Genomic DNA, 106,076 nt, shown 5'->3' on the forward strand with positions numbered 1-106,076 from the left:
TGATGTCCCCTGCATGGGGGGTGGGGATTGCCCCTAGCTGAGAGCCACTGAATTCAAACCAAAGAAGCATCCATAGCCTTTAGCATCTTCTCGCGTGAACACGCTTCTCTCCTGCAGTAGATTCTGCCTTTCCCGGTCCTTCTGCCTTGTGGTTAATACCCTGGCTTTACCTCACGTGTTTCTGTCCTCCTGGCCCCCCCAGAAAGGCTCACCTGTGAACCTCCAGCTCAGACTCTCCCAGGCTATAGGAAGGGGTGAGAGCACGTGGGAGGGCAGTCGGCCAGAGAGGGCCCCTTCCCCCATCTGCACCTGCTGCCCTGCTGGACGTGGACCCAGATCGCTAGGTCTTCTGATTTTCCAGGAGAGATTGCAAGTTAGGGTTTTTAATGGGAAATCCCCAGTTTTTTAAAATGTTGGCAACTGACTCAAACATTTTGAAAGACCCCAAGTGAGCCAGCCTAAAAACATCTGTGGCCGATTTTGGTCTATAGGAGCCTCTGGTTTCCAACCTTCTCTTTAGCATTGGTTAAAGAGAATTAAGTTCCCAGCAATAAATAAACAAAAATAAATACCTCGGAAGGAACAAAGACGATCTGTAAGCTGATGGATGTGTTGGTCATTAACTAGGTGGGGGAAGTCCCTTCACAGTATGTACACATGTCGGAGCACCGCAGCGCACACTTTAAATACCTTATGAGAAACAACGTTTTGGAAGCCCCCGTCAATAACTTTTGTCTCTTCATGATTGTGAGCCAGAATTTAAAATCAGAAGGTGTTACAGTAAAAATGCCCCTGGATTTCTGGCTTCTCTTGGAACAATCAGAAGTTCTGGCGACACTGGGGCATCATGTTGTGTGAGACAGGTGGCCGGAGGGGTGTGTGTGGGTGTGTATGTGTGTGTATACTTTCAGAGTAACACCCCAAACCCAGAGGTTGGGGTATCATTGTGCCTGGTTACAGGACCCCTGAGCAGGGTCTTAAACTGACAGACCCTGTACATTTCAGCTGATGGAGTGAGTCCTGGGGCCAAGGGTTTTCACTCTGGGATAAGCACGCCGCACTATACCTGGGAAAGGCCGCACTGGCCCACGATACCCAAGAGGTCTGGCAGTGAATCACGTCCAAAGAACTTGTTAAGAATGCAGGTTCCTGGGCAGACCCTGTCCGTCCCCTGCACGGTGACTGTGATTCCGCAGCCGGAGGGCAGGGTATGTGCCTGGTGATGAGCAGTCCAGGCGCTTCTATCGACGCCCTAGTGTGGAAGCTGCCCAGACAGCTAGCCCTGCACCGCGAAGGAAGAAGGGAGCAGCAGGAACTTCTCTGTGTTTAGTCTGCGGCGCTGGAGCTTTGATGCGCACAGGACATAGAGGGCATTGCTGAGCAGGCAGACGCCTGGGACCAGCCCCCGGGATTCTCACTCAGTGTCCTCGATGGGGCTCCGCTGGAAACAGGCCCTGGAATCCCGGCCGTACTGGTGGATGGCACTGGGAAAACGGCCTACACCGGACCAGGCACTTGGCGTCTCGTGGTGCCGTGTGTCCATTTATTCTTGCTCCGTGTGTTCATTCCTTCGCCCCTGCACTTACTCACCGAACAGATACTTACCCGGTGCAGTCAGGCACTGCCTTGGTGCTCAGGGGAAGAAAGAAATGTGTGTTCTCTTCACAAGGAACCCCTCCCGTGGTCCTCATCCGAAGCCTTCACTGCAGCTGTTCACCCATCACAAAGATGAGTAAGTCCAGGGCAGGCAAGGACACTCTTGTGACCCACAGTGGTAGCAGGAGCAGGAAGTGTGTTTGCCGCCGTTGATGTGGTGTTTGCCTGGGCGCAAGGCCCTTTGCTGCTGCTGAAACTGGTACAGACACACCTCAGAGATACTGCGTGTTTGGGTCCAGACCACTGCGATAAAGTGAATATCTCAATAAAAGCGAGTCACACAAAAATTTGTTTTGGTTTCTCAGTGGATATGAAAGTTATGTGTATCTCTACTATACTGCAGTCTGTTAAATGTGCAGTAGCATTGTGTCTAAAAAACAATGCACATGCCTTAATTTAAAAATACTGTGATGCCTAAAACATGCTAACCATCATTTGAGCCTTCTGTGAGTTGCGGAAGCAACGTCAAACTCACTGATCACAGATCACCATCGCAAATGTAGTCATAGTGAGAAAGGTTGAAAGAGGGCAAGAATGACCAAAATGTGACACACAGACGCAAAGTGAGCAAATGCTGTGGGAAAAACGGCACTGATAGACTTGCTCAGTGCAGGGGTGCCACAAAACTTCTATTTGTGAAAATGCAGTGTCTGCGGAGCACAGGGAAACGAGGGGTGCTTGTACAAGGAGGTGATGCCATTTGCCCACGGTCACGGTTTGCAAAGTGGAAGACTGAGATCTGAACGCAAAGCCCCAAAGTTCGTGCTTCCCCCACGTGCCCATGTCTACATCCTCATCCGTGTTTACTGAGCCTATACTGTGTGTCAGGGGCCCTGCCAAGAACTGGGGATGCATTGGAGACCATGACAGGCACAGTCTGGCCCCTGGAGCTCCGCTCTCGAGTGAGGACGAAGGGGAGGATTCCATGGAGAAAGTGTGCGGTGGGGAAGGTGGAACAGGCAGTCGCCCCGAGAGGTCAGGTCTCAAGGGCTTTGAAGCCAGACAAACGTGGGAAGAGAGATAGGGGATTCTCTACCCAACTTGCTTCCCATCCAAATGCAGCGTCTGTCTGGGAATGTGTATTTCATGTGTCCCCACGTCATGACTCTGTTAAAGGAACGCCGGTTAAGTGGAGCACAAGATGCCAGATAATGACTCAAGTTTCCACGATGGACCATGCAGAAACCAATAGAGAAGCTGATTACTCACAGGTCTTGGGGAAGTCCCCAGCACGCCTCGAGGGGCCTTACAGGGGTCAAGGCAGGGTGCAGACGGAGAGGCAGGACCTGGCACATGCCTTTGTTAGGGTCTGTGCCTGCAGTGCTGTAGGGTTCCTGGGCCAGGGCGGGATTGGCCAATTCAAACCGAAAGAGAGAGGTTTCGGTGACCCCACAGGGGTCTTATCCAAGGCAGGTATACGGCATAAAGGCACTGGGAGGTGGGAGAGACTTGCTCACAAGAGCTGTTGGAGGAGTCCTTCCAGGAACCTATGTTAGCTCGCGACTCTGCTGGCTGCTGTCTAGGGCATTTTAGCTTCACCTCCTTCCCCTGCCATAGTCTGCTTGGCCAAACAGAATGGATGCTGAGGTAGCCACAATGCGGAGTAGCTTAGCTGAACTCTCAGCACCCCTTCCCCAAAGCATGTCCTGGAGAATGTAGGCTCCAGGGAATATTGATAAGGTGTTTGGAGAAAACAGGGTCCTATGTTGGAGAAACTTGGGGAAATGCTGGATTCACATTTTCTGCTACAAAGAACGGTGCTGGTGCTGAGTCAAGATTTTGTTCACGGAATAAATAAATAAAACAAGCCTTTTTGGTTTGTTTGTTTTCCTTCAGGAGCCTTTAATTGTGGATGGAAGTGGGGGTTGGGGATATGTTACAACATGCGGCATTTTCTGAACTGGTGTGATCATGGGACTTTCCCTTCGTAGAGCTTCTTAGGGGCTGGGCCAAGCCATCCTAAGAGCAGAGAATATTGTGTGTGTGTGTGTGCGTGTAAGTATGTGTGCGTCTGTCTCTGTGTATCTTCATGCCGCTACGGCAGGCCCGTCAGCACCATGGACAGAGCCCACCGCTGTGATGGCGTCCAGCTTGGCTCACACGCGTCGCCTCCTGAAGCCTCCCAGCCATCTCATGAGGCGGAATCACCCCCGATACGAAAACAGGCTGAGGGGAGGTTATTCCCCCCAGACTCTCCCAGCTAGTGAGTAGCAGAGCTCAATAGTCTGAATCGAATGCCCACAGCCACACTGGTCTGTACTTCATGGAATGCTTGTGAAATGGACGTGGCCAGAAGCTAGCAAAGCAGAAAGACTGTTTACAACTGATGGGGGCTATGCTAGGGGAATTTGTGTCGGAAGTTGATGAGCTTTTTAGGTACTTGGAGGAAAAAGTTACACCAGTTTCTAGATTCCTCTTTCCTCTCCCTATATTATCCTTTGAGATGCTTAGTGAATATTACAACTGCTTTAAAAATTAATGTATCAAGTATGGAAGCATACCACGAACACACATGCTTGTGTATGTCTGTGTGTGTCTGTATCTGTCATTCTGTCATCACCTGTTGTATGTGTATGTATGTGTGTAGGCTTCCTATTCACGTCTGTGTAACATTGATCTGTATGTATCTGTACATATCTGTCTGTCTACCCAAGGTTGTTCTAGAGAGGCTCATTTACATCATCTTATTCCTTTTGATACTTTCAAAACATTTCATTGTGGAAGTAACATTGTATTTATCTGGTCCCAGTCCGAGGCACAATTAGATCACTTCTCGTCTTCCTCTATGATAACAACACGACAGCAAAACTCTTTATTCCTATCTTGGCATCTAGGAGCTACATGAGGGGGAATGTGCTTTTGAATTCTGACAGATAAGGTCTCTCCCCAGAGGTTAGATTGATTGAGTGGGTCCCCAACAGTGTACAGAGTGACTACCCTGCCCTCCCCATACACACGAAGGGAGGGTTTTTGTAGGGCCAGTACCTGAGAGACTCTGGGAAGGGAGATACAATTTAACGTGCACCTACTGTGTGCCCGGCGCTTCTTGAATATCGTCTTGCCTAATCCTCACACCAACACTTTCCTCCACTTGACATAGGGAGAAGCAGCTTCCAAGAGGGGAGGTGACACACCCAGAGATTTACAAGGAGACACAGCATGGCTGGGTTTCAGCCACCGTCTAGACACAGCCAAATATTGTTAATTTGTTAAGTGAAGCCACTTGCCCAAGATCGGTTGATGAATAGTTGTTTCCATTGGGATGGAAAGACTGCCCAGAACCCCATCTAGTTGTACAGTTTCCCCGTCCTGCCTGCCTGGTCCTGGACCTCAGCGCCCCTCCCTCTTCTTAGCTGCATTCACTGCTGTGAATAAATCCTGGACAGTTGAGTGATACCCTCCTGCGTGTGGACTCTGCAATGAAGAAATGCTCCCCACAGCCTGGCAAGGTAGCCATTCCTATTTTGGCGCGTGCTAGGGGCATCCTCTGGGAAAACGCTGGTCTCTGCCGCCACCGTGTGGATTCTTGAGAACAGCACGGCGTCATGAGATAATGATGCTTTAGGATGAAGAGTATGCATTCTTGGGCATATTTAAATGCGTGGGTCTGAATTAGACAGACCTTTATCTTCCAGTTAATTGTGGTAAAATGCACACAAAACAATTTAACCATTTAAAAACTTGGTAAAGTTGTATAGCCAAAAAATTAACGGGCTAATAAAAGATCCTAGACCCTATTATTACATTTTTCACTTAAAAAAAAGTATAAATGGCCTCCTCATGTCTTATCCAATCCTACTCACCTCCCAAAGGCCCCCACCTCCTAATACCATCCCTCTGGGGGTAGGACTTCAATATAGGAATGGGGGAGGCACAGACATTCAGTCTGTAACAGTTGCAGGAGCTTTTAAAAAATAGCTTTCTGGATTCTTCTCTCCCCCCCACCCCCCTCAGCTTTTAATCATGGTCCCTAATGATCTGGGACAAAAAAAAAAAAAAAATGAAGAAAAAAAAATTTGATGGACACAGGCATTCCCAGGCCACGTAAGGCAAGGGACAGCTCAGTCCAGAACCATCTTGGTTTTCACCAAGAATTTAAGACTTATGCAACTACATTTTTTAAAAAAAAATAGACTTAATTTTTTAGGGCAGTTCTGGGTTCACAGAAAGATTGAGCAGAGGGTACTGAGAGTTCCCTACCCATACACAGTCTCCATCACTACCAACACCCCCCACCAGAGCCAGACAGTTGTACAGTCGATGCACTTACACTGGCACGTCACCACCACCCAAAGCCTATAGGTTTTATTGTGGCTCATTCTTGGCGGTGTACTACATTCTGTGTTTGGACAAATGTATAGTGACGTGTATCCACCAATACAGTACCACACAGAGTAGCTTCGCTGTCCTAAAAATCCTCTGTGCTCCACCTGTTCATCCCTCCCTCCCCCCAGCCCCCGGCAACCACTGATCTTTCTGCTGTCGCCATAGTTGGACCTTTTCCACAAGGTCATATGGTTGGACTCATACAGCATGTAGCCTTTTCGATTGACTTTTCATGCAGTCAAGTTTCCTCTGTGTCTTTTCATGACTTGATAGCTCATTTCTCTTTAGTGCTGCATAATAGCCCATTGTCTGGATGGACCACAGTTTATTTATCCACTGACCTCCCCAAGGGCATCTTGGTTGCTTTTGCGAGTTTTGGCAATTACTAACCTTGCAGCTACACCCTCGGGTGTCCACCGAACAGCTGTCCTCCTGGGGAGGAAACGGGAAGTGGCCACGCCCCTCGGCCCTGCACGCTGATGTGGGATTGCCTGTGAACCAATCCGGTTCAGCAGGGGGGCTTCTGCGGGAGGGTCCCTGCTTGATGTAGAGCGGCAGTTCTCCGGTGGGGGCGACTGTGCCCCGAAGGAAACGTCTGGCCGTGTCTGGAGTCGTTTTCGGTTCTCAGGACTGGCGGTGGGTGGGTGGGTGCGCCTGGCCCCTGGGGGGTAAAGCCAGGGATGCTGCTCGACGCACAGGACAGCCCCTCCCCAACAACAAAAGGTTATCCAGCCCCCAAAGTGAAAGAATCCTTCCCGTCCGTCTTGTCTTTATAGAGGCGACTCTCTACCGCCACCTCGTGAGCCCCGGGGGAAGTTCAGTGGGGAGTGCAGGGAGGTGGGTTTAGAATCCGGACCGCGCTGCGCTGCTGAGTTAACAGACCTGGAATTACCCACCCATGGACTGAACGGTGTGAAACGGGAAACTTGCACTCAGTGACCTTAGGTCAGGCATTCTGGGACCTGTAGCTTAAAGCATCTATGGCTTCACATCCGCTCCACCTGCCCCCCCAACTCTACACACCTGCGAAGTGCACTGGGTGTAGGTGGGTGCTGTACCACATGACGTGGGGGAAGGGCCCTACTGGAGACAATGACGAGGGAAGAGCCCAGAGCCCTCAAGGAGGCAGCAGGTCCCCACCCCGAGCCCCCACCCTATGGCCATGTGTGCCAGGTTGGGGCAGTGTCGCTGGCTTGGACAAGGGTCACCCTCCAGGAGAGGGTCTGGGTCCTCTCGCTGCTTTGCCTTTCCGTGGTGCGAATGTAAGAATAAATGAGCGAGCAGACAATGAACAAGCGGCATGGATGTGCCAGGTACTCTGAGCATGAGGTGAGCTCTTCGGGGAAGAGTCTGAGGACCCAGGGGAAGGGACTCTGTTCCCACGGAAGGGGGGACATTCAAGTTCCTCGGGCCCAGTCAGTGGGCTGTCAGGCTGAAAACCTTCCAGTGACTTCCTTCTGTGCTCAGAATAACATCCAGAGTCTTGCCCTGGCCTCCCCTACCCTTGCATGATCTGGGTTGCACCCCTCTCTGCCTGTACACCATTGTATACTGGCTCTGACCTCAGGGCCTTTGCACCAGCTGTCCCTGTGCCCATAACACCCTTCCTGAGAGCACTGCATGGTGGGCTCTTTCTTGATATTCAGGTTTCTGCTTAAACATTACTCCTTGTATTAGTCAGGGTTCTCCAGAAAAACAGAACCAGTAGGAAGTACAATGGGTAAAATATATAATTAAATATACTATATTCACATATACATATATCTGTTTATTATGAGGAATTCATCACAAGGAATTGTTTCTGAGCAGTTATGGTAGCTGGGAAGTCTCACGCCTGCTGTCTGCATGCTAGAGGCCCAGAAAGGCGGGAAGTGTGACTTCCTCTGAGTCTGTAGACCTGAGGACCAGGAGCACTGAGGGTGGGGGATGACAGATGTCCAGCTCAGGTCATCAGGAAGGAAGAGCCTCTGCTCCGTACAGGGCCCCCACGGATCCGATGACACCCAGCCACACTGGGGAGAGCCATGAGCCTCACCCAGCTCACTGATTGAAATCCTGAGTTCACCGGGAAATAGTATTCAGCCAAATCTCTATGCCTTCTGTGATCCAGTCATGTGGACTCATGAATTTAGCCACCCCACTCCTTGAGAGTGGCCTCTTCCCGACCGGTGGTCGTCAGGGGATTAGAGTCAGGGAGGAGCTGGCTACGAGCGAGGATGGACTTGGAGGGTACTGTGCTCAGTGAAATAAGTCAGAGAAAGACAGATATACTATGGTATCACTTAAATGGGGAATCTAAAAAATACAACAAACTAGTGAATAAAACAAAAAAGAAGCGACTCAGCAGATACAGAGAACAAACTAGTGGCTAGCAACGGGGTGTGTGTGTGTGAAAGGGTTATTACAGGATTATATGAAATCAGATTATATGAAATCTGAAAACTGTAAAGCCTGGTAGCATTTGAAGAATCTTTTGTTCAATTAAAAAAACCCACAAATAGGCATGAGGGATTTCCTGGGGGGAGAGGAACCGTTCTATGTATTTTGGCGATGGCTATCCAACTGTTTGTCAAAACGCGGTACCGCACACTCAAAAGGAGGGCGTTTGTACTGCACGTAAGCCACACGCCAAAGCCGACTTTGCGCAACACGCACAGTGCAGGAACGACGTGCTGTCCTCAGGCCCGCAGTCAGAAGCGGCCGCCCCGCTCTGCTGCGGACACGCCCCAGTCTGCTCTGCACGGCCCGGCTCATGTGTTTCCGCCCCTCCGCGGGGACGCGCCCAGCGCAGGAGCGGGCAGCGGGGAGCGGGGACCGCCCCGGCGCCCAGGGGCCGGCACGCAGCGCCCCGGGGGTTTTAAGGAGTAGCCACCACCTCCCCGCCTCTTTTGGAACTTGGAATCAAGTGAGAAATCAGGAGTTAGAGATGAATCACGGTGCCACCTCGGCTGAGGGCTGCTTCGCGGCTTCCTGACACCGAGCTCAGTGGGGCATCTGGGCCACGTGCAGCCCCTGGCCCCCAGCAGTACACGTACCCCACTTTAGAAAGTTCCTGCCTAGAAAGGAAGGTCAGAGGCAGAAGGCAACACATCTTTGATTCAGATCTGTGTCAGCATCCTGGCTCTTGTACTCAATTGACTTTCTGTGACACTAGAAAAATGTCAACTTGCATCAGCCTTCATTTCCTTATCTGTGAAAGGAAAAAGGACTCCTACCTCTTATGGTTGGCTGGAGGCAGAGTCTAGGGTAGACCAGTTCTTCCTCACTACACATAAGCAAGTAATTCAGCTTTGTGTTTGTATCTCAGACATGTGCTTAAATTTTTTTTTTAAACACCAGCAGAGTTGTGCTATCAGAATTGGGGCCACTTTTAAGGACCTAAGTCCTCCCACCACTGCTCCTGAGTCACACCCCCACCGGTCAAGAAAGCCACATGGTACTTTTTCCCAAATGCTCAGTGTTTATTTGATTCTCCCTCGGTGCCCTCAGGTAGGACAGACATTTCAAAGAGACCGAGGTCTTAAGACTCGAAGGCCACGAGCCTACATCAGATGCAAATGCAACCACCAAGCTGAAGTGGACACAAGAATCACTACCAACGAGGGCTTGTGGGAGTCAGAGAAGGAACCCCTGGGCACAGCCGGCCCTGGGAAGACAGCTTCTAAGGTTCCTCCATCAGAATGGGTGTGGGTGGGGAGGGTCTTCACTTCTTCAGCTTTTCCACCAATACCGGTCATCTTCAGCAAAAGAATACCAGTGGTCACCAATCACCATCTGGGGCTTCACTTGCTGCAGGCCCTCCAGGAGCCTTCTTATCTGAGTGGAATACTGCCATTTCCACAGCCTGGGGACCCAGAAAGGAGACACGTTACCCTGGGAAGTTTCTTCTGACGCTTCCAGGAGAGAGAGACAGGTGTTCAGTCAGACACATAGCATTGTCCCCATTTCACAGATAAGGAAACAGGCTCCTGAAAGGTTCGTTAGTAAAATCGAGGTCCGCCTCGTCTAACCCCAGTACTGAGTCCCACAGTCACATCAGTACAGATACGCTCTCAGCCGAGCCTTTGGCTTCTTCAGCTCGCTTGAAGGGGTCGTTGAAACAGTTCTCTTTGACCTCATCAATACCTTTTCAGTCCACTCTCCCCCTCGGATCCTGCACCAGCGATCACGCTTGTGTTCTTTCTGGTTACATCCATCTGCCAAAACTTGACCCCTGGATAAATCCAACTGCCGTGAGCTGGGCCACACCAGAGAAACCAGCCACTCAACTGGGAGGTTTGCCACGGATATAAATGCATCACAACCAACCTCAAGCAGCCGTCTCTGCTGCCAGCAAGTTTTGTGTTCCTCCAGTCAAGTCTTTACTTCCCCCAGGCACAGCTGTACTTCTGTTTTGTCTACAAACATGAGGTGCTAAATGGAAACACTTTTTCTACCGCCAAACACGGAAACCATCATTTGCACATGAAGGAAGCACCCTGTTCTTAAAGGACCATCCTCCTTTCTCTCCTGGGAATTCCATCAACTCAGCCTTCATAGTTGCACAACATGGCAGCCCTTAAACGTTCTTGTTCAACTGGTCAACCCAGTAGACCATTCACCTTCACAGTTGAGCCTGTTCTGATACCATTTTAACAAAAGCACCCTCCCTGGAGCCCACACCACCCTCCAGCCCTACCGACTTTGTTTTCTCTCCCCTCCAGGGTGAAAACTTTGAATAGTCTACACATAATGTTTTAACTTCTTCTCTCGTTGTTCTTCAGTCCACTTCAGCTTCCTGCTCACCGCCCCACAACAAACTACTCAAAGAGGTTAATCATCTCCAAGTTGACACATTCAGTAGAATCTCTTCTCACGTCATCACAGTGGTTCACACCCTCCTTAAAACTTCGTCTTCTCACTATTGGGTGAGAGATGGGCTCAAGGATGTATTGTAAACATGGGGAATATGGCCAGTTTTTGTAATAACTGTAAATGGAAAGTAACCTTTAAAACTGTATACAAGTAAAAAATTTAAAACATCCTTGTCTTCTAGCTTTTGTGAGGCCATGTCCCCTCGGTTTTCTTTCTCAGTCTCCCCTCTGCTCCCTGTCTTCTTTGCTGGCTTCTCCCTCTCTCGTCTTCCAAATAGAAAGACAGTAATGTTCATCATGTTCTAAGGGCACGAAATTCTGACATGTGTCAACTTAATAAATTCTGCTAAGTGATCTCTTGTGTCTTGTCTCTTTCACTGAGCATAATGTTTTCAAGGTTTATCCATATTGTAGCAGGAAGGTCATCCTTCCTTCCTTTTTATGGCTGAATACTATTCCACAGTATGGTTAGACCACAGTTTGTTATGTGAACATGTATGTAGATGTGTATGTTTGACAATCGGTTTCCAGTTCTCTAGGCGAGTATAGCTAGGCGTGGGATTGCCGGGTCATATGGTAATTCTTTGTTTTAATTTTTTGAGGAACTACAGTTTTTCTTAGCTTTCTCTTTAACCAGGAATTTAAAAACATAAACCAGATCACCCAGCTGCTGAAACTTTTCCTTTGGCTTCTCACCCTACTTGTGTGAACACGCACATTTAAAAACCTCTGGACTGCAAGGTGCGGCCCGTCCACGGGCTGGCTGTTGTTCAGCCTCATATTTTACCACTGCCGCTTCTCTCGCCAACTCCAGGTCTCTCTAGAGAGAGGATGGGAGGTCTTCCCCGGAGTCTCTGCCCTGGAGCCTCTCTCAGCCAGGAAAGCTCCTGTCCCAGATCTCCATGCGGCTGCCTTTGCCCTTCAGGGCTCACCTTCAGCATCTGTTCCCCAGTGAGCGTGAGCATCTGACTACCTCTCTGACTCCACGCCCGGTCATTCTCTCTTCCTGTTTCCTTTCCTTCTTAGCTACTTCTGCTGCAGGTAATTGCCGCAAGCTTGAACATTAAAAACATTTAATTGTGGGAAAACACACACACCCTTTTCCACCTTAACCATCTTTCAGTGTGCAGTTCAGTGGTATTCTGTATGTCTACAGTGCTGTGCAACCATCACCACCATCCACCCTTAGAGCCCTTTTCATCTTCCCCAACTCAGACTCTGTCCCCATCACTCACTCACTCCCCACCCCGACTCCGCCAGCCCCTGGGACCCACCTTTCCTCTTTCTGTCTCCATGAATTTGACTCCTCTAGGGACCTCTCTAAGTAGACTCACGTACTGCCTGTCTCTCTGTGGCTGGGCTATTCACGAGGCATAATGTCCTCAAGGTTCATCCACACCATGGCAGGTGTCAGAATGTCCTCCCTTTTAAGGCTGAATGCCATTCCATGTAGGAATAGACCACATTTCATTTATTCATTCGCCCAGCAGTGGGTCCCTGGGTTGCCTCCATCTCTTGGCTGTCGTTAATAATGCTGCTATGAACACAGCTGTGCAGATATCTCTTCATGAACCTGCTTTCAATTCTTGTGGATATGACCCCCAAGTGGGATTGCTGGACCGTACCGTCATCCTATTTTTAGTTTTCTGAAGATGAACATTTTATTTGTATGCCGTCTCTCCACGCTCCCCAGACCCATCCCTGCCATGAAAAGAGGCGCCACACCCTGTACCGCCAGCACCCAGCGCGGTGCTGGAGCACCGTGGGCACTTTTTGGTCTAGTAAAGATCTGGCTGATGAGGCAGAGTCTCAGCATCTCTGATCAGTGGCATCTCCGCCAACTAGCACTTCTGTACAGAAAGGGGTTTGTATTCCAGAGGACATCCCGGGGACTTACCCGAGTATTTGCAGATGAGATGTGGGCTGGGCAAAGGCTGAACACAGCTTCCTCATTCCTGGGAGACTGAAATTGTTCTGCATCAAGTTCAGGCTGGTCAGGTGCTTGTTGCAAGAGAGGGCCGAGGAGAGGGCCTCACAGCAGCCAGAGGTCAGTTCACATGCCTCCAACCTGCAAGGCCAGCACACCCAAGACATAACCCCAAGATCTGTGATCCTTTCCTCAACCCACATTCGACTTCCACGGTACCTTTAAAATGACCACGGAATACTACTCAGCCGTGAAAAAGAGAGTGGAATCTTGCCATTTGCAACCACATGGATAGACCTAGAGGGTATTATCCTAAGTGAAATTAAGTCAGACAGAGACAAATACTCTATGTTATCAGTTATATGTGGCGTCTAAAAATAAGGCAGATGAATGAATATAACAAAATGGAACAGAGAACAAACTGGTGATCACCACTAGGGAGAGGGAAGTGAGGGAGGGGCAGTGGAGGGGTGAGGGGATTAAGAGGTACGAACAACTGGGTATAAAGTAAACAAGATATGAGGATGTTGCGCAGCACAGGGAATTAGCCAATGTTTTATACTAACTTTAAATGGGGCATAAACGTATTGAGTCACTATGTTGTACTCCGCAAACTAATGTAAACTTATAGTCTAACTGTGCTTCAGTTAAAAAAATTAAAAGAAAAAAAAAGAGTGGTGAGCTCCACCCCTAGAGTTTCTGGCTTGGTAGTTTTGGGGAGGGACCCACACGTTTTTCAGTTCTAGTGAGTTCCCAGCCGACACGGCTGCAGCTGAAGCTGTCTCTCACTCTGAGGCCTACTGGGGTCTCCATTCTAGTTGTGGAGAGAAAGGAAAGAGAAAGAGAGCCTCAAACAGGAGAAGAAGGGAAGAGGGCAAAAGGAGGTGATCCCTCACCTAAAACTCAAAGGGCGAAGAGAAGGGAAAGCTGGGGGGTGGAGGCAGGAAGCGCTGGCGTGCAGTTGCGAAACGGCGTGTCCACTGCTCGCGGGAGGAAGGGGTGGCGCGGGGCTGAGACACGAGGGGGGCGGGGCGAGGCAGGGAAAGGGGCGGGGCGGGGCTGAGACACGGGGTGGGCACGGAAAGGGGCGAGACTGAGCCACAGGGGGCGGGGCAGGGAAGGGGCGGGGCAGGGGAAGGGGGCGGGGCGGGGCTGAGCCACGCGGAAACACGATGACGGCCAGACTGGAGTCGGAGGCAGCGGTGTGAGGCGGGGCTGGACGTATTAGGTCATTTTAAGGATTTGGGAGTCTTCTCCTAAGAACTGTGGAAGGCCCAGGGACACTGCTGGGTGTAAGGGCAGCTCTGTAGCTGTGTCCTTGCATTTTGGAGATGCGCGTTGAGGTGCTCAGGGGCTGGGGGTCAAGGTCCGTAACTTGCTGTGAAGCAGTTCACCGGGCAGAGTGAAACGTTAACGGCCGCTGAGAGGGGTGGTGGGCGTACAGGTTTTAGATGTCCCAGTCACTCTAGACGGCGTGTGTCTGGGAATTCTCGTGACAGGGGAACGTCTGTGGGGCACAGCTCAGGTAATTTCAGCTACCTATAGCTACGTGGTGAAATGGGAGTGAATGAAGGCTTAGCTTTTGGGGGGGGAGGTGTTGCTTATAAAATGATATCTAAGCATTTATGGAAACAGAAAATCTCTGGTAGGGAGGCTGAGCCTAGAGGCAGGTGGCGGGGGCGACTGAGCCACAGGAGAAAGCCCTTCGTAGGCGATGGCTGTGGGGTTCCCAGCCTGGGTGACCTTAACGTCTGGCAGCAGTGGGGCTGTGTCCTGCACTGGTCCAGAAGGAAGGGAAGGGAGGTGCAGGAAGTCTAGGGCTTTGCTATGAAATGCTTTTATTCTGATTTGAGAGGGGGTGAGGTCATTTCTTAAGCCCCAAGAAGAATAAGGAAGGCTCACAAGCACCATGCCCAGCACAGAGGGGTCGCCCAGGAACCATTTGTTTATTTAGTGCTTACTGCCTCCAGACCCTGTCTCTCAAACACCTGCCATTTCATTCATCCATACAAAGGAGCCCAGCTGGAATTTATGCCCAGAGAAGGGCATCTCCTACTCTGCCAAGGTTGGGTTCTGTGTAATTCGGTGGAATTATGTTGGTCAGAACATGGTCTTTTGAGCGGCTTCACGTCAGGGTCGCCTTTCCTCCAGTGCCCAGCCCTCCAAGAGGTGATCCCAGGAACGTACCCCAGTCTCCTCAGAGGACTGTTCTGCTCCAGCCCCTCGCACAGCGCTGCAATCCCATTGTCCCCCAGGGCGTTGGCGGCCAGATCCAGGCTCCTCAAGTGTTTACTTCTCATGATCACTTGGGACAGACTCCTGCAGCAAGTGGCTGTGAGGTGGCACTTCACCAGCCTGCCAGGGGAGGGAGGGAGGGGAGAGAGAGATTGAGAGGGAGGGAGACTGAGATTGAGTGACAGATTAAGATTGGGAAAGAGACTGAGAGAGACTGAGCAGCTTTTGAAGAGTGCTCAGTGGGATAATGTTCAGAAACACTATCAGGGATTTCCTTTACTCCTTCCTAACGGGAAATCTTTCTGTCCATCCCTGTGAACAGCTTAGACCAGTTTATCATCTCAGGGGAGGGCTAACAGCAGAGGGCGGGGAAAGTGTGTGAAGTGACTGGAGGCATCCTGAGAAAAAGAAGTGAGATGTGATAAAGATCCTCTGGGGCAGAGGGCTAGAGAGACAGAAGACACACGAGTATAAACTGGTAGAGTCCCTGACAGGGAGAGCAAAGAGGACCAAGTCACTAGACAGGGTTTGGGGTCCGAAAGGAGAAGGGGATCTTGTGCTTCTGTTCCCAGGGTGAGCAGAGAGGGGAGGGTGGGGATGGAAACGGCCCTCTTTAGTGACTGGATGGTTCACCTGAGTAGAGGTGACAGACAGCTCTTATGAACTTAGTAGACTGAGCGTAGAACTGAGTCCATCTCCACGAGGCAGCACACCAAGAGCGTGGAAGGACTCCCATGTAAAGATCAGGTGGGAATGACCAAGCCTTAGACGCCAGGATGGGCCAGTGGTGATGGTGAGGACCAGATAATCTCCCAGCACTTAAGTGCAATCCCAAACAAATGGCATCTCCAATGGATTAGCCTAAGTTTCTAACATGGATGGACCTGGAGATCGTCATACTAAATGAAATAAGCCAGGAAGAGAAAGAAAAATACCATATGATATCACTTATGTGTGGAATTCAAAAAAAAAAAAAAAAAGGACGCAAATGAACTTACTTACAAAACAGAGGCAGACTCACAGACATAGAAAACAAACTTACGGTTACCGGGGGGAAGAGGGTGGGGAGGGATAAATTGAGAATTTGGGATTTGTAGATACTAACTACTGTATATAAAATAGATAAACAACAAAGTCCTATTGTACAGCACAGAGAACTATATTCAGTATCTTGTCATAGCCTATAATGGAAAAGAATATGAAAAGGAATATATATATATAAACTAAAAAGGAATTATATATATTATATATTACATAATATATATAACTGAGGCACTGTGCTGTACACCAGAAATTAACACAACATTGTAAATTGACTAGACTTCCATAAAAAATGTGAAAACTAAAAAAAAAAAGAACCTCGCAACATGATGAACTGACTATACCTCAGTAAAAAGAAAACGTTTCTGTAGCATGCATCAGCAGGGCTCGGAATGCCAATTTCATGTAAATAAATAGAGCAGGTCATGCTTGGGGGCTACTCAGAGGTTTGGGGACTACGTTCTGTATCCAGTTCCTTTCATTTGTTCATTATTGGGGAGGGAGAGATCTCAAAGTGGTCCCATATTTTGGTCCATTAATACTACCTCTGTAATTGATCATAAGAAAATGCTACCAGGCACACCAAGATGCACAAGGTACACGTGACTAAAACAGGGGACATAAGCTAAGTGTCCAGCTTGAGGGGATTTTAAAAGTTACGATGCACCATTAAATGGAATACCATGTCGTGCTTCAGCTTCTATTGTGGTCTGCTTGTCCTCAAGGACAGACTGTGAGACCAAAGGCAAGGTTTTGATTCCTTGGGAGTTTTAGCTTCCCATCTATGCTTGGTCGAGGAGAGGGCTGCAAAATATTTAGAGCACTGTGTCTGCCACGTGGTAAGAATGCTTGAAGCGCTAGCTGCTGGGACCCTTTCTTTGTAACACGTTAAATGCGGCTTATGTACTCGGGAGATGTTTACCAAAATGTTAACAAGGATTATTGCTTGGTTGTGAGCTGAGAGATTTATTTCCGCTCATTGAGATCTTTTAGTTTTTCTACGGTTTGCTTGATGATGGAATATTCCTGTGATATAGAAACATTCCAGTGCGGGATGAAGAAATTTGAGCCCCCAGGAGAAAGGGCCTGAGAGAGAGACAGCCACCCACCTTCCATTTCCACCCTCCATGGAATGAATAACTGAAGATTAACTTGGGGAAAGAAGATGTTCTGAGAAGTGAAGAGGTTTTAGAGATGGGGAAGGGGTGCCCCAGAACACCACACATCCTTCCCTGGGGCTCCCATTCAGGATTGTCTTTCTTTTCCACGCTCATTGCAGCGTCCACACGCCAACTCACCCAGAGTGTCCCCTGGGGAAAATGAGCGTCAGTGGACCCTAGAACCGAGTTTTGGTGCCATCCCTTTGACCCTCTAGGAACCTCAGGCTTCCACAGGGTAGAGTTGATCCCCAGCCACCAGGGAAACTCACTCGAGGTCCTGGAGGTGACAGGACGGTTCCATCATGACCTCACAAAGAAGGTTCATCCCGTTGTCTTCCAGGGGGTTCAGGCTAAGGCTCAGGTGCGTCAGATGTCTGTTGCCCATAAGTGCGAGCGCAAGAAAGCCACAGCCAGCCACATCCAGGTTGCACGCGTTTAGTCTGCAGGGCACACGGGGGAAAGAGGGGGGTCACACGTGTTCCTTGGTGTGACCTCAGGTGAGCAGCTTCTCTCGGCCTCAGGTGGCTCCTCCTTTGGGCATCAGTGGTGGGATGGATGGTGATGAAGTGCTTGGCTTAATGCCCAAGCTGGATGCCAGTCAGGGCCCATCTCCTTTAAGTTTTCCTCCATTCTCCTCCTGCTGCTATGACAAATCACAACAAATGTATGGGCTTCAAACACACCTATATCATTTCACTGTCCTGGCGGTCAGAATCTCACTGGGCTGAAAACTCAAGGTGTCACAGGGCTGTGCTCCTTCTGGGGGCCCCGAGGAGAATCTGGTTCATTGCCTTTTCCAGCATTTATAGGCCGCCTGCATTCCTTAGTCCCTGGTCTCAGCCAGCACCTGCATCGCTCTGCCCTCTGTTACCACGTCTCCTCCTCTGATTCTCCAGCCTCCTTCCTTCCAAGAGCTCTGGTAATTCCCTGGGGACCACCGGATAATCCGGGATCATCTCCCCATCTCAAAATTCTTGACTTAACCACACGGCCAAGTCCTTTTACCACGTAAGGGAACACGGTCACAGGTTCCAGGGCTTAGGACTCGGACATCATAGCGGGTGTGTGTGTGGTCACTCTTCTTCTGACCACACACAGTATCTCTCCATCACTTATTCACTGGGGGACCTTAGGACCATAAGGTAGACATGTCATCAAAGTGATATTCTTCAACAGATTTTCTGGCTACAGCTATACCATTAATACCTGAAAAAATGTCACTCATAGTGCAGTCATTGGTGGGCTAGTCCTTGGAAGGGATGAGATGGCAGGAAGCAAAGTGATCTCAAGTGGAAGACGGTGGAGCTAGCTGGCAGCCCTGAGCGGGAGGAACCATCTCTCACTCATACATGCTGTCAACACGTGTCCTTTTTGTGGTCAAGTTAGTGGCATGATTTTTTTGCATTTGTGTGTGTGTGTGTTTGTGTGATTTCGTCATTTAAAATGGCCCCAAGCATGGTACTAAGGTGCTGTCTAGTCTTCTAAGCGTAGGAAGGCTGGATGGGTCTCATGGAGAAAAAACATGTTACGTAAACTTCCGTTAGGCGTGAGTTGCAGTGCTGCTGGCCGTGAGTTCAGCATGGAACATAAGGTGTCTGCTTTTTTCTTTTGCTCTTTTCTTTTGGGGGAAGGAGGTAATTAGATGTGTTTATTTACTTATTTTTCTTAGTGGAGGCACTGGGGACTGAACCCAGGACCTCATACATGCCAAGCTCTGCCCTCTACCACTGAGCTATACCCTCCCCACATGGAGTGTCTTTAAACAGAGACACACAAAACAAGGCTATGTATTGATTGGCTGAAGAAAAGGCTGGGACCAGAGGCTCCCAGGAACCTAAGCCTGTGTTCCCCCAGGAAAGAGCGTCTTTACAGAACGTAACTACCATGAACTATGAGAGTAGGGGGTATCAGGATGAACCAGGACTTCCCGCTGTAAGGAAACAGAGCATTGTCCGCGGAGGGGAGAACCTGGGAGATGTCCGCAGGGACAGGGTGCAGCACTTATCCCTTCATCCTGACACCCTCCCCCCTCCCCGCCGCTTGGTAGCAGAGCAGTGGTTCCTCCCAGGGCGGTGTGGACTCACATCAGCCTCTGCAGACCACAGCCGGGCAGTTTCAGTGCCCGACACAGCGGTTTCAAGCCCTCGCTCCCCAGGCTGTTGCTGGACAGGTACAGGTGTGTCAGGCTCTGGTTCTTGGTGAGGGCCGAGGCCAGGTCCTGGCAGTCGGCGGCGGCGAGGCCGCAGTTCCCCAGTCTGCAAGGAGAGAGCCCCAGGAAGGGAGTGACGTTGTTCTTAAATTTCCATCTCTCCCTCCCTTGCACGGAAGGGAGAGAACCTCCCCACATCTGGTGACGTCAGTCCATGTCTGCATGTAACCTGCAAACTCAACTCCGGTGCTTCAGCTCCCACATCATACTTTAAATATCGTTGGTGATTAGATCTGCCATCAACCACCAGAGGAAGCCCACGGGCCCTGGGAACCTGAGCTCTGGCTGTTTTCTCTCTCCCCACGTGTACTTTGGTGTGAGGTTCTGCAGGGATGAGGGACCTTCCCATTCAGAAGGACCTGCAGCTAATACGTCATGACCCATAGAAATAAACTAGCCGTTCCATCTGTTTGTCAAAGCTTAAGAAGCAACAGCACGAAAAGAACAGTTTGGTAGCAAGTCTCCCAGTGTGGAGAAACAGGCCCCCTGCAACTCTGCCGGGGGGTGCAAACTGGTGCAGCCCCTATGGAGGGCAGCATGGAGGCTCCTTAAAAACTAACAGTAGACTTACCACATGCCCCAGCCATCCTACTCCTGGGCAAATATCTGAAGAATACTCTAATTGGAAAAGATACATGCACCCCAGCAGCACCGTTCACAATAGCCAACACACGGAAGCACCTAAATGTCCATCGACAGATGACCAGATAAAGAGGATGTGGCATATGTACAATGGAATACTACTCAGCTGAAAAAGAACAAAATAATGCCATTTGCAGCAACATGGATGGACCTGGAGATCATCACACTAAGTGAAGTAAGCTGGACAGAGAAGGACAAATACCCATATGGTATCACTTATATGTGGAATCTAAAAAGCAAATGATACACACGAACTTATCTACAAACCAGAAATAGACTCACAGACATAGAAAACAAACTTACGGTTACCAAAGTGGAAAGGGGTGGGAAGGGATGAATTAGGAATTTGGGACTAACTGATACACACTACCGTATATAAAATAAACAGCAAGGTCCTACTGTGCAGCACAGGGAACGATATTCAGCATCATGTAATAACCTATAATGTGGAAGGATATATATATGTACGTGTGTAACTCAGTCACTCAACTGTTCACCGGGAACAATACAACACTAAGTTAGCTGTACCCCAACACAAACTTAAAACAGCAGCACTTCTGTCCCGGGGCTGCGATACGGGCAGGCAAGCGAACTGCACACGCCAAGCACTTGCGCTGTGTTATCGATGGTGGTTCCTTTCGATGAGGGAAGAAACACTGTCCGGGTTGCACTTGAAGGGGATCAGGACAGGCCATCTCACAATACATCACATTGGCTTAAACATTACTTTGAGCTGAAGGCAGCTGAGAAAAATCAGACGCAGGAAGCGTTCCCTGTCCTCCCCTATCAGCCTAAAAGCAGGGCATACACTTCCCCCTCTCCTGGTACCAGGGAAAAAGCAACCCTTCTCATCGGGGATGGAGAGGACACCGAGATGAGTCTTCCTTCATATACCCTCATTTTCCATTAGTTTCCCCCATAGACTTCCTAGTCACCTTCCCGTAATTTATCAGCCCTAGAAGCCCAATGCCTTTCCTTTGACTAGCTATTTCTCCACAATTTATGACCTTTTGTTAAAACGATATGTAAGCTCCTGGGTCTAACTGCTTCTTTGGGCTTTTCACTTCTTTTCTGTGAAGCCCCCATGCACATTAAACAAAAAATTAACATTGATAAGATCTGCATGACTTTTCTCCTGTTAATTTCTCCACTGTCTGTTTAATTTGCAGGCCCCAGATACAGAACATAAGAGGATGGAAGAAAATTTTTTCCCCCACCTCCCCTACAGGTTGATGGAAAGAAGGTATGTTGGCTTCCACTGTGATTTCTTTTCCCTCCTCTGGGATTTAAAGGGTAATCTGTGCCATTTGGTTTTCAACTTTTGCTATGACTTTAGAACCAAAGTCCCACTGAAGGAGGATGCTCCTGCCATGGCATGCTTTGGGAATGGTGGGGAGAAACAACCTGGTCCAGACTGCAGGACATCAAGGAGAAAATAGATCAGTTCCTTAGGTATCAGACAGGAGCTTTTGTTTTATTCCTTGTGACCTCAAACAAGAGACTTCCCTTCTTCCAGATTCTGTTTTCCTTGTCAGCAAGTGGGCTGGAAACATTCCTACCTGGTAGGTGGTTTGTGAAGATAGCATTAATGGAATAGAGTGCTTAGCATGGAGCTTGGTGCTTGAGGGTGCCACCGACGGCAGCTTAATCACAGCCCTGCAGTTCTTTGGGATTTTGGCATTGGTGGAACTTTCGAGCATATAATATAATATGATTAACTATAATCAGAATACTGTAACTGGATCTCCAGAACTTAGCCTTCTTATAAATGGAAGTTTACACCCTTTGACCAACATCTCCCCATTTCCCCCACTCCCAGCCCCTGGCAACCACAATTCTCCTCTGTTTCTTCAAGTTCAGCTTCTGCTCTGTCCTTTTATATCAGTTTGGGGTCAGTAGCAAAGACACAGGTGCTAGTTTTGGGTTCTTTCTCCAGCTTGCACACTGGGCACTCCCACGAGGTCCCGTCTCCTGTTCTAACCCTTGACGTAAGCCTCAGCCAGCCCCCCTCCCAGCTTCCCCGTCACTTGGCTGATCCTAGTTAAGAGGTGATGATTCTGGTGGAAGGAAGTACAACTCACATCAGCTTCTGCAGCGTGCACTGTGTGGCCTTCAGGGCACCACAGAGCGGCTTTATGCTCTGGTCTGTCACCTTGTTTCCTGCCAGGCTGAGGGATCTCAGGCTGATGGATGTAACCAGGATTTGGGAGATCTCCTGACAACAGGTGTGGCTTAGTCCACAGAGATCCAACCTGCGGAGACAGGCAATGTGGAAAGACATCCTCATCGCTCCCCGGAAGCCACCCATTTCCCTCCCTCACCGCACACCATCCGCTCTGTCCATTCCGCTGTGTCCTGGATGCTGTTTGCTCTGGCCTCAGGGTCTGTTCCTCTTTGCCACCTCCCTCCTCGTCCCCAATCCCAGACCTTCCCAGGTCGTTCAGGTCTCCTGAGTGTCACCTCTTGTGAGTCAGTCAGTCTCAGTTCCTTACTTAACTGTGCCTGCCGCACCTTACCCCAACCTCCCCTCTCTCCCCAGCATTGTTTTATCCACAACAATCATTACTGGCTGACAGTTCACATTTGTACTTAAAAAAACTGACATACATCTGACATATGAAGGTGTCTGAAATGTAAAGAGAAAGTTTAAAGGGTTGGTTTGATGTGCTTATATGCTGCAGTGCGATTGCCAATGTAGCTTTAGCTAGCACCTCCGAAATGCCATATAATCGTCTTTTTTAAAAAGCCTTTTTGTGGGGGGAGATTTGTTTGTTTGTTTGTCTATTTATTTACTTAATGGAGGAACTGGGGACTGAACCCAGGACCTCGTGCATGCTAAGCACACACTCTACCACTGAGCTACATCCTCCTCAATCTTTTTTTTTTTTTTTTTGTGGGAATAAGATCTAGCCTCTTAACAGACTTGATGTTTACAACACGATACTGTTGTCTATAATCATTGTACTGTGCATTAGATCTCCAGGACCCACTGTCTGTTACTTGCAAGTTGGTACCTTAGGTAGGATATCCTCAAGGTCTGACGTGTCACTTCCCCTGCTGCTGTGTAAGCAGCTTTACCATCTGAAAAATGGGGGTAACCCCGCTGCCAACCACCGTGGCAGTTGGGAGGATTAGAAGAGCTAATTCCCACGGAGCGCGTAGTCTCTGCTGCAGTGGGCATCCTGTGCAAACCCGGGTGCAGAGCTGGACTGCATTTCCCAGCCTGCCTTGCAGCGGGCATGATCACACGACCCAGTTCCCGCTGAGAGCATGTGAGGGGAAGTGATCTGAACCACTTCCGGGTCAGCTCCCCGGGCTCCCTCTGCTTCCATAAGCAGACCCTCTGAGCCCAGCAGGGTCTCGGCAGCTGTGTGTCAGTGGTAGAAACTGTTAGCCTGTTTCTGGCACAGGACCGCCCTCCCACAGCCTTCCCAACCCGCCTTGGACTGTTTATACAAACAAGAAATGCCCTTCTAACGTTTCTGAGCCATTGCACAGTTTTGCGTCTGTTGGTCACAGGACCTAGTGCACGAGCACATGGAAGACAGGATGAGTTATTTGCGCTGTCGGATTTCAGGTGGACATTTTAGAGTCTCCAAACGCACATGCTTTTGGTGTGTGTGTGCGTGTGTATTTTTTTGGTTCACTTATTTTTGTTGCCCTGTGCTAGCCTGTGAGTACGTGAGAACAGGAGGCTGTTCCATTCGTCAGCACAGCCCGGAGCCCATGACGTCCTGTTAGAGACACAGTAGGAGCTCTGTGCTTGTTGAGTGCAAGAAAATGGACCTCTGGTGCAGCCACTATGGAGGACAGTATGGAGGTTCCTTAAAAGAACTAAAAACAGACTTACCATATGATCCAGCAATCCCACTCCTGGGCATATATCTGGAGAAAACTAATTCAAAAAGACACCTGCACCCCAATGTTCATAGCAGCACTATTCACAACAGCCAAGAGATGGAAACAACCTAAATGCCCATCAACAGATGACTGGATAAAGAAGCTGTGGTACATTTATACAATGGAATACTACTCAGCCATAAAAAGGAATGAAATACTGCCATTGGCAGCAACATGGATGGACCTAGAGATTATCATACCATACCATGTAAAGTAAAGCCAGAGAAAGACATGATATCACTAAGAGGAATCTGAAATATGACACAAATGAACTTATTTATGAAACAAACAGACTCACAGACACAGAAAACAAACCCTTGGTTACCAAAGGGGAAAGGGGGTGGGGAGGAATAAATTAGGAGTTTGGGATTAACAGATACACACTGCTATATTTATATATATTATCAGATAAACCACAAGGTCCTATTGTACAGCACAGGAGACTATACTTAATATCCCATAACAAACCATAATGGAAAAGAATATCTCTATATATGTATAATTGAATCACTTTGCTGTACGCCTGAATCTAAAAAAGAAAGAAAATGAATCTCACATTGAGCTTGCAATCAAAATCCTTCACAGTGTGGCCCAGTCTGTCTTTCCAAGTCATGTCCCATTGAGAGGTTAGCCAATCACCCCCTCCCTTCTCTCCATCCAGTCACATCTTCAGGGGCATAATATGGGCCATGTGCTGGAAATAAAGTAATTCTGGGTTCTGGGAATAAGCAGTAAAGGAAACAGAACCTTCCCATCCTGGTGAGTTACCACAAGTTAAGCTCATTACGATTCCCAGAAATGGGCTGTCACCTCCCACCATTTGATTTGCACTCTCTCTTCCCTTGGTCCCACATGGCCTCCCTCCTTCTCCTCCTTTCTGACAATGTGTGTCCTATTTATCCTTTGAATCCAAGCTCTAGTTACCCTCTTTGTGAAGCACTGAGAGAGAGCTGGTAGCCCCTTCCCCCTCATTCGCAGGGATGGCTGCAGACCCCACACAGAACTGGGCAGACGTCTGCTTTGCCTTCCTGTAGGCACTTCTGTGCTCTGGCTGACTTTCTTCGGTTACATTTTAAAATGTGCAGTTCGCGAGTTACAGAGCAAAAAATATGAATGGTGCAAAGCGAGCTTCTCTTCTGCAGTTGTGTGTGTCAGCTAACAAAGCGGAACAGACCTCATGCTCACCTGTCTCAGAACATACCGGAAGCATCAAGCAGTTGTTGCCTTTAGTTCAAGCTAATCTAGTCGGCAGAACTGGTGCCCGGGATTTACAAAACTGGGGTAACTGCCCCAAACGGGGAATAACCAGAATGTCCCTGGGTTGGTGAATGGCTGCACTGACTGGGCACATCTGGACCACTGAATGGTCCTCAGCAGTGAAAAGGGACACACCGCTGATACACGGAACAGCTTAGGTGGACCTCAAGGGCACGTACAGATGGAAAAAAGCCAGTCTCGGGCAGCAACATACTGTATGATTCCACTTACGCAGTGTGGTTGAAATGAAAAATTGTAGAGATGGCAAACGTGAGTGGGAGTGTGTCTATACTTACTTATACACACACAAGGGAATACTACTCAGCCACAAAAAAGAGGAAATATTGCCATTTGTGACAACACCCGTGGAACTTGAGAGTATTAAGTGAAGTAAGACAGATGGAGAAGGACAAATACCATGCGATTGCACTCATAATGTGGAATATAAAAAAACTAATAAACAAACCAAACAGCCCCCAAAGAAAATCAAACAGAAACAAACATGTAGATACAGAGAACAGAGTCGTGGTTGTTGGTGGGGTTCAAAGGGGGTCAACTTCATGGAGGTGGATGGAAGGTAAGTTTCTGGTGGTAAGCACACTGTACGGTGTGCAGAAGTAGAAATATAATGTACACATAACGTCATCAATCAACGTTATCTCAATACAAAATAATTTTTTATAGCTTAAATACAATTGGTTTCTTCCAGAAAAAAAATCGGAAGTTACTTTTTTATTGTGGAGAAGCAATACATAAAATAAACAAACGTAACATAAAATTTACCATCTTAAGCATTTTTGAGTGTGCAATTCAGTGGCATTCATCATGTACAGCTGTTGTGCAACCATCACCACCAGCCATGTCCAGACTCACAACTCTCTTAAATATTTTAGCAACTTTCTGTGGATGATTATTTCAAAAAAAAAAAAAAAAAAGTAAAAACAATAAAGCCCTGAAATCAAAAAAGCAAAAACCACACCCCCAGAACTTACCTCAGAGACTCCAGAAAACACTTTGGGTGCCTTAACGCTGCACACGCCATCATAACATCTCCCTCTTTCAGGTGAGTGCTTTCCAAGTCCAGGCATCTGATGTTACGGTTGATAATAAGGGTCATCCAGAGATGACGGAGACCAAGGGAAATCTGGGCACCTTTAAAGCTATGAAGAGAAGAGACGATGGCGAACGAGACATTTGGGTGCCACCCAGTTGTGCCCTAATGCTTCCTCCTTACTCTGCCCATTTCAGCTCTGGTCTCTCTCATTGTTTGCTTTTACAGCTGACCCTGGAGGAACACGGGTTTGAGCTGCACGGGCCCACTTAGACACGGATTTTTAAAAAATAAATATATAAAAATATACACACAGACCGTCGTGTGCAAAAGTTGTGTCGAAGTGGATAGCCTAGCCTTGCGTAGGAATAAGGTGAGTGGCAGTCAGTATACAATTAATGATGTGTGAGTTTTCGTACTGTTTTATTTATAACTTTGCTCTCAAAGAATTACGTTACTGTGGAGTATGTCTCTCGTAATTGGAGAAAGTGCGTATCAGGCTATCATCACAGGCAAGTGGTTTAAAAAACATAACCATGTTACAGTGTTGCCGATACTATATTATGAATATGACCCGTAAGGTATGCCATAAAAATTTTGTAACGATTTGTTCATTAGTGTGCAGGCAAGGCTACCATAAAGCAATCATATTTCTGTTTTCTCATTATCAGCGAACGCATCAATCGTTACACCTGTAAATAAACACGAACGTCTTTTTCACATTATCTTTTCGTTTTTGCTGTCTAGAGTTAGCAATACGTATCACATCTACAGTGCTCTATGTCATGTAAGAGTGCTGACGTAGCTTCTAACAGGCGATCCATCTTGTCAACAGCATAAACTTGCAGTATCGATAAACACAGTACTGTACGTGCATTTTCTCTTCCTTATGATTTTCTTAATAACATTTCCTTTTCTCTAACTTCCTTTATTGTAAGACTACAGTGTATAATACACACAACATACAAAATATGGGCTAATCGACTCTATGTTTTGAGTAAGGCTTCTGGTCAACAGTAGGTTATCAGTGGTTAAGTTTTCGGGACGTCGAAAGTTACGTTTGGATTTTTGACCTCGTGAGGGGTGGGGGTTGGTGCCCCCAACCCCCACATTGTTCAAGGGTCGGCTGTATTTAACTGTATTTAATTTTAAAGCAACAAATACTTGAGTACCCATGATGCATCAGGCACTGGGAAAAGAGTGTTCAGTGACGCGAGTTTTCTGCGCCTGGTGGAGCTTAACCCAGCGGGGAAGACACAGAGCCAAGACAAAGCGTCGTGCTTACGAATGACAAGTGCTGTCTGTAGTCCATTAAGAACAGAGTTACAGGCCTCTAGTCAAGTTCAAGTTGAAGACAGAAGTCAAATGCCGGACTACGAGCAATGTGGCATCATTTGGATTAAAACGTTCATACGCCCCTATGTCCTTATGCTTGATGCAAACTGATGAGCACATGTGAGAGTAAGCAGGGGAAGGGGAGCTGAAGGGGCAGCAAAGGGCTGCTCTCAAACCCTCTGTGCTTCCTAGACCGCTTTACCGTTGTCGTGTATGTCTTTTTTGAGGGGGAGGTTAATTAGGTTTGTTTATTCATTTTTTTTTTTTTTTTTACTGGAGGTCCTGGGGGTTGAACCCAAGACCTCGTGCGTGCTAAGCGCACACTCTACCACTGAGCTGCACCCTCCCCGCCTTGTCGTGTGTTTCTGTTGTGTGACAAATCCAGTGATGACATGGATTAGAGAAAATGGCAGGGTGTAACCAGGGCTCAACACAGGGGCAGCGACCGGGGAGGAATCCCCGGGGGAAGCGGTGACGGTGAGGATGGGAGTTACGTTTGGTGCAGGACTTGCGTGAACGGCATCCTTCCTTGTTCTGGGACCACTGAGTTCCTGGGCTCAGCCCAGCTTCAGGAAACTAGTTAGAGACAGAGTGGGAGTTTTTGTTTTTGTTTTTGTTTTTTTTTTTTCAATTTTCTCACTTTTTATTGCAGTATACTCAGTTTACAATGTTGTGTTAATTTCTGATGTACAGCACAGTGACTCAGTCATATATATATGTACGTGTGTATGTGTGTGCATGTGTGTGTGAGAGTGTATGTATGTGTGGGTATGTATATATATATTTTCATATTCTTTCTCGTTAGAGGCTATTACAAGATACTGAATTAGTTTCCTGGGCTGTACATTAGGACCTTGTTGTTTATCTGTCTTTGTATGTAGTAGTTGGTGTAGTCTTGAGTGTCACATGTGCTTTACTTGGTCTTTGAGGGAAGAGTAAAGAATAGAACCATTGCTGAAGTAGAAAAAGCCTTTTATCTCCTGCTCTAGGTGTCTGGCAAGTACCCTGGGGTCTACAACAGACCCAGGAACTTACTTGGTATTTAAATATTTGTTACCTTATTAATTAGCCTAAAAGTATCAAGGACTGACTTAAAGGCTCCCGTAGATCACACACTTTGATCTTGCCTCATGCTCTCCCATTTGTTGAAATGAGCTCCCTTCATTTCCTCCCCCACTAACCAGCTCCTATTCATACTTCAAGACCCTGAGTAAATGCACCCACCTTAATAATCCCTTCACAAGGGATTTAGTTGCTCCCCATCCTGTGCTTTTGGGGGCTTGGCTCCTCTACCTTCCCCAACACTTATTCCCTCCGGATACATTTGACAGATCGGTCTTCTCCCAGTAGGTGGGGGAGGACAGCTGTGACATAGCCACGCAAAAGGGCGTGCACTCGGGGTGGAAGCCTTACATCAGGTTCTGTATTTTACAGGTTGGCTGCCTCAGCTTGATGCAGAGGGTCTTCATGGCCAGTTCATTCAAGATGCTGCCGCTCAGGTCAAGCTGTCGTAGGTTTGGGTGGGTGCTGAGCACGTCACAGAGGGTTTCCCAGTGCTGCTCGAGGCGCTTGGCGTGCAGCCTGCAGTGGACAAGGAAACAAATGTCTGCTCCGCAGGCCGGGCTTAAGCACGTGCGATGGCCACGACAGTGCCCGGGGAGAGAAGCCAGTCCCCTGGGGCGGGACAGGGGCAGCTTTAGGGCTCTGAGGCCAGTTTCTCAGATGTCACCTCATGCTCGCAGACCCACCCTGCCTCCTGCGTATTTCGATACCCAGGGGCTATACCACCAGCTCTCAAAGAAGATTTGCGCTTTATTTATAGCCATCCCCCCACCCCCCTCAATGTAAAATGGTGCAGCCACTATGGAAAACCGAATGGAACTGCCTCCAAAAATTGGAAAGAGAATGACCATGTGATCCAGCAGCTCCACTCCTGGGTATACACCCAAGAGAACTGAAATCAGGATGCTGAAGAGGTATTTGTACTCCACTGTTCACAAGAGCCACGTTGTGGAAACCACCTCAGTGACCGTCAATGGATAAGTGGATAAAGAAAACGTGGTGTATGTGTTCACAGTGGAATAGTATTCAGCCTTAAAAAAGAAGGAATCTAGTGAACAGTATGCTGAGTGGAATACGCCAGTAACAGAGACACTCACAATCTCACGTGTGTAGAATCTGAAATGGTCGAGTTCATGGAAGCAGAGAGTGGCTTGGTGGGGGCCAGGGGCTGGGGTGAGGGTGGGAGAAATGAGGGGATGTTGGCCAAAGGGTACAAAGTGTCAGTTTTGCAGGAGGAATGCATTCTGGAGGTCTGACGTACAGCAGCGCGGGTCTACCTAGGAGGGTAGCCTTAAGTCCCCCCCTCCAACAACACAAAGAAAATGGTAACCAGGTGAGCTGATGAGTATGTAATTAGCTTGGTCGTGATGATGATTATTCCAGGTACATCAAAACACCAAGTCATACATCTTAAATGTGTGCAATTTTTACTTGTCAGTTACCACCCCCCCCCCAGGATGGAAATAAAAATAACAAGCTTGCAGAGGAGGGATACTCACCCTTGGGGAAGGGTGGGCCACGTCTCAGCAAATCCATGCTTCGGGAAGATCTCTCTGACATCCAACCGAATTTTCCGTAAGTGCCGGCAATGCTGGAGACAGAAAGAAGACGCCATCAAGTCCACTGGCCGGCTCACCTGAAGCCGCACCTCTTGGACGTCGTTCAGCGCCAAGCGGACGAACTCATTGTCTTGAGTCTCAAAAAGACAGCGAAAGGCTTCGAGGAAGTCTGAGGGGGCGGCGGTGCTGGCGTGCTGGCCCAGCAGGGAGATCCAGTGCAGAAGCACCCGCCTCACCCCCAGCGGGTAGGAGCACCCGAGGAGGGCGTCCAGGGTCGCCGTCACCTCTTTGCGCATGAGGCCAAACAAGAACCTCTTCATCTGGGCCACGTGGACGTTGGCGCTCATCTGTCTGACTTCCGCCACACTCTTCATCGTCTCCGTGAGCAGAGGGCAGGGGCCCCCCTCTGCTTCCAGCCCTTCTAGAACATAGAACAAGGCAGCACAGAACTCCTGGAGGCCGAGGTGCAGGAACGTGTAACAGCCTTCGCGGCCGCTGTCTCGGAGGAGGACCCTCATGTGTAACAGAGCGGAGAGCCTGGGCTCCTTCAGTCCGTGAGCACCCAGGTCGTCCCTGTGAAACACGAACTTCGCTTTCCACACGCCCTCCGCAGCCATTCGGCACAAGCCCTTCAGCGTGACCCCTCCGTCCTCACTGACACAGCACTGGAATCCATCCCGCAGGGTGAGCTGATGGAACACGAAGGTGGCATACAAGCCCGTGAGAGTTTGGCAAGTCGGGGGGAGGCCCTTGCCTGAGGCCTCCTGCAGCTTGAGAGCCTCACAGACCAGGGAGCACATGGCTGGGGCCTGGCACTGGTCCAGCAGCTCGTGGCTGTCCACCACCCAGCGCAAGGCATGCTCCTCCCGACACTCACGACTCATGTGCCCAAGAAGCGACTGAATCCTTTTCTCCATCGAGAGTCCCCCAACCAGCAGGTAGCGGGGAGCCAGGAGCAGGGGCTGGAGCTTTTCCACGCCCGTGTCTGTGGCCGTGATTATCAGGGAGCACTCGGGGAGCAGGACCTTCCTCAGCAGACTGCGCATAAGGAGGGACACGGGCTGCTTCCCTGCCCAGTCTCCTGCAGAGATCCACGTCATCGTCTTTGAAGGCCAAGTCCAGGTCCTCAGATCCATCCAGCACAAACAAGAGCCTTTCAGGTTGGGACAGGATCTCCTCCGGTGGAACTCGGGCGTCTGGCCACTCCTTGGAGATGAACTCTGCAAAGCTGCTCTCCCCAGACCACCACGTCTCTCCTGCGTGGAGGAAGAAGACGTAGGAGAACATGCCTCGGCAGAGCTCGCCTCGGGCCCAGGACAGCAGGACCCTCCTGGCCAGAGCCGACTGCCCGGTTCCTGACTTGCCGTGCAGAACCACAGTGTGAGGACGAAAGCCCACTCGGTCTGGATGAAAAGCCCCCAGCAGCATTTGCACATCTGGACAGTCAGAGGCAGAGTCTTTGAAGCTCGAGTGTGTGTCCGGCTTCGTGGCGAATTTTGAAATCACGTGACTCTTGTAGGCCTGTTGGTCATCTGCGTGGCCTAAGTTGGACAGGAGAGGGGAGAAGAAAAGCAGGAGACAGAGTGTGAAGAAAGTCTGGATTTTAGTAAAAAAAACAACTTGGGATTTGCAGATACTAACTAGGTCCTGCTGTGCAGCACAGGGAACTGTATTCGATAGCTTGTAATAACCTATACTGAAAAAGAATATCTACGTATAACTGAATCATCATGCTGTACCTCAGAGACTAACACAACACTGTAAATCAACCGCCCTTCAGTGAGCACGCCCCCAAACTCCAAACAAAAAGGCCAAACAAAAACCACGGACCTAGCAGATTCTAAGTCAGAGTCGACATCACGGTTCTTCTGCTTCTTCCTAGCGACACGCTGGAGAGGAGCTCTGCTCCTCGTTCAGAGGTCACTTCCGAAGCTTATGAACGTGCTGCAGGAAGAGCTCTGTGTGTCCCTTAAAGCTGAGTTCTCTTTCCAGCGCTGAGTACCTGGTACGGTACAGTGTTGTCTGCTTGTTGTCTGTCTCCCCCGGATAGACCCCACCCAGGGACCCTGCCATCAGCTGTAGCATCTTCAGTATTTACAACAGCGCTGGTGCCCTGTGGACACTCAGCTCAGTGAGCAATCTACACCGAACGCTCGCATGCTGGTCTCTGAAAGACAGAGAAGCTTCAGGAGGGGTGCATGGCTCTGCGTTCCAGACCTTAGGACAGGAAGGATGTCCAGTCCCAGGCCACTGTGGAGAAGCAACTCCACGTGTCGGGGAGCCCTGCCCCGTGCACGGCGAGCGCCGCCCCGCCGCTGGGTGCAGCCTGCGCCTGCCTCCAGGCTCTGCTCCGTGGTGTCTCTCCAGCCAACATTCATCCATCAGCGTCTCTGTTTCACACCGCCCCAGGTCACTGTGACCCGTCGTCTACGAGGCCTCTAGGACGCAAGCAGATCACTTGAGTGGTGGTAACAGACAGGACTCACGCTGTTTGAAGCCTACATTTACACTAAACTTGGAAGGATTTTAATGGGATTCTGAGACTCCGTGAAGCCACAATGCCTCAGACGTTAGCTTTGAAGGGTGCTTTCTTACAGCCTGAACGAAGATGGATCAAAATGGGGTTGGCCCAGACTCCTTCTAGGTGTGAAGTCTCACAGTCAGTCCTGGCTGCTGGACGACTGGCAGGACACAGGTGGCGGTGTGGGCACTCGCGGGAAGTGCACGCTCTCCGCACTAGCCTGCCTCTCTGCCCTCTGCGAGGCCCTCGCTGGTTTGGCCTTATCTGTTGGTTTGTGGTCCTTCCCCCACTGAAGCGCGAGGGTCAGGATGCAGGGGGTTCACTGTGACGCAGGTCCACGATGTGCTGGAAGCAGGGCAGTGCCTGGCATGTCTCAGCACCCAACACGGGGGGAGTTCTAGCGAGTGTGGCTTCATGCCGTGCGGTTCGCTCCTCTCTCCACCAAAGCCTCCAGAACAGGTGACCGGGAAGCGCTTGTCCGAGTAGAATCATGAAGTGGGAACCCAGTGGGTTGCAAGAAAGCCCGAAGGCCACAGAGCTCTCTCAGACTTAGACTAAGACAAAGTGCAGTCCGCACGCCCTCAGGGCCCATCCAGCCAGCCAACAGCAGGATGCTGGCCAGAGGGAACGCTGGACCCCAGAAGCCATGGTTCGAGTTCTAGATGCACCGCTCACTCATCGCCGGGTGTCTTCAGACACACGCACTTCCCCACCACCCGCACTCACCTGCCTCTTCTTCCGTGATCGGTCCTTGGGCAGTTTTTGTTGGTATAGAATCTTCTGGCATTTCAGCCAGCAAATATCCTGCAATAGAGAGAAGATGAGACAGCGCCTCAGGAAAGTCACGGGAATCACCCAAACCAGGGATGAGCGTGCCCCCTGCCCCGATTACGGAGGGCAGCCAAGCCCAGGCTCAGGACCTCGCGGTTTATTCCACATCCAGCCTGCAGTGAAGACAGTGGAGACAGATCCTGAAATGACACCAGCACAGGGAGGCAGCGGAGGCTTGTAGAAAAGAGTGTCTGGGTTTGAGCAGGTCAATGCACATCTGAGTCCCATTTTTGCCGTATGATCTTGGGTAAGACGTATAGTACGTCGTGGTTTGTTAAGAGTTAATCTTCGAGAGTCATCTGGAACACCCCTCTTGCACTTCAAACCAGTGAATTAACTACTCACTAGATGCCCGTGAGTTACCCAGTTGGAGGAATCTTCAGCTCAGGAGTTCCAGCACTGACTCCTCTCCCCTCTGCCTACTTGCTGCAAACGTCCCTCCCAGTGTTTCCTGGGATCAGGCGACGGACCCCATCCGCCCAGGTTCTCATGCTGGAAACCTGGGCATCAAGGTTCCCTGATACCGTGTTCCCTCTCTACGTTCACTCCTCAAAGACTGCTGTGTCTGCTTCCAAAAAATCTTCCAAGTCCACTTCAACTCTTTCTTTAAGCTGCCATTGCCACCCTAGTCCAAGCCATCTTTATGTCTCCCGTGGGGCACAGAGCGACCTCCCAGCTGGTCTAACCACACCTGGACCACTCATCACTTCAGCAACAGTGCTGAAATGTTGAAATGCCACCTTGATGATTTCTCCCCCTCCATCTTTAACACAAATTGCTTCTGCTTTGCTATTAAAATTATTTTCAAGGTGCTGACTTCTGGCCTTTCCCTCTGTCCTCGTCTCCTGCCACATCCTCTCCATGTCTTCGTGGCCCGGCCAGCCTTTCCTTGCTAAGGGCTTCAGCACGTTGCCATTGCTCAGAATGTTCTGCTCTACCCAGCTAGCCTGACAAACTCCTTCTCTTTGTTTTTGTCTCAGCCTAAACCTTCCTTCTAGGAATTCTCGTCTTCACTTCCCTCCAGCCTGGGATGGGAACCTCTCATATTTTTGTACACCATCCACTTAAAAAAATCGCCCATTTATCCCTCTTCTATGCCACATTGAAAGCTCTAAACCTCTGGCACGTGTGACACGTGAGAATTTAAAGACATGCTAAATGAACATTAAGCAGTCTTTGTCACACATTAGCTCATGAACTTGGCCGAGTTGTGTGTCTCGGTAGAATGTCTACTTGAGCTCCGGCCACGGGGAGCCTGTTTTTTGGGTGGGTTTGAGAATGAATAGCAGGGCCCCTGACAGGTCCAACGTGGAGTCTCGGCTGGAGCTCTGATCAGCAAACATCAGCTTTGATTTAATTTTATAGCCCTCGTTTCCTGTGAGCAACACTGACATGTCTTTCCACCCCGGGCGATTTGGGGGCTCGGAACACACAGCTGCTGCTAATGCCCTTGGCCGGACCAGGCAGGCGGTGCCCCGGGGGCTTCAGGGCCAACCCCCTGCTTGCACCTGGGACCCTCAGGTTTTCTGTCCACAGCTGAAGGAGCGAATTCCCCCGATAAAGGAGCTATTATTTTTTTTCTACTGCCTTTCCCCTAAACACCTCAAGACAACTACACAGCTTGATCTAAGTGCATCGCTGTGATCTGGGCACTGACGCTCTGAGCGAGGGCGAGCCTTGGACAAGTTCCTTGAGTCTTAGGCCCTCAGTCTGGGCAAGACGTGAGGGAGACGCCGTGCACAGCCGTCAGTGTCCTCAAGGACACGAAGCTTTGTCAGCCACTTCCCACACATTAGCTCACGGGGCCTTTGCAGCAGCACCTGTAAGCCTCACAGTTACTGCCCCAGACGTGGAACCCCGGGCTCAGAGATGGAGGCGATCTGCCCACAGTCACCCATGTGGTGGCACCAAAGCTCAAGCGTGGAACCTCTGCCTCCAGATCCTGTCTGCTAACTTCAGCCGAGTTCTGTCCAGGTGGAGGGCTTGCCCGCCCATTTCTTCCCCTTCACTGTTTCACAGGCCAGGCCTGACTTGAGTTTCCAGCCAGGGAGGGTGACCAGCGAGGTAGTTGCTGTAGAGGGGCACCCAAGGAGAGAGCAGCGGTCCCCTCCCCATCCCCACGGGGACCTGAGATCGCCTCCCTTCCTTCCCTCCCCTGGCTCGGCCCCAGGGCTCACTCACTTTTCATCTCATCCTTTGCCATCTCAGAGAGTGCGGACAGACTCATCTTTTCGAAGATGTCAGTGGATATCTTCCAGGCAAAATACCGCTTGTAGTGCTCGTGCAGGAGGGAGGTGAGGCGTTCCTGCGTCTACGCCGTCCACTTCAGCCAGCGGGAGAGAGCCCGCCGCGGGCTCGGCAGCGCTCTCCCTCAGCAGTGCCTTGAACGTCTGAAACTCTTCTCTGCCGAGCTGCTTCAAACACCACTGCAGCCCGTAGCTGGAAAAGGAGGTTAGCAACCTGGCTTCTCCCATCTTAGCGCGAGGCTGAGGGCTGAGGGCTCAGGGTTTGATGGGGAAGTAGATCCTTTGGTTAAGTGAAGCAAACGGGACCTGCAGGGACAAGATTCAAAAGAGAACCTTGCATCAAATTCTCAGGTTCAAGGCAGGAGGGTATGGCTCAGTGGTAGAGCGTGTGCTCAGCATGCATGAGGTCCTGGGTTCAATCCCCAGCACCTCCTCTAAAAATAAACAAGCATAATTACCTAAACCCCCACTGACATTAAAAAAATAATTAAATAATGCAACAACAAATAAATGTTAAAAAAAATTCTCAAGTTCATACCACTGACCTCAGTTTACTCGCCAGACATTAGAACATTCTCTATTCCTTTTGTGAATCATACCGAGAGAAGACCAACGAACTGGTCACGATTCCTCAGACTTAAAATTTCTTGACACTGTATCTGTCCATCTTGTTACTTGAACACGAGCTCTGGGGTGGTTTACCGCCTGTGTGCCTGGTTACTGAAACAGCACCTGGCACGGGGTAAGATTCAAAACGCTACCACTAAAAATAGATCAACAGGTGTCTTCTGTGCAGCACAGGAACTACGTTCAGTATCTTGTAACAGCCTTTAATGAAAAAGAATATGAAAACGCATGCATGTATATATACATATGCATGACTGGGACGTTGTGCTGTGCACCAGAAATGGACACATCGTAACTGACTGTACTTCAGTTAAAAACAATAGTGAAGGCAAGTGTGAGGTGAAAGCAAAAACAGAAACACTTGTCGGTGAATGATCTTCGCTAACAGGCAAGGACTCAAGGAAACCATCAAATAGGTTCCCACCACTTTCTGGAAAATCAAAATGATTCTTGGTCGGTTGATTCCCGTTGTGCCTGTTAATGTAATATTGAGCTACACAAACACAGTGAAGACTTTTGGGGTAAAAACAGACGGATAAATATTTGAAAAAAACCACCTGATCAGGAACTTGTATCTAGAAACTGTAAAACCTCCTAATAATAAAAGGCTAAATAACCCAGTTAAAAACGGGCAAAGGATCTGAACAGATATTTCCCCCAAAGAAGAGACACTAACGAGGCGCTCTGCTGACAGGCACGTGGCAGTGTGCTGGGCATCACCAGCTCTCGGAGCAGGCGCGGACCCTCCACCCTGAAGTCGCTCTTCCTGCAGGTGCCTGCTGGTGCCCTCTTCACCTGTCCATGCATCTCTCCTCAGAGCTGTCCAGGAGGCTGCTCTGTGACACAGAAACGCTTTGTGTTTGCTAGGAATGCTCCTTAACAGCAAGGATAATGCAATGCAAGAATTGCTCAGTGTATTAAGGAACTGACATGTTGACATACAGATCAGCCCTTGTAAGTTAATTCCCTAAGGCTTAATCATGCCAGATGAACTCCAGAATAGTGTTTTGGAGTTTAAAAGCCTGGAAAAGGGAGTGACAGTATTTCTCGGACCAGGAATAATTCTTAAATCTGGCAAATCTCCTCGTTCATTACTGCGTGACCCCTGTAAATGCGACGACCAGTCCTAGTTTGGCATCTTGGGCATCAGCCCACAGCGATCACTTTGCGGTAGAAAATAAAGCTATCAAAAGGGCTGTCGTGGAATAAATAAAGCGCTTCAAGGACTCACGTAGGCGCCAACCTGCTTTTCTCCCCCGCCAGGGGCAGTGTTAGAGTAGAACTGCTCCTTGCTTGCTGTCTCTGCCCGGGCAGGAGTGCTGGTCCGAGCGTGTCTGGTGGATCCACAGTGGGGTCCTGATCCAGGCTCCTGCTGCGCTGGGGGCTGCAGGGAGCAGCCCGCCCGCGAGGGCCGGGTCTGGTCCAACACTGAGTTTCACTGCGGCTGTTGCTACCGCAGCAGGCAGGCCAGGGGTCCCCTCTCTGTTCCCTGGCCCTACAGGCTGTTCCTGGTAGTCAGGACCCATCGCCTTTCCTGCCTGCGAGCCTCTACATGGAGAACTTTTAAGTGGGGTGTTGCTAAGATGACTTCTGTTTACTATGAGAGATAAAGAAGTGGAAATAAAGATGATAAGATACGTGGAAGGAAACACTGAAGGGACGGCCCTGGGGATGGTGGAAAGGGGGACACAGGGGTGCCCTTGTGAGAAAACTCTGGATTTCCTCAGTTTGAAGATTTCAAAGGCTGCTTTAAGAGTTGAAGTGGTCTATCTGGGCACAAGTTTCCCCTGGGACACGGGAAACACGTTATCACAAATGCCCTGTTTATCAGACGCACCTCTCTGGGTAATTCAGAGGAGGCACGACTTGGATGCTTGTCACGGACTGAGCAGCTGCCCGGAGGTGTGAGCACAGCCCCCTTTCCCTCGTGCTATTCCGTCTCCTCTTCCTGTCCCAGAGAGCGCTCTGCTGCACTGAATGCGCTGCTCAGGACGGCTGATGCGGCTGCTTAGATCTCTGCCTTCATGGGGCCAAGCCTCAAGGCTCAGATTCCACGGAGCTGGAACCCAAGAAGGAACTCAGAGGCAGAGAGATGGCGGGGCCTGGGATGGGGCTGCAGGAGGTGGGGAGGTGTGGGTCAGAGAGGACAAACTTGCAGTTACAAGGCAACTAAGTCCTGGGGACACACACGGGGGCTGAGGTGACAGGTATGTTAATTAGGCTGATCGTGGGAACCACCTCGCAATGTACACTGTGTGAAAACGTCACATTGTATACCTTAAATATATTCAGCTTTTGTCAGTTGTACCTCAGCAAAGCCAGGAAATAAAAAGATTCCACCTACGCAATTCGACTTTAAGGAGGCATAAACTGCTGTGACGACAGTTACAGGCTCCCAGATCCGGGCTCGGCTGCCGGTTCAGGTCCTGCTTCTGTTACATTCAGGGAACTGAACCTCTGAGGCTGGGCGCTGTCTCCCCCGGAAGGCGAGAGTCCGAGCACTGTCACCACCGTGAGGTTTCAGTGAAGTAACACAAGTGAGCCGCCGGGTGAGGGTGGCCCAGAGCACGCACCTGAACCGCGAGCGACACCCAGCTCTAACCACAGGCTGGGAGCGAGCCTTCCTCAGCATCCTGGGGATGAGGAAACATAAGCTTACTTTGTGTTGCCTCAGCTAGACCATAACCTCCGTGACAGAAGGTCATTGTTTCCTGAAACCTGAAGACAGGAAATATGCTACGTTTGAAAATATTTATGTTTATGAATTCCTACCTCACGTTTAGCCCCCAAATAACTCGCAACAGAATGTCTTAGTAGTAGAAGCAAGACAAAGAAGGCGACAGAAATTCATCCAGCTCAGCCCCCTTCCCTCTCCTCCCCAGATTCTGTCCCCGCCTTCTGAGCAAGGAACTGGGAGAAAGAAATTTGAAACACGTGACAAAGAACCCCTGCTATAAGGAGCTCTTCCAGTCTGTGAAAGTCATCAACAGTCCAGGCGATCAAAACGAGCAAAGGATTTAAACAGCTCAGCCCCCTCCCCGGATGTAGCTTTTAGATGTACTTGAAATCAACGTCATAATTCATGATAGCAATGGTCAGTGAGAGCGACAGTGACACACAAGCCAGCAGCGTCCGCCTCCGGGCCACGCACTGCTTTGTTCAGGTGCAGGAGAAAGGCCTGACATTGTGGGTGAAGTCACCTGTCCCATCTCTTTGGAGGGCCGTTTGGCAAGATTTATTCACTCAAAATTCACTTAAATGTCAGCGTTAATCAGTCTTGTTTGCAGCAGCAAGACTGAGGGCCATTCAGGGGCTGAGGAAGCACAGCTGGGTTAATTCAAGCAATGACGTGGTCTGCACCCTTGAGAACACTTGGTCATCAGCACCAAGCGGTGCCTCAGTCTCTCCGACGTTTAACACAACCCTCACCCCCCCATATGCACAACCCTCACCCCCCCATATGCACAACCCTCACCCCCATATGCACAACCCTCACCCCCCCATATGCACAACCCTCACCCCCTCCATATGCACAACCCTCACCCCCATATGCACAACCCTCACCCCCCATATGCACAACCCTCACCCCCTCCATATGCACAACCCTCACCCCCATATGCACAACCCTCACCCCCCATATGCACAACCCTCACCCCCTCCATATGCACAATCCTCACCCCCCATATGCACATCTTTGGGGGACAAGTGGGTTGAGTGGGGGCTCTTAGGAAAGGACACATTTTACTGTACTTTTTCTCATACTGTTTGCTTTTTCAAAATACTAAAAGGTGTCTCCCATTAAAAATCATGTTAGTAGAAGCTAATAGAAATAAATGCATTTTACTAAAACCAAATTGAGACATTCTTACCATGAACCATCTATGAAAGATCAAAAAAAAAAAGATGAACATTGCTGATGGAGAGATGAAGCTGGTGTGTTGGAATACTCACACCTGGCAAGAACATAAGCTTTTCTGCACATCCCTATATAATATTTAGGAAAAAAATCTCAACCCTACTGGTGGAAAAGGGGAAACATTTCTAAGCACATGTTCAAAAGGTTATATATATTTTAAATTTTTTAAATTAAAAAAAGTTTGTAGTCAGTCTTTTATTTTTATTTTTTCGGATGTTGGGAGGTGATAGGGAGAGGTAATTAGGTTTTTACTTAATTAATTTATCTTAACGGAGGCCCTGGGGATTGAACCCAGGACCCTGTGCATGCTAGGCACGCGCTCTGCCACTGAGCTACCCCCTCCCCCAAAAGGTTATACCTTAATCACAGAGGAATTAAAATTTCCTAGGTTAAAATTAAATGAAAATTTCCTAGGTTTTTGTCTCCCTCTTAACATAAACCAACTTGACACATGGAGATTGAAACCAAGTAACAACCCTCCCCTCCTCCAATCTGCCAACAAGCTGGGTAAGTGACTGAATCAGTGAGGGAAGCTCACGTGAGAGGATGCGTCTTCGGTGGCCAGCCTCCACACTCACGTGGCCACGGTTTGAACTGAACGTTAGCCTCACTGCACGAGGCAGTCCACTAGCGGGATTAAAGGAGTAAGGAGAGAACCGGAAAACCCTCCGAGGTAGTGAAAAAGAAAGTATGGTTTAGAGAAGGTTATTTTTTAGGAAGAAATGGCTGAGAAAGTTTATGTGCTCAGAGCTAATAGCAAATAAACTGGAAGAAGCCAAGAAGAAAATTAAACGGGCCCTTCCTCTCCCAGCTCCCTTCTTAGGAGGTTCACAGCATCTCGTTTAAAGTTTCCATAAACAACATATAAAAATTGCTGTATTATTACTATACGTAATACAGTAATGGTTATTTTTATCTTATTGTCCTCACTTCACAGAGTTGAAAGCTAGGATTCTGTCGTGTTGAAGACCTTGCTCTGTTTTAGGAAAAACAGTGTTGTCATGCACGTCTGATGGCCCTGCTCCCCGTTTTCCAAAACATCCCCGAGAGAGCTGATACACCAGCCCCCAAGGAAAGGTGAGCCTCGGGGAGGAGGGCCCGGGTGGACGGGTCAGCGTGGGATAGGCTGACGGGCACCTTCTGTGAAATCGAGGGGGTCGGGGAGAAGGCAAGGGTGTCATTCCCATAGAAGCAGGACTGGCGGTTGGAGGGCTGTAAGTTAAGGCTGGTGGTCAAAGCTGTTTTCCAGGAATTTACCGAAGCGTTCACGGTGTCTCCATCCTTTACGCTCTCCCCTGCAACACCTTTCTGCACCGGTGTCTTGAATGATTCCACAGAAGCAGTTAAGATTACAGGGCTTGATGTCCACTAGACCCAGTTTTGAACTTTGGTTCCCCCCGACCTTGCTGCCCCAGGCACAGCCTTTTAACGCACCTGTGACTCTGTTTCCTCACTTGACCAGTAACACCCTCAGGACTGAGTAGCGCTTGGATCACCACCAGCCATAGTTAACGTGTTGTTAGCACAATTAACACGGTAACAGCCCTGGCCGTGGAAGCGGACGACTTCCGAGTCAGAGCGCCCCAACTCTGCCCTCTATTTTAGACCTAGAGCCTGGGAAGGCTTGAAAGACATGCCAAAGTGCCCCCAGACCGGTGGTGGACCTTTTATCAAAACGGGGAGAGGGGACACTTCCTTTTCCCCAAGGGTGTCTTTGTTCCCTGGGCTCCCCCTCGTCTAAACGGGCAGAGTCGGGCCTGAGCAGGGCTCAGCCAGTCACGAAGGGAAAAGCAGGGAGCGAAACGCGCTGGGAACGAGACAGGAGGAAACACTCACCAGCCCTCCACCGCCGACGCCCTGATCCCACTGCAGCCGCGCGGGGCCGGCCTCCGGGGAACCCTGCGCTGCTGACGTTGCTGCCCTCCGTTGGCTGCCACGGCCCGTGGCCGGACCCCGGGGGCCGCGGAGCAGCTGCTTCCGGTGCCTGCACGCCCCGCCTCCCCACCTGTCCCCACACCTGCGCCAGGACCGACCTGGCGTTCACTGCCTGCTCCGGTGACGCTGGCGTCATGTCCGCAGCTGACTTTCCCCGTGACTCCTGTCTGGGTTTCTGTGAGCTCGCACAGCGTATTCCTGTTTGTCAGCAAATGAACTTTCTTCAACACCGTAAGGTGTCCGTCTCGGTTAACAGTAACCCTGGCTACCTCGTGCGTCGAGGTGCCTTGATGGTGATCTCCCAAGGCGTTTCCTTCCGTCTACCCTCCAGCTTTATCAACACGGTGTAGGTTTGAGGTATATCATTTGTTGATTTGATAGACACATACAGCAACACGATCACCACAGCAGCGGTAACCCTGACTGCAGGGGTCCCCAGGCTTCACTGCAGGTGAGAATCACCTGGGGGAACTTAAAACCCTCAGTGGCCGGGACACACCTCATTCCAGTTCAAGTCAGGATGTCTGGGGCTGGGGGAGCTTTGAGATTCCACGTCATACGACGCACCGTGAAGGTGGGGAGCACTGCTCTACTTTCAGCCGGCTCTTCTCAGGACATGTTCCCGCATTGTTTTAGCAAAGTGGGGGTCTCCCAGGCCCTTGTGGGGAAGGTAATCTGACAAACTGGGCAGGTAACCTGGCTTCACACCGCCCGCCTGCTGACGCCGGGCAAGGCATTCTGATCATTCACTGTGGCTCATCTCGTTGGTGCATGACGATCAGCTTCAGCTGTGAGATTCTGGGCTTTTAGAGAACAAATGAAGGCAAATTTTCATCTTAGAGTCTGACTTTGGATGGACCTTTATTTTTGTCTACACCTTAAGAATGGAGTCGGGGTGGGGCTGAGGGTCCCAACGACTCTGGCTTTTGAAAAAAAAAAGAAAGAAAAGAAAAACCCTCTAGAGAGTTGAGAAATCAATGCAGGTGGTACCTGGTCATCACTGTGTGTAGAAAAAGACGGCTGTTTCAAAAGAAAGTAATTTACGACTGCGTTCTAGATCTTTGAGTGCTAAAGGCTGCCCTAACTACTTGAGTTACGTACTAGGTAACTAGGACCCAGAAGGTGCAGCGTCTGGCCCGTGATGTGCGGTTCCTCCCCACGGCGCTGCACCGGAGGCCCCCGCCTGTTGCTACGGCCTGTCAAGGTGGACAGTGCCTGGGGGCACGGAATGTAGGAACCACCCTCTAGAGCTTCCAGTCTGGCTCCGGGTTTAGCCTCCTACACATCCAAGAAACATTTGTTTTAATTTGTTTTACTCTATTAGTGGATTAAACTCCTTCAAAAAAAAAAGTGGGAAGTCCCACTTCATTTTTTTTTTTAAAGAGCTCCATAAACGTGAGGTGCTTTTCCTTCTCCATTCTTGGATGACCTTCCATGGAAGTTTTCTCTGGATCCTCTTCCAAGGCAAGTTAAGGAACAGATCTTTTCCCCTCTCTTAACAGTTGCTGTACAAGTCTGGTCGTAAATAAATGACACCAGAAACGTTTTCAGATTGCATTCATGCACATTTTTAATCAAATTCCCCCAGCAGCCAGTAGGCAAGGCAGATGCGGCCCAGAGACGACATTAACCTGACACACGCAAAGCCGTCAAGAAGCTGGAGTAGAAGTCTCCTCGCCGCGGTGCCCCCAGTTCAGGGGCTGACGTGTGTCTGACCTGTGACCCTCAGCATCCCCAGGGGAGCTCGTTGGAGGTCATGTCCGACCCCGTTTTCCACAACTAACTGAGCCACCCCAGACTCGGAATGGCCCACAGGATAGGCAACCGTTTCCCAATTTTTCATTAGGAAAAGCGACCCAGCGGGGTCAGCGGGTCAGCTCATCCACGCCGCCTCGTCAGAGCGCTCCGGACTCCAGTCCTGAGCGATCTTCAGGACTTCGTCCTCCGCCACCGGGCACTCCAGCCCCCTCCTCGCATCCGCTTCGCCGCTCTGCTGCTTTCTCCCTGTGAAGGGTAAGCATCGGGTTTGGTTCTCTTTGTGCTTGGTGTTCTTCTGCAGTCCTGGGAAAGTGTGTAAAACCTCGGCACCCAGGAGATCCAAGACCAGTGTGCAGCGGGTCCCACCACTTACGAGGTGTGGCCGGTGCCTTCACGTGGCCTGTGTTCCCCTCCTGTTTTTCACACACCTGGATGGCACCCTCGCCCTGGGCTGGGGTTGGTCTGTGCGACCGGCGCAGTCAGGCGGAGAGTGTGGGGCTTTCGCAGTTCAGCAGTAGAAGACCGTGGCTCTGTTCGGGGTACTTGTGGTCCCTCCCTCCCTCCCCCATCACTTGTTCTGGACGGAGCCAGCGGCAGCATCAGGACCAGCCCTACGCAGACAACTGAGGCCTCCTGCCAACAGCCCCCTGGGTGAGGGTGGAGCCTGGTCCTCCAGCCTCATCCAACTCCAGTCGGCACCTTAACTCAGCTCACGAAAGACCATGAGCTGGAAGCACCTGGTTAAACCACTCCCGTGGTTCTGACCCTCAGAAATTTCACGAGAAAATAGACGTGTGTTGCCTTATTAGGTGTGGAGGTCATTTGCTACAGAGCAGTAGGTAACAGCTATGCCAGGTGTCCCTGTCACCTTTGCCCAGAATCTGCACTGATCCACAACACCGTGGCCTCAGCTCTGAGCCAAGTGCCCGAGAGATGCCGTTTCTTCCAATCCCCGTGGTGTCTCCTTGGAGGAGGACGCCATCCCGATATGAGGGATGGACAAACGGACTCAGAAAGGTCAACTGACACGTCGCTATAAACTGACTCTACCTCAGCAGAAAAGAAAGGCTAACTAAGCTGCTGACAGCCACGGAGCCGGCGAGTGGTGGACACAGACTGACTGGTTTAAGACAAGGAGAGAAGATGAAGAAAAGAAGCGGTTTAAGAGCGGCCAGGGGACCCCAGGTCAGCTCTCCCATCACACAGGCAGGAGCTGCGGCCGGTCAGCGGCATGACGGCAACTACAAATCCCCAGGAAGTGAGAGAGGAAGGTTAGCAACAACTGCAGCGGGATTTTAGGTCCAGGACCCCACCCATGGCGAGGACCCCTCCTGGGGAGGCTCCTCCCGCACCGAGCGCCCCGTGGAGACTCTCAGGGCGGCCCTGGCTCCCCACCTCCTGGCCCTGCTGGCCTCGCACAGGAGCAGGATGCCAACCCCAATGTCGTTCCTGCTCAGGTCCAAGTATCTCAGACGTCGGCTCTGAGCAGCACGGCAGCCACAGGCCCAGCAGCCGCGGCCCGGCAGCTGATGGAGGTGGACAGGCACTCCTCCAGCCCGGGGGGCAGCAGCCGGCAGTGGGGAGTCAGCACAGCCCCCCGGCTCAGCGCTCAGCCAGCCCGGGAGTCACCCTCCGGCCTCACTCCCCTCCACGTGGGCTTTGAGCACCTACCCGGGTCAGCTTCTTGGTGTGTTTTAACTGAATTACCCAGAGTAGGCGCTGAGATTCCTAACTGCAAGGGGTTGTGAGCCACACACACCTCTTTAAAAAGTGGATTGTCACTCATAGAAAACAAACTGGTTACTGGGGGCAGCGGGGGAGGGGAAGACTAGGGGTCTGGGATGAACAGACACACATGACTATATATAAAACAGATAAACAACAAGGACTTACTGTATAGCACAGGGAACTATATTCAGTTCTTACAATGAGCTGTAATGGAAAAGAATCTGCAAAAAACATACGTATGCATGTGTAGGACTGATTCACTTTGCTGTGCACAGGAAGCCAACAAGGCTTCTCTGATCCTTCTAGGGGTGGATCTCTTTGCCCTCACAGACAGCATTCGTGGAAAAAATGTGGGAGACGGGCCCAGAGACCAACTGTATCACTAATACGGTGCTGGTGTGGAAGAGGACGTGGTGTGGGGGTGGGAGGAAGGCATAGAAAGGGGCCCATCCCTGAGCAAAGTGCAAATTATCTCCGGGGCAAGGCTGTTGTAATTAATGCGGAACAGACGTGACAGTGGGGGCCCTGGCATCCGCTTGTCTCCTGCTTTCTCCTCTTTGCTTGCTTTCTGCTCACCTGCCTTCTCTCCCCTGTGAACCTGGACTGGCCAGTAAATGACAAGGCAGGAATGGCCACCTGTCTCAGGAGCGCACAGGTGTGTACTCGACCTGCCCCAGTTTATAAAAATCCCAACCAACCCCGTCTCGATCAGGGAGGCCCCTGGTGCTCTGCTCTGAGGCTTCCCAGTCCTCCAACCAAAGGGAGGGGCAACCCCTAGAAATGCAGAGCCCTCTCCCATATTCCACCCCGAGAGAACTTCACAGACGACCGGTCTCAGGGAAGGACCTGGGGACGACTCACTCCAGAACCTGCAGCCCAGAGTCGAGGTTCGTCAGGGCTTGACAGAGCGCGATAACGCCGTCGTCCTTCAGGCCGTTAACACCAACGTCCAGACTCCTCAGGGTTTTATCTTTGTCCAGAGCAGAAGCCATATCGGGACAGCAGGCAGAGGTCAGGGAACAGTCAGGGCACGTACAGGGAAGCACGCGTGAAGGGAAACCAACCAGACACCCTCAGACATCCTTGCTGCTGCTTGTTTTGGGGGGGTGTGTGTGTGTGAGTGTGCGTGTGGTACAGTAGCTTTATTGACATAATTAACACCCCATACAACGCACCCATTTAAAGTGTACAAAACCTTGCTTTTTAGTATATTTACCGAGTTGCACGTTTACCCCAATTCTAGAACACTCTCATCAGCCCCACAGGGAAAATGCTGTAAGTACCTTTCCACGGTCGTTCCCAGTGTCTCCCGCCCCCCGCCGCCCCAGCTCCGGCAACCACTCGTCTGCTTTCTCTTCCTGTGAAGCTGCCTATTCTGGACATTTAGGTGGAATCACACGATATGCGGTCTTTGGTCACTGGCCTCTTTCACTTAGCACAGCGTTCAGGACTCACCCACGCGGTGGCATGTGCTAGTACACACTCCTTCTTACGGCTGCGTGATACTGCACCACGTGGACAGACCACGTTTCCTTTATCCATCCGTCAGTTTCCGGACCCTTACGTTGTTTCCCACTTTTTGGCTATTATGAGTAATGCTGCCATGAATATCTGCGCACAGTGGCTTTGGTGTGGATTCTGTTTCGATTTCTCGTGCGCATACCTGGGAGGGGAATGGCTGACCCACGTCACGGCTACGTTTAGCCCTTTGAGGAGCCATCAGACTGTTTTCCAAAGCAGTTGCACCCTTTCCTGCTCCTCGGGGAGGGACGCTAAAATCGTCAATGGGCTTGCGGGATATTGTGTGTCAGTTCTGTGTTTCTGGTTTTACAAGCCAGCATTCCTTTTTTTTTTTTTTTTTTAACAGTTTAAAGACAGAGTTTAATTTCTGTTAATAACAAAGCACCTGACACCTAAGGGAAGTCGTTGAAAGAATTTACGAAAGAGTGAGAGAAACACCAAACAAGATGTCGTTTAGCACACATCCTGGTCCATATCGTGGCCAGTTACACGACCCACTTCTAACGCAGAAAACCAGGTCACGTCACACTATTCTGATCTCAGAGGCATAACGCTTACCCCCAGTGTCTAGGAGTTAGAGGAACACATTAGGTCAGAGGTTCCCAAACTTTCTCGGTTTACACCGTCCCTAGCATCTCCGTTTCTTCATGTCACCCCATTCTTCATTAGATTTTGTGACACATTTGCTCTCCTGGTAGCAACTAATGAAAACCTGGCTTTGCCAAGATAACGACATCATTCAAAGGAACGGAGCCCAATCTGACGTTAGAACGAACTACCCCGAGCTAAAAGCTCTTGCGGTGACGAACAGACGTCAGTATCGCTTACATTTAAAATATCCTGCAGAAATCGACACATGGTAACCGACTATATACTTCAGTTTAAAAAAAGAGAAGAGAAGCAATGCTGCAGTGCCTCTGTGTGTTCACGCCTGGTGCCTCGGCACACGAGCTAAGAACTCTGCCACTAGACCATTTGCCTCTGAAACGGAGATGAAAACCACCCTCCCCTTGACCGCGCTTTCCTCCGTGTGAAGCACAGCTGCTTCTACTTAATGAATGTGCTGCCTAAATGAACATTGCCCTGTTCCACTCCAGAGATTTCATGAAGAAAACACCTGTGGACTTACACCAGCCTCTGCAGAGGATGCTGAGAGAGCTGTGAGGCATGCCAAAGCCTTCTCGCCCCGTCGTCCGTCAAGGAACTTCCCGCCAAGCTCAGGTGGGTCAGGCCCTTGTTGCTCGCGAGAGAGTAGATAAGGCTTTTGCACGAAGGCGCCGTGCGGCCACAGTTCTCCAGCCTGAGGGGGAGACACACAGACGCGGGGCAGTTTAATTCGTGCCTACTGGCCGGGTTTTCTTTGTCCCATGCTGAGAGAGGGAAGATTTCCATCTGGGCTTTCCCTCCAAATGCAGGTGCCCTCCCCCTCCCCCCCGGCACCAGCTCCTGGGGCTTCCCAGATTTCAAGGGGAAGATAGAAGCTTCATTGTGAGAAGGAATTGTAGATCAGGAGAGATGTTGTACTGTGGGTTTAGAGGGAAGAGAAACGGACCAGCAGTGGCCAGAGAGTAAAGGCAGAGAAACGGAGGTGACCTGGGAAGGGATGTCATCTCAGAAGTTGCAAAAATAGAAAGATGCATACAAAGAGGTGAGCAGGCGTTCCTGTTAGAGAAGCAGGTGCCTGGTAAGGTTGTGGAAGCATTTTCATTAGGAGTGAGGGGTAAACAGCATGGTATCTAACACTGTAATACTTTGTGCAGTGACAGTGGCTCCAGGACTGCCGTGGTGATCAGTTTGTAATGTAGAGAAGCATCAGCTCTGGGGGGTGGGGGAGGGTGCAGTTCGGCGGCAGAGCGAGCACTCAGCGTGCACGAGGTCCTGCTTCAACCCCCAGCACCTCCATTTAAATAAATAAACAAACCTAATCGTCCCCCCAAAAAACAAAGAAAAACATTAAAAAATTACACAATTTAAAAAAAACTAAAAGAAGAGAAAAGCATCAAATTGCTGTGCTGTGTACCTGAAACTAGTGATATTGTAAGTCCGTTATACGTTGATTAAAAAATAATAAAATACCATATGACATCACTCATATGTGGACTCTAAAAAAAAGGAGGGAAAAAGAGGACACTATGAACTCATCTACAAAACAGAAGCAGACTCGCAGACATAGTAAGCAATCTTACGGTTACCAGGGGGGAAAGGGGGCGGAAAGGGAGTTTGAGATTTGCAAATGTTATCCACTATATATAAAAATAGATTAAAAATGAGCTGCTTCTGTACAGCACAGGGAACTCTATTCAATATCTTGTAATAACCTTTAATGGAAAAGAATATGAAAACGAATATATGTATGTGTCTGCATGACGGGGGACACTGTGCTGCACACCAGAAACTGACACATTGTAACTGACGGCACGACAATAAAAGAATAAAATAAAAAACAAAGTAGTGCTTGAGTCATAAACAAACAATAAGATGCTACTTTCTGCTCAGCAGATTGGCAAGCAGTTAACAAGAACACGGGGGCGGTGACAGAGCTGGACGAGGACCTGGAGTTGGGGGAGCGTTCACACACCCCGCGGTGGGCCTGCTCCAGAGACACGCACTCTGGAACACGCCCTGCAGAGCTGCAGACGGACGCCCTCGGTGACCTGGCAGCCCTGCTCCCAGGATGTGCCTCCCAGGGTGTGCGTGCGCGTGCGTGAGCAGCCCAAGCTCCCGTGGCAGGAAGGCGGGCACCCGGCTTGTTGCACAGCCATAGAAATGTTATCGTTCCGCACCGGAGAGGAACGGACTATGGAAACAGCTGAATGCAGACGAACACTGGTGTCAGGTGACTGGGAAAAGAACACATCACTCGATGAGGCCACTTGTGTGAAATGCAAACCGATGCAAAGCTACGTTCTGCTTGCGGCTCCGTGCAGAGTGCCACCGCTGTACGTGCAAGTAAGGAGCCCGCTCAGCCCCTTCAACGTGGCTGTCGGGGTGGGTGGCGGGGGCCAGGGGTCAGGAGCTGGTATGGTCGGTGAGCGTGGAAGATAGTATTGGGGAGGTTCTAGTTCATACACTGGAGGATGGACACACCAGGCTTATTATAACTTATTCTGGGATATTAGGTGTAAACACATACTTTAATGTAGATCTGTCTGTCTCTGTCTCTGTCAGTCTGTCTCTGTCTCTCTGTGTCTCTCTGTCTGTCTCCCTCTCTGTGTCTCTCTGTCTCTGCTCAACCCTTCCCTGACCCTCTAGGTCATGATCCATCACAGGACTCAGGTTTGCTCCATCACACACATGTCCTCCCATTTCTGCTTTTCTCCTAGAAACAGTCCACCAGACAGACGGGCCGCAGCATGACAACCACGAGAGGACTCAGGACAGCCTCTCCAGCCGGGCCGCTGCAGGTAACATGCCTCAGACGTCCCCAGGGAGTGATACCCCAGCACCAGGGTCCTCAAGTGGATGTTACTTGTGAGGTTCCTGGCAAGATCGGTCCAGGTTTTAGGGGTGAATGGGCAGTCCTCCAACCTACAAAAGCCACACAAGAACGTTGAGCCTTAGCTTCTGGGGAAGACGGTACCCACGTAGCCACACAGCCCCACCTCCTGTCTCACGTTCGTTATTCACCCAAGAGTGACTGAGGGGTGATTTCCGTCTTCCCTGAGTAAAATGCATCAAATTCAGCACCCGACTCGCAAATTGCCAACAGGAACCAACGCGCCCTGGGGCCAGGGCCAGCTCGCCTGAGCTGACCATGCGGCTCTAATGCCAAGCCAGGGACTCGATCCTGCCCTTGGAATATTACTTCTTTTTACATTTGTTTGCCAAACCATCTCCCAGATGAAGAAAGCATGGGAATTCACTCGTGGAAGGTGACTCTTCCCAAGTCCTGCAGCTGTGACCATGTCAGGCCAGGTCTCCAACTCCAGCCGACCTGTTCATAAAGACTTCAGGCCGACGATTACGTGTCCCCACCTCTTCTGAGTGTAATTCGGAGCCAGAGACTAGAGTGGGGGTTGCCAGGGGCAGGAGGGGAGGGGGGGATGTTGGGCAAAGCTGTGAGATGAGTACGCGCTGGGGACCTCGTTTATGGCGTGGTGACCGGTTGACAATGCTGTGCTGTATGCATTTGCTAGGAGTCGACCTCCAGTGTGGTCACCACATACACAGAAGTGGTGGCTCTGGGAGGTGGTGGGCGGGTCAGGTAGCTCGTGTGGCATCGTTGCCGGGTGTACACGTGTACTAAGTCATCATCTCAAAGAAAAAGCTGAGTGAACAGCCATAAAAAGGAACGAAATTCTGCCATTTGCAGCAACATGGATGGACTTGGAGATTATCATACTGAGAACGTAAATCAAACATTATATGATAGCGCTTATCACGTTTTTAGATTCCTCTTTTATGTGGAATCTAAAAAATAATACAAATGAATTTATTTACAACACAGAAACAGGCTCACAGACAGAGAAAACAAATGCATGATTACCAAAGGGGAAAGGGCGGGAGAGGGATAAATTAGGAGTTGGGGATTAACAGATACATGCCCCTCTATATAAAACAGATAAACAACAAGGATTTCGTCTATAGCACAGGAAACTAGATTCCATATCTTGTATTAACCTTTAGTGGAAAAGAATCTGAAAAAAATCATGTGTATAACTGGGTCACTTTGCTGTACTCCTGAAACTAGCACAATATTGTCAATCAGCTACACTTCAATTTTAAAAAAAGGGAGTGGAACTGACAATAACTGAACCAAAGTAAGCGGTCAGGCAGCCTGGGCCCATAACCCCTCCTCCGAGCAGGCCACCTGGGTGTCTCAGTCTGTCTCAGGTCTCACCTCAGAGCCTGCGGGAAACGCCGCGGGTGTCTCAGTGCTGCGCACAGGAAGCCAGGACCTGCCGCCTCACTTCCGTGCCCTGGGTCTCCAGGTGTCTCACTGCTGGTTCTCCACCACAACCCTGATCGAGTCCTTGTTCAGCAAGAGGGGTTCTCACGTCTGAAGCTGGGGAGGTGAGCGGCGCCCGTTACACTAGGACCCCATCAGCCCCTTTGTTCTTTTTCCGTGAGCAGCTTTATTGAGGCGTGACTGACACCCTCCACAAGTGCGTGCATCGTTTACCCAATGCCGCCGATTCCGTGAGTTTGACGTGCTCTTACACTCGTGAGACCACCGCCACAGTCAGGGGGATAATTTGTCCTTTTTCCTCTCGCAGCTTTGTTGAGACATAACCAACACAGAGCAGCGTGTCCGTTTACGGTGAACAGCATGTTGATTTGACGCACTGACACGCCGCAGAACGATCACCACCGCGGCGCTCGCTAACGCCTCCACCGGCCGCGTGCTCACACTTCCCTTTCGTAGTGAGAACACTGAATGGCTACTCTCTTAGCAACTTTTGAGCATATGATACAGTGTTGTTAATTACAGTTGCCATGCTGTGCGTGAGATCCCCAAAACTTAATTAATCCTTTAACTGGAAGTTTGTACATTTTGACCAACATCTCCCCGTTTGCTAATGAGTTCCTCTACGCTCCATCAGTCCATAAATGCACGAGGGCCCTTTCTGTGCAGCCCAGGGCTCCAAGCTGGGTTCCCTTCTCAGCTCAGCTTCCTAGCTGGACGGCCTCATGCTGGCCATGTCACCTCCCCACTCTCACATCCACCAGAGAGCTCACGATGTGTTCTTGGGATGGTCACAAGAGCTAACAAACGCAATGTCTGTGACAGGCTCTGCACAGAGCTTGCTGTAGACAGGGAGGCATCAAAACGTGGGGCCCAATAAGAACCAGTATAATAACAGGAGAGAAAACAGGTCAGATACTGGCCAGGGGCCGCAGGACGTTTGGGGGGGGGGGAGGGCTCCTTCAAGGCATTTTGACGAAGTGTTGAGTTCCTGGGTTTTGAAAACCGTCAGGAGAGGGCATGCAGGGTGGTAGCTAAGGGAACTGATTCTGAAGCCACCGATTCTTGAGTTTAAACCTGTATTTCAGTTACGTACCAGCTGTGTAAGCTTGTGCCCCAGTTTCCCTGTCTGTGGAACGGGGATACCTACTTCTTAGGGTGGTTGTGAGTTATTCTGTTGGGGATCTGCAGGTGGATTTATCTAGGGAGGAGTTTAAAAAGTGGACCTAGGGGGTCCTGGGGGAGCATTCTTCCTAAAGTTCACCAGCTGTGTGGTCTTAGACAAGTCACTCAACCTCTCTGTTTCTCACTTTTTTTCAAAATTCAGGATAACACTACTTACTTCAAGAAATGCAGTGAACTATGCTAAGTGCCTGCTTAGCACATGGGCTGTCAGCCAGTGACCACTCAGGGAGTAAAGACAACTAGGAATTTCAGTTTTTTTGAGGAACCCCCATACTGTTTTCCATAGTGGCTGCACCCACTTACATTCCCACCAAACAGTGCACTTGGATTCTGTTTTCTCCCACGCCTGCACACTTGTCTTTTGGATGCTAGCAATTCTAACAGGCGAGAGGTGGTACCTCACTGTGGTTGTGGTTTGCGTTTCTCCCGTGTTCAGTGATGTTGAGTACCTTTTCATGCACCTGTTGGCCATCTGTGTGTCTTCTTTGGAAAAATAACCTCACTCATATGTGGAATCTAAAAACTAACTCATAGAAAAAGGATCAGACTTATGGTTGTCAGAGGCGTGGGAGACTCACATCCGCTTTGCAGCTTTTAATCTCCTGTTCCTTTCCCATCCTAATGCCTTTCTCTAATTTCTTCCCGGTTGCTAATTTAAATTTAAAATTAGTTACAACTGTCAATGGCCTGGATCCCCAGAGTCTGTTAAGGTGCAGAGTGGGGAAGACCAAGTGCTTTTTTTCTTTCTGCTCTGGGAGATACTTGTAACGGGAAGGAGCCAGGAACTCTACTGCCCTTCAGGGGTGAGTCAAACTAGTTAAAATCGTTAATTAAAATTGCTCATTTAGTCGGCCAGCACCTCCAAGACGATGTTAAGTAGTGGTGGTGTTAAGACGACCGTATCCCGTCCTTGACCTCCGTGTTTCTGCTGGACTGGTTTCACGGGGGGTTTCCTGGCACTGGGAGGGGAAACGGCCATCAGGTGTGGTTGCCTCTGCGACTTTCAGGCCTCGTGGGCTCTTCATCCCGCTCATGTTTCATTGTTCTCCAAGGCCTCTGGGATGGCAGGACAGGTACGCACATAAACGGACTTGGGCCCAAGTGTAAGGCTCCACTCACATCGGGAAGGCGTGGCTTCTGACTGGAAGCCCACCTGCCCCTCCCCGCCCCGCTGGTGATGGCCTGGCCTGCACCTGGGGGCCCGGGGCCTGCACCTGGGGGCGGGGGCCTGCACCTGGGGGCGGGGGCCTGCACCTGGGGGCGGGGCTCAGCCCTGACCCCTCCCGAGCTGCGCTGGAGCGGAAGGGGCGGGGCGCCCAGAGGCAGACCTGATAGGCGGCTGAAGGCCCCGAGGACCAGTCACGGGCTGGGGGAGGGGCGGCCTCGGCTACCTCCTCGAGGCTCCGGGTCTGCTGGCGGCGCCTGGAGGGTTGCCCGGGGTCAGAAGTCTGGTTGGTAAGTGACGCCTCCTTTCTCTGTGGCTCCCGACTTTTCCCTTTTCCTGGCGTCTCTCCCCCTGTTGGATCCTGACGGCATTTTCTTTTCTTTTTTTAAAAAAACAGCTTTATTAAAAAAAGAAGGAACCCCCGCTATTTGTGACGGCGTGGGTGAGGCGGGGGGCGCTATCTTAAGTGAAGTTAGCCGGTCCTGGAAGGAAAGTACTGCGGGGCTCCGCCTGTGTGAGGTCCTGCGGGGGCTCCGACGTGGGGGAGGGGGCGGGACGTGGGGCGGTGCTGCTTCTGACGTGTCCTTAACCGGCACGGGGCGCTGGCACCCCTGGCTTCGCTCGTTTGAAGCTTCCCGCTTCCCAGACCCGGGACGTTCTCCGGGTCTTCGGGAAATTCCAGTCGAAGCTCTCGGTCCTTGGATTCTTTCCCTCCCTGTTTCCCTCCTTTCCACCCCCGCTCCACCGCTCCCTCTGGTGCGTCCTCCAAGCCTCTCGCGCCCTTGCGTGGATTTGCCTGTTGCTCCTTGCACCCGCCGTGGGGCCTCGTGGCCCCCGAGGCTCCCCTCGCTGGCAGCACGCCCAGTACTGAGCTCAGCTGACCCGCAGGACTCGCGGACCCCTCGTGTGGGAATTCACCCGCTCGCCAATGTTTGCTTCTAACCCCTAGATCAACACTGGGGGCGTCCCCCGCTCAGTCTCGGGCGCGCGCACAAGGTGAGCGAGCCGAGGCACCTGGGCCGCGCTGCCAGCTGAGGTCGGACCAACAGGCCCCTGCCCTCTCATTTCGGCTCAGCTCGCATCCCCTGTGCAGGTGCCCCCTTGTGTGTGTGTGTGCTGGTGCCTTGTCTGGCTGCTGCGCTCTTTCGGGCGACACTGCTGTGTGCCAGAACCCCTGGCGCAGCGCTGAAGTGCCGGCGAACGTTCCTGAGCTCACGCGGGCTGAGATGCGCCTCGTGGAGAAACAGGTGCATTAGGTGAACTTCCTTCAGGCGTGAATCGTAGCGCTGTCAGCCGTGAGCTCAGCGGCAGTGGCTCCATGACGCGTGTTAAGAAAGGTGTCTTTAAACAGAGGCACGTGTAAGACAAGGTTGTGTGTCAGTTGGCTGATACAAACGCGATGACCAGAGGCCCAGAGGGACCTAATCCTGTGTTTCCTATAGAAGCCATGGTTCCCTGTTCAGTGATTCAGTGTTCCCGGTGACTTCTAGAAACGCGAGCACTGTGAATAGTGAAAACGGAGAAGTGACTGTACTTACAACAGGAAACGACACACGTTTAATGAACACATCATGTGTGCCTCATGTACCTGGGAATGGAGAATTAAGCAAGCAGATAAAGACTTCTTTTTTGTTCTTAATTAAATTTTTTTTTCTCAGGGGGAGGGAGGCAATTAGGTTTTTTTTTATTGATTTATTTAATGGATGTAACGGGGATTGAACCCAAAGCTTGTGCATGCTAAGCACATGCTCTACCACTGAGCTATACCCTCCCCCAGTTAAAGACTTCTTAAACTTGCATCTTCATGGCCAACATGTAAGCTCGTGAGATCTGCTCATTCAAGTCTGTGTCACCGGTTCCTAGTGTAGCTCTGAGGAGATAATGTAAAAACGTGGTGATTATAGTTGATAACTTAACTGACATTTGCCAAGAGAGTAGAACTTTAATATTCTCAACAAAAAAAAAAGTGTGTGAATACATATATATCACATGTAGTGATGGATGTGTTAATTGGCTAGATGGGGAGAACCCTTTCACAATGTGTGTGTGTATATTCACCATGTATATGTATAAAGTCACCATGAGGTATGCTTTAAATATCTAACAATTTTATTGTTAGTTATACCTCAGTAAAATTTTTTAAAGGGGGAGGAGGAAAATCCTTTTTTCGTTTATAAGAGTAAGATTTAAAATGAAAAAATTTTTGATTTGTGTTTGCTCTCACAATGGCTGAATGTGTTAAAAAATTTTTTTCATTGGAGGTACTGGGGATTGAACCCAGGACCTTGTGCATGCTAAGTGTGTGCTCTGCCACTGGGCTGCACCCTGCCCCAACCCCAGCTTAATGTGTTTTATGTGTACACCTGTGTACCATCTCCATGTTCAAGAGACAGAGTATTTCTGGTACCCTAGAATGCCTCTAAATGCCCTTTCCGGGCTCCCCCAGAGCAGAGCACTATTCTCAACTTTATCGTGGTGAGTTTGTTTTTGCCTGTTTTTTGAACTTTATATGAAGATATTATGCAGTGGGTACCTTTTGTTGTCTTTTCTCTTCTGCTCAACATAATTGTGAGGTTGATCCAGGCTGTTGCATGGATGTTGTTTGTTTATTTCTCTGTAGAATTCCACTGTGTGTGTGTAATACATTCTCTTCAGTGGACATTTGGGTTGTTCCGAATGTTTGATTATCACTGACTAGAGCTGCTGTGAACACTCTTGTACGTGGCTTCCGGTGGTTTTTTGTGGGGGAATAAGCTGGGAATGGAACTGAAGGATATATGTGCATGTGTGCTGCAAGCAGTTTTACAAAGTGGATGCATCTTTTTCACTCTCCCACAGTGATGTAGAGCATTCCAGTAACTGCACATCTTCGACAACACTTGGTGATGTCATGTCAGCCCTTATCGTTTTAGCCACTCCAGATGGGGTGTAATATTACTTCACTGTGGTTTTAACAGAAAATTCCTGATTCATGCTTATCAGTCATTTAGTGAACGTCATTTGTGAAGTTCTTGTTGAAATCTTCTGACCACTTACTAAATATTTTTTTTTGTGGTTGTTGGGTATAGAGTTTTATCTCTGTATCTCTATTTTTAATCAGTTAGGTCAGGTTGACTAATGATGTGATTCAAATAATCTATCTCCTTTTTTTTCCTGCTTGTTCTGTTTGTTATTGAGATGCGTGTTTAAATCTCCAGTTATCGTTTTAGTTCTATTTTTGCTTCATATATTTATTTATTTTTATTTTTATTATTTTTTGCTTCATATATTTAAAAGCTATACTATTTGATACACAGAATTTTAGAGTTGCTATATCTTCCTGCTGGACTGATCCTATTATAAAATGTGCTCTATATTGAGTCATAATTTTGCCTTAAAACCTACTCAGATGGTGGCATAGCTACACAGTTTCCCTTTCCTGGTGAGGGTGTGCATGCTGCATTTTTTCCTGATTATTTTCCTTGAAATGGTCCATGCTCTGGTACTTGAAGTGCACCTTTAAAATTTTTAATTGAGTTTGACAGATAGTCTTTAGTGTTTAGCTCACTTATGTTTATATACTTGCTGACACATTTGGGATTTAGTGTATTATCTTGCTATTTGTTTTCCAACATCTGCTTTCTGTTCTTCCTTATCATTTTTTGAATAACCTAAATATTCACTATTCATTTTTTCTTTGTTATTCATATATATATATAAGTATAATCAGTTTACAATGTGGTGTCAATTTCTGGTGTACAGCACATTGCTTCAGTCATACAGGAACATACATACATTCATTTTCATATTCTTTTTCACCATAAGTTACTACAATATATTGAATATAGTCCCCTGTGCTATACAGTATAAACTTATTGTTTATCTATTTTATATATATTAGTTAGTATTTGTAAATCTAGAACTCCCAGTGTATCCCTTCCCACCCACTTCCCCTCCAGTAATCATGTTTGTTTCTACATCTGTGAGTCTATTTCTGTTTCATAAATAAGTTTGTCTTTTTTTTTTTTTTTGAGATGCCACATATAAGTGATGTATGGTATTTTTCTTTCTATTTCTGGCTTACTTCACTTAGAATGACAATCTCCAGGTCCACCCATGTTGCAGCAAATGGCATTATTTTATTATTTTTTATGGCCGAGTAGTATTCCATTGTATAAATATACAACAGGTTTTATCCTTTATCCAGTCACCTGTCAATGGACATTTAGGTTGCTTCCATGTCTTGGCTATTGTAAATAGTGCTGCTATGAACATTGGGGTGCGTGTATCTTTTTAAATTAAGGTTCCCTCTGGATATATGCCCAGGAGTGGGATTGCTGGATCATATGGTAAGTCTATTTTTAGTCTTTTGAGGAGTCTCCATACTGTTTACCATAATGGCCAAACTCCATTCCCACAAACAGTGTAGGATGGTTCCCTTTTCTCCACACCCTCTCCATCATTTATTGTTCATGGACTTTTGAATGATGGCCATTCTGACTGGTGTGAGGTGATACCTCGTGGTTTTGATTTGCATTTCTCTGGTAATTAGCAATATTGAGCATTTTTTTCATGTGCCTATTGGCCGTTTGTATGTTGGAGAATTGCTTGTTTAGGTCTTCTGCCCATTTTTGGATCGGGTTGTTTGATTTTTTTGTTGTTAAGTTGTAAGCGCTGTTTTATATACTCGGGAAATTAAGCCCTTGTCAGTCTCGTCATTTGCATATATTTTCTCCCAGTCTGTGGGTGGTGGTTTTGTTTTGCTTATGGTTTCCTTTGCTGTGCAGAAACTTCTAAGTTTGTCTGGTGCTGTGCTAGGCACTGATGGTCCAGCCAAGGTCTGTTCAGAGGGAGTTGACATTCTTGTGGAAGAGAGAGAAATAAGCATTCAAACAGGGAGCAGGAGGTGGTGGGCGGGGAAAGCAGTACGTGGGTGGAGGAGATGTGCCATGGTTCCCCGTCTTGACTGGCAATTTGTTTTCTGCAGGTGCTCTTGATTTTGTGGCCTAAGTGCTCTTGTGTGAAGCGGAAACCTTGCATGTTGGGCCCGATGAGTTCTTCTGGTAGCATCTCCGTACACGATGGTTCCTATGAGAAGCTTCTGTCTTGCCTAATGGGCCTGGATCAGTATCAGCTGGAGGAATTCAAACTTGGCCTCCAGGCCCCGCAGCTGCTGCTTGAGAACTCCCGGCCGATCCCCTGGGCGAGCCTGAAAGCCGCCGGTCCTGCTGATCTGCTGTGCCTGTTGAGTGAGTACTTAACAGCGAGGCAGATATGGGACGTGACCCTCCACATCTTCGAGAACATGCAGCTGACTTCACTCTGCAAGGAAATGAGAGCAAAGACGAATGGTGAGTGGGTCTGTGAGATGGACGGCTGCCCGGTGCTCACGGAGCAGGGAGGTTGCACTGGATTTTTATGGGGTCGTTCCAAATTGCTGGTCTCCCCCTAAGAAAAAGTCTCTGTGGTGGGTTGTGCAAGTTCAAAGGCATAAAGGCTATGAAGGTTTGGAGCTGTTCCGTGGCAGGGATGCGATCAGAAGTAAGGAGAGGGAGCTGAAGGATGCGTGTTCAGTTCCGTTGCCAGGCTGCTTTTAAAAATACGAATTTGTTCCAATGCAGTGGTTGCATCGGGGCATGATTGGGGGACAACAGGAATTTCATGTTTGTTAGTGCATTTCTCCCCCTTGGAGAAACACTAGGTAAATGCAACAACCACCACCACCACCACCACAACAACCACCACCACCACAACCAGCCACAACCACCACAACCACCACCACAACCACACCACAACCACAACCAGCACCACAACCACCACAACCAGCACAACCACCACAACTACCACCACAACCACCACCACCACCACCACCACCACAACCACAACTACCACAACAAAACACGACACACAACAAAACACGACACCACAACAAAACACGACACCACAACAAAACAAAACAACACCACAGCACAACAAAACAACAAAACAAAAACCCCAAAGCAACAAAACACAAGCCCATGCCGAGCTGTGCTATTTCTTTCTTTGTGGAAGCCCTGCAGTATTTATTTGCTGTGCTAGTGATGTTTCGTAGCTCGCCAGCAAGTGTGAAGTCCTGCTGCCGTTTTAATTGTTTCTATCTTTTGCAAATGTGCCATAGACCCCAGTTTGCTATAAAAAAAAACCCGCGTGGCTTTTACTGCGCAGTGCCACCTACAGCAGCGAGTTTCAGGGACGCGCGCGCCGCTGTACGGCAGGGCGGCCGCCTCTGAGGCCTGCGGAAAACAGCCCGAGCTTCGGCTGCTGCCGGTTGCGCGCCGGGCACCGGTGCTGCCGCTTTCTGCGCGTTGGTGCTTATTCACGCTCCCCTGAGAAGGAGGTTCTGTCGTTGCTGCTTCACAGACGAGGAAACTGGGGTGCAGAGCACAAGGAAGTTGCCCGAGCTCGCAGAGCTGGGGTGTGAACCCCAGCGGCAGGTTTCCGAGGCTCTGTGCTTGGCTGCGTGTTTCCTCCCCTGTCCCCCCAGCTGAGGGCGTGCGTCTGAGGAGTAGGGGTGGGCGCCGGCGGCATGCAGTCTTCCCCGTCAGAGCTTTGGGCGTTGGAGGTGCTGAGACGTGGAAACTCAGGTTTTGTGCGTCTTCCTGGGGCAGGAGGAGGGGACGGGGACTCCATTTCCCTGCATCTCCCCTCTTTTCCTCCTCCCCGCCCTCCCCTTCACAAATCCCTCGCATACCCTTGTCTGCACCAGGCGGATGTTGAGCAGAGAGCCAGGCAGTGGGATCGAGAACCCTTAAATCCTGTTTCTTTTTAAGTTTTTAATTTTTAAGGAAGTATAGTTGATTTAAAATGTTGTTAGTCTCAGGTGTACACAGTAGTGATTCTGGTACACACACACAGACACACACACACACATACACATATATTGTTTTCCACTATAGGCTATTACAACATACTGAATATAGCTCCCTGTGCTGTACGGTAGGACCTTGTTGTTTACCTATTTTACATATGGTAGTTTGTATCTGTTAATCCCAGACTCCTAATTTATCCCTCCCCCGGTCCTTTCCCGTTTGGCAACCATAAGTTTCTTTTCTATGTCTATGAGTCTGTTCTATAAATTCATCTGTGCCATTTTTTACATTCCATATATGTGATATTGTGTGGTACTTGTCTTTGACTTACTTCACTTAGTATGACAATCTCCAGGTCCTTCCGTGTTGCTGCAAATGGCATTATTTCATTCTTTTTCATGGCTGAGTAGTATTCCATTGCATTCTCTCTTTTTGAAAACGGAGCTAGCTGTACCTACCCCTGAGTTTCAAGGGTGAAATGCTTAGAAGACACAGAATATATTCTCAATCACTTGTTCATCTTTGGGGTAGATTTTTTCCTAACAGTATCACCTTTCCTGGTGGTTTCCAGATGCTGGTTTGAGGATGGCAGACGGACAGTATCAGAGCTGCGAGGGTCTTTACCATCTCAGTGACACACTCCACCCCGCCAAGACTAATTCATCCAGTTCAGGTTGGGTGGCTCTTCAGTTCAACAGGCTTCCACAGATGGCCAAAGGAAACTGAGAACTGGGATATTTTTAAAGAAATTGGACTTCAACTCCAGGCTGTTTATTTGGAACAGCCCAGCTCTCCTGGCAGGGGGTCCCAGCTTGACCTAGAATCTTCAGTTTAGTGTGTCAAGATACAGGTTGGGGCACTTAATCTGGGCAGTAATGCTATAACTTGGGAGGCCCACACTAGTGGGATTGTTTGCAACAAAGGAATGCCACTTGTCATGTCCTTGGCTTCCAGATAAATGGAGCCGGTGACAAGGGACAGCCTTAGCCTTCTGGGCTACACCTGGGAAAAGATCCCCATCCCAGTGCCCAGATGCCAGGATGGCTGGCCTCGCCCGGGGTAGATTCTGTACCCCGGATGGGCTCCAGACACTCGGGACTCCTGGCCAAGGCCACGGTGGGTGGAGGACGATGGGTTCTTGTTCTTCAGAGAAACACGGCGGGTGAGGAGGAAGCCCAGGACCCAGCTCGCCACCCAGATCGAGTCCTGTAAACCTGGACAAGCCATGGAACTGTAAATATTAGAGCCGTAGCTCCTTGATTTTTAAAATTGAGTTGTAGGTGATTTATAATGTATTCGTTTCAGGGGCACAGCACAGTGACGCAGTGTTTTTGCAGATGATACTACATTAAAAGTCATTACAAGGTGAATGGCTACAATCTCCGGTGCTGTACAGTATTCTCTTGTTGTGTATCTGTTTTATACATAGTAGTTTGTAGCTCTTAATCCCTTACCCCTAGCTTGCCCCTCCCCTCTCCCCTTGGGTAACTGCTAGTTTGTTTTCTGTATCTGAGTCTGGGTCTGTTTGGCATATACATTCATTTGTATTATTTTTTATATCCCACATGTGAGTGATATCATACACTATTTGTCTTTCTCTGTTTGGATTACTTTACTAAGAATATTCTCTAGGTCCAGCCATGTTGCTGCAAATGGCAGCATTTCATTCTTTTTTTGTTAAGCATTTTTTAAACTGAAGTATAGTTACTTTACAGTACTGTGTTAGTTTCAAGGGTACAGTAAAGCGATTCAGTTATACATCTACATATATCTATTTTCAGATTATTTTCCACTATAGGTTATTACAAGATATTGAAAAAATTCCTTGTGCTATGGGAGCTTACTCTTTTTTATGGCTGAGTAATATTCCACGGTGTATACATATGTGTGTGTGTGTATGTTGCTTCTTTATCCATTCTTTGATCCAATCTCCTTTATATTTTGGAGCATTTGACAATTTAATTTTTTTATTGAGGTATAGTTGGTGTACCATATTACATAAGTTTCAGGCATACAACATATTGACTCACAATTTTTAAAGTTTATATTCTGTTTATAGTTATAAAATAAGCCATATCTCCTTTAGATTCAAATCCCTTTGGGGGCATTAGCTCATAGCAGCTGGGTGTACAAGACAGTGGATTAGGAGTTACTGCTGTGTGAGTGAGACGTGGAAGTGGTCTCTTTGCTTGTGAGGAACAGGAAGTTCAGAGTGGTCATGTGAAACACACAGAGGGGCTTGGGTTAGAACCCATCCTTGCTGCTTTGCTTCCTATGGCATTTTATTTCCCAAATATTAGAGTGGCTTCTGTGTGCTGGGAATTGTTCTGTTTGGTGGGGATACATCAGTCAACACACACAGGTCAGCTATCTGTCCCCCACGCCAGAGGAGGGAGACAGGCAGTGGACATGAGAAGTAAGTACCTTGTATGGTGTGGCAGAGGGTGACAGGTGCAATGGAGAGGAGACGGTGGGTGGATGCGGGCTGCCCAAGGGACAAGGTGCTGTTGAGGGGCTAAGACTTGAGCAAAGACTCGGAGGTGAGGGAGTGCGCCAAGCGGGTATCTGGGGAAAGAGCTTTCCAGACCAGGGGCTGGCTGGATCCGGGGTCCCGAGGAGGGGAGGGGCTTTTAATAATGCGCTTTGGTCTCTGCGAAGAAGCATGTTTCCAAGCAGTTGGGTTGATGACGCGTGAGGCTATGATTCCAACGGTCTCTTTGATTCCCCCCCTTCAGAGAAATAGCGGGTTTTACTGAGGATATCCATCTCTGTGAGCCTGTTTTCAGCCTGGAATGTCTCACCAACCCACCGTCACTGTTTTGTTTCAGAGTTCACACAGGCGCAGGAGCCCCACAATGCAGACCAGGAAAGACCAGGGACGCCAGGAGAAGAAGCAGGTTTGGACGCTGCTTTATGCTGCTCCCAGGCTTGTGTTTCACCGGGTTTGCACGTGCCGCCGCCTCTGAAATTGTCCTCAGTTTGTAGTTGGCCAGAAACGGCACCTGCTTCCGGTGCTGCTTGTTGGGCCCCGCACGCTGGCCGCTCTCTGGCTCCCCTCTGAGGTCTCAGATACCAGTGTCTGTTTCTGGACTTGGTGTTGCATTAATAGGTAGCTGTATTAAAGTTTTTTTTTTACCTTTCTATATGATTTTTAAAAGTTACTTTCTATTTAGTTATGACAGAATACTGGCTCTGTTCCTTGTGTGGTGCACTACATCCTGGTACCCTGTCTTACAAGCCATAGTTCAGAGCGGCCGTGTGAAACATACCGAGGGGCTGGGTCAGAGCCAGTCCTTGCTGCTTGGCCCCCGAGGGCCCTGCCACTGCTAACTGGTGGCTTGTTCTCTGTGAGTCTCCTTGTTCTTTGTTATGTTCCCTATTTTGTTTGTCGTATTTTTTAGGTTCCACATATAAGTGATATCATGCAGTATTGTAATGCCCTCTAAGTACACCCGTGTTGCTGCCCATGGCAAATATTTCATTCTTTTTCATGGCTGAATAGTATTCTATCGTGTGTGCATGTAGGTGCGTGCGCGTATCTCACCACATCTTAATCCATTTGTGTGTTGATGGACACTTCATGTCTTGGCTATTATAAATAGTGCTGGGTAGCTGTATTTTTTGTACCCTGGGGACTTTTCACATGGACAGAGCAATGTATTCAGAGATGGAACAACTTTAGTTTTATCAAAGAAGTGGCCATACTTGTGTGTAATCCAGAAAGAAACCCAGAAAACACAAAACTTAAAATGGAAGGCATCCATCCTTTGCCCAGGCCTGGAGTTCTGTTCTGTGGAGTCAACCACATGCCAGGCGTAGCTGCCACTCTGGCTGTTTGTTTCTGTGCTCAGAAATGACCCACATACACTGCCAGTCCTTAGGTTTCCAGTTAATTATCTGCCGACTCCTCATCGCGGCGGGCGAGTATCTCTCCTTCTGTCCTGCACTTGTTTGAAAGAACAGGTGTTCAGTGTCACGTGGGTGCGAGTCAGTGCTGAGCCACGCGGTAACTCAGGCTCACAGTGCTCAGTTTTTAGGACTGCTGCGTGAACTGCCACAGACCGGGCAGCTTGAACGGTAGACGCTGACCCTCTCATGGTGCTGGAGGTGGGAGCCTGGAGCCACGGTGTCGGCAGGGCCGAGCTTCCTCCGGGGGCTTGGCGGGAGAAGCCGCCCTGTCTCCCAGCTCCCTGGGGCTCCTGGCATTCCTGGGCCTGGGGCGCCTGCCTCCGTGGGCACGTGGCCTCCTTTTGTCCCAGAAGTCTCTGCCTCTCTCTTGTGACAGTACATCTGAGTGCGTTTGGGGCAATGCAGGGCAGTGAGGTTCTGGGGACTCGGACGTGGACATGCCGTTTTTTGGGGTCACTATTGAATCCACTACACATGCCTTTTTGCGGAAACTGTTTCCTATTTTTGTTTGAGTTAATAATCGCTTTTTTTCTGGTTTAGCTTCCTGTGCCATTATCATTACAGCACCTCAGAGTTCTCCGGGATGTGTAACACCATCAGATGTGTCAAGGAATCCGTCAGCTCCCCTGTCATTATCTCTAGACAATTTCCAGAAGCCCCACGTCCTTCTCCAGTCTCTGTCAGCTGCCACGTAGCTGCCATCCTGGGACTTCATTTGACCTTGAATTCCATTTTCTCTTCTGGAACGTTGCCTCCCCCTTTCCCCTGTGGAACCACGCCCACCTGTCTGACCACTGTCTCAGGGGACCCATTCCATAGCAGCTTATTGACAAAGGTCCATTTGAGATGGTATTTTTGAGAGCTTGCCTGGTGGAAGCTTTGTCCAGTGCGCCTTTTTTTTGAATGGTTTAGGTGTAATTTTTAAGGTTAAGAGTCATTCTTCCTCAGTGTCTCTGGTGTCCCAGTGTCCTGCAGTGTACAGTGTAGATAAATGTGACGCCTTTTAGATTTCTACACTGTTGTTACCTGTCTTTTGCACTATGGAAGCTTTTGGGGTCCTCCACCCCTGCGTTCTGAGATACTGCGGTGTGGCTGGGTTTTAGGACTTACTCCCTCAACTGGGTCGGGTACTAAGTAGGACCTTTAAATTAAATGCATCCTCCATCTGTGTGTCTTCTTTGGAGAAATGTCTGTTTAGGTCTTCTGCCCACTTTTGGATTGGGCTGTTTGTTTCCTTGTTGCTGAGTTGTATGAGCTGTTTGTGTATTCTGGAAATTAAGCCCTTGTCAGTTGCATTGTTTGCAAATATTTTCTCCCAGTCCTTATGTTGTTGTTTTGTTCTGCTTATGGTTTCTTTTACTTTGCAAAGCAGCAGGAAGGTTTGGGGGGGCGGAGAGTGGGGAGAGAGAGAATAATTTGTTGTTGTTTTATTATCGATGGGTTTGTTCGACTAAACGCTTCACCTAGATGACAGGTGTGGCTCCCTACCTCCGTCTGCTTGGTTTTCTTCTTGGTTTCCATTGCCCAAAGGCCAGTGACCTCAACAGATGTAAACTAGCATCCCTTGGCCTTCAGAGCAAAGGTGCCTGTGATCGAGCCCCTCCTGTGCAGTTGAGCTCGTCTGCCACCAGGCTGTGCGGGCACCATGCTCTAGAACGTCTCACTGCTGCCTCAGCGAGTTCTCTAGCTGGTCCCCCTGCCCGACAGCATCTCCTTCTGTATCTTGGACTGGCTGCTTCTCATGATTAAGGTGTCAGCTCTTAGGCAGGAGCCTCTGTTCATCCCTTCCTCCTCTTAAGGTCATTCTCAATCTATCTTGTGTCCATCTCAGGTCTTTTATTCTTGCCTGTCATCAAACTGTTTTGCTAACTTTTGATGCGTCCCCTCTCCCCCCGCCACCCCCACAATCCCCAGAGAAAGACCCCGAAGGCATGTTGTCTGCCTTTGTTCAGGGCTTTACGAGGGAACTCCATCATTGAATCAGTCCTAATGTCGAGACTCATTCTGACCGTTGTCCTGCCCTGTCGCGCCTCCCTTCTGTTCCAGCCCACAGGAGGAGGTACAGAGAGAGGATGAAGGCTAAAATACTGGCGATGTGGGACAGTGTCTCCTGGCCTGAAGACCATATATATCTCTGCAACGTGACGGCGAAGGAGCACGAAGAACTTAGGAGGCTGCTGGGCCCTAACCGGGCTGGAGCCCAGCCCCGGACGATCGTCCTGGAGGGCGGCGCCGGGGTTGGGAAGAGCACACTGGCGATGAAGGCCGTGCTGCACTGGGCAGAGGGCGTCCTCTTTCAGGACAGGTTCTCCTATGTTTTCTTTATCAGCTGCCATAAAGTGAAGGAGATGGCGGACACCACCCTTGCTGGCTTGCTTTCCCAGGACTGGCCTGACTCTCAGGCCCCCACTGAAGAGTTCATGGGTCATCCCGAGAGGCTCCTGTTTGTCATTGATGGCTTTGAAGAGATGGTTTTGTCCCCCGACTTGGACAACAGCCCACCATGTTCAGACTGGTACCGGCAGCTCCCAGTGGCCAGAATCCTCCTCCACTTGTTGAAGAAAGAGTTGGCGCCCACGGCTACCCTACTGGTAACAGCCAGAGACTACGGTAATGGTCGTCTTAAAGGGCTGCTGCTGAATCCATGGTTTGTCTTACTCTCAGGGTTCACAGAAGGAGACCGGGAGGAGTACTTCACCAGGTTCTTCGGTGACTACGACCAAGCCACGAAGATCTTGCGTAAGATAAGAAAAATGGAGTCTCTGTTTCGCTCCTGCTCTGCGCCCCTGGTGTGCTGGGCCGTGTGCTCCTGCCTGAAGCGGCGGATGGTGAGAAGCCCGTATTCCCGGCCGGGCGCCGAGGCCGCCACCAGCCTGTACACGCGCTTCTTCTCCGGCCTGTCTTCCGCGGCAGCGGCGAGCGCGTCAGGGCAGAGCCGGCCGGGGCAGTGGAGGGCCCTCTGCAGCCTCGCTGCACAGGGCATGTGGCTCTCGCACTTCACGTTTCCAAAGGAGGACGTGGAGCGCTGGCACCTGGAGGCCCCTCTCGTCGAGTCTCTCCTGAGGCGGAATATTCTGCGCAAAGTCGGTGACTGTGAGGACTGCGTTGCTTTCACGCACCACAGCTTCCAGGAGTTTCTGGGGGCCGTGTTCTACGTGCTCCGGGGAGCCAGAGGGTCCCTTGGTGGTGGTTCCACGAGGCATCAAGAGATGAGGGCGCTGCTGAGTGACGCCTTCTTGAACACAAACGTCTATTGGAATCAGATGGTTCTCTTTCTCTTTGGTCTTGTAAGGAGAGACCTGGCCAGGGAACTGGAAGACGCTCTGCGTTGTGAAGTGTCTCGCAGGGTGAGGGACGAGCTGCTGGACTGGGCAGAAGACTTAGAGGGGTGCAGTGCAGTCTCCGTCCGTTTTGAGTTCCTGCTGCTTTTCCAGTGCTTACATGAGACGCAGGACGAGGACTTTGTACGGCAGATCTTGAGTCGCCTCCTGGAAGCCGACCTTGACATTCGTGGGAGTCTGCAACTTCGAGTTTCTTCCTTTTGCCTGAAGCACTGTCAGAAGCTGAGTAAGCTGAGGCTTTCTGTCAGCAGTCCCATCCCTCAAACGGAGCTGACTTTTGACCTGGAAACCCCGGGGTGAGTAATCCAGAACCATCCCTCCCCTGACCAGCTTCCCCTCATCTCCACGGGCTCCGCCCAGCTTCTTCCACGAAAAACCGACTCTGCTGTCGGTCGTGGTGTCCTCAGTGGTTGTGACTGCCCAAACATTCTAGATCAGCTCCAGCCTGTGGGAATCCGTCCCTTTGTGGGGTCATACAGGGTTTCCCGGCTCCCTCAGCGGTTCCCCTTGGACCTTGTATCTCAGGCGGTGCCTGCTGGAGGTCTGCACGCCAGGCGTCGCGCCGCGGCCTCTGCCTGCGTCTAGCTGGTGCCCGCGCCTGGATGGAGGGGACCTCTTGTTGTCCTCAGAGACGAGAAGACTGGCTGGTGAAAACACGGTTTTCTTACGTCAGTGTGGCTAGCAAGTGGCCCAGCCTGGACTGGAGCCCAGCTCCTTCAGAGCTCCAGACCTCAAGTAAAACGCTGCGCGCCTCTCCTTTGAGTATCAGTTGGAAGCAGCGTGGGGCCCAGGGTGTCAACAGAATCTTACAGCTTGTTCTTATGAGTTTGTCCCTTTGTCTCCTGGAAGAAGGATCTTGGAAATACTTGAGCCGCTGTCGGTTCCTATCCTCCGACCTTGCCCCATCACTGACACGGCTTCCAGTCTGGGAGGGGACTACTAGAAAAGGCAGACTTCCTCATGGTAGGTTCCAGGAACGTTTTCTGAACATTTCTTGGGACAGGAGTTGCTAAATGTGTTGTCAAATCCTTTCCTGTTTAACCCTCAAACCTGTAAGAAATAACCAGTGCAATTTTGATTGAACAACGTGAAATTTTGAGAGGACTGATTTCTTTGTGTTCACCCAGACTGAAACATGAGTAAGGTGCTCGGTTGGAGGGTCTGGATTAATTAACGTTCAGCATGCGTTTGCTATCGCTCATCCTGGTTTGGAGTCCCTAAAACTTAAATGAGGGCCTTGTTTCCCTGGTGTTCCCTTTTGGGTCACGTGAGCAAGTGCTGTTACTACAGAATGATTCCCCGGGTGGGACCCCGCTTACTACGAGGATTGCTGCTGAGCCCACACCAGTGATCACATCATGCACGGTCACCCTAAGGCTCAAGCGAATTCCAGACCTTCCCTAAAGTTGGCAGAGACCTGATGGTGAGGTTACTTCCTGCTTCTCCGCAGCACAGCGTCTTACTGCTTTCCTCAGGGGTTTTAAACTGTGTCCATCAGCACAGGCAGGGATGCTATATTCATGAATGCACGTGCATGCATACGCCACATACAGACACACACGCGCATACACACGTAAGGCTGCAAACACTCTCACCAGTGCCACAATTCTGGACTTAGAGCAGAACTTTATCACCTTCAGATGCTCTCAGAATGTAGTCTTTGCTTTACTTCCCTCATCTCATCGAGATTTAAAAAATTCATTTCTGACTTTAATGCTCTTTTATTCTTAACATGGAGCGCCTACTACATTAGGGACATTCTACATGATTAGAATTCTAATAATTCTAAGTTCTAAATATTTTCATGAATCTTCTTTAATCTCTGCAAAATCCTACAGGAGTAAGTTTTATTACGCACATTTTGGAGACAGAAAATTGGAGCACAGAGGTTGAACGCTTCTACAAGGGGCTGAGCTCCGAATGCGCCCCAGGTCTGTTTACTTGGAGTTTGAACTTTTAAGGATTATGCCCATGGTCCACCTCACCCCGTGTATGCACTGCCTCTCCTCTGAAGGAGTTGTTGAGGATCGTGGGAATAAAGCATCTGGTACTTTAAGAACTGTAGCTTTTGGGTTACACATTTTCATATTCAGAACTTCACCGAGTGTGTTCTCATCAGGGCCTCTTCTTGCCTCCTGTACATCACCTTCTGGGTGCTGAGTTTCGTTTACTCTCACTGGCCTCCTCTCTCTCCCTCACAAAGGGCAAAGGTGGTCGATTTGAGGACTCGTCAGTGGCAGGATATTTGCTCCGTGCTTCGCAATGGGAACATGCGTGAGCTGGACCTGAGTGACAGCAAGCTTAATGCTTCCTCCATGAAGAGACTCTGTTACGAGCTGAGAAATCCAAGGTGCAGACTCCAGAAGCTGACGTAAGTGTGCGCCTCTCACAGTTTGAAGATGGCCATAGAATAACCAAACATTTTTCTTCTGACTACAGCAGTGGGCATCTATTTGCCAGAAAGTAATCTGGGTTCTCAGGAGAATAAAATGAAGGGACTTGCACCAGTGAAGCTGCTAATTCGGCGAGGTAGATTGAACTTTAAAACATGACAGTCCATTATAAGCGACCTTGACTAGAGGTACCTGCTAATTTTTTCTTCAGAGCCTTGGTGGAGTGGGGGGGGGGCGGGACTATGTTTTGAGCTAAATATAAAGGCGCAGAAGCTTTCTAGGGCTCGGGAGAGCTGGGGGCGCCCCGGGCCCGAGGGGAGGCCGCCCGCCCCGGAGCGCCCGCCGAGCACCTCCCGCGGCGTCAGCGCCCCGGAGAAGCAGACTTAAACGACCGCGAGGTCGGTGAGGCGGCGACAGGGCGGAAGGGAGGCGGCTCAGGAACGCGGCCAGGTGTGCGGGGTGCTCGGCGCTCTAGACAGGGGAGGCCCGCCGGCCGGACGCCGCCGGGGGTGGGCCGCGCGCTGCGCTGAAGGGCAGCTCCGGCTGGGCTTACCGCTCCTACGGCGCCACGAGCGTACGGGGCGCAGGGTCTCAGAGCCGGTTCCCGGCGAGGCAGGAATGGGCAGGAGGAGGCGGGCCTTGCCGGAGAGGCCAGGGGAGGATCACCTGCTGGAGGACCCAGTGAGAGTCGCACTTAGAGCTGAACTGGAGGTGGCCTCCGGTCAGATGCTCTGCAGTCTAGGCTCGCGAATTCCACCCTGTTCCGCCTCCACAATTTTCAAGGTCATCCCTCGAGGTCTGAAAATCAGAGGCAGGCACTGCTTCAATGAGCTGAGAGCAGAAGATGTGGCGCTAGTAACCGCCCTCAGACTTCTGTGCGTCCAGTGAGCTGGGTCAGATACCTGGGAGGCAGGCGCAACAGCCTTCTTCTCTGTACCCCCTGCCCCCATTTTACTTCTATAACTTAGTTCTCAAGATAAGCAAGCCCAGGACACAAGCAGAAGGAGGAAGGTTTCTCACTAGGGCTCACGGGGTCGGCGTAGGGAGGGTGACCTCCCTGGAAGAGGAGGCAGGCCCAGGACATCTTAACAGCAGACTGGGGGGGGGGGGGGCAGGCTTGATTCTTGACTCCATACGTCCACCTGAGCTTAGTGGCTCTTTTGGGAGTATATTTTATTTCATTTTAATTTTTAACACCTTTATTGTGGTGTGGTTCCTGCACAGTAAACTACACGTATTTCAGAGGCACAGGTTGATGGCTTTTGATTTGGGAGTATATTTTAGATTGCCTTCTCAAAGGTTTCTCACTTCCTCTTATGTCTCGTACATCCTTAAGGGTGTGTGTGCTGGAAAGGCCGGACGGGGAAGCGGTCTTCCCTTCCCGCTGCCTCTCGCCCTTAGGTGCAGGTCGGTGTCTCCCGTGCGGGTTCTGAAGGAGCTCGTCCTCGTTCTGCACGGGAACCACAGGCTGACCCACCTCGACCTGAGCTGCAACAACCTGGGAATCACCGTGTCTGCGATGATCTTTAGAACTCTGAGGCACTCAGCCTGCAACCTCCAGTATCTGTGGTCAGTCTCTGGTTTCCCAGCTCTGTCCCTAGCGTCACACCTAGGTGTGACGACTCACTGGGAGGGCAGGAGTCAGCGCTGCAGCGGAAGGGTGCAGAGAAAGACGAGCCAAGGGGGGAAGTGCACGCGTGTAGAGCGGTGGTTCTCAAAGCTGGAAGTATGTCAGGGTCACCGAGGGGGCATGCTACAACACAGGTTCCTGGAACCCGCCCCCAAGATCCAGCCGGCCTACTCTGGGGCCTGGTAATGAGCATTTCTAACAGCCCCTGAGGTGATGTTGGGCTGTGGACCGCACTGAGTAGCACAGACGTACAAGGGCGTAGCTCGCCTGTCCCTGGAAGGAATGAGAACAAGGGAGAAGCATGGAGCGAGGGGGCCTCTAAACCAAGACCACCCCTCCCAGGAGTGACTGCTTGACCCGGGGCCTCCTCGGTAGGTTGGAGTCATGTGGCCTCACCGCCTGGGCCTGCCATCAGCTCTTTGCGGAACTCGGCGAGAACTCCAGCCTGCGGTTCCTCAGCCTGGGCGACAACAACCTCTCTAACACCGAGGTGAAAAGACTGCAGGGGCCGTTTGGGACGTCCAGGTGCCCCCTCAAGGAGCTGTCGTAAGTCCTCCCACTTGTTCAAAACACCTCCTTTGCAAGCTGGAGCAGCAGCGGGAGTATGTTTTGGGGAGCCCCGGGGAGCCCCTGCTGAGTCTGCCTGTCCCACTGACACCCTTCTTGTCACCTTCTTCCTTCTCCCCCTTCTCCTTGGGCTCAGCCTCAGCCCTCACCTTGGTTTGGGGAACCTTGACCATCAGCTTCTATGTATAACCCCCTTAGGCTCTGCCAGCCTCTTCTGAACACAGTGGTTTTCAACGAGGGGCGATTGTGTCCCCCAGGGGACATTTGGCAAAGTCTGGACATGTGCTGGTTTTCACATCTGAGGAGGGGAGGGTGTTCCTGGCATCAGGTGGGAACAGAGTAGGAACAATCAGCCCCCTACAGTGCACTGGAGGCCCCGCACAGTGAAGGCTGGTCTGGCCCAGAGGTCAGTAGGACTGAGACCGAGCAATCTCCCCTTCACCCACCCTCTCCTCATTCTTGAAGCTTTGTTCTTTATCCAGTTTCATCTTTCCATGATTTTGGGTCCCAGAGGTGTGGCCCCAGGGGCTGAGAGTTTGAGAAAGAAAAAAGGACCCGGGCAGAGCTGAGGCCCACCTGGCACCTTCGCCTCCTGCAGGCTGGAGAAGTGCAACCTGTCGGTGGCCAGCTGTCGGGACCTGGCCCTGCTTCTTACCAGCGCCCAGGGGGTGACTCGGCTGTGCCTGGGGTTGAATCCACTCCAAGACGACGGTGTGGAGCCGCTGTGTGGTTCCCTGGCCCACCCTGACTGCGTCTTGGAGAGACTGGTGTAAGTTCCTCCCGCCTCCCTTTCTGGGAATGGCTGTCCACGGGGTTAGGCATCAGGACAGTGACTCCTCCACATGGGATCCACTCACATCACTGAGCAGTTGCTCAGTGTGCTGGGCATCGACCTACACATCGATTCTCAGTAGAACCCCGGATTTGTTCAATTAATCTCTGCAGGCTGTGCCAAGTGATTCAGCCTTAACAAGGATCCCAGGAAATTAGGATATTTTGGTCCACCAATAACTGAGTTCCTATCTGCAGACACAGAGCTGGCCCCAAGGTCAGGGTGGTGGGTCAGACAGGCATGCTCCCTGCCTGTGTGGAGGGTGTGGTCTACAAGTAAGACACAGACAACAGCGGCTCAGATATGAAGACAAAGTAGACACGAGGAGACAGAGTGGTGGGGCTGGCTCTCAGCGAGGTCTGTGCTCAGCAGCCGATCTGAGGAGGTGGTGTTTGAAGCAGAGATGACTGTTGGGGAGGAAGCCGCATGCAGAGGGAAGGAGCAGGAGGGCAAAGGTCCTGGGGTTGGAATGAGCTTGGGGTGTTGTAGGAACAAGGAAACGCGTGTGGCTGGAGTGACGTGAGTGAGGGGCTAACGGAAGCAGTGCAGCTGGAGGGGCAGGAGGATGCCTGGGGTTTGCCCAGGCTGGGGAGGAATCTGTGTTGTTTGGAGGTTTGACAGTGACATACTTGGGCGTACTCTGAGAGGTCACCCAGCCTGCTGTCGAAGGATGGACGGTAGTGAGGGGCAGAGTACAAGCAGAAGCAAGTGCCTGTGGACCAGGCTGGGAGCTGAGAGGGAGCTGGCCTGGGCGAGGCGGGCAAGACTCTGGGGCGTATCAGAGGGGAGAGCCGGTGGGACTTGTTGACGGATTGGAGGTGGCTGAGGAGGGAAAGGAACCTGGCACCCCTCCAGGTGATGGGCTCGGGCAGCCGGGGGAAGGGTGGTGCCATGTTTTGACACACTGAGGACTGGGGGGGTGAGGGGGTTTGGGGGTAAGGAGTTTGGACTGGCACATAGGGGCGTGAGACTCCTGTTAACCAACTGTGCAGAGACATTGCGTGAGCAGGTGCATCTGGGATGGAAGGACTCGGGGGTGGTGGCAGGGGATGAGAGTCCACAACGGAGAGCTTTTCTTCTTTGGCTGATGCTGCTTCTGGGCACGGGAGTGGAGTGGGTGGAGAGCTGAGATTTCCTGGGACTGGGTGCTGTTCAGGTGAGTGTGAAAGGCTGGGAAAGGCCCGGGTTCTCGAGGGCTTCCTATCTGACGGTGATGGTGGAGGGCCACGGAACCTGAGCCTTGCACTTGCTGACCTCACAGAACCAGAATACTATTAGGTAATTAACATGCATATAATATGAACTAATATCATACATGTGCAGTTATATTCATAAGATGACATATAACATACTTTATCACATTTAATATGATATATTAATATTTACAATAATATAACTGACTATAATATATCCTATTGCCTATTATATAACTATGTAATATATATATATCTTGTTATATAATGGCAACATATTACATAGATTATCTGTTATATAATACCTATATGTCTATTATATAATTATATAATATATAATACTTAATATAAATAGGTATATTATAAAATTATATATTTATCTATAATATATTAAGTCTCTGATATTATATAAGTTTTTGCTTACTAATGTTTATTTTTTGTTTTATTGTGTAGAGTTATTACAGTTCGACTGCACATATGCATTATATTGCATGTAAATACATATAAACAGTATACTGCACATTTTTTTAGTTTTCATATATGTACTAATGATTGTTTCTAAGAACAGATTAGATCTTTAGGTTTTTAAACTTACATAGTTATCAAAGGAATAAAGCCAACTACAAAGTAAGAAACAACAGAATGTGGTAATCTAGTCATAAAGGGCAGTCAGATGTACTTACACATATTCTGTATCTCATATAACTTGTTTGTTTTAAAGCTTTAAAAATATTGCCTATTCACATGTTTTGTTTATTTAAAGTTGTTTTAAATGGAGGTACTGGGGATTGAATCCAGGACCTCGTGCATGCTAGCCATGCACCCTACCCTGGGGCTGCGCCCTGACCCTCGTAGGACTTGCATCGCACGCTTGCTAAATACTGTCGCAAGCCTCGGACACGCATGGAACCTTGACGGGCCAGCACAGGCCCGGCTTCAGGATGGCAGAGATGGAGGCAGGAGTGGCACGGCCTCCTGGCAGCAGTTAGTCCTGGCCGACCGGCCTTTGAACCCACGTCCGACTGGCTCTGGACCCCGGGGTTCATCCCCAGCTGCTGCAAGGCTATTTAAAGTAGTTTTCTTTTCTTTTTAATTTTTACTTAAAATTTTAAAAATTCTTACATTAAACTTGACTTTTTTGACATGTAGGAAGCTGTACATACTTAACGCATGCCATTGGGTGCGTTTGGGAGCATCACCGACCACCCAGGCCGTCCGTGTGCCATCGCCCCGCCTCTGTTACTGCAGCTCCCGGGCGCGGTGACGTCCCCGCAGGCGCTGCCGCAGCTCTGCGCGGGCGGCGCGGGCGGGCGCGGAGCTGCAGGGCTGTCGGCGTGCGCGCTGCGGGGCCCCTGGAGGAGGAGGGGAGAGCGGGCACGGGCGCCCGGCGCATCCGGGCGGGGGCGGGGGCGGCGGGGGGATTCGGCCCCGCCCCGGCGGCCCCCCTGAGCGCGCGGCCCCGGCCCCGCAGGCTTTCGTGCTGCCGGCTCGGCGCGCCCAGCTGCGGGCACCTGTCGGACGCTCTCCTCCGGAGCAGGACCCTGACGCACCTGAGCTTGAGGAGGAACGAGCTGGGCGACGCGGGCGTGGCGCGTCTGTGCGCGGCCCTGCGGCGTCCGCGTTGCCGGCTGCGCAGCCTCGAGTAAGTTCATCGCCTCTCTTGTGGGGGTGGTGGGGGGCGAGCGCCCCGACCTGTGAGTGCCTGAGCGCCAGCTGGGTCTGGGGTCCTGGGTGGGGTCGCCGGGCCATGGGGGGCTGTTGGTTCTGTTGGAGGAGGGGACGGGGGTGGGCAGTGGTGCTGGAGGCGCGGGGATGGGATGACTGTTGAGGACCAGCCACAGCGGGGACCCTCAAGACCACCCTGCGGGCTTGACGATTCCCTGGGAGGACCCTCCAGATGCAGCACACAGGCGTGTTCATGGCTGTGATTTATTACAGCGAACGGGGACAAAGCAAAATCGGCGGAGGGTGACGGTGCACGGGGTGAAGTTCAGAGGAGGCCAGGGGGAGCTCCCGGGAACCCTCTCCCAGCCGGGCCACCCGGGCCACGTGCGCCCCCAGCAAGCGTTGTAGCAGCACCCGCGAAGGGCTGCGCACCAGGGCCGCTCGCCACACTCCATGCTCAGCACGTATCCTGGTGCTGGTCCTGGGGACACCTCTGCCTGGCGAGTACCAGGACTCCGACTTCCGCTCTTGCAAATGCCGAGAGCCACCGGTGTGACCTTCCAACTGAAAACCGTGTGGATAAAACCTGATGCCTTTTTTCCCTATTGGGTTTTTTTTCCCCCTTGACTTGTAGGCATTCTTCACGAGTGAAACTGAGTCATTTTGGGTGTAATTTGCATATATTGTTTATCTTGTTCACAGTTCCCTTAGACTTGGTTCTTGACAGTTTTAACCAGGTGGACATTTTTCATGAAGCCGAACTTTTCCTATTATGGCATAAGGATTTCTGCCTTAGGTTTGCCTTCTCCTCCTTAACGTGTCACTCTGGCGTTTCATCTCTCTCTCCTCCCCTTCTGTGTCTCTGAGTGTCTCTCCTCACTCTGTGTCTCTGTGTCTCTCTCATCGCTGTCTCGCCCTCTCACCTTCTCCTCCTCTCTCTCTCCCAGTGTTTGCCTGGATCACTGATCTCAAACCTATCTTGCTATAATAATTCATCTTTAGGTATTTAGATCTGCCATTAAGTGAGATTCCTGGTGTTTTTTTCAGCTCAAGATGTTGAGCTTAAAAGCTGAAAAACATGTTCTGTGGTAACCAGAGCCTGGGTTCTCTGGTGAGCGTCACAGAGACAGGCCTGTCGGTGGTCTGGGGAGGGAGATGGCTGGATGGCCTTTGCTTGTTTCCCAGGTAGATCGAGTGCCCAGGGGTCCCGGACCTCCTAACCATCACCTTCCTCTTTCAGGGCTCAGGATAAGACGTGTGGGCACCTCTTTTTCCCGTGGAAGACAGTGGGATGGGCTTGAACAAACAGCAAAGACTAATGGCTGAAGGATGACTTTCCCCCACTCTGTTTATTTCTACTTTGCAGCTTGTCAGCTTGCTCTTTGACAGCAGAGGGCTGTCAGGAACTTGCTGATGCCCTCAAGCGCAACCCTAATGTGAAAACCTTGGACATCGGGGAAAATGACGTTCAGGATGATGGGGTGAAACGGCTGTGCGAGGTGCTGAAATGCTCGAATTGCACACTGAGCACGCTTGGGTGAGTCAGTCCTATTCTCTGTGGCGGAAGACCCCCCCCCTCCACTCGGGGTGGGGAGGGAATAATAAATGGTTGATGGGGAGGGGCGGTGGTTAAGAAGGTGAAAAATGGTGAAGGAGAAAGCTCTCCTTTAAAAAAACCTCTTCTGCTTGTTGATAAACTCCAAGTGTAGAGAAGAAGTTTTACTCTTATCAGCCCCACCCTTGGTTCCTTGTAAACATTCCTCCTTTGAATCAGTACCTTTTGCTGCGGTGTGTGGGGCATGTTTCCTGCCCCGTGAATCTTTCCTATCGAAGGGGAAGACTGATTTTTAACCACAACGCCATGTGTTTGCTCAGCAAACTAAGATGGCTTAGCCTCGGGTAGTACGAATTTGGTTAAATAGTAGCCATTTTTCCAGACAGGCAGTGGTTGCAGTCATTCTTACAAAGTGCTTAGGGGCTCAGGGGAAACTGTGCTGAGGAGGGTAGGGCTTGAAGTGAGCCTTGAAGTAAGACTTCTCGCCCCGTCCCCAAGTGCCCAGAAGGAAGCAAGAGGGAAAGAAAGCTCTTGGCAGAGGTTGACAGCGTAAATGATGGCTCAGAGGTTGGTTTTCCAGGGAGATTCAACATGTGGTTAGAACAGAGTGATGGGTGTAAAGGAGGAGATAAGATTCTGTGGGGGACAATTCTGTAGGGTAAGTTATCATTTGAATGCTTACTATGTGCTTGGACGTGGGAGAGACAGTACGATCATGACTTCATACTCCAGCAGGGAGGCACTAGGAGGCTGGTACCTTTTATACCCATTTTATAGATGAGGAAACTGAGGCAAGGAGCGCACTTAGCTAAAGATGGAGACAAGGACCCAATGGAAGTCTGATGCAGAAGCGAGTTCCTTTTTCCTCCAGCTTTACTGAGATATAGTGGACATGACGTTGTGTAAGTTTAAGGCGTGCAGCCTGCTGATCTGATACATTTCTGTACTGCAGAGTGGTTACTGCCATAGCTTTAGGTAACACCTCCGTCCTATCACATAGCTGCCGTGGAGAACATGTAAGATGTATGCTCTCAACAACTTCCAGGTGCATAAAGCAATGTTGACTGTGGTCACCGTGCCGTATATTCGATCCCCAGAATCTATTCACCGTAGGACTGGAAGTCTGTGCCTTTGGACCAGCACCTCCCCACTTCCCCTGCCCCATCCCTGGGAACCACCACTGCACTCTCTGTTTCTCTGAGTTTGGCTTTTTTTGGATTCCACATGCAAGTGATGTCATACAGTGTTTTTCTCTGCGGAAGTCCTGCCGTTGGGGACAGCACGGGTGTACCTTGGGGGCATTGCACTCAGTGAGACACATCAGAAGCCAGTTCTGTCACACTTCTCTGTCCTTTAAGAAGCACCTTCATTGCGATGTTCTTTATCCTGTAGGTGAAGGAGAAGCCACCAGATTTAAACAAGTAAATCAGGATTATTGTTATGCTTTAAAAAATAAACAGGGTCTGGTTTTAAGCCCTCGCTTTCTAGGTGCTTCTCCCCGGAGGAGAAGAGACGAAACCACTGGCCAACAGTTACTGCGCTGTCTCTAGTGATGAATTCCTTCCTGATCCTCAGCTCCCCCGCCCCCCTTTTTTTTTAAATTGAAATAGAGTCAGTTTACAATGTTGTGTCAACTTCCGATGTCCAGCGTAACACCTCAGCCATCCATCTACATACGTATGTCTGTTTTCAGGTTCTTTCTCTTTGCAGGTTACTACAGGATACTGAATACAGTTCCCTGTGCTGTACAGAAGGACCCTGTTTATCCATTTTTGCAGTATACAATGCACCCTGTCACTTTTTTTCTTGGCCTTCCTAGTATCCGGCCAACCGTATTTTCTGATTTTGAATTGTTGCCTTTGGGAATGGGATGGAAGAAGCGAGGTGAAGGGTACTTAGGCTCTTCTGGTCATTCCTCATCTGTCACGTGGGGTTTAAGATGTGGTCTAACTTTAATGGATTAAATGAGTTATGTGTAAGCATTTGGAAAAGTGTGTGTCACACGCTGTTAACCAGTCTGTTTCGGCAGCATGTTTCCCCGAGTCTTGCGCTGTTTTTCTCTCTAACGTCTCGATCCTGGAGGACCACCTTCCACGCTTCCGTCTCACCCCCTTCTAGGCTGGAGAGATGCAACTTGACGCGTGGTTGCTGCCAGCATCTCTCCTCTGCTCTCGGAAGCAGCAAAAGCCTGGTTAATCTGGACCTGTCAGGAAATGACCTGGGGCCTGAGGGAGTCAGCACGCTGTGGAAGTCCTTGGAAAAACCAACGTGCACACTGCGGAAACTCAGGTAATCCCCACTGCCTCGTACACGGGGAGGCACCTGCTGAGATGCGGGCGGAGTGGAGAATGTTTCAAAGTGGACACCGAGGTTATCCTGCACTGAGTCTCCTCGGCTGGTGCTGGCCACCAGAGCTTCCAGTGACGGAGGAGATGGGCTGTACCTGCGCCGTCCACCAGCTAGCCGCTCGCCGCGTGCGGTGACTGGGCACTGGAAGTGTGGCCAGTGTGACCAAGGAATGGAATCTTTAACTTCCTGTAGTTTGAATTAACTTAAATAGCCACGGTGGCTAGTGGCTAGTTGGATGGCACAGCCCTGCAGACATTTGGGTATTCTGGGGTGCCCTCAGTTTTCTCTTTCTGGTACTCACTCTGTGCTTCACTGACGGACACTTACTCAGCAGCTTCCTGTGTTAGCGCTGACTGTGGGCCGAGCGCCGTGGCACGGTAGACAGTGGGAAACAAAAGGTCATGAGCCTTGTCCTCACAAGTCTGTGCTCCTCTCAGGACGATGGCAAATCCGAGACCTAAAAAAGCAGTGTTAGCTGCCATGAATGCTATGAAGGGAACTCTGAGCTGTGGTGTAGAAAGCAAAGGTGATCAGGTGGTAAGGGAAGGCCTGTCTGCGGTGGTGTCACTGATCTCGAGACCCAGCGAGGCTGGAAGGGCAGAATCCATGCTCAGGAGGGGAACATGGGCAGTGAAGAGATGAGGGGTGGTGTGTTGTAAGGAAGTTGGAATAGCATGTGCAAAGGCCAGAGGGTTGGACCAAGCTTTTTCTTATCCGCTGGAGGTATTGAAGGAAGAGCATTTAATTAGGACAGTCTCCACCTTGTTCAGCATTCTGGAGATGAGGTCAGAAAGTTAAGCAGTGTTTTTTTTTTGTTTGTTTGTTTTTCATGGAGACAGACATTCAGCTAGGTATGTTTTAGCAGATACCGTCTTGGATACCAGGGAAGCTTGCCTACTTTGGGAAGTTGGTTAACATCTATACATTCAGGATTTTATATTACCTACACATTGTTAGATTGCCACCTTCACATCTAAGTCGTGCATTTTTAAGAGTTGTGGGATGGTGACCACCATAGATGATGCTTCTCCCCTTGCCAACTGGATGTGTCATTCAGGTTGTAGAGGGGACCTCTGACTGGGTACCCAGACCCCAACCTCTTCTGAAAGAAGAAAATGCCAGGACTTTGTTTGTCAAAAGTCTGTAAACATACATTAATGGTACAAGAGAAAGGAATCAGATTTATACACAGTGACAGCAGTGACCGGAGTTGCCCTGTGCTACGTCTGTCTTATCATCTCTCCCAGGGATTTCTTTTTTCTTCCATGGAAAGGGGTTCTTGTGGCTTCGCACATCCCTCCCAGTCTCTCTGGGTGAGGGCAGAGGTGGAGATGTACCCACGTGAGGGTTAACAGAAGTTACTTTTCTACTGGGACACCTGTTTCATTTTACCATCTCATTCTATCCTTGTCTCCTCTCCTGTCTTTTGCAGGCTCGAAGAAGACTTGTACTCCATAGTGAAAGCGGAGTTGGAGAAGTTACAGGAGAAGGGGTCCTCTCTGAGAATCAAGTGTAAGTGGGATTTTAATGACTTTGAAGACAAGTGGTGGTGGTGATGCAGTGAGGAGAGGCCACACTGCGCCATGGAGCGTTCTTGGAGTACAGCCTTCTGGGAAGGTTCTTGGAAGTCCTGACCCGTGTTGCTCAGGAGTCACTGTTCACTGGGACGCATGAGCCGTTGCCTCCAGGATGCTTTTTCGCGGTTCGTTGTAGGCAACGTGTTAAGTACTCAGTCTCCAGAATCCTAATCTCACACTATATTTGGCCCAAGATTCTACACTGGCCTTACCTTAAGTTTTTTTTTTTTTTTGTCCTTGGTGTAATTTAGAGCTGTTAAGAGGATTCAATAAAGCAAAGGATATAAAAATATCTTGAAGCCTAAAGCTTCATTTCCCACGGGATGAGAGTGGGATGGACGTAATTCTGTAATTATTGTGCTGTGATGGAACAAGCCAGCTGGACAATTCTAAATGTGCAAGTAGACCCAGTTCTGGCCTTTGCTTCTGCCTTTGAATAATTCCTGGCTCTGTTATTGCTAACGTGTTTCACCCACCTGAAAACACTGAGGAACGTGGGCCCCACGCTGGGTATAATGTGAAATGACGATGTCCTACGTGAAATGTGTAAGAAGAACAGGAGCTTATCTATCAGAGTGTAGTTTTCTCCCCCTGCCCTAACACCAGATTCTTACTCTATTATTCCACAAGCAGAAGCTACCAGAAGTAGTCTCAGGGCTACTAGTTGGGTATTTTATTTTGAATTTTGTAGTTCATAGAACACCTTCATAGTGTCTCAATCCCCAAAAACCCTGTAGGAGGCACGTCCCTACTCTGCTGATTTAAAAACAAGGATACTGAGGGATCGTGCTTTGCAACAGGTTAGAAGTTGAGAGTCAAATAACTGGTCTTTGAATCCAACTATATTTTAAGAGTCAGCGTGCCTTACAAGACCCAGTGGGATCTTCCAGTAAGCTGAATGCTGTGAGCCTTCATCCATGTTCCCTCACTATTAGACGTAAGTGGAACTCAGAGCCCTGAAAATATTTTTTCTTCCTTCTGCACCTCCATCTGCCTGTTTGTACTTACCTACTTACTTGTAGATGGAAACTGGGATAGAGAGAGTGGGGAGAGGTATGTGAACTAAGTTAGGAAATAGTGTCAGGGTAGACAGTGAAGAAAATCAAAGATTTAAATTTGCCGCAATCTCTATGTCATCTATGACTCACTTTGGGTTTCTGCTTGTTAGAATGGGAATGTGTTATTATATTCTGACAAACTACCCATTTGTTAACCTAAATCTAAGACTATCTTAAAATTTCTTCATTGTTTCTTTAAAAAAAAAACAGATTTAAAAAAATTTCTTTAACTTTAATTTTGAAAACTGAAGTATAGTCAGTTTATAATGTGCCAATTTCTGGTGTACAGCACAGTGCTTCAGTCATACATACACATACATACACTCATTTTCATATTCTTTTTCATTATAGGTTATTATGAGATATTGAATATAGTACCCTGTGCTGTACAGTATAACCTTGTTTATCTGTTTTATATATAGTAGTTAGTATCTGCAAATCTCAAACTCCCAATTTATCCCTTCCCACCCTCTTCCTTCCTGGTAACCATAAGTCTGTTTTCTAGGTCTGTGAGTCTGTTTCTGTTTTGTAAATAAGTTCATTTGTTTTTGTTTTTTTTTTTAATATTCCACATATAAGTGATGTTATATGGTATTTTTCTTTCTCTTCTGGCTTACTTCATTTAGAATGACGATCTCCAGGTCCATCCATGTTGCATCAAACAGCATTATTTTATTCTTTTTTATGGCTGAGTAGTGTTCCATTGTGTATAAATTATACCACAGCTTCTTTATCCAGTCATCTGTTGATGGACATTTAGGTTGTTTCCATGATTTGGCTGTTGTAAATAGTAACACAGTAATATTTTTGTTAGTACTGGATCCACAAATTCTTGAGTATTATTTTCATAATGTTTTAGGAATTTTGTTATTCTAGAATTCCTGACTTTGTCAGGAAATTACTTCAATTTCATCAAAGCATTTTAAAACAAAACTTTTAGAATGCTCAAAGGTTTTCAAAGCCACATCCCAGTAATGCCATAGTGACTTTGGAGGGCTTGGGAAATCAACAGTAGGTCCACCCGACCTGGAAGGGGAACGGTGATTCAGGACAAGAGGTGATGGAATCAGCAGACTTTGGAGGCCCCTTGACGGCTGACCTGCTCTCTGGGCCCACTCTGGGTTGTCAAGCCCACGGCCCAAGAAGAAGCAGTTAGCTTGTGACCAACTGTGCTCTAACTTCACGCCCATGATCAGTGGGGAAGGCGGCAGCAGAACTGTTCATCTCTCCTCTTCTGGTATCCGCCCTCCCCATGCTTCACACTCCATTTCCTCCCCTCGCACACTACTTTGCAATCCTGAAAGCTTGGGTTGATGTGGCCAGGATCGGGGTGCATCTGGGAATAAGGCAGGATGAGTTCAGGGCAGAAGAAAGAGACGGAATCCCCTTGGTGAGAAAGAAACAAGAGTGATGGGGGAGGAAAGGATTTCCCCAGAGTTGGATCTGGCAAGACAAACAGCTTCTACGGAATGGAACCATCACAGTGGGTTTTCATCACAGCCCTGCTGCTGCTCAGCTAGGAAGCAGCTGTGTATACCCGTTAAGCCAACCTCCTCATTACAAAATGGGTCTGATGGCACCAACCCCAGATGTTGCAAAAACTACACAGAATGTGTGTAAGGCTCAGTGTGTGGTAAGCGTGGAATCAATACCACTCTTAGATCGATAATCTCCTAGAATCCCGCCATCTCTCAAGATGCTCTCCTCGTCAGTTAGATGTTGTGGACCCCAGTACTTTATCAGAACATCCTTCTCCTTTGTTGACCTCTACTTCTGCGGGAAAGAGACCCAGTCAGGGGGAACAGTCAGCGGCCTCTTTGGGCGTGGAAATGGACGCCCTGCTGACAGGTGAGGGGCAGCTAGGGGAGTAAGTTTGTGGTTCTTCGGCTTTTATATCCCAGTCACCTCCGTCTCATAAAAACCCTGGCGGGGTGTCCTCCCCTTCCTCCATTTCGCAGATGAGAGATTAACTTTCCCGATCTTTTTTTCTTATGATTTTTTTTTTTTGTGGTAAATAGACTTAATGAAAACTCAGCATTTAACCATTATAAAGGGTCCAGTTCCATGGGACTAAGTTTGTTCACACAGCTGTGCAAGCCATCACTACTGTCTGTCTCCAGAACTTTCTCATCTTTACGAACTAAGGTTCTGTCCCTGTGAAACACCAGCTCCCCATTCTCCTCACCCCCTTCCCCAGCCCCTGACAACCACCGTTCTGCTTTCTGTCTCGATGAATTTGACTGCTCTGGATAGCTCACAGAAGTGTAAGCACACAATCTGTCCTTTTGTGATGGGAGTGTTTCACTTAGCATGATGCCTCCACAGTTCATCCGTGTTAGAGTGTGTCGGGATTTCCTTGCTTTTTGAGGATGGGTAATATCTCATTGTGTGGATGATCACACCTGCTGATGGACACTTGGGTTGCTGGATTTCCCCGTCTTAACTCCTGGATCGGTGGCGTGGGTGTTCCGGAGTGAAATACTCCTGTACTGTTTCACCTAAATTCACAGACACAGAGAAGGGCAAGCAAAGGGAAAAGACAAAGGAGCTACTCTAAATTGAAAGAGGAAGACAAAACCCCTGGGAAAAAAAACACAATTTACCAAGTAAAAATAAAACACTGGTAATAAGGGTTAATTGAAGTAGGGAAAAGCATCGATCTGAGCACTGAGCATTTTAACGAAGAACTAGAAAACATAAAAAAGGCCCAATCAGAAATGAATTCAGTGACAAAAAATGCCTCCGAAGGAATGAACAGCAGACTGAACGATACTGAACGAACGTGTAAGTGGCCTGGAAGGCGGAGTAATGGAAACCATCCAGTCAGGACGGCGGAAAGGAGAACAGGAAGGTAAAAGCAGGTGAAGAGATCTCTGCGGGAGCATCAAGCATTCCAGAAAGAAGAGGCAGACAGAAGGGGGGTCAAAGGTGTCTCTGAGGAAATTATGGCTGAAAACTTCCCAAACCTTAAGGAGGAGACAGGTACCCAGTTACAGGAAGCACAAAGGGTCCCGAGCAAAATGAACAGCAAGATATATCACAGGTAAAATGGCAGAAGTTAAAGAGAGAATTCTAAAGGGCGGCAAGATGAAAAATGGAGTTTTACAAGCCCCCACCCCTTAAGGCTGTCGGCTGATTGCTCTGCAGAAGCTTGGCGGCCACGGGGAGGGGGGCACGATCTATTCAAAGGGAAAGCCGTCGACTTACGGTTCTCCACCTGCCAAGACCCGTTTAGAATAGGAGGAGAGGTCAAGAGCATCTCAGAAAAGCAAACTAAGTGAGTTCAAGACTAAAGCTACCCTGAAAGAAACGCCGAGGGGTCCTCTCTCAATGGAAAAGAAGTAGGAGTCTGCAGGAAAGGGACAGTCCCACTAGGAAAGGCAAACGTGCCCTAGAAACTAACATAACGTTGTAGGTCGACTATACGTCAATTAAAAAAAAAAGGCACGGGGTGGCTGACTGAACAGAAAGACAAGGCTCTTCCGCACGTTGCCTTTAAGAGACTCACTTCTGGGCTAGAGACACACACAGATTGAAAGTGAGGGGGTGGAAGAAACACAGACCCAGATCGGTGGAACAGAACAGAGAGCCCAGAAATAAACCCACACACCTGTGGCCAACTGATCTCCCCAAAAGGAAGCAAGAATATACGATGGTGAAAAGACAGTCTCTTCAGCACATGGTGCTGAGAAAACTAGACAGCTATGTGTGAAACGAGATTGTAATATTTCCTTACACCGTATGCGAAAAGTAAACTCAAAATGGATTAAAGACCCAAACCGGAACCGTGAAACTCCTAGAAGAGAACACAGGCAGAACTCTGACAAAAATCACAGCAAAATTTTTTTGGATTTTTCTCCTAAGGCAAGAGAAATAAAAGCAGAAATAAACAAATGGGACCCAATTAAACTTGAAAGCTTTTTCACAGTAAAGGAAACCATAGACAAAATGAAAAGGCAGCCTATGGAATGGGCGAAAATACTTGCAAATGATGTGACAGACAAGGGGTTAATGTCCAAAATATATAAACAGCTCATACAACTCAATATTAAAAAACCCAATCAAACAATAGCAGAAGAACTTAATAGACATTTTTTCCAGAGAGGAAATGCAGATGGCCAGCAGGTACGTGAGAAGATGTTCAACATCCCTGATTATCAGGAAAATGCAAATCAAAACAACAGCGAGATACCACCTCACACCCGTCAGGATGGCCATCATCGAAAGCCTACAAATGACAAGTGTCGGGGAGAACGTAGAGAAAAGGGAACCCTTGTACAGTGTTGGTGGGAATGTAAATTGGTGCAGCCACTGTGGAAGATGGTATGGAGGCTCCTTAAACTAAAGAGACTTACCGTGTGATCCAGCAATTCCACTCCTGGGTATATCATCCAGAAAAAAACAAAAACCTTAATTCAAAAAGATACACGCGTCCCAGTGTTCACAGCAGCGGTACTTAAAATAGGCAAGACATGGAAGCAACCCAAGTGCCCATCAGCAGATGCATGGATAACGAAGATGCGGTGTGTATACACATGGAATATCACAGCCGTAAAAAGGACGACATGTTGCCATCTGCAGCAGCAGGGATGGACCTAGAGAATACTATGCTTAGGGACAGAAGTCAAAGAGAAATCTGCATGCTGTCACTTACAGGTGGAATCTGAAACATAACCCAAATGAATGTATATAGCAAAACAGAAACAGACTCACAGATACAGAAAACAAACCAGTGGTTATCAGTGGTGCGAGGGAAGCGGGGAAATTAGCGGTCTGAGATTAAGGGACACAGACTAATAGGTATTAAATAGACAAGCAACAAGGATGTGCCGTACGGCCAGGGATACGGAGCCGTTATCTTGTAACAGCAGTACAACCTGCCACAACGCCAAACCGCTGTGCTGAACGCCTGAAACTAACGTAACATTGTGAGCCAACTCTACTTCAGTGGAAACCAGTAAAAGGTGTTATTAAATGCTTTATGATATAAGACTTTATTGAGTCTTTAAAATGTCGTTTTGAGACAGGATACAAATTCCACCTGGAAGGTCTTTCGGTGGCTTGCCCAAGGCCACACAGCAAATAAAAATCACATAAATACACAATATATGAAATACATCTGAGCGGGGCGGGGGGCAGAAGAATCAGGGCTGGTGTGAGCACTGGTAGCTCGCAGTTCCTGGGTGCGGAGAAGGTGTGAAACAGGGCTCCGAGGCACGTCCCGCACAGGTGCTCTGCAGGCAGAGTGAGTTCAGCTTGCTCGCGATCAGGGTTCTGCCCTTCTCGGCCTGTCTCTGCTCCATCATTCACCTGTGATGGTCCATTTGGGATTCCTCTCTTCCTTGGCCGTCAGAAATCTCCAGGTTTCCTCATCAAGTTCCTCTTTTTTAAGCCTGGTTAAAAATAAAAGCAGCTCTGTTTAATTCATACCTCCTTTTCTCCCCCTTCTCTGCGCCTCATCTTTCTCCATCCTTTCTTTCATGGACAAGTCTAGGAGGACGTAACGTAACCTCTAAGAAGACAGACAGACCTCCCATGCAGTGGTGTGCTAGTAAACATTTAACACCTGGCTCACGCCCCCAAAAATAAAAAACCCCGATTTGCAGCACCGTGCGTTTCTGTGATGTACTTTCTCCAACCATGGCCAGTTTCAAGCTCTCAACTCAGTGGCGCTAAAACACAAAATGAGGGAGAGAGGCTCACACGTGGGGCTCCAGATTTCTGGTAGCAGCTGGCTCCACGTCACTGGACAGAAAGCCCTGGTTCCGTCTAAACACTGGGGTTGGGCACAAGAAGTCAGCGGAAGCTTGAGAGACGGGCTGAAGCTGTTTTTATTTTTAAAAGTAAAACCAGCAACAGTTTCCATTATCTGAAGTGCCTGGTCCTGGCCCCCTGCTAAGGGCTCTACATGTCTGTCTCATTAAAATTCCACAACAACCTTAGGAGGCACCGTTAGTGACCTGATTTGTGATGAGGACACGGAGGCCAGGCCGGGCAGGAACGGGCCCAGGGTCACACGGCCGCAAGTGGAAGAGTCAGGGTGCAGGTCCCACAGCTTGGTTCTGGGGCCCCGCACTTGCACGTGGCGTTGTACTGTTGCTCTGAATGGAACAGGAGGGTCAGGGACCAGTGTGCCTTGGTTCTGTCTTCTCTGTTGGTATGCGTTTACTTGCAGCTGTCCCCAGCAGCTCCATCGCTCTGCGGGAGTGAAGGAGCGTCCTTCACGCTCCTGGTCGTCCTGCCGGAGTTGTCTGCGAGGCCGCCCACGGTGGGGGGACGGTGCAGAGGGGACGGGAACTCCTGTGTGGGTTTCCATCACTGTCGTGTTATCTAATGTGTGTTTTCATAATTGCCATGTTGAATGATTCCCCTGTTTTGAAGGTAGAAGATGGATAGTCAGAGAGGACAGATGTTGCCTGGGGCTACAGGACTGAACATGGACAAGCCAGGATTCCAGCACCGGCCCCCATGATTCAGGAAGTAACAGAGGATCCAGACGGTCCCCACAACATCAGCCGTCAGCCGTGGCACCTGCACTGGGAGCGCAGCGCAAGGACGACGGGAATGAGGTCGTGCCGCCAGGACAGCCAGATGTAGGCGCTGGGGATGGGCTTTAAAGGGGTGGACCCGTATCTTCATGAGACGGATAAGGTAATGATCTCAGTGCGGGAGTTACCCCGGTTTTAGCTTAACTGCTACTACGACTGCTCTCGGTCTCACAGAGGCTTGAAAGGGGAAAATAGAGAGAGAGATGCTAAGGGTTCATTATCTACTACATAACATCTATCTGATAAAATCATGCAGATAAGTTTTATTATAACTATGCTTATAACTATAGACTTACAAGCTTAAATACATTATATAGTATATTTAGAATTTTAAATACTACATAGTCATCCATATAATTACATGTGTAATTTCTATTACAGGCTTATTTACTTTGTCTATAATTATATATAATTTATATATATTTGTATAATATATTATGCATATAATTATATATAACACGTGTAATTATAGACATGTTATATTATACATGTAATATGTACTATACATATAATTGTATATGATACAATATATATTATACATATAACTGTATTATAAATTACACATAATTATATACTTATATAAGCCTGTAATATAATGAATAGAAATTATGCATATAATTATATGTATAATTATATATAACATATACTATCTAATGAATGTATAATATATATAGTTATGTTACAAATTATACATACTTATAAACTTAAATTATATAAGCCTGTAATAATATTGTAATAGAAATTACATGTTATATATTTTATTAAATAAATGTTACTAGATTTTATTATTAGATTAGATTTTATATTATATACATTATATTTATGTACAAACATATACATAAATATAATTATATGTAATTATATATAGTTATAATTATATATTATATAATAGAAATATATAATTGTATAGTTTATAAGTCTAATTATAATTTATTATATTAAATTTTTTTCTTCCAGTTTTATTGAGATTTAAATTTTTATTTTACTATGTAATAACTTTAGTATAAACATAAACTATGTTCAATGTGATGATAATTTACCTTCGTAGTTATACATATGCACGTATTAAACTTAGGGCATAATGTGGTTGTGGCAGCACCAGTGCCAGCGTTTATGGGGGCTCAGCATTTCCCAGTTAGCTGCTGTGCGGGGTGAGGGGTTCCTGGGCAGGGAACGTTATTTGCATTTTGCATGCAGTGGGCTTAGACGGTAGTAGGTCACACCTCGGGCCCCAGTCAGTCCCTCCTCAGTCCCGGGACGGCCCCACCCGAGGGGAGCAGGCGTCCACTCACCCGCGAACCTGCAGGGTGCACTCGGGGTGTCTCAGGCCTCACACAGCACCACCACCCCACTGAGGTCCAAGGGGTTTCCACCCAGGTTCAGGATCCTCAGAGTTTTACTGCTGGTGAGAATGGAAGCGAGGTCCTGGCAGCAGGCGCTGGTTAACTTGCAGTAACCCAGCCTGCGAGAGGAGACACACGGTGAGCGGCCGCCCTGCCCTCGGGATGAGGTGGGTGGCACTGGGCTGGAGCGCGAGCTGGCCGTCTAGCCAAGGCTCACCCCACAGCCCCTGAGGACAGCACCTTACAGCCCAGCATTTTTGACATCAGATTGCTGCTCTGTGGCAGATGGTACAGATGGCCACGATTGTCCATTCCCTTCAGAGCCTGTGGCATTGTGACCCCGCAACTCATTCCACAAGAGGTTAGGGTCTGTTTTCCCACCACCCTCTGGGTCTGGCTGGGACCTGTGGTTTGCGTTGGCTTAGATGACCCGGTGGGAGCCAGGTTATGAGAGTTCTGAGCTGACAGCACTCACATTTCTTGCTCTCTGGAACCCCTGAGATGCTGTTATAGGCTGTGTCCCTCCAAAAATTCCCACGTTACAGCCCTAACCCTCTGTACCTCAAAATGCAGGCACGTTTGGCCTTAAGGCCTTTACAGGGCCAGTCAAGCTAAAATGAAGTCGTTAGGGTGGGGCCGAATCCAGTGTGGCTGGTTCCCTTCCAAGAAGAGGGGATTTGGACACACAGAGGGAAGACTGTGTGAGGACACGGGGAGAAGACAGGTGTCTGCAAGCCGAGGAGAGAGACCTTAGGAGGAACCAGCCCTGCTGACACCCTGTGCTCGGAATTCTAGCCTCCAGAACAGTGAGGAAATAGATTTCTGCTCCTTACGCCCCCCGTTTGTGGGCCTTTGTTAAGGAAGCTTCACCAAACTGGTACAGATGCCGCGTCTGCAAGCCCCGGCTGCCCAGCTGGATGCCAGAGATGTGCGGCTCAGATGTGTTCTCCAGCTCACAGAGCGCTGCCTGACCTCTGGACTTGGTGGTGAGGCCCGCCCAGATCGACCCAGGAAACCACAGGCTTCTGAACACACCAGTCAGAGAGCAGCAGAGCCAGCCACCAGTGGGACGTGCCCACTGATTGAAGCTTCTACGTTTTGGAACAGAGTGTTACACCACGGCAGCTAACTGCTCCCTGTCCCTGGCGGGGTCTTCCTTTTCCTCTTTCTCCCCATCCACCCTCCATCTTTTGCCACCCAGGAGGACACAGCCATGGCTTGGAGGATACCCACCCAAGTGTCTCTACATGACAGCTGGGATGTGTCAGACCCTTGCACAACAGCTTCACGCCAACATCTTCTGTATCATTGCACCCAATTTGCAGATTTCTCAGGTTTTGATTGATGGTAAGGACTTAGGCAAGCTCTCGACAGCCATCAGCAGTGATAAGACATTGCAACACCCCGCAAGGAAATAGTAGTGTCACCACGTTACTACGTTTTTGCTGGCTATGAGGGAAGGAAAGATGGCAGAGCACTACACTCTGTCATCCAGAGGGGTAGGTCATCGGCCGTCCCGGCATCAGCTGCTGAAGGTGCGCCCTTTCCCTGCACCGCCTGTGACAGACTGTCCGCAGTGCGGCGTCTGAACACACGTGGATGTGTCTGCATGTGGGCTCTCTCTTCTCTGGCTTTGGTCTATTTCCACGTGGCTCTAATTTCTATAGCTACAATCTTTTCATATGTTCAGAGCAAAGCGTCCTACCTTTTCTTCTTAGGCATTTCTTAAGGTATTCTTGACCCTTTGCAAATTCCATACACATTTTGAAATCCACTTTTCAAGTTTAACACAACAAAACATTTCATTTCAGTTGGGATTTTGCTGAAACTAAACTCGATGTGTGGAGAGTTGGCGTCTTAGCAGACTGAGCATTTCAGGCCTTGAACACGGGCTGCCTCGCCCCTGTCCTGTATTACATTGTCGTTGGATGATGTTCACTGCAAATGTGTAACAGGGGTCATACTAGCTTTATTCCTAGGTGATTTCTCTTTCAGTCTTTTTGTTTTGCCAATTCCTTTTCGATGCTACTGTAAACGGTGCTACAATTCCATCAGTTTATTGTTTCTTTTTGGTCTGTAGGAAATGTTTTTTGAATACTGTTTGGAGGAAGCTTGTTAGACTCAATCCTGATAACTGAGCTACAGGTTAAAAACAGTTTCTATATACACTGCTTGGAAATAGGTATTTCTTCCTTCGCATTCTGCTTTTAAGGATTACGTGTTTTATACTTTCTTCCTCTGGCTTTACTGCCCTTGCTAAGATTTATAGGAGTGATTACAGCCAGCATTCTTCCCTGTTTCTTGACATAGAAGAGAAAGCTTTTATCTCTTCATCATTAAATAAATGTTTGCTTTAGAGTTTTTGAACACGTTCCTTATTGGTTCAAGGAAGTTCTCAATTACTAAGTTCCCACGAGTTGTTATACAACACGGATATTGTGTTTTAGTTCAGAGCCTTTCTGTATTTCGGCTGATAGTGATTTTTATTTTTAATCAGTTATGATGGTGAATTACACTGATCTTTTTAATTCTGAAGCAGCTTTACTTCTTAGGATTAACTGGCCCAACTTGGTCATTATGTTTATTTTTGAAAATACATTCCTGGATTCTGTTTGCTTATATATGTTCAGTGTTTTTTTTTTAAATTTCATGACTGCCGTTGGCCTGTTGCTTTTCTTCCTTACGTTGTTGGTTTCTGGTATCAGAATTATGCTGGCCTCAGGAGGCGGTGCGGAGTGCTTCCTACCCTCCTCACTGTGAAAGAATTTAAGACGGGAATGATTTCCCCCTTGAGTATCTGGTAGCAGTCACTGATGAAGACTTCTGAGCTTGGAGGGTTTTTTAATGAAAATATTTGACTACTGATCTAATTTCTTTAATGGTTTAAAACTATTTTTTCTTAAGTTTGGATAAGACATTATTTTAAAAACTTACTGAGTTCTGGGAAAAAAACCCTCAATTTTCAGGTTTGCTGTATGCAGTTGCTCATCATGTCATCTTTTTAACATCTGTAGCATCTGTGGTAACATTTCTTTTCCCATTCATGACGCAGAGCCGTGCTGTCCCGTGCGGTCGCCAGCAGCGCCGTGTGGCCGCTGGGCGTTTGAGGTGCAGCTTGCCTGGAGCAAGGCGAGCTGTGGTAGGAAATGCACACCGGATTTCAAAGAGTACGAAAATGTAAAATATCTCTTTACTCATTTTTACATTGATCACACGTCGAAGGGATATTTGATATGTAGTTAAATAAATTTAACTATTAAAATTAATTCCCCCTGTTTAGTTCAAAAACCCGTGGCCACTGGGAAGTTGACTTTACACACGTGGCTTCGTTAGTCTTTTCAAAGCACGGATACAAGGTAGGTGTTAGTCTTTCTAAGGAAACAGCTTTCAGCCTTTTGATCGTTCCTAGCGTGTGTTTGCTTGGTTTCATTAATTGCTGCTCTGGTTTTTTGTTTCCTTCCGTCCTTCTCTGGGATTGTCTTTGCCATTTTACAATGTTTCTTACGGCTGGTACGTACCCCGCTGTCCTTCAGTGTCTGTTTTTCTAGCAGCCGCACGGGCTTGAGCCCCACGCCTTGAGTCCGGGGTGAGGTGTGCCCTTTTCCACTTCGATGTGTCTCCCGCTTTCCATTATGACTTCCTCTCTGATTCACGGAGGCTGCGTGGGAAGCACAGCCGGCCCTTGAACAACGTGGGTTTGAGCTGCGTGGGCCCGCTCACGCACGGGCTCCCCCCGGCGCCGCTGCCCGGTCTGAGGGTGGCTGGGCCTGGGTGCCTAGCGGGGGACGCAGAGCTACAGGAGGGCGACCGGAAGACCGTACGTCGGGCTTTGACCGCGTGGAGGCTCGGCGCCCCTAAGCCCCGTGTTGCCCGTGGGGCAACTGTAGTGACGTTCACCTCGTAAGAATTAGAGTTCACTTGAGTAGGGTGATAAATACCACAGTCCCAATGATGTGTCAGTGATACTTTTTGCCTCAAACTCTATTTTGTCTGATTAATGTAGCTACATAAACTTTCTTTAGGTTAATATTTGCACTGTAAATTTTTTCCAGCCTTTCGCCTCTTTTCTGGTTTTTTGTTTAAATGGAGGTGTAATTTGCGTAACAGAATTTATCATTTATAGTGAACAACTCAGTGACATTTACTCCATTTACAGTGTTGTGCGACCACAAATTCTTTACGTTTTAATGTCATTTATAAACATTAGTTTAAAAAAAATCCAGCACGACAATCTTTGTCTTTTAGCTGGAACTCTTGATCTTTTTTCTATTTCAAACAATTACTGATGTGTTTGATTTTAAATCTGTCCTACTGTGTTTTTATTTTCATACCTGCTCCTTTATGTGGATTTTATACATATACAGAATTCCATCTTCTCTCTTGCTGATTTTGGAGTTAGCCATACCACCTGGTTTTCTTCTAATGTTGATGTTAGAAGCGTCGATATGCACGTTTGACCTGTCAGCATCTCAAGCTAATCAACACCTTACGCCTCTTCCTGGACTTCAGGACATTCGTTCATACTGTTATTGCTGCTCTACATTTTGTTCTTTCTTTTGAATCCTTTACATACCAGGCAGTATTATCTTTTGTAAGCAGCCCGTATTTTGTGTGGATTTATCTACACTTTCTTTGCTCAGTGTCTTTTCCAGCTGCAATTGTTCATGTCCCTTTGAGAGACGTCCGTTAGAATTGCCCTGAGTGACGATCTGATGGTGGGGAACTTAGTTTTTATTTTTTGGAAAATATGCTTTTGTCCTCATTCTTGATGACTTTGGGTGGTTATAAAATGCTAGGCTGCCCGTTGCTCCCCAGCCTATGATCTCATGGCATTGCCCTCTGGGTCCCACTGTTAGTCTTCATTCGACGATTTCTGTCCTTTCTTCAGACATGACGGCTTCCTCCCAGCCCTCCACACCATCATGGATGTTTTAAGATCATCAGTATTTTTATATCTGGCGATCTGAAGTTTCACCATTATGTATCGTACGAGGGGCAAGTAAGGATGCTTGGATCTGTGGATTGGAATCTTTCATCAGCTATGGAAAATTTTTAGCCATTACTTCTTCAAATATTTTCTCTTTCTGGGATTCTCATTAAAGGCATTAGAACATCTTGTTCTGTCCTGCAGGTCTCATACCCTCCTCTGCTTCACATCTTTTTCTCTCTTCATGCTGCCTTCTGCGTAGCTACGACCTACCTTCTGCTTTACTAATTTTCTCTTTAATTCTGTCTCGTCTACTGTTCAACCCAAGGTTTTGCTCTTATATTTATAATTCCTATTTTATTATTTTTCTCAATTTGCTGATTTTATTTTACGGCTTTTTTCCCTTAAGGTATTTAAATGTGTTATTTTTCTTTAAACATAGCAAGCATAATTTGTTTTATTTTCTTTAAAAAAATGTATGGCCGCGTAATTGATTTACAGTGTTGTGCTAGTCTCAGGTGCAGTGACCCGTTATATATACATAAGTCTGGTCACTGTAATTTCTGAAGTTTGCGAGGTATGTGTGTTCTGGCTTGTTCTTGTACGTGATGCTTTGTGTTATTTTAACCACATAGTGTTTCTTGACTTTGAAAGACCATCGTAGGAATAAGTTGAGGCCCAGGATCCTGTTTTCCTACCTTCTGCCTCCGGGGAAGGCGTGCAGTTGTCTTCTGGGTGTCTGCGGGCAGTGCTCGTTTATTTTAAAAGACCTCTCTCGAGGATTTTTGGGCAGCCTCAAGTGGCCTACATTTATTCTGCTTCACAGACTACTTCTAGCTGAGTTCCTGGTGCTTTGAATGTTAAAGAATCATGTCTGATATTTTTAGTGGCTTCCAGTTCAAGGACTGAGCCGGGTGGCCTGACCCACTGTGACAAGATCAGGACTGTGTCCGGCTCTTTTCTCATGTTCCGTCACACTCCCCATGCAAGGAATGCGAAGTTCTAAACTCTGAGGTTTCTTGGTGGGTTAGGTAAGATAACTGCTGAATCCCCAGAGTCTCCTGATTTCCAGAGAAAGAGACATCTGGTGATGAAATGATAAATCCAAATCACCACCACCACCACCACCAGGTTACCCCCCACGTTTCTCAGTTTTATAACCTGAAATGGAGTCTTTTCACCATCTCCTTTCCAATTACTCTCTCCCTGCCCTGATTCCTCCTAGAGCGTCCCTTCTTCTACCCACGTTAACTCCCACATAGATCATCAGATGCCCCATCCCCACGTTCAGCCTTTATACCTGGAGTTTCAGTTCTCCTTCTCCGCCTGACAAAACTCATGCGTCTTGCAGAACCCACGCCAGCCATCTAGCCACAAAGCCGTCCCTCAGGCCCAGCCGAAACGCCTCTCTGTCTCCCTCAGCCCTTAGGTGCACCTGCTGAATGACGCCTTACAACGTATTAACTCTGTGACACAGGAGTCGAGGTACAGGTTTGTTCACTTGAACATCTTGCCAAGAATCTGAGTCGCGTACAGGGGACCCTCCAACAGCGTGGACCTGAGCTGCACGTGGGCATTTTCTGTAGTAAGTACCACAGCCCCGCGCGGTCTGTGGTGGTCGGATCTGTGGATGTGGGGGAACCGTGGATGCGAAGGGCGGACTGTAATTTATATGCAGATTAATCCACAGCGCCGTGTTCACAGGTCAGCTGTGTTTCTCAGCCTGCACGGCCTTCCTCAGTTCCTGGTGCCTTCCCGGCCAGCCAGGCCCCTGGGACGGAGGCGTGGCCTTCAAAGCAGACCTCAGAGACACCGACCACAGCGACTGCAGGGGACAGCCTGGCTGCTTCAGGGCCTTGCAGAGAAGTTGCAGTTCCTCAAACTTCAGGACATTTGATGTGAGGTCCAGGTGGGTCAAGCTTCTGTTACACAGAAGAACTTCATAGAGCTTTTCCCAGCAACGTTCACTGAGGCTGCAGTAAACTAACCTGTGGGGACACACGGGTGGGAGAAGAGGGAAGCGATACGACAGAGAGCTCACCGCACCCCGCGTTACAGTCAGTGAGAGCCGCCGCCACGGGAAGTACCCGTGCGCGTCGCAGGCACGTTACCCCCCCACCACCACCACCTGCAGAACCTTAGCACGTGCCTCATGTGTGCTGACAGGTGCTCTGTACAACCTCAACTTCCTCAAGGCCTCTAGGGCAGAATTCTCACCCTCCCTCTGTTTACAGAGGAGCAAATTAAAGCTGACAGTTTAAGTGGCTTGCCCAAGATGACGGTGTGCAAGCGGCAAATCCAGCAGTGGGACCCAAATCCTTCTGACTCGTAGGCTTACACTTTAGAAGTCTCTGCTCTGCAGCCTCCATCAATACATAGGTTTTAGTCAACAGGCCAGAGTTCAGACTGCTTGCTGCCTTGGTCCCCCACCAGGGCCCCTCCCAGTGTTCACTTACTCCAAGACCTCCAGAGCGCAGTCCGGGTGGCACAGGGCCTCGCACAGCACGGGCACGCCTTTGTCCAAGCAGCTGTAGGACACGTTCAGCTGCTTCAGCTTCCTGCTGGTCTGTAGGATCCTGCTGAAGTCTCTACAGTCATCAACTGAGAGGCAACACCTTGCCACCCTGCAGGAGACAGAAACTGTCGCATTCCACTGGTTCCTGTTTCCCTGACCCGTTCCTCTCGCCAATCCTCTGAGTCAGGAAGCACGGATTTGCTTGAGAGCCTCACTGGTGCCCCGCTGTGTTCTTTATCCCCATCACCCGTTCTCCAGACCACAACAAGAGATGACCTGAGACACGTAAGAACTCCATTATTATTTGTACCTGCCTTAAACTCACCCAGGGACTTCTCACAGCGTTCAGGGAAAAAGCTCAGAACACATCACCTGGTCTACAAGTTCCTAGGTTCTTGTGTCCCAGACACGGCCACACTGGTTGTTTTCGGTTGCTTGACCCACATCAGGTGTTACTCTTAAGGTATTCATTCGTGTTTGCTGTTCTCCAAACTCAGCCCCAACCCGACTCCTCTACCCCTTAGGTAACTTTTTACTAAATGAAAGAAGCCACTCACAAAAGACCGCATGTTGTATGACTCAGTTCATATGGGATGCCAGGACAGGTAAATCCACCGAGACTGAACGTGTTAGTGGTGTCCAGGGAGACGGGGATGCAGGCGAGTGCTAATGGGCGTGAGGTTTCTTTCTGAAGTGACCAAAATGTTCTAAAATGGCATAGTTGTGATGGTTGCACGTTGTTATGAAGACCACTAAACTGTATACTTTAAAAGGGTGAGTTTCATATGTGGATTATATCTTTATAAAGCTATTACTAAAATGGCAGGTTTGCATCATTGTGTGTTTGACTGAAGCTCAGAGAATGACAGAGTTGAATGGAGAAGTATTTGAATATGTGGACACAAAAAATGGTGAAGAGAGGACAAGTATTAAGGAACCCTTACTGGATTTGAAAAAAATAATCTTGACATGTAACTATCTACAGGAAAGTGCACAAACCCTAAGTGTTGGCTGACGGGTTCTTATGGGTTGAACGCCCTTGTGTAACCAGGGTCCAGGTCGCGTATCCATCACTTCCTATTCTTTCTTTCTTTCTTTTTCTTTTTTCCTTTCTTGGCGAGAGGTAAGGGAAAGATTCCATGTGCTTCTTCTAGACGGGGACAGGAGGTGAAGGCAGCTCCCCACTTTGCAGTCATCATCGGCACGAATTCTTCGTAGCTGACGTGTCCATCTCCACCAACATCCACTTCTCTGATCATCTCACCTGCTTCCTCTTGGTTAGTTTTTCTCCTCAGTTGGTTGCGCCGTGACGCAGCTCTGCAGCACTGGTGTAGCCACCGCCACCCTCGTCGGACTCGGAATCCCTCGCGCATTTCTTCTTCACCGTCCGTGTCTTTCGTTTTTCTGGCCAACATAGTCGGAAATTCTGGGAAGTCAGTGGTGCCCTTACCATCAGGGTCCACTTCATTGATCATATCCTGCAATTCGGCTTCTGTTGGGTTCTGACCAGTGACCTCATGATGGTTCCAAGTTCCTCTGTTGGGATGGTGCCATGGCCACCTTTGTCAAATAGGGAGAAAGCTTCCTTGAATTCAGCAATCTGTTCTCCGGTCAGCTGATCAGCCCAGCGAGGCGCACCTGGCAATTGAGAGGACCTTTACTGGCGCCCTGGGCGGGGGGCTGCAGGGGTGCGGGCCGGGGAGACGCGGCCCTGGCCACACCACAGGGCCCCCCACCTGCTCGCAGCTATCACTTTCTTAACCTCTAATGCCATCGTCTTGCCCACCTTTGAACTTTACATAAACAAAACCATATGATATTCTCTTAAGACTGGTTCCTTTTCTTCAGGAAGGTCTGTGAGATTCACCCAGATGGCTGTGTACGGCTGCAGGTCCACTCCCAGGAAACGAGAATCTAACCACAGTTCTCTTACCTGACTTGCTGTTAGTCGGTATTTCTGTTTTTCAGGTACTGGGAGTACTTGCCGTGGACGTTTTAGTACCTGTCTTTCAGCAAGCGTACGCACGCGGTTCTGTTGAACGTACACCTCAAAGTGGAGTTTCTAGGCTACACAGAATGCCAGACGCTGTGAAGGCCGAATACAGGCCAATTGTCTTCCAAAGCGGTTTTACCGATTTAGAAACTTTAACTCCCATATTCTATTCTCAAGTTCACAGGGGGTTACGTTTGCCTCTGGAGGACAGGAAACAGGATGAACGTGGGCAGATAGAAAGACGTACAGCCCTTTCTGAAGCCAAGTCAGCGCTGCTGGTGAACGCGGAGACTTACGGGAGCTCCTCTAGGCTGCACGTGGTGCGCAAGGCTTCACAGAGCAGCTTCACGTCTTCCCGGGACAGTGCTGCGCCACTGAGGCTCCGGGTTCTCAAGTGCGGGCTGCGCATGAGCACGTCGAAGAAAAGCCAGCTCTCACAGGGAAAGCAGACGTTATCCATACTGCGAAAACAGAGAAAGTCGTAGACGGGTGTCATCCCACCAAACCCGAGAACACAGCCCGAGCACCGTCTCTGCCTGTGTCCTGTGACTGTCATTAACCGCTATGCTCACTTCACAACCCGCGTATGTAGCCCAGTGGTCCCCAGCCTTCCAGCCAGCCACTGTGGAGTGGTGCTGGAGACACTTGTTGTCAGCCTAGGGGCTGAGATCCTGGCATTTAGGGCGTATAGGCCAGTGACGCTATTAAGCATCGGAGGACAGCGCCCACCATGAAGAATTATCCAGCCCCAAACGCCAACAGTGCAGAGGCTGGGACACCCCGGCTAATACTGTCCAGTGTTAGACACACTCCCAAACTTAAGGAGATTAACGCAAAGTTTGTTTTTTCCCTCGTGTGCTGGTTTAATGCGGGTCTTACTGACACTGGGGGTGGCAGGGTTTCCTTTAAGACAGTGGTTCTCTGTGTTGGCGGTGCTTTGAAATCGCATGGAGTATCCTGACAAATTGGTCTGGGGCTTGACCTGGGCTTAAGAACTTTATACAGGTCCTCAGCTGATTTTTTAACATGTTGATAATATTAAGAAGTCACTGCTCTACATCAGTGCTTCTCAAAGCATGTTTCCTGGACAGACCACCCAGGAACTGGCTAGAAAGGCAGACTCTCAGGCCCCACCCCAGACCCGAGGAAGCAGTATTTCCATCCTAATGACACGAGATTGTGGGAAGCCCTCCCCCTCACAGTCACAGACCCAGGCTCCCTCTGTCTGTGGCGTCAGCATTCAGCCAGTAAATGGGGGAAATGCATACGTAGCAACCCCAGTCTCTTCTCAAAGCTGTGCCGTAGAAGTGGCTCTTCTGCCTGCATTTTATTGCCCAGAGTCACATCCCCATATTCAGATGCCAGGGAGCCTTGGCCCTAACGCCCTTATCTGGAAGACAGCGCACCATGGTGGGGAGTACGCGTGGTGGGGACGGCGGTGCCACATCTCAGATGAGCGCTGCTCTTGCGTACCCCTCCCTCCCTCTGCTCTTGCGTACCCCTCCCTCCCTCCATCCTTCAGTGTCACATCACGTCAGAGGGCGCTTGAAGGTCCCAGACTAGGGTGACTTTGCAGGCAACCAGAGTCAGGTTCTCGCCCATTCCTTGCACGTCCACTTTCCACTGAGAAGTGTCCATACATTTTATGATGAGGAAACAGGAAACCAACCATGCCATCCTCGATCATGTGTTCCCTGAGGTCAGGACTATAACTCCAAACCCCATTTTATTCTTGGGGTTTAGTACAAAGTCTGACACCCAACTGGCCCTCAAGTATTGGCTGACATAATGCTGCTCAGGCATTGAAGGAAGCGGCAGGTGTGGGAACCCCCAGGAGAAGTTCCACAATTGGTGAGCTTTAAGCTCAGAGCCAGCTTTGCCCTTTCATAGCTTTGTGACCTTGAGAAACCCATTTTAGTGTGAGGAATAGGAGCAAAGATGAGACAGCAAGAGAGGCGGGCAGGTGGAGTCTGCTCTGGACTGCAATTCTTTGCTCATGCAGTTGGCCTCGCCCCAAAGCTAGAGGTGAGACTAATTTAGGTCCACAGTAGACTCGAGTCCAAGTGCATCTCCAACTTACTGAAGTTTTTGAAGGTGGCAGCTGGGATGTCTGAGCTGATTACACAGAATCACAAAGGCCACCCTGTGGAGGTGACTGTCACTCACTCGGAGCTCTCTGAGGTTCTCATTTGTAGTGAGCACAGAACAGACATGATGCCAGCGGATGAAACTGGAATTTGGCCTGTGAGGAAGGAGAAAGGAAATGCTTTCCACGGATGAACAGTCGCCCCACGCCATTCACAGCATTTCATCATAACACAGTATCTTCCTGAACATGAGACACCTGACGCCTTAGTCAGGGAGGTCAAGGTCACCTTCACCTGCCATTTGTGATTCTCAACCAGGGGCGGTGTGTCCCTGTGCCTGTGGGACATTGGGCAATATTTGGAGGCATTCTGGGATGCAACAAGTCGGGGAAGGGGTACTTGCAGCTTCTAGTGGATAGAGGCCAGGGATGCTGCTAAAAATAGAATGGACAGAACAGCCCCGTGCAACAAAGGATTTTTCATCCCCAAATGTCAATGGGGCCAAGGCTGAGAAACCTTGCCTTACATGCAGGAGGTTTTACAGTGAAACTTGGGGTGATCCGGCGTAGCAAGTCTTGAGTAAGATTGCTTGGGCTCAGACCTACCCTTCACCACTTCCTAACCTGGGCAGCGTACACGGTCCCTTTGCCCCAGTCTCTTCACCTATAAGGTGATGATAATAGCGATGTTTTATGAGCACTAAGTGAGTTAAAATCTGTAAGAATTTTAGAATACATTTTTTAAGAGATAACTTTTAGCTGAAGTCAAGAAAGAATCGGTGCGGTCCTATGGGAATGGCACAAATATTAATTACAAGCACACACTGGGTAATACCTGAGAGGTGTAGGGAACACACTTCGCATGGATTCTCCTAGTCTTCACAACACCTCGCAGTGTGGTAGGTAACTTACTGCCCTTTTTACAATGAGGCAAATTCAGTGAAGAACGGGAAAAAGCCCCACGGACAGGGTGACACAGTTCACAAAACTCACCCAGAACTTCAGCTGAGTTCTGTTCGACGGAAACGGTGAGCTCCTAACCAGCAGCCGGTGTTAGAACTCCCATCGGAAGAGCCTGCTGGGGGTGCGCACAGAGGCTGAAGAGGCAACAGACAGAACATCAGCGGACAGACTCACGTGGAGCTTTCTGCAGTCTCTTCTTTGAAGACATCTGGGACAGAAAAGCAAAGCGTCCTCAAGCCAGAACAGCGTTTTAAGCAGTAAGCAGAAACCGCCAAGTCGGCATCATTCATGATGGAAAAGTTAAGGTCTCGGAAGAAGGCCGTGGCCCGCTGTGCAAAGCCTTCACCCGCATCTCGTACAGGCAGAAGCAGAACGGCAGCAGTCTGCCTGTCGCGGAGACGCTCGCTCTCAGCCATGCGCCGCAAGGACTGGCGGCGTTTCTGCTGTGTCTCCCGGGACAGGAGGGCGCCAAAAAACGCACTCAGCCTTCCTTGTTCCTTTTCACGGAAAAGCCCAAACAGGAAACACCCCAGAAAACTCCCGTGTGCGCTTCCTCTCTTTAAACAGGGAAACAGCAGTGCCTCCGCGCCTGCGGCAGCCGGGCCGGGCGGCCGCCGGGGCCGCGCAGGCGGTGGAAGGCGGCGGCGGCGGCGGCGGCGCCGAGCTCCCGGGCGCGGGCGTGCAGGGCCCGGCGCCACTCCCCGCGCGGCCCGCCCCGCCGAGGGCCCTCGTGTGCAGCGGCGCACGGACGTCGGCATCCGCCAGCCCGCGTCTCCTGAGGCCCTCCTCGCCAGACGCGCGCGTGCCGGGCCACCGGCCGCCTGCAGCCGGCGCCCGTGGGCAGTGAGCAAGCTACAGACGGAGGAGGCGGAAACAGAGGTGGTATGCTGGTGGGCCAGTCCCAGGTTTCCCCCCTTCCCATCCCCCGGTTCAGACAAGTGCACACAGCCCAGCAAAGGACGGGGATTTGGCACATGGAAAACAGCGGTTCGTTCGCTCTCACCAAACTGAAGGCTCGCCAGGCTTTACTCCCGTCTTGAAATACAGTGCAGAAATGCAGCCTCCTGTCAGCCTCACTGACTCCCCGGAGCTGTCTGCATGCTGGGTTGCCCAGCCTGTGCTTAGTTCTCTGTGTGTGCACAGGCCCGGCTGCCACGAGCAGGGAGCCTCGGGGAGCACCTTCCTCCTCAGCAAGCTGCTCAGGCCCAGCCGCGCCGGCCGCGGCTCCGGCCCGTCGCCGCACAGCTCTGCCTCAGGTGCGTGCAGGTCACACTTCAGTTCCTCAGAACTGTCGACGACGAACAGCGGCCTCTCTGGCTGGGAGGTGACGTCTCCGAGGGGAGCGGGGCCGCTGGGCCAGCCTCTCGAGATCAGCCGGCCAGGCTGGTGGCTGCGAGGGGCGCCCCCTCCCGGCAACAGCAGCAGAAGACGTAGGAGAACCTGCCCCGGAAGGGGCTGCGCTCCGCCCAGGCCAGCGGCAGCTTCACCAGGTAGGAGGTCCTCCCAGCACCTTGCGGTGCTGCGAGGATCACCGTCCGTGGCTGTCTCCGAGTTCTTCTAGAAGCAGAAAGAAGCTTCATGCCTTCATGTTCTCTGTGGGAGTTTCCCCTGTCAAGGTAAACGTGAACCCTGGTCTGCGATTCTCTGAACCACACGTCGCTGAATTTCTCTTTTGTGCGAGCTTTGTGCGTCTTTGTACGGCCTGAATCAGTGAGGACAAGGGGCGGGGTGCGGAGAAAACCCAACGTATCCGAGTCAGACACTCATACATACATGCGAATTTACACTTCTGACCCTGCACGTGTTCTTCGCAGGATGTGTCTCCTCAGGGTCCTGCAGGCTGCGTCCCACTGGCCAGAGCTTGTCCGCAGCCTGTTTCCTAAATGAAATTTCACTGGAACCCAGTCCTGCTGTTCATGCACGTGTGACCTGCAGCTGCTTCCCGCTGCAGCGGCCATGCTGAGCTGTGGCCGGCTGCAGGGCCTGTGAGCCTCAGATGTAACCTCTACGGCCCTCTACAGAAAGAGTGTGCCGCCCCCCAGACACACGCATGCACGTACACACACGTGCGCGCGCGCGCACATGCACAATACACTCACGCATACACACGCAAGTGCACACGTACGCACGCACACATACACTGCGCAGGCACACCGCTGCTCTTCGCAGCAGTACTAGCAAACCCTGGAAAGGAACTGTATGACCATCAAGACAAGACCAACTAAATAACTTACAGGACTGTGGAATGTTACA

At 49.5% G+C, this 106,076-nt stretch overlaps 3 protein-coding genes, 1 long non-coding RNA gene and 1 pseudogene across 15 annotated transcripts; 1 reads left to right on the forward strand and 4 right to left on the reverse strand.

Annotated features, from left to right (window-relative positions):
* Positions 1 to 8,378: 8,378 nt before the first annotated feature.
* NLRP5 (NLR family pyrin domain containing 5) lies at positions 8,379 to 36,536 on the reverse strand. Its single transcript, XM_032487496.1, is given in 14 exon segments — positions 8,379 to 9,826; positions 12,733 to 12,903; positions 14,950 to 15,117; positions 17,468 to 17,638; positions 19,283 to 19,453; positions 22,131 to 22,301; positions 26,199 to 26,366; positions 29,006 to 29,173; positions 30,154 to 31,298; positions 31,300 to 31,754; positions 33,461 to 33,538; positions 35,747 to 35,870; positions 35,872 to 36,117; positions 36,357 to 36,536. Coding segments are annotated over 13 exon segments (3,291 nt in total). The 5' UTR covers positions 36,040 to 36,117; positions 36,357 to 36,536; the 3' UTR covers positions 8,379 to 9,693.
* On the forward strand, positions 21,218 to 97,802 carry NLRP13 (NLR family pyrin domain containing 13). 11 transcript variants are annotated; one of them, XR_004322825.1, is made up of 20 exons: positions 21,218 to 21,292; positions 26,486 to 26,630; positions 41,292 to 41,431; positions 44,136 to 44,302; positions 48,394 to 48,517; positions 49,796 to 50,245; positions 50,620 to 50,700; positions 59,519 to 59,882; positions 64,208 to 64,276; positions 67,335 to 68,925; positions 70,833 to 71,000; positions 72,424 to 72,591; positions 72,995 to 73,198; positions 73,818 to 73,988; positions 76,716 to 76,886; positions 78,276 to 78,446; positions 80,583 to 80,753; positions 82,246 to 82,325; positions 89,830 to 90,099; positions 97,689 to 97,802. XR_004322825.1 is itself a non-coding variant. In XM_032487485.1 (19 exons), exons 6-19 carry the CDS (start codon positions 50,063 to 50,065, stop codon positions 89,880 to 89,882), a joined length of 3,645 nt encoding a protein of 1,214 aa, XP_032343376.1. In that variant the 5' UTR covers positions 21,218 to 21,292; positions 26,486 to 26,630; positions 41,292 to 41,431; positions 44,136 to 44,302; positions 48,394 to 48,517; positions 49,796 to 50,062; the 3' UTR covers positions 89,883 to 90,431. The 11 variants fall into 11 exon arrangements, 10 of the variants coding, with proteins under 10 accessions (XP_032343376.1, XP_032343379.1, XP_032343378.1 ...); XM_032487485.1 differs by lacking the exon at positions 97,689 to 97,802 and having other exon boundaries at positions 89,830 to 90,431; XM_032487488.1 differs by lacking the exon at positions 97,689 to 97,802 and having other exon boundaries at positions 89,834 to 90,431.
* LOC116665993 lies at positions 88,735 to 91,413 on the reverse strand. The gene is made up of 3 exons (XR_004322842.1): positions 91,289 to 91,413; positions 89,409 to 89,818; positions 88,735 to 88,841 (listed from the first exon to the last, which is right to left on the reverse strand). It is a non-coding gene; the product is annotated as an uncharacterized LOC116665993 (long non-coding RNA).
* Positions 97,803 to 97,948: 146 nt separating the features above from the next.
* Positions 97,949 to 104,964, reverse strand: LOC102521860 (NACHT, LRR and PYD domains-containing protein 4). 2 transcript variants are annotated; one of them, XM_032487613.1, is made up of 6 exons: positions 104,827 to 104,964; positions 103,854 to 103,957; positions 102,855 to 103,016; positions 101,071 to 101,235; positions 98,723 to 98,890; positions 97,949 to 98,254 (listed from the first exon to the last, which is right to left on the reverse strand). In XM_032487613.1, the coding sequence occupies exons 4-6, from the start codon at positions 101,232 to 101,234 to the stop codon at positions 97,972 to 97,974; spliced, it is 615 nt and encodes a 204-aa protein (XP_032343504.1). In that variant the 5' UTR covers position 101,235; positions 102,855 to 103,016; positions 103,854 to 103,957; positions 104,827 to 104,964; the 3' UTR covers positions 97,949 to 97,971. The 2 variants fall into 2 exon arrangements, with proteins under 2 accessions (XP_032343504.1, XP_032343503.1); XM_032487612.1 differs by lacking the exons at positions 103,854 to 103,957; positions 104,827 to 104,964 and having other exon boundaries at positions 102,855 to 103,205.
* Positions 99,852 to 100,555, reverse strand: LOC116665931 (annotated as a pseudogene).
* Positions 104,965 to 106,076: the final 1,112 nt, after the last annotated feature.

The sequence above is a fragment of the Camelus ferus genome, chromosome 9, assembly GCF_009834535.1.
Source record: "Camelus ferus isolate YT-003-E chromosome 9, BCGSAC_Cfer_1.0, whole genome shotgun sequence".
Lineage (NCBI taxonomy): Eukaryota > Metazoa > Chordata > Mammalia > Artiodactyla > Camelidae > Camelus > Camelus ferus.

Bases quoted from the DNA above. Each gene is read 5' to 3' on its own strand.
- NLRP13 (XM_032487485.1), top strand. From the start codon at position 50,063: ATGTTATCGTTCCGCACCGGAGAGGAACGGACTATGGAAACAGCTGAA. The intron at 59,883-64,207 runs GTGAGTGGGTCT...GTTTTGTTTCAG, and splicing joins AATGAGAGCAAAGACGAATG to AGTTCACACAGGCGCAGGAG. The intron at 71,001-72,423 runs GTAAGTGTGCGC...TCTCGCCCTTAG, and splicing joins TGCAGACTCCAGAAGCTGAC to GTGCAGGTCGGTGTCTCCCG.
- LOC102521860 (XM_032487612.1), bottom strand. From the start codon at position 103,072: ATGGCGTGGGGCGACTGTTCATCCGTGGAAAGCATTTCCTTTCTCCTT. The intron at 101,236-102,854 runs GTAAGTTGGAGA...CTGTTTTCGCAG, and splicing joins TGCCACCTTCAAAAACTTCA to TATGGATAACGTCTGCTTTC. The intron at 98,891-101,070 runs GTAAGTCTCCGC...TGTCTCCTGCAG, and splicing joins TGCAGCCTAGAGGAGCTCCC to GGTGGCAAGGTGTTGCCTCT.